Source organism: Musa acuminata, chromosome BXJ2-11, assembly GCF_036884655.1.
Source record: "Musa acuminata AAA Group cultivar baxijiao chromosome BXJ2-11, Cavendish_Baxijiao_AAA, whole genome shotgun sequence".
Lineage (NCBI taxonomy): Eukaryota > Viridiplantae > Streptophyta > Magnoliopsida > Zingiberales > Musaceae > Musa > Musa acuminata.
Window position 1 is genome coordinate 20,221,385 of NC_088348.1, and position 144,179 is coordinate 20,365,563.

General features: G+C 37.6%; 7 protein-coding genes, 1 non-coding gene and 1 pseudogene across 12 annotated transcripts; 7 read left to right on the plus strand and 2 right to left on the minus strand.

The window, feature by feature from the left end:
* Window positions 1-15,884: 15,884 nt before the first annotated feature.
* On the plus strand, window positions 15,885-17,806 carry LOC135626237 (pollen-specific protein C13-like). Its single transcript, XM_065131410.1, has 2 exons — window positions 15,885-16,126; window positions 17,327-17,806. Exons 1-2 carry the CDS (start codon window positions 15,946-15,948, stop codon window positions 17,653-17,655), a joined length of 510 nt encoding a protein of 169 aa, XP_064987482.1. The 5' UTR covers window positions 15,885-15,945; the 3' UTR covers window positions 17,656-17,806.
* Window positions 17,807-18,244: 438 nt separating this feature from the next.
* LOC135626236 (uncharacterized) lies at window positions 18,245-23,049 on the plus strand. 5 transcript variants are annotated; one of them, XM_065131409.1, is made up of 6 exons: window positions 18,245-20,331; window positions 20,529-20,606; window positions 20,692-20,714; window positions 20,845-20,909; window positions 21,632-21,838; window positions 22,087-23,049. In XM_065131409.1, exons 1-6 carry the CDS (start codon window positions 19,344-19,346, stop codon window positions 22,733-22,735), a joined length of 2,010 nt encoding a protein of 669 aa, XP_064987481.1. In that variant the 5' UTR covers window positions 18,245-19,343; the 3' UTR covers window positions 22,736-23,049. The 5 variants fall into 5 exon arrangements, with proteins under 5 accessions (XP_064987481.1, XP_064987478.1, XP_064987479.1 ...); XM_065131406.1 differs by having other exon boundaries at window positions 18,251-18,780; window positions 18,864-20,331; window positions 20,692-20,909; window positions 21,615-21,838; XM_065131407.1 differs by having other exon boundaries at window positions 18,251-18,780; window positions 18,927-20,331; window positions 20,692-20,909; window positions 21,615-21,838.
* An 8,642-nt stretch (window positions 23,050-31,691) lies between these two features.
* LOC135627289 (NDR1/HIN1-like protein 13) lies at window positions 31,692-32,846 on the minus strand. Its single transcript, XM_065133336.1, has one exon. It carries the CDS (start codon window positions 32,820-32,822, stop codon window positions 32,028-32,030), a length of 795 nt encoding a protein of 264 aa, XP_064989408.1. The 5' UTR covers window positions 32,823-32,846; the 3' UTR covers window positions 31,692-32,027.
* An 882-nt stretch (window positions 32,847-33,728) lies between these two features.
* Window positions 33,729-40,712, plus strand: LOC135626238 (eukaryotic translation initiation factor 3 subunit I-like; annotated as a pseudogene).
* Window positions 40,713-49,903: 9,191 nt separating this feature from the next.
* On the plus strand, window positions 49,904-60,281 carry LOC135626239 (transcription initiation factor IIF subunit alpha-like). Its single transcript, XM_065131411.1, has 9 exons — window positions 49,904-50,188; window positions 52,340-52,495; window positions 54,114-54,265; window positions 54,585-54,955; window positions 55,380-55,495; window positions 57,237-57,362; window positions 58,266-58,481; window positions 58,614-58,817; window positions 59,901-60,281. The coding sequence occupies exons 1-9, from the start codon at window positions 50,018-50,020 to the stop codon at window positions 59,988-59,990; spliced, it is 1,602 nt and encodes a 533-aa protein (XP_064987483.1). The 5' UTR covers window positions 49,904-50,017; the 3' UTR covers window positions 59,991-60,281.
* A 720-nt stretch (window positions 60,282-61,001) lies between these two features.
* Window positions 61,002-65,980, plus strand: LOC135627632 (uncharacterized). The gene is made up of 5 exons (XM_065133759.1): window positions 61,002-61,197; window positions 61,265-61,391; window positions 64,614-64,735; window positions 65,071-65,340; window positions 65,503-65,980. The coding sequence occupies exons 2-5, from the start codon at window positions 61,379-61,381 to the stop codon at window positions 65,773-65,775; spliced, it is 678 nt and encodes a 225-aa protein (XP_064989831.1). The 5' UTR covers window positions 61,002-61,197; window positions 61,265-61,378; the 3' UTR covers window positions 65,776-65,980.
* Window positions 65,981-75,186: 9,206 nt separating this feature from the next.
* Window positions 75,187-80,368, plus strand: LOC103971314 (transcription elongation factor SPT4 homolog 2). Its single transcript, XM_009385305.3, has 5 exons — window positions 75,187-75,391; window positions 75,682-75,773; window positions 76,215-76,270; window positions 79,906-79,967; window positions 80,083-80,368. The coding sequence occupies exons 1-5, from the start codon at window positions 75,251-75,253 to the stop codon at window positions 80,131-80,133; spliced, it is 402 nt and encodes a 133-aa protein (XP_009383580.1). The 5' UTR covers window positions 75,187-75,250; the 3' UTR covers window positions 80,134-80,368.
* Window positions 80,369-82,008: 1,640 nt separating this feature from the next.
* On the minus strand, window positions 82,009-82,092 carry TRNAM-CAU (transfer RNA methionine (anticodon CAU)). Its single transcript is given in 2 exon segments — window positions 82,009-82,044; window positions 82,055-82,092. It is a non-coding gene; the product is annotated as a tRNA-Met (tRNA).
* Window positions 82,093-82,213: 121 nt separating this feature from the next.
* LOC135626240 (2-carboxy-1,4-naphthoquinone phytyltransferase, chloroplastic-like) lies at window positions 82,214-86,848 on the plus strand. The gene is made up of 10 exons (XM_065131413.1): window positions 82,214-82,648; window positions 83,652-83,755; window positions 83,886-83,957; window positions 84,052-84,190; window positions 85,546-85,661; window positions 85,742-85,841; window positions 85,928-85,966; window positions 86,062-86,172; window positions 86,258-86,323; window positions 86,420-86,848. Exons 1-10 carry the CDS (start codon window positions 82,349-82,351, stop codon window positions 86,528-86,530), a joined length of 1,158 nt encoding a protein of 385 aa, XP_064987485.1. The 5' UTR covers window positions 82,214-82,348; the 3' UTR covers window positions 86,531-86,848.
* The last annotated feature ends 57,331 nt before the right edge of the window (window positions 86,849-144,179 follow it).

Below are 144,179 nucleotides of genomic sequence, written 5' to 3' on the forward strand. Positions count from 1 at the left end.
AAAGTGATTCTCATTTGTTAAATATTAATGATATGTTTTTTGGCTTTCCTGTTAGAAGAAAATATTTTAATTTGATGAAAGTTGGTGACTTCACTTTGCCCTAATCACTCATCTAATGCTGGCTCTTGAGAGCATCACTATGGTAGATAAGTTTACATTTTTGGGACATTTTCATTATTCAGCAGCATTGAATGGGTTTTTTTTCTTTGTAGTGAATTACAGTTATGTGCTCTAAACCAAAGTTAGAATGAATCTCTTGCTTGACTAGAAGTTTAAAGGGCCACTATTAAAATTACTTGTGAAATGTAGCTGCTTCATTACTTTTGACATGATGATGGATGGATGGATGGATGGATGGATGGAAGAATAAAATATGATAGAGGGCTTGATGGATTGAACAGAACAATCAATGTAGATGGGCTGTTCTGTAGATAATTAAATTGGCTCAAAAAATGGTTATTTAATAGTTGATATTTCATTTCTTCACCTCCACTGTCCTTTTAATATTTTGGACTTTTCACCTTTCTTTGAGTTAGCAGTGCATAAAATCTATAATATATTATATTAAATATAAAAATAATATTTTATATTAGGATTAAAATCAAATAATTAGATCTGATTTAATGATGCATAACTTTTGATGTCATCTTAAAAGAGATCTCTATTTGAACGGCAAAGATACAATATTTAATCCTTTTCCTTTCTTCCTATTTTTTCACATGACCAATCAGGAAGAAGAGTCATGGAAAGACGGTAATCCCTCAACTGAGATAACCTCTCTATTTTTTTTTATTTCTCATGTTTAGTACCTAGAGATCCTCATATGGTCTAGGATAAATAATAGGGAGAGTTCTTTCCATCAAGTTTATCTCCTAAGGAATCCTACTTTAAGTGGACTTCTTTTCTATTGATCAATATATTTAATCAAAATTTAATTAGTTATATTATATATATATATATATATATATATATATATATATATCTTATCCAATTATAATGTGCCAGAAAATCTAATATTCTCCCACTTAGCCTATCAATTGATAAGATATAAAAAAATTCAAAATCAAAATAAATAAAATAAAAAATTATTTAAAAATAATTTTACATAATTGGATTCTAAAGAATTTTTTAAAAGTATTTTATACATGATCATGAATTTTAAAACAAGCCAATAAGTCTAATAAACATAATAATACTATATTAAGGCTAACTATCAATGCGAGTCATAGCGGTTATATATAATCAATGTCATACTCCCTTCTATGTATCACAACATTGTTAATCTTTCCTAATATAGTCTATAATGACCCCTGTAATTTATCTTATTAAGACAATCCTATTATTACATTCAACTATAATATGCATAAACATAAACGTAAATAGGATAACAGAAACAAATAACTTTAATTAAACAAGAAAAATAACAATAATAGTATCCACATAAACATGCATTACCATATCTTTTATCTTTTATGACTTGTTCACAAGTCTCATTCTAACATTTTACATTATAAAGCTTTTGTCAATGGATTAGCTATCATCATAGTGGTGCTTAGGTTCTTAATTGACATTTGTTATTTCTGGACTTTTATCTAACCATCAAGTACTTTATCTCGATGTGCTTGGAATCACTAGAGTATTTTCCATTCTTAGAGAAGAAAATTGCTGCAATGTTATCACAAAATATCTTCACAAAATATTTTTAGTGGCCTGGCAATTGAGTCGACCACACCAAATCCTGAGATGAAATTCGTAGCCATAAAGCTTGATTTGTAGCCTCAAAACATGTCACAAATTTAGCTTCCATGATTGATGATGTAATAAGCGATTGCTTTACACTTTTTCAAGAAATTACCCCACCAGCTAACTGTTGGGAAATCATGAGGGGCGACATCATATGCGCAGCGGAAGAATAAGAAAACAAAATCCCTGATTCCCAAAAAGATGTTCGTCGTCGTGCGAAGATTGGTGCGCAAAAATCCGCAAAACACAAAACTGCGTATAGAGATTGTGTTACCTAGGGAGATCGTATATCCCTGTTTCCTTGCAGATCTTTAGGAGAGGGTGAAGGAGGTCAAGCGTCCTCCTCTCTAGCGGTGATCCACACAGCAGGGTTGCGACGACGCTCCTCAAATCTCCAGGCCTACACTGAGGTGGAGAGGGAGAGGAGAATAGGAAAGGCAAGCAAAGACTCTAGCCTATGAGACTGTGAATCCCTCCTATTTATAGAGATCCCGTGTCAAACCCTAATGGGTCCTTCCCTAGTGGGTATTGGATCTGCATCCAATAAGACAAGGGCTCCGTCGGATATCTCATATCCGAACCTCTACTCATCGCAATGCCTACCATATGCGTGTGACCCTCTAGACCCAATATTGAGCTGGCCGTGAGTCATACCTGTCAGAACTCCTTCTAACTCAGTGAATTATTATCTCTGTAATAATTCACTCGACTCATCGACTACGGACGTACTAGGCCACTACGCCGTAGTCCCCAGACGATACAGGGGAATCCAATCCATTGGACCTGTCTGTCCTCAGTTACCATGTACCTATAGTCCCTCATCTATCTAATATCCTAGAGACCGTATATCGAGCATGGTGCTGTCAGACCCATACGGTTTCTACTCGAGTCTCGCTCTAATCGGATTCTCCCGGAGAACTCTTTCTCTCTCAACCCGAATGACCCTGGCTAGGGATTTGTCTGAGCAAGAACACATAGGATATTCCTCTCATGACGCCGAGAGTGGATGATCCTCTATTGACACTCAATAGCCCTCGTAAGGTCGACTACCACTCCCAATGACCAACTGTACTAGATCTGGGGACAGCCAAACCTATAAGTTTGGTATCAAAAAGCGGAGCACTCATATAGGACATCCTTGGTGTCTCAAGTCTAAGGACCAGATATACCACTAGGACTACGGAATCGCTGTCTGACAATAAGGCATCATCAACCTCTAGCATTCCGTAAGCGGATCAATCGGTGAACTCATTCTCCAATGAGCACCTGTATTGTATCCCTAATGTCCCTACACGAGCAGCTATGAGACCAGCTGCATCTATCATATGAACGGGTATACAGCACACCAGTCTATCCGGTTATCACGATGTCCCTCTCGAGTAACCTATGACCGGGATTATTTAGGATATGTGTTTAAAGGTGAATCGATCTCATTATCGTGATCTCATCACGATCCGATTCCCATTGCACAAATCCAAGGACATCACAATATATATATGCATTTATGCAATAGTTATAAAGTGATATACGCCAAAATATAATAAGCAAAAAGATTCTGTATCAAGTCACATGTGCCATCACTCACGTGATTGGCTTGCTGGGCACCTATGACTAGCAATCTCCCACTTGACCTAAAGCCAATCACCTATGTGTCTGATCCCCATCAGACTCCTGTGACGCTCAAAGACAATCTGAGACAACGGCTTTGTCAGTGGATCTGCAATGTTATCTTCGGATGGAACTCTTTCCACTGCTACATCTCCTCGGGTTACGATCTCTCTTATAAGCTGGAACCTCCTCAGAACACTTCTGATGAGACCCGGGTTCCCTTATTTGAGTAATCACCCCATAGTTGTCGCAATATAAGGAAGTCGACTTGTCGCTATCTGTATCGACTCCCAAATCTGTGATGAACTTCTTACCCAGACTCCCTCCTTTGCTGCATCCGATGCAGCAATGTACTCCGCCTCTGTGGTCGAGTCAGCAGTGGTATCTTGCTTGGAACTCTTCCAGCACACTGCTCCTCCATTCAAGGTGTACACATACCCTGAATTCGACTTGCTATCATCGACATCAGACTGAAAACTTGAGTCAGTGAAGCTTTCAACCTTAAGGCTATTACCTCCATATACTAGTAAAAGATCCTTAGTCCTTCTCAAGTACTTAAGGATACGCTTTACTGCTTTCCAGTGCTCCAAGCCTAGATCCGCCTGATACCTGCTCGTGACACTCAGAGCATGCGCTATATCAGGCCTAGTACATAGCATGGCATACATGATAGACCCTATTGTTGAGGCATAATGTATCATATTCATGTTTGTCCTTTGGAATTTTCCATGCCAAACCTTTTGACAATGGTTTCTATGTACCTGGACTGGGACAAGCCAAGCATCCTCTTGGATCTATCTCTATAGATTCTAATCCCCAAGATATAGGATGCTTCCCCTAAGTCCTTTATGGAGAAGTGTCTAGATAACCAAGTCTTTACTATGGATAGCATTCCTACGTCATTCCCAATGATGAGGATGTCATCCACATATAACACCAAAAAAGGTGATAGCGCTCCCACTTACCTTCTTGTACACACAAGGCTCATCTTCGTTCTTAACGAAATCATAAGATCTGATTGACTCATCAAATCTTATGTTCCAACTTCGGGAAGCTTGCTTTAGTCCATAAATGGATTTAAGCAACCTACACACTTTATCTGGGCAGTTCTTGGACACGAATCCCTCATGTTGTATCATATACACCTCCTCCTCGAGGCTCCCATTGAGGAATGCGATTTTTACATCCATCTACCAGATCTCATAATCATAGTGTGCTGCAATAGCCAATGGAATTCTGATGGATTTTAGCATTACTACGGGTGAGAAGGTTTCGTCGTAGTCAACACCTTGCCTTTGACGATACCCTTTAGCCACTAGCCTTGCTTTATAGGTCTCTACCTTTCCATCTACTCCGATCTTTTTCTTAAAGATCCATTTGCAACCGATGGGTACAATACCTTCGGGCGCATCAACTAGGTTCCAAATCTTATTGGAGTACATAGAATCCATCTCAGAATTCATGGCTTCTTGCCACTTCCCGGAGTCTATACTCATAATAGCCTCCTCGTAGGTCTGAGGATCAATATTCTCAGCATCCTCTCCTCTAATATGTCCCACATATCTCTCAGGAGGATGAGATACTCTATCAGACCTGCGTAAAGTTGAAACTTGTGTATTAGGTACCTGAACAGACTCGGGCTGTAGAGTGGTGCTTGAGCTTGGTTCTCTAACTTCGCTCAACTCTATCATTCTCCCATTGTCTCTGCCAAGAATGTGTTCCTTCTCAAGGAACACTGCTCTCTTAGCTATAAAGACCTTTTGGTCCTCGAGATGATAGAAATAATACCCACAAGTTTCCTTGGGGTATCCCACAAATATGCATCGCTCTGTCCTTGATTCTAACTTATCGGGGTTGTGTCTTTTAACGTGGGCAGGGCAGCCCCAAATCTTAACAACCTTAAGATCAGGCTTCTTCCCTTTCCATATCTCATATGATGTAGACACTACCGACTTTGTTGGAACTCTGTTCAGAAGGTAAGCTGCGGTTTCTAGGGCATATCCCCATAATGAGATGGGTAGGTCAGCGAAACTCATCATGGGCCGTACCATATCTAATAAAGTACGATTTCTTCTTTCAGAGACACCATTGAGCTGAGGTGTGTAAGGAGGTGTTCATTGGGATAATATCCCATGGTCCTTGAGGAACTGAGTAAACTCTGTACTTAAGTACTCACCTCCTCGATCTGATCGAAGAGTTTTGATACTCTTTCCAGTCTGGTTCTCCACCTCATTCTTATACTCTCCGAATTTCTCAAAGGCCTCGGACTTGTACTTCATTAAGTACACATATCCATACCTTGAGAAATCATCAGTAAATGTAATGAAGTAGGAGTAACCTCCAATGGCATGAGTTGACATGGGTCCACATACATCACTATGTATGAGTTCCAACAACTCAGTGGCTCTCTCTCCAGTTCCACTAAATGGAGAGTTGGTTAATTTTCCACGAATGCAAGGCTCACAAGTTGCATAAGACATATAGTCGAATGGATCTAGATATCCATCATTTAGCAACTTTTGAATCCTTCTTTCATGGATGTGACCTAGCCTACTATGCCACAGGTATACACTGTTCAACTCATCTCATTTCCTTTTGGACACATTTACATTCATGATATGTGGAGTAGTGTCTAACATAAATAAACCATTATGCAATGTTCCTTTCATGATGATCTTATCATCTAATAATATTGAACAACCATTGTTCTCAAAAACAAATTTATATCCACTAACTATTAAACATGAAATGGAGATAATGTTTTTGATAATAGAAGGAACAAAATAACATGCATCTAATGCAATAAAAGCTCCACTAGGCAGATGTAGGGCGACCTCGCCAACAGCTAATACAGCAACTTTTGCTCCATTACCCATCTTGAGGTCCATCTCGCCTCTCTCTAGTCTCCTAGGTCTTGCCAGAACCTGCAACGAATTGCATATATGATAAGCACTACCGGTATCCAATACCCAAGTGTTATCATAAGAGTCTGACAAATGGAGACTGATCATGAATGTACTTGAAGCTTCATCAAGCTTTTGTTTCGCCCTTTTTGCAAGATACTCTTTGCAGTTTCTCTTCCAATGCCCATCTTTACCACAGTGGAAGCACTGGCCTTTGTCTTTTGCTGGGTCTTTCTTAGCAACCTTTGCTTTACCTTGTTTGCCCTTGCCCTTTCCCTTCTTAAGGGACCTTTCTGCTTTCCTTTTCTTTCTGGACTCACCAGTGTAGAGAACTGGCTTCTCTTTCTTAATAGTACTCTCTGCCTCCCTCAACATATTGAGGAGCTCTGGGAGAGTCACCTCAAGCGTGTTCATATTAAAATTCATTATGAACTGTGAAAAGAAATCTGGTAGGGACTGAAGCACAATGTCCACACACAAGTTATCCTCTAGGACCATTCCTAGACCTGTGAGTTTCTCTATCCACTCAATCATCTTTAGGACATGGTTCTGAACCGGTGTCCCCTCAGTCATCCTAGCATGGAAAAGGCTCTTGGATATCTCATATCGTTGAGTCCTTCCCTGTTCCTCAAACAATTTACGGACATGTAGGAGAATGGATCTGGCATCCATCTTTTCATGTTGTCTCTGTAACTCTGGAGTCATAGAGCCCAACATATAGCACTGAGCAAGAGTGGAGTCATCAATGTACTTCACGTAGCGAGCGATCTCATCCTCGCTTGCCCCTTCTTCGGGCGTAGGCATCACTGTATCAAGGACGTACACGATTTTCTCCGCTGTGAGAACAATTCTAAGTTACGGAGCCAATCCGTATAATTTGGACCAGTGAGGCGGTTGACATCAAGTATGCCACGTAAGGGATTTGAAAGCGACATTTTCTGAAAATAAAGATGTAGCAGAAATGAATAACATGCAGATTTTGCAAGAAATAAACTATCAAGATATGGACTTCTATCTTAATATGCTCCCACTATTTTACTATCAAGTCACGCGACACCCTCAGCATGTAAAACGGAAGTCTCCGGCAGACTTCTAGTGGGGATCAGGATCCAATCAGCGTCTTAGTGTAACCTCGAGGGACTCGACCAATCACACTAAGCCTAAAAGGTAGGCAACTCTTGCCGATCACAACTCCTTGTGATTCCCGTCCTGTTCGGCCTCCGAATCACCATGGCCTCGAGGGACTCGACCAACCATGATGCTTGGTTAAGTCAACACCTTCGTTACAAGATGAGTCTGATTTGATGATATACCCTCGAGGGACTCGACCAAGCATACCATGTCCTCAGGTCACCGGTGACATCTTTATGTCATAAGCAAGATAGCGAATCGCGATATAGGTGAGTCTCGAGGGACTCGACCAACTCAACCTATACCGGGAATCGGTTCCTACTCATAACGATGGAAGGCCACGTGGGTCAATCTAATTGCCTCACGTTTACCGACTTAATATTATCGAGAGATGTTTCTATGATTTGGTCTCCTAATATGACATGTCACACATATACATATTTAATATATATCTATATCGCATGCAAATATATATACATATCTAGTATGTGTATAAGCAATCACATCAGATGATCATGGACCACAACCTAATATGATTAGGCCCGAGCCAGTAGGCCTAATCACTCACATCAAGATCTATGTGTGCAACGGTGCATCTCCATGCCCTGTGATCGTCCATCTCGTCCTCGTTAGTTTCGTCGACATCTTGATGCATCTCCATGCATCACGATCGTCCGTCTCGTGGGTCCCGCTATCGCATCCACGCTCCCGCTGCACCTCCTCATATGATTACAACTTAATCATAGGCACGCAGGCCCGACAATAAACGAGAAATATAATGGAGGTTCGCAGACCTCAATAATAATAATCACAAATACACACATCACACGGTCCATGATCATCCGTCCACACATCGTACATCACATGTATAAATAATCATCATCATGTAGGACTACTAGATAATAATAAAAATAATAATCAACTAAACCTTTTAATTAATTAATATTTTTCTGAAATCAGGGACAGGTAGGGAATTTCTCAATTCCTAAGGGTATTTTCGTAATTTGGACAAAAGACAGAAACTGGAATTTCTCAAATTCGGAGGGGTAAAATTGTCTTTTTCTCAGAAAACCCTAATGCCCTCTTTCTGCTGCCGCTGCCGCCGCCGCCACCCTGCTGGCGGCGGCCTGTGCGGCGGGTCGAGGGCGCTGCCCTCGCCTGCAGGCGGCACGCCCGCTGGCGGCGCTGCCGCTGCAGGTGGGCTCCCCTTTCGGGCGCCGCTGCCTCCGCAGGCGGTGCTGTCCCGCCGGGCGGCCGCCCCTATGGGGGGGGGGTTTCGCCCGCGGGAGCAGCGGCGGCATGCGTCGCTGCCCTGCGGCGCCTCTGCCCGTGGGCTGCCAGCCCCGCCAGCAGCAAGCCTGCTGCAAGCAGACCACCGGCCGGCTGCTGCAGGCACAGCGCTTGCGCATGCGCCGGCGCTGTGCTGCCTGGCTGCGGCTGCGGCTGCCGCTGCAGGTGGCTGCAGGCATGCAGATCGAGGGCAGCAACTGTTGCTGCCCTTCCTCGCTTTTGCGTCAACGATTTTGACGTCAAAATTCTTCCTAAACACAATACACGCAGTTCAAAACCAATCATTCGCACGAACAACCTGGCTCTGATACCACTGTTGGGAAATCATGGGGGACGACATCATATGCGCAGCGGAAGAATAAGAAAACAAAATCCCCGATTCCCAAAAAGATGTTCGTCGTCGTGCGAAGATTGGTGCGCAAAAATCCGCAAAACACAAAACTGCGTATAGAGATTGTGTTACCTAGGGAGATCGTATATCCCTGTTTCCTTGCAGATCTTTAGGAGAGGGTGAAGGAGGTCAAGCGTCCTCCTCTCTAGCGGTGATCCACACAGTAGGGTTGCGACGACGCTCCTCAAATCTCCAGGCCTACTCTGAGGTGGAGAGGGAGAGGAGAATAGGAAAGGCAAGCAAAGACTCTAGCCTATGAGGCTGTGAATCCCTCCTATTTATAGAGATCCCGTGTCAAACCCTAATGGGTCCTTCCCTAGTGGGTATTGGATCTGCATCCAATAAGACAAGGGCTCCGTCGGATATCTCATATCCGAACCTCTACTCATCGCAATGCCTACCATATGCGTGTGACCCTCTAGACCCAATATCGAGCTGGCCGTGAGTCATACCTGTCAGAACTCCTTCTAACTCAGTGTAATAATTCACTCGACTCATCGATTACGGACGTACTAGGCCACTACGCCGTAGTCCCTAGACGATACAGGGGAGGGAATCCAATCCATTGGACCTGTCTGTCCTCAGTTACCATGTACCTATAGTCCCTCATCTATCTAATATCCTAGAGACCGTATATCGAGCATGGTGCTGTCAGACCCATACGGTTTCTACTCGAGTCTCGCTCTAATCGGATTCTCCCGGAGAACTCTTTCTCTCTCAACCCGAATGACCCTGGCCAGGGATTTGTCTGAGCAAGAACACATAGGATATTCCTCTCATGACGCCGAGAGTGGATGATCCTCTATTGACACTCAATAGCCCTCGTAAGGTCGACTACCACTCCCAATGACCAGCTGTACTAGATCTGGGGACAGCCAAACCTATAAGTCTGGTATCAAAGAGTGGAGCACTCATACAGGACATCCTTGGTGTCTCAAGTCTAAGGACCAGATATACCACTAGGACTACGGAAGCGTTGTCTGACAATAAGGCATCATCAACCATCCAGCATTCCGTAAGCAGATCAATCAGTGAACTCATTCTCCAATGAGCACCTGTACTGTATCCCTAGTGTCCCTACACGAGCAGCTATGAGACCAGCTGCATCCATCATATGGACGGGTATACAGCACACCAGTCTATCCGGTTATCACGATGTCCCTCTCGAGTAACCTATGACCGGGATTATTTAGGATATGTGTTTAAAGGTGAATCGATCTCATTATCGTGATCTCATCACGATCCGATTCTCATTGCACAAATCCAAGGACATCACAATATATATATGCATTTATGCAATAGTTATAAAGTGATATACGCCAAAATATAATAAGCAAAAAGATTCTGTATCAAGTCACACGTGCCATCACTCACGTGATTGGTTTGCTGGGCACCTATGACTAGCACTAACATGAATACAAATCCTGAAGTGGACTTCCTACTGTCGAGGTAATTTACAAAATCAGCATATGAATATCCTGTCACTTCGAGCTGATCTGATCTCTTATATGTGAGCATAAAATCTTTCGTCCCCTATAGATATCTCATTATTTTTTTTACAGCTTTCTAATGTTCCATTCCTGGGTTGCTTTGGTATCTTCCTAGCATTGCAACTACAAAACTGATATCTGGTCTTGTATATGTTTGAGCATATAATAGACTTCCAATTGCGCACCCATCAGAAATATTCTTTATTTGATTCTTTTCTAAGTCATTTTTTGGGTACTAGTTTTAATTGAATTTTTCATTGGCTAAGCAAAGCTGTATATTAAATCTCTCCAAAATATAATTAATATATTCTTTTTAAGATAATCATAATAATCCTTGAGATCTATCCATGAATATCTTAATGCCAATAACATAGGTTGCCTCATTCATATCAACCATTTTAAAGTTCTTGTTGAGAATATATATATATATATCCACTCCATCGATTCCTCTTCCGTCGAGGCCACTGGAGATTAACTACCCTTACAACTTGATTCTTCTTTTTACATGTTTAGGAGAGAACCTTTATAACTTATTTTTACAAAGCTTCTCTCACACTCTCCCTTAGAATGGTATCTAAATTTTAAGAGGAGAGACTCTATACTTTACAAGGGTTTTCAACTTTAGAAACATAGAGTTTTTTATCACCTTTCATGTTGCTCCATGCAGGAATAGTTGGGGTATTTATAGACCCCAAATGACTTCAAAATTTGGAGCTAAAATTTAAATCCCCAAGATTTTGGGGTACGGGCGGTACCACCGCCTATAGCCTAACACTAAGTGGTACTACCACTTGGGAGACTATGTTTGTATCCAGATTGGTGGTACCATTGCTTGACAGTTTCGGAGGCTGAGTCTGGGTGATACCACCACCTAGATGGGCGGTGCCACAACCTGACATAGTCTCGAAGACTGTGCCACGACGGTTCTACCTGTTGGGTCACTATTTGGACCTTTCACTTAGCCCAACACAACCTAAACTTGGGCCAAATTGACCCCCAATTAATGGCCTAATTTTAACTCAATTATATGCTAATTATAAATTTTAAGATATTCACTAAGCTAAATAAGTTCATAAGTCTAGGTTTCTTCTAGCGATCTTCCAGCGAACTTCCGATGATCTCTCGGAAATGTTCCAGCAGACTCTCAACAAGCTCTTGGAGTTCACGACGATCTTCTTGGTGAGTTTCGATGAGATTCTTTGGCAAGCTCCTAGACTTCTTGGTCAATTCTGGTAGAACTTCCGACAAACGTCCGGACTTCTAACGAACTCTCAACAAAATCTCGTTCTTGACTCCGGGACTTCATTTCGCTTTATGTCTTGATCGCTATCATAGTTAATCCTGCACACTTAAAACCTACTTCGATTTAGATAATTATTATAAAGCTAATCAAATGTTATCCGGTCATGTCATTAGTTCATCGACGCCTCGTCCGATTCTTCAACGAATCATCCTCTCTTGTAGCCTATTGCCCAATCGATTAGGTGACCTCCGTAACTTCGATTTCCTTAGCATAATTTTCACTTTTCTTGGCCCAATGCCCAAATCCATGGCCTGAAGCTTTCTGTTGATTCATCGACCGATCCTTTAGCTCGACGTTCAATCTTTTGACATATTTTTCTCTGGCCCAACATGATTCTTCTTGCTTTAATTGCTTCTCCCTGATCGAAGCTTCCTATGTCACTCAAAACGCAGATCAATTCATAAATAATATTAATTGGTTTTATCATCAAAATTCGAGATTCAATAATCTCTCATTTTTTTATGATAACAACCAATTAATGATGGAGTTTAAACAAACTCCCCCTATTAATATGCCGTATTGATTATAATCTTTGAATAAAAAAAATATAAGTATTTTACCACTGCATACAACATGAGTATTGAAATAACCAATTTATCACATCATTGCATGCATCATAAAATTATACATAATCAAAATTTCAATATATCATTCCATGCATGATCATCAACATAACTTCTCCCTCTTTGTCATCTAAAAAATGGAGAAGTACAACTATTCAATTTTTTGAGATACAATTTCAAATCATTGCAACATAATCTTAAGTTTTATCATCTTGCAAGCTAGTAATTTTCTTTGCAAAATTTTTATGCCTTTTAATGTATGCAAGATAGCAATTTTTTTGCATCTACTTGAAACATGCAAGCTAGCATTTTTACGTTTCTAGCAATTCTTTCTTGGTACAATTTGCAAGCTAGCAAATTTAGTAAGTTTTACATAATTTTAAAATATGCAAGCTAGCAAATTTTACACATGAAAGTTGGCAGAATTTTTTCATCATTCCATGCATGATTATCAATATAACTTCTTCCCCTATTTCATTGTCAAATAGAAGGGAAGAATACAATGTTATAATTCTTTACCCTTTTAGTAAGAAACATAGGAGTTCAAAAATAACATCTTGATTCATAAAAAAATCTCATGTATCAAATATCGAGAAATTAAGATCATGATTTGGATAAATAAAAATAAATCTTACCCCATAAAGTTTTCTTGTAAGAAATGTCAAGTGCATGATACTAAATTAATAAATTTTCAAATCAATATTACTTGGGTATACATGATACTAAAACATGGTTTCAAGTCTTCAATATATAACATGCATAATTTCAAACCATTACGTTTCATCCTTGCATGATACAAATCAATCATCACTATAGACATATCATATATGATACTAAAGCATTTATGATACCAAATATTAAAACAATATTTTTTAAGCATTTATCACTTTATGATTGTTGGTACCAAACATTCATTATTTATTTTCTCTCCCTTTGTCATCTACAAAAAGGAGAATCATTCAACAATGCAAGTGTTTGAAAGTATGTCAAGTAAGTTTTACACCAATTTATCCAAGCTAGCAAAAATGAGAAGTTAAGCAAAAACTTTGCATGAAAAATGAGAAGCTAGCATTTTTGCTTAAAAGCTTTTTGGTTCTTCTTAGCAAGTTTCTTTCTTCCTTTGTCATAAAAAGATAAAAAGAAGAGAAAGATGAGTATGGGAGAAATTCATTCTCCAAAAAGAATCAAGAACCAATTTCATAAAAAGAATTGAACCAAGTCAAATCTATAATAAATGAGTTTCATTGAATCAAGCTTCTATTTTAGCAAAGAGAAAAGATTCATTAAAAGGATCAAGATGTCCATACAAAATCAAATCCTTATTCTCGTAAATGATCATCAAATACTAAAAGTCCATGAATAAAAATTCTTCTTTCCTGAGAAGATTGAGGAAAAAATCATGAGAAATTATCATTAAATGAAGGATAAAAATTTTATGAATCAAGGCTCTCCTTTTGCAAGTAGAAAGATGATCTCGATTTAAAAAGAAAATTCAAGTTATGAAAAACCAAGAAATCCGAGAAAGGAATTCATACATTTGGAAGATTTAGCATGCCTAATTCTCTTCTAATGAAATCAAAATATTCCTCATTCAATTTCAAATCATCAAATCATCAAAATCACTTTTGAAGAAATTCATAAATAGATTCATTAATCTCTTTTTAAAAAATTGATAAAGTAGAGAAATTTTTTTTTTAAAGGAGAAAGCTTTCCTCTTTTTAGTGTTTCAATTCATATGATTGATTTCATGTAAGCATGCCTAAATTTTTATGCCAAATAAAAACATGCATCAACGTTTAAAATCGAAAAAAAACTTTCTTTACGATAAGATCAATAAGCCATACATCACAAAGATCAACATACATAATTTCAAAATATAAACTTATTAAGCATGATCATTATGAATCATTACATTAGGCATGACATCAAAACATAGTTTCAAGTTTTAAAGGCATAGCATGCATAATTTCAAGCTATAAACTCATTAAGCATGGTTTCATTGAACATAAGACATCTTTAATCAAAATCGAAAAGCTATATGGAGATCATAAAAAATGCACATTATTGCTTCTTAAGAACATTTATAGGATTAATCTTATTTGGTATACAAGCATTAGATTTAAATTTAACATTTTGTTCCTTTATCATAAAACATGTAATTGTCATGATCATTTTCTTTTTTCAAAATAGCTAGAAAAAGAAGCATGATATCTATATTTTTAGTTACTAACTAATTTAAAAATAACTCATGAAAAAATATCAAGTAATTTTGAAATGAGACAAAAGGATTTTGATTACCTCGTCATCGAAAGTCGTTAAAGTATAGTTTACCACCTCGCTTTTGTTGGTTTATTCTTCATCTTCGGATGTGATAAGATCCTAAAATCTTATCATCGCTCTGATATCAAATGATAAGACCCTAAAGTCTTATCGTCGCTCTGATACCAATTGATAAGACCCTAAGGTCTTATCGTGGAAGAAAGGGGAGAAAGGGGAATGATACTGATCGCTTCGATGTGATCGACCTTCTTGATTACTTCCTCCTGAGAGATATATAAGACATATTGGAGGAGAGGATATTGAATGATTTTAAGAATATGTAACGACGATGAAAAGTACCAACAAAAGGAAGTAGAGAAAAAAAAAAAAAAAACAAAGAAAGATAGTAGCGTAAAAACATCCGACCTGTGAATGGATATCAAGAAAACATCAACAAGTATGGAGCATAGATCCCCACACGGACATAAATTTTAATTCTAATGAAAAATATTTAATTTGATGGTTTATGGTCGAGATGGAGATCTCTTGGGACATTAAATAGTCTATGATTCTATTTGTGTTTTTTAACTCTCTTATCATCTCAGAGGTGATTCATTGGACAAGTTCATAGTACAAGTTTTCAAGCATGTTCCTAGTACAAGTCTTTATGGTCATCTGGATACATTTATAATAAACAGTACACGCTCGTGATAAAAAGTCTCAGAATAACTCGATCAAAGTTAAAAAGTTATCGTGAATCGATGAGGATCACCCAGATTTCTCATCTCCTATTCAAAAAAGTATGCAAGTTAGATTAATTTTGATGCATTGAGAGTTTGATATGTTGGATTGACAATCAAAATGGATACTGATAGGAATATTTTCTATTATTCTTGAGAAATAACAAATAGTTCAGCTTTAGAATTCATCGGATCAATAGTTCAGCTCCGAGTCTTGGACTCTCGGTTCAACCAAAGGTCCGACCTCCCACGACTCGAATCTCCGACCTTGCCATGTGATTTACCCACCGACGCCAGTTGTATAGCATACATCTTCTTCGGATCCCCATCACCTTCTCTTAAAGTTACCGGCGTTCCACCGACGTTCAACATTTTCAATATCTCACCCTTCACGGGCTCGCAAGGGGACTCCCATTTCCACCGCGTGTGACGATAACCACGGCGACAGCTATAGAGCCACCCGTCCCTTTCCTCACTGAACTCACTCACACACTTCTGCTCGCTATCATCCCACCGCTCCTGTCATGGCGAACCATTCGACGTACGCGGTCGCCGCCATCTTGGCCGTGGCGTTCATCCTCCCGGCCATCGCGCTTGCCGCGCGCGACGTCGCCGGCATCAAGCGGGGATTCGTCGTCCAGGGCCGCGTCTTCTGCGACACTTGCCGCGCTGGGTTCGAGACGCCGGCGTCGACCTACATCAGAGGTGAGGGTTTCCCCGCACTGCGTTCTAGCCTATCCATCTGTCTCCTCTGTTGTATTTTAGGCCGTCGGATCTTGCTCTGGTCCGGATGCAGATGCATCTGCGCCCGTAGGATCGGGAGTCTGCGAGAGGCATCTGAACTTTGTGATCTTGTTGCTTGTTTTTGGTAATCAGATCATGCTTGGTCTGATTACTGTTATTCTTTTGTTTAATCCGCTTGACAACGTGTAGTTCTTTTGATCGAAATGCGATTTTTAGGTAAAATGTGAATAAGTTTCATATTAGTACATAAAATGCCTATAACAAAAGAAAAAGGAAAAAGGAAAAGAAATGCATTTTTCTTATTTGTCCCTTTTCTTGGGTGGAAGCAATACAAGTGTGTTAAACATAGGGAAGACCATGTAGTTTTAGAATCCAATTTCTACAACGTCGATGAAATTAAGTTATTTTAGTGTCCCTGATCCAATACAAATCAAATAATAAAATATGTTAAGCTGAGCATATAAAACTTTATTTAGAATGTTACATGTTGATCAACATGCAGGAAAGTCAACATTCTTGATGGTTGATTATTTATTTGGTCACTCTTGATGTTGCTGATCATATGTGTAATAGTATGGATTTTGTTTAAGATTATTGCATATTAACTTTGGGATGGGAACCAAATGTCACTCACTGGTGCCAAGATTGGCCACAGTGCTTGTCACAGATAGGAGTACTGATCTAATATCTTGAAGGTCTATAACCACATATGACCTAAAATGTTTAAGCTTAAGCCTTATAAACCACTACAATGGTGCTTAAACTCTAGTTAATGATCAAAATGTTTATCTGGACATTCAAAACTTCCTTTAGTCTGTTACATGATGAACATGCAGGAAATGCCGACATATTCTTGATGGCTGAGTATTTGGTTAGTGTTGATGAACATGCAGGAAATGTCAATATATTCTTGATGGTTTAGTATTTTGGTTATTGTTGATGTTGCTAATTTATAATGATATGAAATTTATTTAAGATTTTTATACACTTGCTTTGGAGCTGGAAATGTTCCTCGTTTGTGCCAAGACTAGCCGTGGTCATTGATAGGAATAATGACCCGATAACTTGAAAGTTTATTTACCATATAGTAGTGTTGGATAGCCTTCTAAACTATCACAGTCAATCCTTTTACTCCTGATGTCAAACTAATTGGTTCTGCAGGTGCAAAGGTGAGCGTTGAGTGCCGATCGAGAATCACCGGTGCAAAGACATGCAGTTTCGACGGCACAACCGATCACACTGGCACCTACAACATCCTCATAGCAGACGAGTATGATGACCATGAGATCTGTGAATCTGTGCTCGTTAGCAGCCCAGAAAGTGGATGCAAGACTGTCCTCCGAGGTCGTGAGAGGGCTCGCGTGTTCCTCAGCCGCAACAATGGCATTGCATCAGACACCAGATTTGCAAACTCGCTCGGTTTCACCAAGGACACTCCCTTGTCGATCTGCACCCAGCTGCTTAAGAAGTATGAGCAATACGAAGTTTAATAGAAAATCTAGCTTACCTCTGTGCTACTTCGTTTGGTGCGCTAATGGTTCCTTAAGAATTTGAATTCTCATGGTACTCTATTGGATCTATGTGACATTCTGTATTAGCCGTGTCACTGCTGGTGATTAATATCTGCTACAACTCTGCTCAGCGTGCTTTCTGCTTTGCTTTCTGATGGTTGATATGCTGCTTGATTATAGCAATCAGTACTTCAGTTCATCCATTGATTTAGTGTTTGAAGGTATTTCTGGAGGCAAATAGATAAACAAATCCTCACCCTGAAATAAAAGTTTTGATATGCCTCACAAACAGGATATTTTCTTCTTCTTCTTTTTTCCTTTTTTAGTTGATAGATAATGAACAATAAAATCTTAAGTGAACTAAAGAGAGTCTTTTTTAAGTTGATGGATAATGAACATTAAAATCTAAAGTTTACTAGAGAGTCTAATAACAATGAAGATTTATGAATCATTGCTACTGATGGATACTGAACATTACCTCCTAATGTTGTTTTCAACAGCAGTCAAGTATGAGCTCCAAACTGTGGCCCATTAAATGCTTGCCATTCACATGCCTCAAGTAGAATCCTCCAAGCTCGCAAGACCATTAATCTAAACAAAAGACAAGGCAGCAGAACACAGAGGGGTCAGCAAATCTCTGTGCCGTTCTTTGTAATTTTGTTGTCTTCCTCTCCTCCTTTTACGACTTCACGTGACTCGAGGACGGAATCCTCGCTTTTTCCTGTCTTAATCTTCCCTCAGCGTTACCTCCTCCGTTTTCTCTCGGAAAGGAGTCTTCTTTGCTTCATTGCATCGGCGCACTCGGCTCTGTTCTTGTGGCGCCACCCAACTGCTCCCACTAAGGAGAGAAAAGAAGAGGTGTTGACGGATTATAGAAGGTTTCATGGGTAGAAAAGCTATCTTTTTGGTCCCCTTTTTTAGCTAAAGGACCCTGGATTTTGATGTGAGCTCCCGGTGTTTGAGGGAAGCGAGGGTTTTGGCAGAACAAGATTTTAGCTTGGCGGAGGGAAGTTGGGTTTGCGGGAAGAACTCGATCAGTTGTTGCAGTTCCAAGACTGTGTTGGTCATCTTGTGCGAGTCTTTTGGTTTCGGGCAGTCAAAAAGGTCAGGCCTGTCATTGCCATTTTCTTATTGTTAAACTTCGTTCTTTGGGAAGTTTAATTGTTGTTAAACTTCGTTCGCTATAGGTTCTCTTTGTTCTTCTTTGAACTGAATTATTGGTTTTCCAATTGCCTAATTGATCAAAATAGAGCTGCTTTTTTGGCATTGGTGTTGTCCAAGTAGACAAAGATCTTGGAGGGTTGGCTCAAGATTTGGTGTTGAGGTGCATCACGTTTGGATGTCCATGAAGAAACCTTCTTTTGTCATTCTGGAGATCTAGGAGCAGTATCTGTTGCTTGGAAGAAGAACAAAAAAAAAGAAACCTTTTTTGAAGTGCATGATTACTGAGGACCTGTGATCATCTGTGAAAAGGTCATCATTTGATTTAGTTTGTGATTTGGAATTGAGGTGCAGCAGGCATGGATGTCCTTCAAGAGACCTTTTTTTAGTCATCCTGAAGATTTAGGAACAGTATCTGTTTCTTGGAAAGAAACTTCTTTAAAGTGCATGATTACTGAGGGGTTGTGATCATATTGCAGTAGAGAAGCAGTTGTTTCAGGAGCTTGATGGGTTCTTCAGGCTCCAAGCCTTCCAATGGGGATGCTTTGCTTCTATCGAGAGAGCGCGTAAAATGCATTAGTCAAGCTATTGATTCGAGATATGCTTTATCTGCAGCTCATCTCTCTTACATCCAATCTCTTTGTAGCATAGGAACTGCTTTGAGGCAGTTCGTGGAGGCTGCGCTCTTGATAGAGCCATCATATTCTACCTCCGAAGTTAACAAGTCCCCATCGCATTCTTTTTGTGTTACTCCATCGCCTTCCCAATTTGCTGAGCATGTCAGTTCACCATCACAAAGTGGGAGTCCATTGTCGTCGCCTCGACTGTCAAATATGAGTTACATGAGGGCAACAGGGGCTAGTGCTATGACTGTCACAATTGATTCATCAGCAACACATTTTGTCTCAGAAGATTCTCTTACTTCTTCCCTTCTGCCACCACCACCACTCCTGGAAATTGGATCATCATGGGACTACTTTGATCCCGCTAATGCAGTGGCTAACTGTGAATTGCATAAAGGTGAACCTAGTGGAAGCATAAATTTTTGCAGGAGACAGTTAAAGGAAGCAGAAGTGGTTCCTTTGAGCGAAGAGCAAGTGATGATATCATGCGAGGAGAAGCAATTAATAGGAAACAAGGTCTGTTTGGAGGGATTCGATGTGGAAGTTAAATCTATAATCTTGGCACATAAAATAGATAACATCAGATGTATGCATTCTGGGTCCCTTAGTGTTAAAGGATCAATTAAAACTATGATTAAAATTGCCTCATCTGATATTTCTGGATCAAATATGGAGAATAGTGATCTGCAGAGAGAGATATATGCTGAAAGGGAGGACACATCTGAGTTCATCACACACCGAGCAAAATGCTTCTTGTCCAGCATGAGGGACATCGAGCACCGATTTCTACGTGCAGCAGAAGCAGGCACTGAGATGTCTAGGATGCTGGAGACAGATAAGATCAGGCTTGGCATCTATGCTGACAGAAGAGGTAGTTTAATAACATTATATATATATATGTATATATATATGTATACACACACACACATATATATACACACATGCATATATATATATATATATATATATATATATATATATATATATATATATCTTGTGTCTTTGGCATGATCCTTGAACATTGAAATTTTGGTTAAACTTTTGCCAAATGAATTATTTGTTCCACAGGTAAATCACCATCTTCTCAAATTACTTCAGTCTTTAATCGGATCTGGTGCAAGGGAGAGCCTCTCCGAAAGCATGGAGGTTGGTATAAGAACTATATATGAGAAATTAGTTTAGCCGATGAATCACTATTGGCTTTCATATCTGATGATAATTGTGGTTGTAGATTCTATGCAGAATCTGAGAAAGGTTATCACATGGAACCATTCAGTCTCATCTCTGTCATCATCATCATCAAAAATCCCTCTTACCTCAGCAACAAAACACGATGAGGAAAATACGCAAAGTGATTTTACTGAAGAATTTTGTATGATTTCAGGAAGTCATTCATCCACATTGGACAGGCTATATGCATGGGAACGCAAACTATATGATGACATCAAGGTAGTTTAATCTAATCACTCCATGCATGACAAACAATTTCATATTCAAGTAAATAGGCTTCCATGTTATGAAAGTATGAATCTTAGTAAAGAGACATGCTACCTATTCATATTCTCTTTTCTTTTCTTTCCATTCACACATGTATAGGTTACATAACTTTAGTTTGATTGATAATAAAATCTTCATGATATCATAGAAGAGGTATTGTTATATAATGTTTGCAGTGAATCTATAATAAAGAAAAGATGACCCAGTGCACAAGGCTCCTATCAGTGCTTTGTTTAAGAACGATTAACGTATGTGGTCTTATCTTGAAAAGCTAGTTCCATGGCTCGAGATCTGTCCAAGTTGTAAAGGAGCTACCATGATGCCAAGGCTCAACCTGATCCTTGGATATGTAGTGAGTGCTACACAATTTTTGCAACCTGTATTAACAGTGTTTGCTCTTATGTAATCCAGCAAAATAAACATAAGAAAAATATTTATTTGATTCTTTGCTTGTCAAGCTTATTGTAGTTCCACGCTACCGAAAATTACCTGAATTAGTCTAATGATTTTACAATCTTATTAACAATGTTTGCTCTTATGCAATCTAGCAAAATATGCACAAGAGAAATACTTATTGATATTTTCTTTTCTGGTTAAACTTATTGTTCTTGCACTCTGCCACAGTATATCTGAATGTTCCTTTTTTCTGACATACAGTCTATTGAGTATATCAGGAAGGTGTATGATCAGAAATGTAAGCAACTCGGACATCAATGTGCAAGAGATCTAGATGCAGGATTGATTGACAAAACTCGGGCTGTTGTAAAGGATCTTCATTCTCGATTAGGAGTGGCTATTTGGTCAGTTGAATCAATTTCGAAAAGAATTGAGAAGTTGAGGGACGATGAGTTGCAGCCTCAACTTGTGGAACTGATGCAAGGGTATGCTGATGAATCTTGTTCTGATTTTGTTTACTTGAGAAAATTCATGTTTCGAAGATATTCACAAACCCAAATTTGAATGATATTTAAGTTATTTTAACAACACTGACTTAGATCGATGAAGTTACATTGAATACTTTTTGTTGCATGTTTCTGTTAAAAAAAATGAGGCATTTATTATCATCATACTGCATGTTTCATGTCGAGTTTTTAATTTGATGTGATGTTTCAATTTGGATTATCTGTAGGTTGATCAGGATGTGGAAAGCTATGCTTGAATGCCACCATGCACAATTCATCACGATAACGTTAGCATATCTAACAAAGAGCTCAACCGCAGCAGCACTTGGCGAACCCTATCGGCAGGCTTTAAGCCACCTCATAAATGAGATGGGCTACTTCAGCCATACCTTTTCGATTTGGGTCAGTGCTTATAAATCCTATGTAGAGGCTCTCAGTACCTGGCTTCAGAAGTGTGTCTTGCACCCCCAAGAACGCAGGAAGGGAAGGCGGGTCATCTTTCCTCCTCATCAAGCATTATCTCCGCCTATATTTGTGCTCTGCAATGGTTGGCTTCTTGGACTCAAGTCCCTTCCTTCCAAGGATCTCTGTGATTCTATTGAAGAGATCATGTCAATCCTACATGACTCCTTTGAGCAGCCAACAGAAGCTGAACAAGCTGGAAAAATGGCGGACGAGCCAGAAAATAGCAGAGGATTTGACGGCAAGCAAGTGCGAGACTGTGGAAGACCTTCGAACTTGGATGAGTTGAAGACAGGATTGACAAGGCTTTTTGATCGGCTGACAAAGTTCTCCGAGACATCGCTGAAGGTCCATGAAGATGTGAAGCAGGGGATTGAGATAGCTTCCATTGCTTATGCAAACATAGTAGTTTAGCTGGTAAAATGTTACATAGTCACTGCTTTGTAGATGTGTCATGACTGTGTATGCCAGAGCCATATAAAACTTGATCTAAAGCAATTGCAGGATGAATGACTTGATGGTGCATTCTCCTACTGGTAGCTAATCTTGTTTCTTTGGAAGCTTCAAATTAACCTGAGTTATCAGCTGAAATATCTTATTGCGGGTTTATGTTAGAGGCAGTTCTTGTGTTGCAGAAGAGATTTGACAACTTGCAGTGTCGGTCATCTCGTGCAGCTCGATCTATGTGACATTGATTTGACTAAATAAAGATGGAGATTAATATGTTATCTTGTTGCTTTACATCTTGTGCATGGTGTTAGGATGATTCTAGCTAGGAGAGTCCTAATAGAGAATGATATTCATGTAAAATCTATCAATGTCGATCCCTATTAAAGAGGTGAAGAGATCGACTAGGATTAGGAGGTTGTTTGTTAAAGAACAATTAAGAGTTGTAAAGGAATAGGAGTCTTGAGTATGAGTCATATTAGGAGTTTGTTAGTATGAGTCTTGAGTATAAGTCCTATTATGAGTTAGGGTTTAGAAGCCCTATAAATAGTCATGTATTCATCTTTTTCTGTTAAGCAATAGATGAATTTTTTTCTGCAGCCTTTGAGCATCAACTTGGAGAGAGGAACCCCTATAAAGTTCCAAAGAGGCCGATTCTCTAAAGAGATCAACCCCAAGTTTAAAATCTGCAAGGGTTCTAACACCTGATTCATGAAGATCTGTGCAGGAAAAAACATAAGCTCATCTCATGTACTTTGATCCATGTTGCGTTCGGCTTTTAAACTATGGTGAACTTAACAACCTTCTTGTCTTCTAATATTTGACAGGACCTTCACATAGCATCAAATCAATGATTATTATTATTATTATTATTATTATTTCAATTAAGATTTTTCCAAGCCAAAAACTTGAATTCTTTTTGTTAGTCAACAAAGTTGACTAGTCATTTTTGTCCGCTTTGTTTTACCGAAAAATGGATGATGAACTTTATGTTGCATTCCTATTACTAAAAAGGTTTTCTTCTAATTAGAAGAAAAAAAAAAAGTAGGAGGCTTCCGCTAATACAGAGAGTATGATAATTGACAAATATATTGGTCTTATCTTTTGAGACTTTTTGACTCAAACCTAAACCTTAATTTTCATAATCGTAAAGACACATCATTGTCATCGTAGTAAGGTCTTTTTTATAATTATTTAATCTGTTAAATTCTTATAAGGGAGATTTTCTAAGAAAAGATTTAGGTTTTGGGTTTTTCTCAGATCATGCCTCCTCTGATTTTTATATTATCAAAAAGAGTTAATTTTCTTTATAAAAAGATCAAAATACCCTTTAAAAATGGTTTTTCATCATAATCCAATGTTACCTAAACTGATTTAGTATTACAATGTTTTTAGTTTACAGTGTTTTTTTATTACTAAGCTAAAAACACTTTTAAGTCCATTGAAAATCTTGGATAATGTCTCATTATTTTTTTATTATCATTCCATCATAATAAACAATTATCAACATTATAAAGTTTTCTAAAAATATTTAGGCCTAAATCTAAGACAAAGAGAAAATAGAAAATAGAATTATCATAGTTTATTTGAGATATATTCATAATTATGTATTATTAAATAAAATAAAATTTATATGATTTTTAAAAATCATAGGCTTAACTTTTTGGTTACATAAAAAAAAATAACTTGTCATCCTTTGTTTTGAAATATGTCAAAATATTTTGAATTGTCATTCAAAATCACTTAAGAACTCTTAAATAAATTTTTTTTATGAAATCTTAATACATACAATAAGGTTAATAATTAATGTTTGTGAGAATTTAAATCAATTAAGACTAAGTTAAGAGTATTTTTGGTTCAGTAACAAAAATAACATGATAACTCTATTTAAGAAAAACATTATAATTGTGGAACAAAAAACACTATAACCCTATTCAAAAATATCGTAATTGATTCGACTTAATATCAATTACTATAGTCTAGTTAGGTTTCGACAGAAAATTCAAAATTAAAATCAACAATTGTCAATGAGGATATTTTTATTATTTTAAAAGTAAAACAAAAATTCATTGGTCTCATTTTAACCTAAGGCATTTTTTGGAAAATCGCTCTCCATTTCCGATCGATAATATTTTCATGTGTAATAAATATTACATGAAAATAACTAAAAATAAAATAAAATAAAATCCAGTTCTTGAATGTGTAATATTTTCATGTGGAAGAAGTGCTCTCCATGTTTACCCCACATCCTTTGAATTATCATATCCTGCTTTCTGTGAACATACAAACATTCCAAGATGTTTTAGTTAGTGGCGGTAGCAATTACCTCAATATATATATATATATATATATATATATATATATATATATATATATATATATATATATATATATATATATATATATTACAGCAATGGAAATAAGCCATAGCTGAGTCGGTTGATGTTGCTTACAGATCAGAAAGAGTACATCCATTTTATAAAAGTCAATCAAGTGCCAGAAATGTAACGCAAGATCTCATGTGGGTTGACTTATACTTGCAGGCAGCAGCAGAACTTGGATAAAAACAAAAAAGGATTGGACTTCATGGGACAAATGTGTTCATTACATGTGTCAAAGTGAATTTGGGTGGCTACTGGACTTAAAAAGCACTCGTGGAAGAATGAAAGTAAAATGACTGTTCTAGTTCATGGTTTGGCTAATTTATAACCACTGGATTCTTAACACTTTCTAATAGCAAGGTTTTGTAAGTAAATATGGAAGTGTATTTATTATTTGCTACTCGAGCTTATTATCTCCTATTGAAACTATAAATAAGTCGGATACACCATAAGAAAAATCTAAGTGTTTGCTTTGGGTTTAAGTCCACGCTCAGTTAAATAGTTTGGACTTATAGTTTAAATTTTTCTTGTTTAATAGATTCGAGTATCTTATGGCCTAGGAACATCTTCCTAAAACATTTGTAATAGTCCCTCTTTTATAGTAGTGATTTGCTCCTCCTTCGTCCGTGGATGTAGGTCAATTGATCGAACCACGTAAATCTGGTGTTCTTGTCGCTTTTATTCTTTCTGCTTTATTGTCTTTGTTGGGTTGCCAAAATTATCCTTTGGTAAATTTTCTGGCTAGCTACATTCCAGATGGTACGTCAAAGGAAGATCTTACGGGTATGGATAAGAAGGCCCGATCGAGCATTATTCTAAATCTCTCTGATGAGGTTTTACGGGAGGTAGTTACGGAGACTATGGCTAAGAGTATGTGGGATATGCTTAAAGCCTTGTATATGAAGAGGACAGTAGAGAATCGTCTCTACTTAAAATAGAGTTTGTATATGCTTCGGATGACTGAAGGTACATCTATACTCTCATATCTTGATAAATTTGACTCATTGGTTATGTATTCGGAGAATATAGATGCAAAAATTGATGATGAGGATAAGCCCCTATTATTTTTATGTACTCTTCCCCAATCTTTTAAGCATTTCCGTGATACTATAATTTATGGAAAAGAAATAATTTCGTATTAGAAAATTAAATCTACACTAAAATCTAAAGAGTAGATAGATAGGGATATCACTAGGGAAAGTAGAGGGAATCAGGCTGAGGATATAGTTGTCAGGGGTAGAATGGATAAAAGAGAATTTAATAGTAGTAGATCTAAATCTAGATCTAAATCCAGACATAGAAATTTGGAATGTAGTTATTGTCGGGCACGTTAAGACTGATTGCTTTAAATTGAAAAATAAATTAAAGCAAAAGGAAAAAATTATCGAGAAAACTACTAAGTCTGCTGAAGCTAGTGTAGCAGCTGATGAGAATGATGAAAATATTTTCTTTGCTACTTATGACAGGAAGAGATCTAAAAATAAATTGATTTTAAATTCAGGTTGTTCTTATCACATGTGTCCTAATAGAGATTTGTTTTCCACGTATGAATATTGTAATGGTGGAATTGTTTTGATGGACAATAATGCAACATGTGATGTTGTTGGTAGAGGAACAATCCGAATTAAAATGCATGATGGTATTATAAGGACGCTCACTAATGTTAGACATGTTCCTGATTTTAAAAAGAATCTCATCTCTTTAGGCACCCTAGAGGCCCTTAGGTATAAATACACAGTTGAAGGTGGAGTTATGAAAGTTTCTAGAAGTGCTTTTGTTGTTATGAAAGCTTGTAGGTCTGGTAGCTTATATATTTTGCAGGGAACTACTATCACAGGCTCGGTTGCAGTCTTATCATCATCATTGTCTAATTCTAACATCACCAAATTATGACATATGCGTTTAGATCATATGAGCGAAAAATGTTTGAGCATATTGAGCAAAAGGGGTCTACTTTACAGACAGAGCACTGGGCCACTGGATTTTTGTGAACATTGCATTTTTAGAAAGCAGAAAAGAGTTAGCTTCAATTCTCCGATAGTTCACAAAACGAAAGGTACTCTTGACTATATTCATTCAGACCTTTGGGGTCCAGCTCATGTTCAGTCTAAGGGTGGTGCTAGGTATATGTTGACTTTCATTGACGATTATTCCAAGAAAGTTTGGGTTTATTTTTTGAAGCATAAAAATGATGTTTTTCTAACCTTTAAACAATAGAAGGCTTTGATTAAGAAGCAAACAGGTAAACAGATTAAGCAACTTCGAATAGATAATGGCATGGAATTTTGTGAAGGTGACTTTGATGAATTATGCAAAAATGAAGGAATCGTTCGGCATCACACTATTAGGATGACGCCTCAACAAAATGGTGTGGCCGAACGTATGAATAGAACACTCTTGGAGAGAGCAAGGTGTATGATCTCAAATGCAGGGTTGACAAAGGACTTTTGGGCAAAGGCGATTAATATGGCCTGTTACGTTATCAACCGCGTTCCGTCTGCAGCACTTAACTTTAAAACTCCATATGAAGTTTGGTCAGGTACTCCTGCTGGTTACTCTGATTTAAAATTTTTTGGGTATCCAACATACATGCATATAAATGAAGGAAAATTAGAGCCTCGAGCTAAAAAATATATTTTCTTTAGGTATGCTTCTAGGGTGAAAGGATATAGATTATGGTGTTCTGATCCCAAATTCCCAAAATTTGTAATCAATAGAGATATTACTTTTGATGAATTATCTATGTTATCTTCCAAAGAGGAATCTACTAGTTGTACAAATGATAGTGCGCAGAAGCATGTGGAGCTTGAGATTGGTAGTTCTAATTCTTTTCAATCTAACTCTTCTATTCAAAGAATGTCGGTAGATGGTCCCGAGTCTACTAATGAAGATGATCTAGAGAAAGAGCAATATTCCATAGCCAAGGATAGACCATGGAGAAATATTCGACCACCACAAAGATATGCAAATTTGGTTACATATGCTTTGTCTGTTGCAAAAGAAACAAGTGAAGTTGGTGAGCCTACTTCCTACTCAGATACAGTTTCTTGTGATAATTCCGCTAAGTGGTTGATCGCGATGAATGAAGAAATTGAATCTCTCCATCAGAATAGAACTTGGGATCTTGTGAAGCCGCCTTCGGGTAAGAAAATTGTTGGATGCAAATGAGATATCATTGCTGAGGGAAAGGTCCTTGTTCAGAAAATTCATACGAAAGACAATCCAATTGATATGCTTACGAAGCCTCTTCCGATTTACAAATTCAAGCAGTGCTTAGACTTGGTTGGTGTTCATTGTTGGTGATTGCCCGTTGGGGCTTTTATGAAGAAGGTGAAACAAGTTTTGTTGGGACATGCTAAGGTGAAGATTTGTTAGTTTGGCAAGTCTCATAGTCCCACATCGGGAAAATCAGACTTATTATCTCCTATTGGAACTATAAATAAGGGTATGGGCTTTGAAGTCAGATGCACCACAAGAAAAACCTAAGTGTTTGCTTTGGGTTTAAGTCCACACTCAGTTAAATAGTATGGGCTTATAGTTTAGATTTTTTTTGTTTAATAGATTCGGGTGTTTTATGGTCTAGGAACATCTTCCTAAGGTATTTGTAATAGTCTCTCTTTATTATAGTAGTGATTTGCTTCTCCTTCGTCCGTGGATGTAGGTTAATTGATCGAACCACATAAATATGGTGTTCTTGTCACTTTTATTCTCTCCGCTTTATTATCTTTGTTGGATTGTCAAAATTACTCTTTGGTAAATTTTCTGGGACCAGCTCTAACAAATGTTTTAGATCAAACTGGTTGCCAACGCTCGTTGTTCCACTTCATTCTTTTCTCCCCATTTTCTTTCCAAATCCTTATTAGCCATGAAGTTGTTCTAACCTCTGCAGCCATCTCCTTCCTTCTCGAAAGGATGCATCTGAATCTGGTTATGCTTGGCTTAGCGATTGGTCTCGTTGCTCTTTGCTCCTCCTTGTATAGATCATGATGGTGATCTTTGTACGTAGTTGCACATTTCATGATCTATGAATCAATAACACAGTAAGGAAGTTTACATGAACATACTTGTTCTGCTTAGGCTGCATATCTCGACTTTGTCTGACAGAGAAGATCTAATAAATCATTGCAAGTTAGTAACTGGATTCTGAAAGTTGACTATCTTAAATCAATGGCTGTCATCTCAGTATGTCAAGTTCGTATTTCTTATGAACAAAGACCCACTAGACTCTGAAATTACCTTCCTATCGCCTTAGTAGTTAGCAGCAGTCTTTGGACTTATTTAAACTACTACCAATATTATAATTCTGAAGAGGCATTAACTAGAAGATATTTTAATTTATATACATACATATATATATATATATATATATATATATATATATATATATATATTCTTATGGTATTCAATATTGTTCATTTCTCATACGAAATATTTTTATCATTTTAGATGTTTTTATATGTGTTAGCTCTATAATAATCTTTACCAAAAGAATATGGATTATCATTCATATACCAAATTGCAAGCATAGTATGAGAATATGAAAATATTAAAATATTAAAATATTAAAATGTTCACATGAGAAATTTTTTTTCTCTAAATCCATTATGACTATCTTATCTCAGAAGATGTGTATGGTTATAATTCAATACGAGTATAAGGAAAAACATCATAATATCGACCCTGGTTCTTCACCTTGATAAGTTAATCCTTGATAATACTTATAAAAATTGATTTTAAATTATTAGCTATTTCGGATGTAGAACATTAAGCGACCTTCCTTTTAATCATTTCAATCATAAAAGTAATATACAAGGTACGAACATTCTTCGATAATGAATTCATACTTTCTGATGTATTTGTGGTAAGCATTATATAACAACGGCTAAAAAAATATGCAAAAGCTCATTTCTCCTTAATTTCATATATCCATATGAAACTTTTTTTTAAATTTTTGTATGCATTCATTAAACTTATACGAGATCTAACAGTAACCTAAAATAATTTTATAGCCTCTCTATCTCACACATTGCTCGTAAAATTTTTAAATAGATGAACCATGCAATAAGGATGATATGCTGGGAAGATTTCTTTCATAGCTAAAATAATTTTTAGATTTCAATCACTTACAATAATCAAATTTTCGCATCTCATAATATATATTCTTAATTGATGCAAGAATTACTCTCATGAATCCTTACACTCAATTTCCATCAAAACAAATATAATTAAAAACAATCTATTAAAAGTTGTAGCCATCATCAAAGCACCGAGAGATTTGCTTGAGAGATATACAATATCGATGCCAATAACATATTGCATATGTAATTTGAAACTTAGTAAGCTAAGCTTCTAAAGCTCAACATATTATTTAAAAATGATTTTATGATGAAACTATCATTTGGACACGAGTCTCATAATTATATATTTTTAACTCTCTTAAAAATAAAATCATATCAATATTTAACTAATCAAAGTCATCACGAACCTATTAAGTATAATCTTTCATGCAAAATAAGTCTTGAAACAATAACTTTAAATCTTTTTTTAATATTAGGAATAACCATCTTTGAAGTATAATCAACATTTGTTAAAACTTGATATTTTAATTTAATCTGTAACAAAGGTATTGTTACATTTCTTATGATCCCCATTCAATTTTGATACATTACAATTATACTCTTTATGAAACTTAATAAATTACAATTACAATTAAAACTCTTTATAAAACTATCGGTTCTACCACGAGCTACTATCATCCATTGGTAATAAAAAAAAACTTTACATTTTATTTTTATCTTATAATTTCTACTTACAACATGTTTAATCTCAAAATTTCTATGAATAGCATAGTTTTTAACACTTTTTAAAATTGAGCCCTATCCCCTAAACAACTATACAAAAATATTATTTAAGTTAAAAAATAATATATATAAAAAATATAATAAAATAACTTTAATATTATTCAAATATCATACCAACCAACAAATAGAATATTGTATGAATGATAATCAGGAAGAACTGGTGTGTTTAACAACAGACTATCATCTTAACTAAAATCGTAAGTACTTATTCAATATTACTATGCATATCCTCACTTAAAATAATTCCTTGACCTATAACATTTAATGCATCATAAATATTTGAGTTGTATTACCTTTGATTTCTAATCTTTTTTCAGTCAATTTAATTTTGAAAATATCACCACTAGCATCATCCTTATTATAATAAAATGGATCATTCAAATCTATAAAAAGAGTCCCAAAACTTAAGTTATTGAAGAAAAGATTTAAATTCAAACTTAGATGTCTCGTATGTCTATCAATATCATCAAGAACTAAAAACCACTATTTTGGATGAAAAACAGTGACTTAGCTATCAAGGGATAAAACAGTTCACCAAGGAATGTTGTTTGTATATTTTTCAAGTAAAGATGTTCTAAAAAGAAAAAAATCAAAATTACAGGATGCATATATATATATATATATATATATATATATATATATATATATATAGTCTATGGCAAGAACAATTTATGCCTAATCTATGTTAATTGACCTTCGAAATGAAATGTAATAGGTAGAAACCGACAAATTATAACATAATAAATAAACGAGGTTTTATAAGAGAAGATTTGAGTACAGATTATTTTTATTTCTTGACTGCAGAGATCCATCCATCCCTGCATGAATCACCAAAACAAATCAATTATGTCTATCTTACAACCCTTAACACACCAATATTACAAACGACCTCTAAATTGGTCGAGTCCTTCAGTAAAACAACAACAAAAAAAAAAAAAAAAAAGGGAACACCTTCAAGAACAAAAAGCTCGAGGATAGCTTATTTCTTTTCAGTTCATCCTTCCATCATCACCTCGGTCACAGCTTAAGGTTGGACTTACATTCTTGAGATACGATACGAGCTTCTTTGCCCAGTCCACTTGCTCGAACAGCACACGCCAAGTCCAAGCTCGTCGTCCACAGATCCAGCCCCATGGCTCTTGGCGTCACCACGAACCTAGCTGTGACCTCGAGCGGGACAACGTCCTTCGATCCATTCAGACTCCGATCGATCGTCTTCGGTAGCCCGTCGGTGTTGGAGCCATGAAGAACCAGTCGGAAGGTGGTGGTGTTCTGGTAGCCTTGGTGGAGCCCCGGCGTCTTCCCCGCTGCGATGTCGACGTTGCTGTGGGCCATGACCGCCGTCCCTCCGGCCTCATAGGCGTAGCCCATCTTCTGGCTCGGGTTGTGGACTCTCATCGTGAGATCATACTCCGGCTTCCGGTCGGATGTGCCGGAGCTCTTCACGGAGAGGCGTTCGACGGCGAACGTGGGCGTCGCAGGTTTCACAGTGACGAAGAAGACGACCACGATCACTATGAGGAGGAAAAAGATGAGGAGGGCGGCGCCGAGGATCCATTTCAGCAAGCCGACGCAGGGGCTTTTTCGCCGGGTTTTGTCCTTGTTGCGGTACCGCTCGGCCAGGTAGGCGTTCTCGGGCGGCGGCACGCGGTAGACTTGGTCCTTGGGGACTTGGACGACGTAGGTGCCGAGCTGGGGATAGGATTCTGGATGGGGATTGGGATCGGCGGGGGGGTCCGCGGCGGTGGCAGGGTCAGGGGGAGCATCGGCGGCCGGCTGAGGCGGTGTGCTGGGCGGCGCCCGCTCCGCCATGGGAGGGTGGGTAGCGAAGGGAGGGACGCAGAGTGGGTGGCGGGGGGGTGGGGGTTAGGGGGAAGGGGGAGGTGCGATGACGGTAGGTGGAGAGAAAAGAGGAGGAAGAAGAGGTGGAGGAGGTGGTGGTAGTGGTGGAGGCGAGGGGGTTGCACGGGGGAGGTTGGGAGGGAGGAGAGAGAGGAGGTGAGGAACACCCGCACACGTAGCCGACAGCTCCAGCCCAGGTACCGACAGAGCCTATTGTTGTCAACCCATTGACCTGTTCAATGGTCAAACATCAACCAACCGGGCCTAACTGTCTTGAACCGGATTCCGGGTGGAGGCCAGGACATAAACAAGACAAGGTAATAATTAATACATATATATATATATAATATTTAAATATCATCTTTGTTACTTATTTTTTTTAATTAAAAATAAAAAAATGATAATGTGAAATGAATTGTTACATCATTATATATAATATTTAAATAATATTTAAAATTTTTATTATATTAAATGATATATAAGATGTTTTATACATGCATTGGAACCTCAAACCTATATAACCTATACTATTATAAGACATTAATTACTAGGATATTGTGTTGAGATATCGCTAAGATAATTGATACATTACCGTTATATTGTTATTGTTCTTCTATATTGCTCGAGTCTTCTTACTTTGTTGAATTAATAAGAACCGGGCCACACATTGATATCGGCGCATGGGATAGTAAGCCGGATTGGCGTGCCCATTATAGAAATCGGATTCGTTTGGCTCGGTTCAACATGAACCCAATCAGCGTTCAGCCAGGTCTAACCGAACTGGTTCAGTTTGGTTCGGCTCGACATGAACCCCATCTACTCGGTCCGATTTATATATAGCATGTTCATCATTGCAACCCAACAGATAATATCTGCTCGGCTCCACGTGAACCCCATTTTCTCCGGCCGACAGACCTCTTAAATCGAGAATTACAAGGGTTTCTCTTCCACGCTAAGTGAAGAGGTCGAGAGAGAGAAGCCATGACGCCCATCTTGATGAAGGGCCATGAGCGGCCGCTGACGTTCCTCAAGTACAACAGGGAGGGAGATTTGCTCTTCTCCCGTGCCAAGGACCGACCACACGCCGACCGTCTGGTTTGCCGATAACGGCGAGAGGCTCGGCACCTACCGTGGACACAATGGCGCCGTATGGTGCTGCGACGTCTCCCGTGAGTTCTTCTGCGCGGGACATGCTTTCTCTTTGTTTGGCTGCGATGCCTTCTGAAGAAATGTTTTGGATGTTGCCAATGTTTCTTTTTCCTGGTTTATATATGTAAAGGTTTCGATTTTGTTGCTTTTGTTTCATTGTTTGAACTTGATAACTATCATGGTTGTCGGTCTGTTGTCATTTAATCGAGTTTTGGAAGAAAATTATGTTTTTGATGGTTGCATTTCCACTCGTGGGACCTAATTAGTGTTTGTTTGCTTGTTTTCTTGAAACTCTATTGTTCTTGTGCTGCACATGCTGTCTTTGCAGTTGGTATTCCTATCGCTAAAGTAAATTGTTTAAGATTTGCTTCTTTGTGAGAAATCTAATATTTCATCCGAAAGCAAAAAATTGTGACAATATTCCATTTTGAAGTCAGAAAAATATCCAATGGTTTATGTCCATTGAAAATTTGAGGAACAAATATATCTTGGTGCGTTTGATTCTGCCTCAATGTATTGTTTGTGTCTGTTTCTACAGGAATTATTAAATTAGCAGAATGGTTGTCTGGGATAACTATCTACTTGAGATCAAGTCTTTTATCGTTGGAGATTATGTATTTATGATTGTGTAATTGACATTCTTTTGGTGATGTATCTAGGTGATTCTATGCGCCTAATTACAGGAAGTGCAGATCAGACCGTAAAGCTGTGGAATGTCCAGACAGGAACTCAACTCTTCTCTTTCAACTTTGATTCTCCTGCTAAATCTGTGGATTTCTCTGTTGCTGATAAACTTGCTGTAATCACAATTGATCCGTTTATGGGGTTGCCATCCACCATCCAAGTGAAATGAATTTCCAGAGATCCTAATGAATGTAGGGACTGTCTAACATTATCTCGTTCTACAATTGATACGCACCCTGAAGGAAGTCTTCTTTGTTGTCTATATAGCTAAATATTATTGACATCCTATGCAGTATTAAGGTAGACCAGAAAATAGAAGATAGAAGTAGAACTATCAGAATTTAATATTATAGAGAGACCTAGGCAAGATACAAGAAACCTGCAAATATTAGCTGATTCTATTCTTAGATACCAATAATTTATCACAAATGCATCGTGCCTTTCTCTGATACACAATCCTAAAAGGATATAGCCGCTACAGCTCGCCTATATGGCTCTTTGTTATGACTCTTCTGATCAACTCGAAGTTCAATAAGACTTTAAAACTTTTATTATTAGAGGTTTGGATCCGAACATGACCAAGTTGTAGTTCTTACACTTCTTTGAGAACCAATGGTTAAGTTGCATGTTTGGTTATGTTAGTACACATATAGAACAAGAAAATTTTTCGACGAAAGCAGAGAAAGAAAGATCAAGATCTGTCCCATCTTATCCTTATATATTCAGACCTATTAGCCTTCCATGTTCTATAATTGACTGTGATTTGTGCTCTTTTTTAATATTATCATTATTAGATGCTCACCAACAAACTGATAATACCATTAATTTATTTTCTGCGAGTGTTTTTCATTAATAGTATTATCATGGAAACAACCTCTCTATATTCTATATTTAGAGGCAAGGCTGTGTACATTGACCCTCTCCTCTCCCGATCCTGCATTGGCAAGAGCTTCATGTATTGGGTACACCTTGTTTAGTGTTTTCTATAAACTTTTAGTTGATTGAAGTATGAATGACAAAGTGATAAATAAGCAAAATTTTGAATTTAGAACCTTCTTAGTGATAATTGTTTAGCATGTTCTGTTGGTACAACTTTTCAGATCATTGGGCTCATCCCAACTCTGTTACAGTATTAATGACGTTGACTGTTCCACCTTTCCTCAACTGAGCACTATCCTTCCTCTGTTGGCTTGTCACATTAATTTTATTTTTCCACTTGCAATGGCCATCTGAAATTGGAAAGTATAACAATGGCACCGTCACAGCGCACGAGGCTCCCATGTGTGCAGGATCGATCTGGTAAGGGGTTGATATATGTAGCTTTCAGTAGGTTGTTGCTATGACTTCAACTCTGTCATCCAAGGTCACAAATGAATAAATTTACTGTAGCATGACTGGCTCCAAGGCTCACCCTCTTTCTCATGTTATATGTGTATTATTATTTCTTAATAATGCCTGATTTTTTCATTTCTGATTATTCTCTAACATTGTCAATTATTCACTTGTGAAATGTTTTTTTATGCAGAGACTAGTGAATCAGTCCTTACAATCAAGGGGCCTCAGGGACCTATAAATAGGGCTGTTTGGGGACCACTAAACAAGACTATTATAAGTGCTGGTGAAGATGCAGTAATCCGAGTATGGGATACTGAGGTGGGTTGCATCATTCCTTTCATATGCTTTTATTTGGTCACATATTTTATAACATTCATGTTGATATTCACATGAAATGATTTTGTTTTAAACTTTTTGTTTTTGGCTTCCTCTATTGAGCATAATGTAGTACAGGAGGTGAAGTATACTTTGATCGTAGATTATTTTGGCTATACTATGCGGAAGTGATGGATAGGGAGTTAGATGCTTACATTATTATATGGAAATTCGTCTTCTAATGTTAAGAAATATTTTTTGCATAGTGTCAACTATGATACTTGGAACAACATAGTTTCATTACACAGAATGTGACAGTCCATGTTGGGTCTTTTGTTTTCCTCTTTAGAAACATTTTTCTGTTTTGGCAATGCTGTTACCATGAGTCGGATATCAAAAGTAAGTAGCTGGCCCATGGGAAGATGTAGATGATGCAACAAACCATGGTTGACAACCTTAAGTTACATGTAATGTATTGTTTCCCCATTTATCTGACTGAGGATTTCCGTTTGGTAACTCATCCATTAACCTTATGGATTGCATTGGCTTAGAGTATTGTCAAGATATATCAAAATAAAGGTAACAGCAACGAAATATCATGTAATTTAACTTACTATACCTGACTTACACATCGACTTTATAAATCTTGCTGTTAATCATTGGCATATATCCCTTTGTTTTCTGCATCCTATTTCTTTTATATTTATCAGTGCATTTGTATGTAAATTTTACAGACTGGTCAGCTCTTGAAGGAATCTGACAAAGAAACTGGTCATCAGAAAACAATTAGCTCACTCTCAAAATCTGCAGATGGTTCCCATTTCTTGACTGGTTCCTTGGATAAATCTGCCAAGGTGCCAACCATTATCCTTAATGCTGCTCTATGATGCTCACCATTATGTTCAGTCTAGGATTTATTTATCTATCTCTTATTTTTCCTGATTTCTTGTTTTCTAAGTCTGGGATATAAGAACTCTGACACTTGTCAAAACATATGTGACGGAGCGTCCTGTCAATTCTTGCGCGATTTCTCCACTTCTTGATCATGTATGTAAACAATTCTCTGTAAATTTACTTTTTGCTTTGCAAAGCTGCCTTCTACTTGTCATTGTCATTAAGTTATGCTTTCACTTGTGAGCCAAAGCATGCATGGCATTCTGTGTGAAATTCTCTATTTATTTGACATTGACAAAGAAGCTGGCCCACAATTGTTAGAGTTTTGCATATGTTTTCTATTTATATATCTATGATGTTCTGAAGGTCTGTGTTGTACATTATCTTGCGTGTTCCTTGCATGTGTTTCATCTAAGTCTTATCTTGATGGTTTTCCATAAGAAGTGTTCTTCAGTGTAGATGATTCTTAAATCATTTATCATATTTTGTTGAGATTCTTGATTTCTCCTGCAAATAAACTTATTGCTACTTGTTTCTAAAAAGAGGTTGTTTGCAGCTAATGATACAACTTCACAATATATGATGATGACGAACAAGTAAATTGTATGTTTGGTTGACATTTTCTTGGCTCGTATTCCACTAGCTGGTAAGTATAGGATGGATGTAGTACTAACTAAAACTTAACACCGGTCTCTTAGAAGACACTTTTTATAGTTGTATAGCTAGTGTTTTTTTAACCGACTTTCCAAAAAAAAAAGTGTTTTTTTAACCTTATTTAGATTTTAATCATTGTCTTTGTCACCTAATGTTTTGTTCAAAACAAAAAGAAACTGCTGTAACTTTGAGGGATAGGCTAAAGTCCACACTAGATATAGTATCTCAAACCTTGAATATTGTAATTGACTGATATCAATTATGTTTCTCATGACATTGGAGCTTCTATGGTTGACCATGTGCGGACAGTTTTAACTGACAGCCACAACATTTAATTTATAATGAACTAGGGAATGCTTGTATCTATAGTGTGATGCTTTGTTTCAGCTTCTCAAGTTGGAGTTGGAACCGTACTATGAATGGGTTCTTTTGGGATTTCAACCAAATATTTGGAACTAGTTGGGGTTTGCTAAGCGATATTTCTAATGCAGTGGTAAAAGTTGGTTGCATACCATAGTCCTTTATCTTATTTTACACCATAGTGGTTAGCTAATGTAAGGTTTTATTCTTGATCCAATACTAGTTTTGGCAACCAGTTGGACTGGCACCATTCTGGTTGTATTAAGTGAATACTGATCAGAAGGTACTGATCCGACTGGTATTTGAAACCGTGGCGTCAGGTCTCAATAGCTTTTTTGTTATCTGCCAATTTCTTTTGCGGGGCAAGAGGCAGTACATGTCACGACTACTGATCATCGTGCTGGAAAATTTGAGGCAAAATTCTTTCACAAGGTGAACTAGTTCATTTTCATTGTATTGATAAGAATCTTAGTGTTTGTATTTGACTAAATTCTTCATGAGTTTATTTATCCTATAGTTGTTTTTGGAATAGATTCTTCAAGAAGAAATCGGGGCGTGAAAGGGCATTTTGGAACCTATCAATGCTCTGGCTTTCAGCCCTGATGGGAGAAGGTTAGTTTTCCATCTCATGTTGCATTTCAAAATGGACATATATTTGTTAATCTTGAAAAGATCAGGAGCGATTAAATGAATTTTCTGGTCTAACCATTGATATTGTATGTTGATTATATTGAGTTATCTAACTCTTCCTTGGTCCATCTACTTTGATCCTAGCCTATAGTGTAGGTGCATGCATTTGCAAGTGTATCCATGTGGCTGCACATGTAATGTGGCAAATTCACTGTCCCTGTCAAAATTCACTTATATGTTCCTTTTTTCAATATACTTTTTCTGTTGACCTGGTTGTTCCAAACATTGGTTTGGCAATCAGATAGGTAGCGGTTCCATAATCTATGAATAGACTTTGATTATGTTTCTGTTTCAAGAGCTGCAAAGTTATATTTTAGGGGAGGATGCTCAGATGGCTGATTGGCTGCTCAATGAGGGAAGAAATTCTGCTTTGCTTTACATGGGACATGGATTTCCCCTGTGCCTCACTAAGGCCTATTTTGAGCTCTGATGTCTCTAAATCTGCTTGTTCCTGTTCCTAAGCATTAATAAATTCTCTTTTTTTTCAAAAAAATATTCATTTTGTTTCACCCTTCAATTTTCCCATCTTGCTGCATTTCTAATTTTTGTAATGCAGTTGAATAGGTGATGATAGTAGAAGAGAGGATACTGGAACTGCTGTCCTGGAACTTTGTTGACAGCATTCTGTATGTAATTTTTGTGATGAATTTTAGATACTTTATTGGTACCATTGGATCCATGGAGGTTCTCATAGTTTAGATATGGGAAGATATAAGGGAGCAATATGTTTAATGAACGAGAAACCATGTCTCTTCTGGTTCTTTGCAAAATTTTGCATAAAGAACCAATAGTTCTATTTGTTCTCCTGATGCACTTTGTGTTAAGGACAAATTACTTGCAGTACAGTCAAATATATATGATCTCTTGGAGTTTGTTTTCTTTATTCCAAATTGTTGTCTACATGGAATATGAAATAATGAAATTGGCACCCAATATTGGAGGGAGAGGTTCTATAATCATGGCCTGCCAGTAATTGGTTGATAATAGACCTAAATGTATTGTATTTGGTGGAATTATGGAAGCATGAAAAAGGGAAAAGGAGCCTTCCTTACAGAGGCCTTTAGAACAGGGTAGTGAATTTGTGATGGTTTTTAGCAGACTTGGCTGTGCAATTTATATCCCAGATTTTACCATGTTTCTTTTTTGCTTCTACATAATGTAATGAACATTGTTAAATCGAGCATGTGGGCTTCAATCAATTTCATTTTCTGATTTATTTTCCTTGGACCCATACCTTTTGGGATTGGATAATTGGTCCATTCTGTACGTGCTTCCTAGTCATATAAATATCTATAAGTTCTCAAGCTTATTTCTTCTACAATTCCATTGCTTTTAATAGTTTCTCGAGTGGTGGTGAAGATGGCTATGTAAGACTGCATCACTTCGATCCAGACTACTTCAGCATTAAGATGTGAACATGGAATTATGAGGTACTCTCTTATTGCCCTTGCCCTGTTTTTGTTTATAGAAAGGATGAAGTGAAAAAGGATAAAGATATCATTGTTGTTGCATCAATTGGTATGTTCTATCTTTCAGATTTGGTGTCATGCAACCGTGCGAGGGGGATTTCAGACTTTGTGACTTGTATGAATGATGAAGAGTGGGGACTTCTGTTGTTGGTAACTCTATATGGTGCATTGTAACCTTGGATTGACCCTGACATTTGTTTTGCACTACTAATATCATAACAGTATCAAGACTTTTTTTGGGACAACGAGTTGCTTCTGTAGGTACTACTGTTTAATCAACAAATAAATTTTGTTTATACCGAGTTTTCAACGAGTTAGCGCATCTATATCTGCAACTGCTTTCATCATCAGACATTTTGGCTACAAAGGCATTTGGTAGTACTGCTGCTATTCCATCAGGGCAACCTTGTGGGTTTATCGCATGCATTGTGATCGTTTGCAGTGGACTTATTGTGTTAGGTTCTCAATCTGGTTTGTCTTGTTTACTATTCAGATGGAAAATGAACGGAGGGTTAGTTATAGGTTATCTTTTTAATTAATTATCTTTACTAGTTTGGTCTTTATATTTTTAAAAATTACATTGGGATTCGTATATTTACGAAAGTGAAATATTTAATCTTGTTTCATCTCGTGAAATATTTGTTGGGAAGAAACCTGTTAATGCGGAATAATTCTTTTCCCTCTTTGTGTATCAAAATAGGTTTCTCATCAAAATACCAACTTGATATCAAAATGCTAATATCAATCAGCACAGCATAAACAATAGAGCAATAAATCAATCACACAGTGAGACCAAATCTTTTTAACGTGGAAAATCTAATGTGGGAAAAACCACGGGACCGTAGTTCACCTCAAACTTTCACTATCAATAATAATGATAACAGGTTTACAGTATGTCTTCTCTAGAATAACTAGAGGATCAGAATAACATCAAGATCATAGATCTTGGCTCAAGGATTGCATATCTTCATCACATAGGATGGATCTCCTCAAAAGAGAATTCTAGGTCTCATAGAGTGGATATCGCAGGAAAGTACCTTAGAGAGGGTAAATTGCAGATCAACACCGTTAGGATTGTAGAGTTTGCTGCAAGGATTCTCCACATAAAATTTGGGCCGAAACTGACAACGTTTGGCCACCGATCGTCAAGCAGAAAAACTCAGAAACCTTACTTTCTCTCTCTATTTCTCTCTCCTCTTTTCTCTGCACGTCGCCGCATGCTCTTACTCTAATCTCACCCTAATTTCGTTCTCTCTAATCTCCAATTAGTTGATTTGGGCTTATGGCCCAAATTGTCCAAGCCCACATATGGACTGGACCCAACAATTCTCCCCCTCTAGCTCATATGATGGGTTGTACCAAGCCCGCTCTTCGCCTACATGCTTCAAGCTTCTCCTTAGGCAAAGACTTTGTCAACATATTTGAACCATTCTCATTGATATGTACCTTTTCCAACTGTAATTCTTTCATCTCAAGCACACCACGAATCCAGTGATATCTCACATCAATATGCTTGGATCTAGAATGGTATGTTGAATTCTTAGAGAGGTGAATGGCGCTCTGACTGTCACAGTAAACAGTGTATACTTCATGTTTCAAGCCCAATTCCTATAGAAACTTTTTCATCCATAAAGCTTCCTTGCAGGCTTTAGTAACTGCTATGTATTCTGCTTCTATGGTTGATAGAGCAACACACTTCTGTAACTTAGACTGCCAAGAGACTGCTCCTCCTGCAAATGTCATCAAGAATCCCGAAGTGGACTTCCTGGAATCAGTATCACTTGTCATGTCTGCATCTGTGTAACCTTCTAACACAGGTTCATCATCACCAAAACATAAACACAACCTGGAAGTACCTCTTAGATATCTTAATATCCATTTCACTACTGCCCAATGTTCCTTTCCAGGATTTGAGAGAAATCGGCTAACAACTCCAACTGCATGAGCTATATCTGGCCTAGTACAAACCATAGCATACATCAAACTGCCTACTGCATATGAGTAAGGCACTCTGAATATTTCTTCTTTTTCTTTCTCACTCGTAGGACATTGTTTTGAACTCAGCTTGAAATGACCTGCAAGTGGAGAACAAACTGCTTTGGCTTTACTCATGTTGAATCTTTCAAGAACCTTTTCAATGTAAGTCTCCTGAGATAGCCAAATCTTCCTTTTCTTCCTATCACGAAGAATCTTCATGCCAAGTATTTGTCTCACCGATCCTAAGTCTTTCATGGCAAAAGACTTACTTAGCTCTCTTTTAAGCTTTTCAATTTTTCCAACATCATGACCAACAATCAACATATCATCAACATATAGTAGTAAAATAATAAAATCATCATCTGAAAATTTCTTCATAAACACGCAATGATCAGATGTGGTTCTATCATTCCCTTGGCTCATCATAAAGGAATCAAACTTCTTGTACCATTGTCTATGTGCCTGTTTGAGTCCATATAAGCTTTTCCTAAGCTTACATACCAGATTTTCTTTTCCCTTGACTTTGAAACCTTCTGGTTGCTCCATGTAAATTTCTTCTTCTAAGTCACCATGAAGAAATGCTGTTTTTACATCAAGTTGTTCAACTTCTAAATTCAAGCGGGCAGCCAAACCAAGAACAACTCGGATAGAGGACATTTTCACAACCGGAGAAAATATTTCTTCAAAGTCAATACCTTTCTTCTGACTGAATCCTTTCACAACTAGTCGTGTCTTGTATCTCTGTTGTGAGCTATTGTTTTCAGTCTTCAATTTATAAACCCACTTATTCTTGAGAGCTTTCTTCTCTTTGGGCAACTTTACCAAGTCATAGGTATGGTTCTCAAGCAAGGATCTCATCTCTTCTTGCATGGCTTTAACCCACTCACTCTTATTCTCATGTAGAATAGCTTCTTGGTAAGTTTCTGGCTCTCCCCCGTCAGTAAGCATAACATACTCATGTGGAGGATATCTGGTAGAGGGTTGTCGCTCTCTAGTGGATCTTCTCAATGGAATCTCAACTGGTGGTGGAGGTGCCTGTTCAGTTGGTTCAGCATCATCAACTGTAGGTGTATCATCACTAGTATTCTCACCACAATCTTCTTGTTCATCTCCCCCATGATCATAATGAATTACAGGTGAAGGAACTGGACCCAAACTCCAAGGAATATAAACAGAGGTTTCTGGCTTCTCAACATTATCACCATCATCAAACAATTGGTCTTCAAGAAACACAACATCTCTGCTTCTAATAATCTTCTTGTTCACTGGATCTCATAATCTGTACCCAAACTCTTCATGACCATATCCCAAGAAGATACATGCTTTTGCCTTATTATCAAGCTTGGACCTCTCATCTTTGGGAATATGAACAAATGCTTTACACCCAAAGACTCTCAAATGATTATAAGATATATCTTTTCCTCTCCATACTCTCTCTGGAACATCACATTGCAGAGGAACTGATGGAGAAAGATTTATTAGGTCAACTGTAGTTCTCATAGCCTCCCCCCAAAATGACTTTGGTAACTTGGCGTGAGAAAGCATACACCTAATCCTTTCTTCAATGGTTCTGTTCATCCTTTCTGCCACACCATTCTGCTGAGGAGTTTTAGGAACTGTTTTCTCAAGCCTGATACCATGGAACCTGCAATAATTCTCAAAAGGACCCCTGTACTCGCCATCATTATCTGATCGAACACACTTTAGCTTTCTGCCAGTTTCTCTTTCAACATTGACATGAAACTCCTTGAAAGCATCGAGTACCTGATCTTTAGATTTCAAAGCAAAAGCCCAAACTTTTCTAGAATAGTCGTCAATAAAAGTAACAAAATAAATAGCACCTCCAAGAGTTCTAGTTTGCATAGTACACACATCAGTATGAACTAAATCAATAACATCAGATCTTCTAGATGATGGATATGTCTGAAATGCAACTCTATGTGTTTTTCCAGCTAAGCAATGATCACAAGATTTAAGAGATGTACCTTGCAACTCTAGTAAGAATTGCTTTCTAGCAAGAGTTTGAAGTCCCTTCTCGCTGATATGTCCAAGCCTCTTATGCCAAAGATCTATACTTTCGCCTTTTCGAATTGCATTAATCTCTCCTTTGTGTAGCTTAGCTTCCATGACATAAAAAGAGTTAATCTTCTTTCCTTTTGCCACAATTAGAGAACCTTTAGTGAGTTTCCATTTACTTTCATCAAAATAATGTGCAAAGCCCTCATCATCAAGTATACCTGTAGATATCAAGTTAAGACGAATATCTGGAACATGCCTTACATCTTTGAGTATCAATTTGCTCCAAATACTGGTCTCCAAGCAAATATCTCCAATACCCACAATCTTAGATGTACCGTTGTTTCCCATTCTGACATTACCAAAATCACCAGCAGTGTAAGATCTAAAGAAATCACCATGAGAAGTGACATGAAATGAAGCACTAGAGTCAATTACCCAATTACTGTCCTGAGCTACAAGGCTAACACAACCTTCATCACAGACAATAGTGATATTACCTTCAGCAGCAATTGTATTGGTCTCTTTCTCATTTTTCTTTATTTCATTCTGTTCTCGCTTCCAAAACCTACACTCTTTCTTCATATGACCTGGCCTATTACAGTGAAAATATTTGATATCTCTTCTAGACTTAGATCTTCCTCTATAACCATGTGGATTTCTGCTATGACTTCTTCCACGTCTTTCTTGTTTTTCAGTAACAAATACACCAGAAGAAGATTCACCCTGTTCTTTCCTTCTAGCATCTTCATTTAGCAAACTATCTTTAACCATATCTATGGTTAGAATCCCCTCTGGCGTGGAGTTACAAATAGTCACCACATATGTTTCCCAACTTTCTGGTAAAGAGCTGAGAAGTAATAATCCCTGCATCTCATCATCTATATTCATTTTCATAGCAACCAACTTGTTTGCAAGACTCTGAAATAGGCTTATGTGCTCAATAATGTTACCACCATCTTTATACTTCAAATTTACAAGCCTTCTGAGGAGAGAAATTCTATTTCCCACTGTCTTTTTCGCAAAGAGATTTTCTAACCTTTGCCAAACAACATCAGCTCTGATTTCATCTGAAATATGCTCATGCAAGTTTATATCCATCCATCTTCTAATATAGGCAATAGCTTTTCTATGTTGAACTTCCCATTCTTCATCGTCCATAATAGAAGGTTTATCTTTAATCTTGATAGGCTTATACAAATCTTTGCAATAGAGCAAATCTTCCATCAGACGCCTCCAAGTGGAATAATTTGATGAGTTCAATTTAATCATACCATCTGACTGCTCCATTTCAATCATACAAGAAAACTAGCACCAAACAACCTGATGCTCTGATACCACTTGTTGGGAAGAAACCTGTTAATGCGGAATAATTCTTTTCCCTCTTTGTGTATCAAAATAGGTTCCTCATCAAAATACCAACTTGATATCAAAATGCTAATATCAATCAGCACAACATAAACAATAGAGCAATAAATCAATCACACAGTGAGACCAAATCTTTTTAACGTGAAAAACCCAATGTGGGAAAAACCACGGGACCGTAGTCCACCTCAAACTTCCACTATCAATAATAATGATAACAGGTTTACAGTAGGTCTTCTCTAGAATAACTAGAGGATCAGAATAAGATCAAGATCATAGATCTTGGCTCAAGGATAGCATATCTTCATCACATAGGATGGATCTCCTCAAAAGAGAATTCTAGGTCTCATAGAGTGGATATCGCAGGAAAGTACCTTAGAGAGGGTAAACTGCAGATCAACACCGTTAGGATTGTAGAGTTTGCTGCAAGGATTCTCCACATAAAATTTGGACCGAAACTGACAACGTTTGGCCACCGATCGTCAAGCAGAAAAACTCAGAAATCTTACTTTCTCTCTCTATTTCTCTCTCCTCTTTTCTCTGCACGTCGCCGCATGTTCTTACTCTAATCTCACCCTAATTTCGTTCTCTCTAATCTCCGATTAGTTGATTTGGGTTTATGGTCCAAATTGTCTAAGCCCACATATGAACTGGACCCAACAATATTTAATCTTGTTTTATCACATGTTGTTGTACTTGTTCACGAAAATATCATATTGATATTAAAATAGGATTAAAAAGATAATTTTGTAAGTTATTTTGATTAATTTCTCTTGTTTGCACTTCTGTTCGGCCTCTCAGGAAGCACAAGACTTTGAACTTTGAAGAAGTGTTCCTCGTGAGCGGAGCACGTGGAATTAAGTCATCGTTTATGTTGTCCTCCTCCTTCGCGAGCTTCGTCTTGAGTGTTGCGAGCTTTGTGGCGGGGCTGTCATTACAATTGCAACAGTAGGGCAGGTCCTAATTCGATGCTGATATAGCCCCATTCGCATCTTCCGAAGCTAGTCCCCCAGCTCACGTGCTCCACATCCCTGGCGTCGATCCCCTCCTTCCGTCATAGCAATCATCGTTGTAGTTGGTGGAGTTCACATCGGTGCCCGTCAGTTATCAACCCTTGACACTCACAAATGTAACCAATTTCGATGAGTTGGATGAGGCCCAAGAGTCGTTGGTTATGCCAAGAGACGCTCTCGCTGCTCAAGATCCACTTTAAGATAGATGTCACCTTTAAGGGCCCTCTCTGACGTCTCGAAAGGTGACGTCCATCTCAAAGTGGATCTTGAGCAACACAAGTGTCTCTTGCCACAACCAGTAGCTCTCGAGCATGCTACCATGCTCGGCCTCGTAGCTGACGGTGAGGGCCTCATCTAACTCATCAGAATTGGCTACATCTATCGGTGCTGAGGGCCAATGACTAATAAACACTAGTGCAAACTCCACCAACTACGACAGATGGAGGGGCCTAACGCCAAGGATTTGGAGCACGTGAGCTGGGGACTGACCCCGGATGACACGTATGGGTCCATATCAATACTGAACTGGGACCCACCCTATTGTTGTTGTTGTTGTGGTTGCTACATATGCTACATGGCACTGCGCTCACGAGAAGCGAGGTTCAAAGCCTTGTGCTCTCTTCTTAAGGAGCCAAAGATGGATAAATGTTAGCCATGAGCAGAATCGCAAGCGAGAGGAATTAATCGATATAACTTATGTAATTATCTTTTTACCTTATTTTAACGTCATTTTTCACATGTAACGGATTTTCGTTAATAGAGTTGATGGCCTGAGGAAAAATAATATTAAATATTTTATTTTCATAAGTATAAAGAGTTTAATATAATTTTTAAAAATATGAAAATTAAAATATTAAAGATAATACGTAATTAGGCAGAATATAATGTCAAGGAGCTCTATATCCGGCGGTTCGGAAACAGAACAAAGTCATCAAAAGTAACTTTGTACGAGTTCTAAGTTATCAATGGTTACCATCCTAGTTGATGGGAATGGAATTAGATTAACGTGTCAATCACATTGCTTCTTCATTGGTTTTGTCATCATCGTACCTTTTGTTACTTGTATAATTGGCAGGAATAATGATGGGTATTGTACCGAGTATCTATTATTTTTGCTTGTGTAACAACAATAAGTTGTACTGTTTCAATTATTTGAGATGAAATGCTGTAAAAGTTGTTTTTAGTTAAATTAACAGTGTTAAATTATTTATTTATTTATTGTTAATTATATAAATTAATTATAATTATTTTTCATTTGTACTTCCAATTAATTAGTTCAAAAAAAAATTTAATGAGTACTCCTAATAATGTAAGTCAAGATTAAACCAATAGATATATTCGATCATGGAATATAATATGTTATATTTTTTGTCATTATAAGCAAGGTTTATCGTACCGAGTTGTATCGCTCAATACAAGACGATACATATCGATCTGATAGGAGGATCAGTATACGGATCATCCTCTATCAGGTAATACATATTATATGATCATATAATGAGCTATATGGGATTTGTATCTATCGATAACGATCGAATTTCGATCATTACCGATCAAAAACTTAAATTTTCATATTTTAAATGATCAATTTGATCGTTTGAACTATAGAAAAAGATTTTTAAACCATTTCCTCCACCATAATTGTTCGCTCAGTGTGCAAAGACAAAGGGAAGACAATAGCAACAGTCGCATTCCAATAATGCGACTGTTGCTATTGTTTTCTCAATTACATTCAATAACCCACTTGGTCCAAAGACATAACAATAACATGGATAGTAGTGCCTTGACCGATAATAGTGATAATGTGGAAGAGTCGATGGTCCTATCTACGTAATTGGATGGTGGTGCATGGATCGAGAAATAGTATTTTATATATGTCACTCGAGATTCAGATTATGAGGTCAACGAGATATTGATCAAGTTTATACATGAAAAGGAAAGGGAAAGACAATTGATGATTTTGAGTAGATGCAATAGAGCCTATACGACATAAACACAAGCTCATTGTATTCAAAGCCATCGTATTATAGAAAATCTTATGACCAACAACAGTACAGTTATAGTTAGTCATACTTCTCTAAGTAGTAGTATAATAATTAATCTTATAATAGGAAGCAATAAATGAATAATAAAAGTAGAAGCTTTAACATTCTCCATACCCCATGCTAATATATGCCACAATTGTTCTTGCCTTATAAGCTACCTCAGGCACATGTGATTCACAATGATTACACTATGATAATCAATATATTGATACACTAAAGACATACAATGTATCAATATATTATATCATGTGATCATTTTAAGGATTGTGTTCGACAAATATATCAAATTGATATACATATATATAAAATCGAGAACCTTAATCGATTGCACATGGAGTCCCATTATTATTTTTTACTAGTAGAATCATATATATTCATCGATTGATTATTTAAAATTTAAAATCAAGTTATTTAAAAAATAATATAATAATTAAAATTATTTGTTCGTAGATAATTCAATATTAATGAAAAAAAATCCTAAACATACTACAAAATTACTCCATAAAATCCAAAAAAAAAGTCACTATTCTTTCCCACTTTAAATTATTTTAACTAAAATTATATTAAATTTATATTTATTTCTAATTAAAAATCATAATTTATTTTTTTTTAAAAATTAAAGTTATTTTTGATAATTCATTTCGTTTGTTTTTGTCCAAGTCAATTCCTCTTTTCTTCATGAGTATTAGGGAACATGACTCTGCAATCAGTTGTTAGAATAAATAAGTGTCCATATATATATATATATATATATATATATATATATAGGTATATAAAGATTATATGTATATAGTAAGATTACAAATTATATGTTTCAGTAATCCATCATCTTCATAGTCTAATTATAGATAAAAAAAAAATTATCAGGATTCAAATTCTCGACTGAGTGAGATCGATATTGTAGATATAAATTTACCGAAATGTAACTTAAAATTTTGTAAGTGGATTTACGACACTATCATCAGATAAATTTTTAGTTTCATAAAATTTTCAGTATTTTCGATGGAATTTAGTGACGTCAGATACGGCGGTGTATATATATTCTTAAAATTTATAGGGTTAAATACCCCTATTTTGAAACCTCGGAAGGTTAGACGTGTAAAACCAAACTGTTGCCGTTAAAAGACAACGGCGTCGTTTCTTCGCCCTCCAGCTCTTCGTCTCCTCCTTCACCGCTCTCCACCGTATCGTGTGCCGCCATGAGCTTCGACTTGGTGCTGAAGCCGTGCTGCGATGGGTGCGGGTCGACGTCCGACCTCTACGGGAGCAATTGCAAGCACACCACGCTCTGCCTCTCCTGCGGCAAGACCATGGCGGCCAATCGCGGCCGCTGCCACCTCTGCGGCGCCTTCATCACCAAACTGATCCGGGTGAGCGCTTGATCCCCCTGTCAACCCAATCGGATCCGAGTCTTGCAGTTCAGACCTCGGGCTTTCTTTCCCTTTCCTTCTTTAGGATTTTGTCGGTTTTCGCAGACGTTTCAAGGTTAGGGTTTCGTCGATCTGAATCGGGGTATTTTTTTTTTCTTTTCTGATATCGATGGATTTGTATTTTGGTAAAGAGCAGGATCTGGAGTAGACATTTCGTTCAAATTCGATGCAAGATTTTTAATTCTCCTGATCAGAAGGGGGTTTTCCCTCCTTTCTTTGTCACCATATAACCTCTAGAATTGTTCCTCAACATGCCTTATCCTAGATGCTATTTCTATTTTTTTTCAGGTTAGGGTTTTCTTTGCATCGGAAGATTAGTGTTTCTTTTGATGTTGTCCGATTTCCCTTCTTAATTTGTGGTGGACTTGTGGTGGGTAAATTTATAGGACTCTTCTATGGTTACTTAATTCGGATGTGTGTGAAATTTGGTGTTTGGACAATTGAGGCAGGAGACGTAGAATCTACCCAATGGAAACCACAAATTTTGTTCTCCTGGTCCAGAACGGGTTGCTTTGTTGCCTTTCCAAGTGTATGACATGTGATCTCGTGCCAAGACGCACTCTGTCCAAGCATTATCATGTATTCGCTTTGAGTGTATAGTTTGATCAGTTGATATTTGAATTGTATTTAATGGTTCACGATGGATGTAGATTTTAATGGTATAGATAATATAATTAGATTATAACATCCCAGTTTAGTTCCACATCGGAAATAGGTTAAGACTTGGATTAATTCATAAGGTCTAATGGGTTTATTATTGTTCCTTTGACTTAGATTGTCAAAGGCACATCTCCTGTTCCTTGGTTTTTGGAAGCCATTTTCTCCAATATTGCTTCTGTTTTAAAGCAATTTTCAGCTTCAAACACTCTTCACCTTCCTAGAGAGCTCTTTGGTAGACTAGCTGTCTTTGGTATATATCTGGGATCTCCTTTTTTGTAATGCAGATGAACTTACTGTGGCTTAGTTTTTAATTAACCAGTAAAGTTTACTTCTGACTTAAGCATTTTGAGCTAGTGGTTCAGGTTCAACAAAGTTAAAGAGTTGTATAGGATCATGATATATATACTCAAGTAAAGAGTTGTGTAGGATCATGATATAGATATTCAAGTAAAGAGTTGGTGAATAGTGATATCCATACGTGTGGGATATTGATGATTGTTTAATACATTATTTAAGTATTTTTTTTCCTGTAAAATAGCTAGTAGGATACTGGATATTTTTCATTTTTTTTCTCGGATATTTTTTTATTTTCCCTAACTCAAAGTGTTCACTTAAAACTTTGTAATTCTAATATCATATTGTGGAGTTTTTGACTAGTCATCTCTAGCTTTCCTTTTCTTATATACAGAATATACAATTTTATGTTCAATATTTTGCATCTATAGGCCAATATCAATTATATGCCTACTGTCTCATACTTTCTATTTATTTCTGTAAGATTCATACTCTCTGGATGAAGCTATATTCAGAATTTGCTGAAATTTGTTGTTCTATGTGCACGAGGATACATAGTATTATTTCTTGAGTTGTCAGAGTTGTCTTCTTGGTATTTCTGTAATGGTCCATCGAATGTAGTCTTTTGAGAACTAACCATAGTTTATAATTCATTATTCAGTGGCTGTTAAGACAATTATTATTGTGCTACTGTTTAGATTATATTCAACAGCTGTCAAAAACTCCGAACAAATCGAACTCCCGACGTCCCAAAGCCAGTGAGGCTTTTCAGAGAATATATTTTCTTTAATTATTTACTTGCAACAAAAAACTGCATTTGTGATAACAATGCAGAACAACTCTGAATGACTTGCTACTATACACAGCATGTTACGGTAGACATGTATTATCATAGTAGAACAAAATTTTTTTTTGACATTTGTTATCTAGACTGCCTTTTCAAATCACCAAATGGTTATATTCTTTAGTGTGTTATTTACATTCTGTTGTTATATACTTGCATATATGTATTGTCCATGGAAGATTCTCTAGATGGATTCCTATTAGAAAATGGTAGAGCTTGTCATTGGAACTTACAAAATTCATGGTTGCGTCTACTTGATCTAGTTGTAACTTTGCTTCTTCTTTCCTATATAGGAATATAATGTACGGGCAAGTGCCAACATAGACAAAGCTTTCTATATCGGTAGGTTTGTAACTGGCTTGCCACCTTTTTCGAAGAAGAGTTCAGAGAACAGGTGGTCTCTTCACAAAGAAGGCCTTCAAGGACGCCAACTCACTGACACTTTGAAGGTATGCACAATCATCACCATGCTCTATGATCTTTCTTTGTATTTGTTTCCTTTATGATTAGTTTATATAAGATTGGGCGGTTATCTATTGTGTTCTTGCAAAAGGTTACAAATACGAATTATGGCTTATTAGTAAAAGGACATGATGCAAGGTAGTGTATTTTAGGTATAATTTTGGTTAGGCTAGTTCAATAAACTATAGACAAGATGCAAGGAAGTCAAGTATAATCTGTTTGGTTTGTTCATACGAATATTAACGGTCCGAGCCTAAACCGAGATGTGGACTGCTCCTATTTCAAGCAATTCTGTCCAACCTATCAACAAAAATGAACTCTTTCAGTTAGGGCTCGTGAGCACAAGCCCTCTCTGTATGCACGGACTTTGCGCCCTGTTTTTTCTGTCACTTACCACCTTTCGCCACCAACCTCCATGCCACACATCAGACGCTGCTGATCTCAGGTATGCATCCTTCTCTCCTCTTCTTCCTCCTCCTTCACCGCCTCATTCTCCTCCTTTTCCTTCCTGTTCCTCTTTCCTCCACCACTTCCTCCATCCCCTCCTCTTCTTCTTCGCCTTCCTCCTTCCTCCACTGCTTCCTCCATCGCCTTCTTGTCTTCTTCGTTTTCCTCCTTCCTCCTTTTACTCAACTGCCTCCTTTTCTTCCTTCCTTTCCTCCTTCCTCTCTCTTCTTCTTCCTCCTCTCTTCCTCCACCACCTTCTCTTCTTCCTCCTCTTCTTCTCCTCCTCATCTTCTTCTCTCAGTATATATTGGTGTACCATTTGTCAGTCCACCGGTACTGACAGTACATACTGGTCTGACCAAGGAAGTACCCGACATGAAATTGCAATCCATGGACAGGACAACCAATAGAATAGTTCTTTGGCTTTAGAATTATTGAATTGATTTGTCAATCTAATTTATTTAGGTGTCTTAATCACCTTAAGGGTTCCAAAGTTGTTCCTTTATTGTTTGTTGCAGTATTTCATGCCTTAAGTAGAATGATAAACAAGAGGATTTGTTGCAATAGTTCATGGCTTAAAATAGAATGATAAACAAGAGGATTCGTTGTAATAGTTCATGGTTTAAGTAGAATCATAGACAAGAGGAAGGATAGATCTCCATGGCTCCATGCAGGTCTTTGGGAGGAAATTGAAGAAATTATTGTTTCTCATTCTTGTAACTGAGAAATGACAATATCTTTGTCTTGTCAAACAGTATAGTTAGTTTTTTAAAAAAATATATTTGCTATATTTAGAATGTGGGAGCTCTATGATCAAATTGGAGCAAAGGCTCCCATGTTCTTATTTGAGACAATGTATGAGTTTGACTTGCATCTGCATTATGCATTGTTCTTCGAGAATCTGTACTTAATAGGAACATAACAGGAATCTGATAGTTGTTGTAACAACATATGATTTTGTGAACATGAGCATTCTGGATGATTTTGCATGTTTTAGATTTTAAAGGACTTGAGGTTATTTATGTGGAAGTCTCTCAACGCTAGTTTTTTTGCATATGTTTTTATTTAAATATCAATGTCTAGCCAGTATGGCTGTTTGCCCTTATTGGTATTGGTATACCTTTCTTGAATTTAGATGTACTTAATGGAATGGTGCAGGAGAAGTACAAGAATAAACCATGGATATTGGAAGATGAGACTGGCCAGCATCAGTATCAAGGTCAAATTGAGGGCTCACAATCTACAACTGCTACTTATTATTTGCTAATGATGCATGGGAAGGAGTTCCTTGCTTTTCCTGCTGGTTCCTGGTACAAGTTTGTTTGTGGAGTTATGTGTATTGTTTCCTTGTCACTTCTGAAATCTCCTTGCTGTCCTTTTGTTTTCTCTTGGTTTCTGTTTTGTTCCCCCATCTTTCGTGGGCTAAATAACAAAAGATTGTTGATTTGCTTGGTTTGCTCCTTTTGAGGATTGTTGCAAATTTATATGAGATGAGGTTATAAATTATATCCATATTTATTGTCGTGATGCCTATACTATGTATTCCAAGTTGCTTTACATCTCATAATTGTTGGCCAATACTCAATCGTGAAGAGGTCTTATGTCTCATAATTCCAAGTTGCTTTACAGGTACAATTTTAGCAAAATTGCACAATACAAGCAATTAACTTTGGAAGAGGCTGAAGAGAAAATGAACAAGAGGAGACATAATGCAACTGGATATGAAAGGTGGATGATGAAGGCAGCAACTAACGGGGCTGCTGCTTTTGGTGAAGTAAAGAAGAATGAGGAAGCAAGCAAAGGTGAGGCTGATGGAAGCAGTCGCCTTAAGAAAGGAAAGAACAGTGATGATGGAGAGCATTCTGACAAGGGTGAAGAAAATGAGGATGAAGAGGAGGCAAGAAAGAATAGGCTTGGACTGAGCAAAAAGGGTGTTGATGATGATGAAGAAGGTGCAAAAGGGGGTGAATTTGATCTTGATGATGATGACATTGAAAAAGGTGGGTCCCAGTGTTACTGTTGTTGATGTTTTTAATACCTGTAATTTCAGAATATCTCTTCCAATAGTGGTATAATAAATCATGTATAGTGTTGTCTAGTTGTCTATAAGTTCATGATCATAGAATATCCAGTTACAGATGTTCATTGAATAAGCTAAACCAAGTCACCATGCGCTCAGGTTTGTCTGAGATAAAGGAACACATGAACTGAGTTGGTCTAAGTTGAATTCTGATTAGGGGATTGATACACCATACATGTGTTAATTATTTGTGGATGATATCTGATTCCATGTAAACTCACCACTATATCTGCCATAAATCTGATTGGGATTATTATCATCCTTATTTGTACTAAACAAATTTAGTACCTATCTGATGTGTGTTTTTATCTGCTGATCGGTTCATATTTTTTTACATCTTTTAGGTGATGACTGGGAGCATGAAGAAACTTTTACTGATGATGATGAAGCTGTTGGTAATGATCCAGAGGAAAGAGAAGATTTAGCTCCTGAGATTCCTGCTCCCCCTGAAATTAAACAGGTATCTTTTGCAGAAGTTTATGGCATGAAACTTTTTAGGCTTATGGCAACTACATCTTCCAGCAATGCTAGGATGAGATTTGATTTGTTGGATTTTTTTTCTTCTTTTTTTTGCATAAGATTTGACACTGCCTTAGATTTTGTCAAAACATAGTTTCTGAGGGACAAAGGATTAATTGTTTCTTTAGGGATTTTGGGTCTTTCATCTTTGTATATCTGCCTTCAGATTATTCAATAAGTTGATTTCATCAACTGCATACTGACATGATGCACTCTGAATCATTATATCCTTTTGTATCAGTTTGTGGATCGCTTCTGCTGCTACTGAGCATAAATTCACTAGTCACCCTCACATCTTGTTGCATCCATGGTTTGGGTTGAGTTGTTAATCATTTAGGCTTGTTACTTATTAAGATCAGATCCAGTGAGCTTAGGTTTCTTGATATAGTTTGAATCAATTTTATAGTTATTCTTCGTAGGATTCAGTCTCAGTTCTGGATCAGTTCATGTCCCTTTTCTAATTGGTTTTAAATTATCATTATTTGGGAAAGGGCCACGAGACATACCGCTAAAGGAGTGGGCAGCTAGGCCCTTAAACAACCAACCATATATGTGTTTTAAGAATCTTGTTTGGACTCAAGTAGGTGGTAATTTATTATATTCTTTGGTTCGAATGTCATAGGTTTTCTTGAACCGACTTAACAGATTGGAAACTGAAATTGCCTTCTGGTTTCTACAGAACACAAATTTTCTTTAAATCCTGGAAGAAATATAATTGGGATCCAGTGCTTGGAAAGAAATTTATAATTGCTATTTACAATGATTATTACATCCTATGAGACTCATTCTGACTGTGTCGCTTTAATATATTTAAGCCGAAAAGTCGTGCCCTTAAATAATGATGTATGGTACTATGGTCTACATTTTATGAATGAAGGAATAAAGGAATCCCTCGTATGCCAGACATGCCCTGGTTGCTCTCTTCTCACTTATAGTAACCCTTTCTTTCCCTGCAGTATTTTCTTCCTACTATCCTTGATCCCTACCTTCTAATGTGCATTCTATTTGCTGTCCTGATCATAGATCTTAAGATGAGATCAAATTGATTAGTTGAGATATTCATGATGGAAGGCACCACCATGTGGTCTGAGATTTGGTGCTTTGCTTGCATCACATCTATGATCAGTGGTTCTTTGATTTACTTTTTTCAGAAGACTTTCATAATTTATGGAAACTTGAGATATGAAGAAAGCACGTAGTATTATTGTCATGGGCTTGAGAGACTTGTTGACATGGATATGATCGACAGGGCAAACACCCAAAGTCTAGATATGGCGATGCTATATCTATATGTATAAAGCAAATAAATATGCATATGCATTCTATTTGTACTACTGTCTGCACTGTATCTATATAGATGCTGGTGTTTTGATTGATTTATTTTTGAGCGGTTATAGATGCTGAGAACTTGTCGTCATCTAGTAGTTGCTTATCTATATCAGAGAAGCCTTCATTGTTCTCCAACATTTAATAATGATGCAAATTTTAGTAAATATTGAAGTTATTGCTAATTATAAAAAACAGTTTCTGATATTTTAAATTAGTTTATAAAATTAAGAAGCTGTGCCTTTATTCATTTTCTGTTCATCAAACTTGATTAATATGTTGTCTATATGTTAACTTGGTCTTCTAGGAAGTTTTCTTGGCCAATAATGCTGGTTTACTATTTGTAATGTGCACAGGATGATGAGGAGGAAGACGAAGAAGATGGTGGGTTGAGTAAATCTGGAAAGGAGTTGAAAAAACTGCTTGGACGAGCTGCTGGATTAAACGAATCTGATGGTGAAGAAGAAGATGATGATGACGATGTAAGTGTTTATTTGGCATTTCACAATCTGTGAGTTTGTCTACTCTTTCTCGTTGTTTCTCCATGTCCTCTGGATCATAGGATGTGCATGCTGTAATAATTAGTCTGGTAGTCTGGTTGTGCATGCTGTAATAATTACATGTAGGATCCTTTTTTATTTTGCATTGCCTTTTTGACAAGCATCTTTCTTTCCTTTGGACTGTATGAGTCAGTAATTGCTAGATTGTGTGGTAATGCAATACATATACATATATAATTATGTTATTCACAGATTATTTGGCTTATATGTGTTTGGATTTATTTATTTACAACAACACAAGTTGTTAAGATGTTCATGTTGTAGCTATATTTTCTTTTAAGACACACATAGACTCCATTAAAATTTTTGGTCATATGTGTCTCCATCAAAGATCATATCCACAATCATTGAAATGCTAAATTCTTGCAATAAAACTGAGAACGGTATATGAATATATTCTTCACTGTATATATATGATTTCAAATGGTTGCTGCAACATATATATGCATAACATTTAGTGTTTTTGCATACACTAATTACTTCACTGCAGATTAAGCTTTTCAGCTTTTCATTGTTTAAATTTCTCATGTCATGAACCTTGAGCCACCTCGCTTTTGCTAAAAGTACATTTTTTGAATTGTTTTGACCATTTGGGCACCAAGTTGAAGCTGAGATTCTTCTATGCTGTTGTACTGAAGGTCTCCAACAATTGGAATATTGGAACCTTCACAATCTGAATGTGTACTTTTCTATTATATTATCTTACTACCAGCTGTTGCTAGGATTTATGACATGTTACCAAGTTTATTGGGCTGTCAAGATATTCTATAAATCATCAAACTGGATTGTTTCTATAAATCTTAATATTCTGTATTTCATGTCTAGGATGAAGAAATTGGCATGTCTCCTGTGCTGGCTCCAAAACAAAAGGATGCCCCCAAAGACGAACCAACAGAAAACACTCCCTCAAAAGCAGCACCTCCCTCTGGACCTGCCCGTTCTACTCCAACTACATCAAAATCATCTAAAGCAAAGAGGAAACCTGGGAGTGATGATGTGAAGAGCAATAATGGTTTACCTGTGAAGAAGATGAAGGATAATGTATGTACTCCATTATATGATTCTTAGGATTCTTTGGTTTATAAGTCTTGTTGTTGTCAATGGCATACTGAAGCAAGTGCACTGCTGTTATTCAGTCTTGCATTTATGATAAATCAATTTTCTCTGTTTCAGCCAAGTGCTAAGGATGAGCTTCCCACTTCATCTAAATCTAATGTACTTCCAAAATCATCTCCTGCTACAACTTCCAGACCTGGGTCAACACCTTCTACAGCTCCAGTAACAGAGGATGAAATTCGAACTGTACTCCTTTCTGCCACTCCTTTGACAACACAGGACTTGGTTGCAAAATTCAAAGCCAGGCTAAAATCTCAAGAGGTTTGTTGATATTGTTATTGTTTTACTTTCTCTGAGGTTGATAATGCTGCACAGTTTCTGGCATATAGTTTTCTAGTCCCTAAATCAAACACCAGATTTTTCAGGGTAAAGGTGCAACCAAAGGAAGCCACTCTTTCAGTTTTCATGTTTCTGAAGTTCTTTGATTTCTCAACATCTATAACTTAGCATAGTTACGTACTTTGCCCCAGTAATTTGTAACTCATAGGTCGCTAATCATGAATCATTGTTCCCACTTTGATTGGAAATCTTATGTTGTCGTTCATGGGGATAACCTTACTCCTATACATGGAGTGATAAGCATGTCTTACCTCTGTTCCCCAGATTCTATAGTGGTGGGAGACTTGTTTACTGGGTTGTCCAGGGTTGCCTGTTTTGAGCATCTGTATCGGTTCTGCTAAACCCATAACCTTATCCAACTATACTTGCTCGCTGTGAATACTTGGTTTTGAATGTCTATTCTTCTGTTTAACTGGAATTTCGGAGACCACGATATTGTATAGTTTGGCTAAAATGACTCTTGATTTTGTTATTACATGCTGTCTTTTAGGCATCTGGGAATGTTGCCTAGGTGATGAAGCCTTTGGTTTGAACCTTTCATAGGTAGGCTGATCGACATCGAATTCCCTCATACCATCTGCAAAGTACTTAGTTTGTTTGGTCAGGTGAATTTATGTGAGTTTTTTTGTCACTGGGGCGTCAATGCTATTTAGGTTTATGAAAACTATGTGAAAAATGTTTCACCTAGGGATCCTTTTTATGTGTTCCATTAAATACTTTTACCTTTTTTTTGTGATTGACATTTTAGCTCCTGGTTTGTACGCATCACACTCTTAGTTTAGCTATATCACTTCTTAGAACATCTGCAGTTGTTTGGTATGTGTTACACCGTTCAATTGCTTTCTAGCTTGTCAAAAATATATTCATGATTTCTATAACACAATAAAAATTGTTTCAGACTGCTAGTCTCTACTAATGAGATTACTGCCTTGTCCCTTTCTGGAAAACAACTTGCAATTATCAATTGCTTTATTACCTGATATCACTCAAATAAATTTTTTGCAGGATAAGAATGCCTTTGCGGACATCCTCCGGAGGATATCAAAAATACAGAAGGCTAATGGTCACAACTACATTGTGCTGAGAGATAAATAGTACAGTGTCATATAGTTTCCTCGGCCTTCTGGTGATGTTGCATCAGACTTTTTTTGCCGAGTCTCCAAGGTTACCGCTCCTTCGAGTGCGACAAACACAAATCGGAATAAAAGTGTTATCAAATAATATTTGGAAAGGTTTCGGTGGATACTATAAAAGCAGGCTTAATTGTATATTTGTAGATTGTGTACTCGCCTGACTTTGCATGCGAAGACTCCGTTGCTTCACAGGCTATGCAGTTCTTGAAACCTTACAATGCAGTTGTGGTTGAAATGGCTTAAACTTGTTTAATTGTTCATTTGCACAAATTGATGTAGCTGTGACCTTTTCTTCTTGACTTTTAAATTCTTCACGTATATAGATGAATTAATTTGCACAAATTCATTTGTGCAAATTCTTCACCGCATGGTTGAAATGACTTTTAAATTCATTTGCACAAATTAATCGCATATAGATGAATTACCGTAATTCATCTATATACGATTAAGGTTTTAGGATTTGGAGGGATATGTATGTTAAAAAGTAAATATAGAGGGGAAAATCATGGATTTCAAAGAATGCTTCTGTAATTTTATCATGAAAATAAACAATAATCTTGAAATAGGTTTTCGTATTATGTATTTATTTGAAAAAAAATGCTCATTTTATTGAAGCATTACAAGTGTCCGAGATAATGGTATTATTATACATTGCGTCTTAACCTAACCACTAGATTGCCTCTTCATAGTATATTACGGGTGCATGATTCTTTGTCCTTAATCGCCTCCTTAAATCAATTAAAACTTCTTATCTCGAAAATAATGGTGGATGAAGTTTTAATTGATAATTACTACGGTCAATAGGTTTATGCATAGTTTAATTGGTACCAATTAAAAAGCTCTTATTCTTATCGGTTTACAATTTAGGAAATCAATTAACTAACATAAATTAAAATTTCGAGATACAAATAAGCTGTAATTAGTAGTGTAATAATGTACCCCAAAACCAAAATTGAAAATCCTATATCCACGCGTTACTCCCTCCACCCAACAAACGCTTGACACAGATCGCAAAGCACTCTGCAGCAAACCGCTCTGTTGTTGTACAGCACATACGTCAAAGCACCCTCCACAAAACTGCTCTGCTGCCGTACGAGAGAACGAGAGAGAGAGAGAGCAGGCTGGAGAGGAATTCGCGCGCCTCGACGGTCGCCAGCCGCCCGCGCCAGGTACGAAGTCGCCGCTGTCGCCGTGTCCTACGGCGTTGTTATCTTCGTCTGATCATGGAAGTTGCAGCTGTCGGATTGGATACTAGACCTAGAAGGAGGAGGGAGAAGAAGAGGAGGACGAGGCCGGCATCGCTCGAAAGAGGTAGAACTCCTTCGTGCTCAGCCTCCAATAATAGAGTTCATGGATCTGGCAGGTATTTGTCGTTTTGTGAACTACATCGACTAGGTATTTTGCATCATACAATGTGTATCCTTTAACGTTATCTTTCTGCCTTTGCTGAGTAACAATGATCGATTCATGAATAGATAATTGAAGTCTTTTTCTCTAGTTCAGATGCAAAGGCGCATTTTAGTGCGGAATGTAGTCGACGATTTGCTTAACAGATATGATTTCAGAATTTTTTCTGCCTTAAGTATTTCATGAATTTAAGGGTTAGTGCGAACTTGAACTTTTCTTATAATAATTCACCCTGAGAACTCCTTCAAGCTCACTATCAGTAATTTGTCTTTCGTGCTTTACGCCACACATTTTTAGAACGTGTATCAATCGGCATTGCTTGGAGTTTCATAGAGGTAGGGATGCAAACATTGACCCTCTTTGGACCTGCATTGGTGGGAGTCTCATGCTTTAGTTTTGCTCTTTATTTTCATTTTCTCTAGAAATTACGAGCCATTTTTTTGGTAAATGAAGTGAGATTGATTGGGAGAAGAATAAATGGGCTCTTCTTTGAGGCTTGTTTGTTGAAAATGCGAACACATATGTTGAGACTGGTAGGAAGTATGATCTGGTGAAATAAGTTTGGAGTTCGATACTGGATCCATCCATCAGGCAGAGAAATGGGCTTCTGATCTGATAGATATGAGCCTTTCACAAGCATGAGTAGATTTTCATTTCTTCACAGACAAAACACATTCAAGATTGTTTGTTGTTAACAGTCTCTGTAATTTCTGCTAAACAAATCACCCTTGTTAAAGTGCATAATGTATATACTCTGTACGTCATTGAACACAAAAGAAAATCGATACATTGTCTGTCAATACAACCTTAATAAATTTGGATGTAATAAAGCCACAGTGAGAAAGTCGATAATTAATCTGTTTTTGTGAAAAGCTCATAAGTCAATAACAAATCAAAGCCAAATGAAAAAAAAATCTCAATATAGAAGCTAAAATTGGCAGATTCTGGTAGATTTTATTTGAGAAAAAAATTACCTTAGGTAAAATCATTAAAATACCTGAAAAACATTAAAATTTAGCTGAGAAAGCTAATATGACTTTGTGAATTTTCAGGAGTAGGCTTTTTTGGTACATTTATTCAGCCAACTGTGAATCTGCAAACTCTTCAAATTTTATCTTGTTTGCTTGACTATACAAGATGGTAACTTTTATCATTTCTTCTGGGAGGTCTCACATCCACATAGCAGCATAGAAAATACATTAAGTGCCAAGTATCGCTAATCTGTCAACCAGTTGCCCATGTCCAAGTCCACTGACGCTCAACTACCAAAAGACAAAAGTTCTCAAGCTGGTTGGACAAATTGTGTCCCTTTCTTTTGATTTCATCAATAGTTTTCCATATGAGTATTGCTTAAATCTTGACTTGTGCTCTTGTCCAGTGATTTAAAAAGCGCTAGGCGCCAAAAGGCGTTAAGGTCAAAAAACGCCCGAGGCGCTAAGCGCTCGCCCGAGCGAAGCGAGGCGTTAAAATATAAAAATATATAATATAATTAATAAATATAATTATTTAAAATTTTAAATAAAAATATGCTATTAAATTAAGAAAATCTAAGATACAAAATCATAATGTCACATTAACAAAAAGTTTTAAAATTTAAAATAATATATTATTAATCTAATAAATACAAATACTATTATTAGTATACTGTTAACAGTATACAGAAGGAGAAGAAGGAAGAGGAGTGTAAGGGGATGCTGACTGAGAAAAGAGGAAGTGGCAGTGGGAGCGGGAGTGTAAGGAGGCAACGGCAGCAGAAGCGGCGACAACGACAGCGGGAGCAGGAGTGGCGAGCGGCGACAACGGCAGCGACAGCGGTAGCGAGTAGCGACAGCAGCAAGCAGCGGGAGCGGCAGCGGCAGCGGCAACGAGCAGGGTTAGGGTTGGGCAGCAACAGCTGATATTGGTGCTTTAGTTGGTTCGATTGAACCAACTAAAGCACCGGAGACCGAACCAGACCTAAAACGTTGGTTTGGTCACCTGATTTAACCCAGGCGCTCGCCCAAAGAACCCAGTGCCCAGGCGGCGCCTCTTTGAAGCGCCCCGCCTGGAAGTGAAGCGAGGCGCTCAGGCCTCGCCTCGCCTCGCCCGAGCGCCTAGGCGAGCGCCCGAGCGCCTTTTTAAATCACTGCTCTTGTCTGGACATATAAACTCAAAGATTCCCTACTGAGTGTTACTTGTTTAATCGATTAAATTTGGCATGGTCAATTAGTATTGGTTGAGTCTCAGTTCATGTCAAGATGGTTCTAGGATCCAACCATCTCCAGTCTTAGAATAAATTGGGTTTGGTAAAGATTCCCAACTGAAAATAACTTGCATATTAGATTAAGTCTGGTGTGGTCCATAGTTGCCACAATTATTTATGTCGAGAGGGTGGTTCTAGGAGCTACCCACCTCCAATATCAATCTTCATCCTGGGACAACAAAAACCACTGTCAAGTATTGTTTGAGACATAGCCCAAGAGAGCCTTCTATTGTGTTCTCCTCTCCAGAGTTGATCTGCACTGGGATACATACATACTATTGTGGTTTGTCCTTTTTATATGTTTTCAATATATATGAAGCTTAAATACTTCGCTTTGCATTTGACATGGCAGATTACTTATCATTTTGATGTTTCTAAGTGAATTTTCTGTCATTGGTGGCTTACACATTTAATCCATTGTTGAAACTTATTGATAACTTGGTCATTAACATATCTAGTGGTATAATCTCTTTTCATACTGTTATGGAGATTTCTTTTCTGTAAATGTAAGTGCCTTTTGCTGTTGTACATTAGAATGTAATATTAGATGATGCTTTGCAAAGATGCTTCAACCTTTCTTATTTGCTAAGCTGATATCGGGCATTCCCATGATGTACAAGGTTGTTGAGAACTCATTTCATCAATTACACTGGGATGCCACTTTCATTCGGCACTGGTGATCATGGAATGTTTAGAACATTGCTGTGCCTCTTATTCCAACAACACTAACCTAAAAAGGATTTAAGATGCCATATTTAGATGAGTATATCATGTTAAACAAGCTTATGAACCAATTCATACATCCTTATGCAAGTAAAGGCAAATGCATAAACATTAATACTTGAAAATTTCATTTGTGTCATTTATTCCTTTACCTACATATACAGAATGGCATGTTCTTATAATATAGCATGTTTTTTCTGAAAAAATGTTCAGGTCCTGAGTTAAAGGAAATGATTGGTAGCGGCATTTTTGCAGTTAACAATGATGATGTTCAATTAGAATCAGAGAATTCTTTTTTGACTTCTAGCTATGGGACATATTCACATAACTATCAGGTATTGTACTCTATCCACCATGAAAATTAAATACTGTTTAAATTTCTGAATTGTAGCTTTTGTAAAACTTTAATTTCTGTGTTTAATTTTATATACTGTGAAGGGAAGTGTTAAATGCTATAGTTACCCACACTGGTTATGATTTACACTTATGCACGAGAAATTTTTTTCACTGAAATTATTAATTGAATGCAAGATCTTTGAATTGATTGTGAACAATTATAAATATTTCATTTTGTGAGAACAATTAGATTCCTGACCTTAATTTTGATTGCCTATAGATATATGATTGTTTTATTGTGTAACCGTAATTTCTTTTTAATGCAATTGGCCAGTTCTGTTTCAATGGCAAAGGAACCATTTTACCTGAGAAACCAATGCTATTGGCTGGGGTTGCCAAGCAGCGAGAATTAAGTGGAACTCTGCTGAGTGAATCAGAACCTAGATTGAAGAAACGATTATCTGATGCGAAATCCAGGGAACTTAGTGGGCATGGCATCTTTGCTCGTCCACGAGAAGTTCCCCTTAGGCCATTGGCAGCACAATATTTGGAGCTGAATGACAAGGGCCTTGGAAGAACTACGCCAAGAAAATCACCCCCAACGGTAAATATTGCACAAGTCAGTCAGTCGATGCTTAAATTTTTTGGTGCCTCGACTTCTTTCCCCTTAGGTTTCTCTTCCTAGATGTGCATTATATTGTGGCTTTCTTCCTACTGTCTTCTTTAAATATGTATATTTGATGGTTCTGTATTGTCACTATGGCAGCGTACTGCTGGTCCGAACAATTTCTTGTTTGGTGATGAAATTCCAGCCAGAACTTCCAAGAAAATGCATGCTAAGAAAATAGCAGATCTAATTGGCAATGGCATCTTCAAAGATGTTGCACCGCCAGGATTCTCTGAAAAGACACGAAGCAAAGCAAAGCTGAAAGAATTGATCGGTAATGATATCTTTGCTGATAGGAAGGATCCTCCTCGATACTACTTTGGTGGTATCCGCAAACCTCCAGGTGGTGAGAGCAGCATCACACTAGCTTGACATTTCTCTTCTTTCATCTCTTGTGTTCTTCCTGAATGTTGTGTTAAAGGCATTTGATCCAAATTGAGGTATCCTTCATGATGTTATCCTGGTATCAGATGATCTAATGATCTAGTCGATCCTGGAACTTTGTGACAATTTGTGACACATTTAATGTGACAATTGAACTTATTTCATTGTAATTGCTGTTTGCCTGTTACCAGTATGGTGAACTACTCTCTTACTAAAGATATGCTACTGTTGTAGTCTTTCTGGAGAACAAGAGTGTCAGCCTTAGGTCTTACTAATTTGATCAAACTAGATTTCTCTTGATGCATACGTACAGTGGCGTGGCCATCGTTAAATGTGCCGATTTTGATTAAAAATAATAATGAATATTAAATAAATAAACAAACAAAAAAAAGAAAAGAATCCAAAGGTGCATAAGGATTCATCAAGATTTCTACTGGATTCAATTGGTAATCTAAATGTGGAGGGATTAATCAAGATTTATACTAGGTATTGTCTTATATCCTAGCCCCCAATTTATGCAGCCTCGATTGAGTTAAATACTTTGGGAATCCAATGTTTCTATTACCAATTTTAAATTTGAGCAGTCGGTGAAGCTCGATGTTGCCTTTAAAGAGGGCATCGACCCTATGATTCTCTCCTCCTGAGGTGCTCAATTTTTGTGACCTCAGCTTCATACATTGTCATTGTATCATCTCGAGCCTTCTAGTTTTCATTCACTTAGTTCCCAACAAATTATGTGGTTATTGATGAGGAGCTTTCAGGCTAGCTGAGGCGAGGAGAGTAGTGTCTCATATTCCACCTTGTTGTTGGTTACTTCAAAGCTAAAACAAAGGGCATGCTCATAGGTCTACCTATCAGGTCCCTATAGAAACAGATCTCCTCTGCCCCTAGTGGCAAGCGGCAATAGCCAAACCATTTATATGGACTCATTGCCGATCTGCATTATGGTCTTTGAGGTTGGATAGGTGAGATTTTAGATAAAGTCAACTAACAATTGACTTTTAATTAGCATCCTTGGCATGCAGTAGATGTGGAGTTCAATCAACAACTTTAATTGCCCCTCAAGGCATTAGATTTTGAAAAGATCTACCGGTTAGTGAATATTAGGGTGTTGGCATAGAGAAAAACTCTGTCACTCCACACGTTATTGAGGTAATAAATTGACCTCTGAATACCTTCTACTTCTCAAATTAAGCATAACCAAAGTTCATGTGATAGGTAAGAATAGATGTATTGTGGTATAATAGCCAGGTAGTTATTTAGGCTATCAAGGGTTGTATAGAATCTTTCAGTATATTTGACATTGCTAGAGCTCTTCAAGACTCAGAGAAAGCACTTAATCGCTTGATCGAGATAAAAAGTAATTGAATACTGTAATATGCCCCATTAGCATTTGGACTTCCTTCATCAAGGTAGGTGGCTTTATCTCTTAGATGGTCCTCACCTTCTCTAGGTTTCATAGTAATCCCCCTTTAGTGAATAATGAACCCTAAGAACCTTTAAGATTAGACTTTAAAAATATACTTGATCGGTTTCAAACACATGTTGAATCTCATAAGAGTCTTGAAAGCCTCAATCAAGTCTTCCATGTCTGAGTTTATCTTTTTACTCTTCACGAATATATCATCCATATAAGCCTCCATATTCCGTTCAATCTATAACTTAAATATTTTATTTATTATTCATTGATAGGTTGCTTCAATAACTCAAAGGGCATAACTTGGTAGCATTATGTGCTAGTATCCATGATAAAGTGTTCTCTTGAACTTAGAATGTTATTTGGAGTTTCTTATATTTAGAGAAGGCATCATATAGCTTATCTTTTAGACAAACATTATTCAGATCACTATAGTTAATACATATTCTTTATTTGTCATTAGATATTTTTATTATTATAATATTTGTGAGTCACTTCAAGTACTAGGCTTTGGGGATGCAACTGCTTTTAACAACTTGTCCACTTCTTCCTCAATAACTTATTGATAATCTAGCGTAAACTTTCATAGCCTAGAAAGTTGATGAGTTTTATTCTTTTGTCTTCGACGAGGGCTACCCCAACCATTACATTCTAAACAAGGTGGCTTGGGTCCATAGAGACTTTGATCAATAGGTGATTCGGCATGAGATATAGTGGTTAGAGTTTTGACTCATCTTACTGATCCAATTATTGGATTGACATTAGGGCCTTAAGTGTAAAGACACCAACACTTAAGCAACATTTATACTATTTGGTTAGGTTGCTCTATAGTTTTCGACTAACACAGGAGGGAAACTTCATTATCATATAATGTGTGGATGCCATAGCTCAAAGATGTTGAAAGTTGACCTCCCAATGACAGTATTTAAGGTTGAGGGGATGTTGACTATCAAGAATGTTATTTTGATCATTTTCAAATAAAAAGTCAATCTCCCGATGATACCATTGTATGAGGGATGTTGTTTTGATCATTTTCTAGTACGGGCTCGAGCCAAATATATTATAGAGATTCAACAAATCAAGAGAGGAGATAGATTTACCATTAACCAAATCAAGGTAGAAGACATTTGGATGAGGTTAATAGAGTTCAAACTTATTTTTTAAAATACACTAAAATAGAGTATGTCAATTAAACTATTTATGTCGATTATGACCCTCTTGATAAGGGCATTCATGATTCGAACCAAGACCAGCAAAGTAAGATCATAGTTTGGATTGAGATGGTTCACCTTCTTCTGAAGGTGATTTGTGGATCCTCATTGAAGCGATATCACTTCTTGATGTTGTTTCAAGCAAAACCTTTTTAGCCAAGGAGCTATCCCTCTTAGCAGACCATTAATGATGACATCAATTTGCATCTCTATGGGTCACTAGGATTATGGAGATATCTTTCCGAGTTAGTTTTTCGTAAGATGTCTACCTCTTATGAACTTTTATTATTGGTTCCTTTAATTTAGGATAGTTATTAGTATCATACTCGTGGTCTCGATAAAATTTTTGATATTTCACTTTGTCATGCCTTTCGAGAATAACCTCATTAGGTGGAGCTTCTTCAATAATCTCTTCTCTTTGATATAGAGAGAGACTTCAGGAGGCATTTAATACAATGAAGTTTTTTCTATTGAATCTTGGATTTTGATGATGAAATCAATTGATAAGTTTATGATCTAATCTATGTTTTAAGTAACGTAGGACTAACTTCGATCAGAAAAAATAAATAGATTAAAGTAGGAGAAATCAGATGTTAGGTCGGAGTGAAACATGTCAGGAGATCGGTCGACGTACCGGTAAAAAGTCTTTGTGTTATGAGTTCGGGCATCGGGTCGAATGATCGAACATTGCACTAAGGAGATCGGAAGTTGCAGGAGTCGATATATCGATTGAGCAATACGCTGAATGAGAGGATGATGCGCGAAAGGATCGGACGATGTGCTGGAAGAACCAATGACTTGCCGGACAACAATGATTCATGCTTTGTAATAATTTGTCTAGATCGAATTAGTTTAGGTCTAATTGAGTTGATATTGAGATGAAACAATGTCAACTTAATTATGGGCCCATTGGGCTTGAGCTAGGGCTGTTTTGGGCCAAGTGATACCCATGCAGCAATCCTTAGTAGGCCCAAGCGGTGCCATCGCTTGGGACTCGACCTCTCAAGTTGTCTGGGTGATGGTACCACCCAGACATAGTCTTCAAGACTATGTCAAGCGATGGTACCATTAGATTGGACGATGGTATTGCCCAATGTTAGTGTCAGACTAGGCGGTGGTATCATCTAATATCAGACTGACAAGCGATGATATCATCAATTGTCAATCTATCAGGATGTGGTACCGCCCAATATTGGCGATGGTACCGCCAATACCTCGAAAACATAAGGATTTGAATTTTGGCTCTAAGTTTTGAACACATTTGAGCTCTATAAATACCCCACAAATTCTTGCTTGGAATACACACGAAAATAGAGTAAAAACTCTATGATTCTAAGATTGTAAACTCTATTAAGTATAGAGTCCCTTATCCAAGAGCTTAGTGATAGTCCTAAGGGAGGTATGTGAGGGAACACTTGTAAAAGAGGGTTGTAAAGGTTCTCTTATAAACTCGTGAAAAGGAGAAAGAGTGTAAGGGTAGTTGATCTTCGCTCGTTGAAAAAAGATCGGTAGTGGAAGTCGATGGCCTCGAGTGAAAATGAATCGTGAGTGGATGTAGGTCACGACGACCGAACCACTATAAACTCAGTGTGCAATTTCTATTTTACTTTTCATTATCATTGCTATTACCTTTTGAGTTAATTACTTAATTCACTTACTCTAAGTCAAGCACTCTTTTCTGATATCGGTTTTCATTGAACATAATTTTTTTAAACTGACTTTTTTTTAAAGCACTAATTCACCCCCGCCCTCTCTTAGTGTCAACTTGGTCCTAACAGTTGGTATTAGAGCCAGTTTCTCTCTGTTTGGTTTAACACCCAAGAAAGATGGCTTTTTTCGGCTTTTAAGAAGATCTTTCTATCATTCGTCCTCCTATGTTCAATGGGATGAACTACACATTTTGAAAAACTCGAATGAAAGTTTTCTTGCTTTCTTTAAATTTTGATTTATGGAATATAGCCTAATTTGGTTTTGAAAAGTCTTCCAAACTAATGAACGGATGGAATAATTTAGAAAAGAAGATTTTCTCCTTGAATGCTAAAGCGATGAATGCTTTGTTTTGCACTTTAGATAAAAATAAGTTTAATTATATTTTGATTTATAAAATTGCACATGACATTTAGCATACACTCGAAATCATGCATGAAGGCATGAGTAAAGTTAAACATTCTAAGATAAATATTTTGATGCATGATTTTAAATTATTTCAAATGAAGCCAAGTTAAACTATTATTGACATGTACACCCGTTTTATGGATGTCATCAATAGTTTAAAAGCTCTTGAAAAATATTTTTTGAATCTTGAACTTGTTAATAAAGTTTTACGATCTCTTTCTAAAAATTGGGATAAAAAAATAACTGCAATACAAGAGACAAAGTACTTAAATAATTTTCCACCGAAAGAATTTATTGGTTCATTGATAATAGGAAATGACATGCAAGGTATATGATGAAGACCACTCGAGCAAATGAAGACCACTCGAGCAAAAGCTCAAGTGATGATGACTTTAAACTCCTCATAATAAAATTAAAAGAAGCTCATAAAACAAGAATCTAAGAATAACAATAAACTTAAAAAATAAAAAATAACTTGCTATGAATGCAATCGGTCGGGGCACCTCAAAAGTGAATGTCCGCAATTGAAGAAGAAGGTGCTCGCATAAAAAAAGAAGAAAGCACTCAAGGCGACATGGGATGAAACAATTACATCCGAAAACAAAATAAGTGACTCAACCAAAACCCTTTTACTTTACTATGAAATTACTTGATGCATTTCTAGTAATTTTAAAAAATTAAAAAATTAAGCATGACAATTGTATGTTAACTCCTAGCACTAAGTATGAAGAGTTAGATTCATTTAAGAAGAAAAATGTATTACTACAACAAATAAAATGATTTTAATTGAAGATGCTTTATGTTCAATAAAATCATGCTTGATGATTTAATAATGTAATGAAAATGTTAAAAGTTTTGGCATGATGATTTTATATTATGCATGAGGATTTGAAGTAATGATGATTTGAAATCTTATGTTTTGAAATCATGTGTTACACTTTTGATCTTGATGATTTTTATGATAAATCTTATTTTTTGGTTTTAAACATGATGTATGATTTTGGCATAAAAAAAAAACTTGGGCATGTTTACATGAAATAAATCAATTAAATTAGAATAAAAAAAATAAGAATGCATTATTCTTGAGAATGTTTCTATCCCTAAAAGCTTATCAAATCTTTCAAAAAGAGATTAATGAATCTATTTATGTATTTTGAATCTTTCAAAAAAGTGATTTTGATGATTTGACAAATTAAATCTAAATGAGTTTTATCCGAATCATGAACTTTATACTCAAGATTTTTTGAATCAAGATCTTTGATCTCCTAAGATTTCTTTTCGCCATTTACTAAAGAGGAGAACTATCCATATAAATCATGGTTTATCTTGATTTTTTGATTTTTAATGACTTCCGTTTTTCATTTGAATCAAGATCATTTATTATGATTCATCTTTTCACTATTTGATTTATCCAAAAGAATCATAATTTGTCTCTTGATATTCACAACTTAAAATTTGTATTCATGAATTATATATCTCATCACTAAGTTAATTTTTATTGATATATTTCATGTGATGATTTGAAAATAATGTAAAGGGAAAAGTTTTGCACTATTGTAACCTTCCCTTCTTTTTGACAATAACAAAAGGGGAGAAAGAAAATTGCTAGCATCTAAAGAGAATCATAATTGCTAGCTTGAATGTTAAATTTAGGCATGTTAAATCTCCTAAATGCATAAATTCTTCTTATACATTTTTTGGATCATGATCTTGATATCTCAATTATTATGACTTGAGTTTTCCTATAAATCAAGATTTTTTTCTTTAACTAAAGAATAGATGTATTCAAATTAATCATGATATATCACTTGACTTCTTGATGTTTATGACTTGAATTTTATTATGTATAATTGACTTGTATTTATGATTTGTATATCTCATGATATGATTGAATCATTGATGTAAAAAAGAGAAAAATTGTACTATTATATTCTTCCTTTCTCTTTGACAATAACAAAGGGAGAGAAAGTCTTGCTAGCTTACATATCGCAAAGAAAATATAAAATTGTTAGCTTGCATGTTCTAAAATATTGTAAACTTTGCTAACTTGCATGTTCTAAAATGATGTAAAACTTGCTAAATTTGCTTGCTTGCAAATTACAAGGGGAAAAATTTGCTAGCTTGCACATTTCAGGAGGATGCAAAAACATGCTATCTCGCATATCTCAAAAGAAGTAAAATTTTGCTAATTTTCATATGTAAAAAAACTTGCTAGCTTGCATGTTCAAAACTTGTTATCTTACTGGCTTACATATTTTAAAAATTTGCTAATTTGCACTTTTTCTTTTTGTTGATGATAAAGGAGGAGAAGATATGATGATAATCATGTATATAATGATGATTTTATATTTTAAAAATATACATGATGATTTTTTTATTATGCATGTAATACTTGAACTTATGATGTATGTAATAATATGATGTAATGCATGATTGAAATTATGGTATGTTGATAGGGAGAGTTTAGTTTAAACTCTGTCATCAATTGGTTATCATAATAAAAAATGGGGAGATTATTAAATCTCAAATTTTGATGATAAAATCAATCGATGAGTTTATGATCTAATCTGTGTTTTAAGTGACGTAGGATTAACTTCGATCAAAAAAGACAAATAGATTAAAGTAGGAGAAATCAAACGTTAGACCGGAGTGAAACATGTTAGGAGATTGGACGTCGAGTTGGAGGATCAATTGACATATCGGTAGAAGTGTTGTGAGTTCGGGCATCGAGTCGAAGGATCGGACATTGTTCCAAGGAAATCAGAAGTTGTGGGAGTTAACGTGCCAATTGGGCAATATGCCGAAGAAGAGGACGAAGCGCTAGAAGAACCAATAATATGTCGGACAATATATGATTTATGTTTTATAATAATTTATATAAATCGAGTTAGTTTAGGTCTAATTGAGTCAGTATTGGGATGAAACAATGTCAACTCAATTAGGGGCCCATTGGGCTTGAGTTGGGGCTGTTTTGGGCCAAGTGATGCCCATGTAGCAACTCTTAGTAGGCCCAAGTGGTGCCACCGTTTGGAACTCAACCTCCCAGGTTATTTGGGTGGTGGTACCACCCAGACCGGTGGTGATATCTCCCAAATATAGTCTTCAAGACTATGTCAAGCGGTGGTACTACCAGACTGGATAGTGGTACCGCCTAACGTTAGACTGACAAGCGGTGGTACCGCTAATTGTCAGTCTATCAGGCAGTGGTACCGTTAGTACCCCGAAAACCCGAGGATTTAAATTTTGACTCTAAGTTTTGAAGTCATTTGAGGTCTATAAATACCCCATAATTTTTTACTTGAAATACACATGAAAATAGAGAAAAAATTTTGTGATTCCAAGGTTGTAAACTATTTTAAGTATAGAGTCCCTCCTCCAAGAGCTTAGTGATAATCCTAAGGGAGGTGTGTGAGGGAACACTTATAAAAGAGGGGTGTAAAGGTTCTCCCTTGGACTTGTGAAAAGGGGAAAGAGTGTAAGGGTAGTTGATCTTCTCCCATTGAAAGAAGATCTATAATAGAAGTCGATGGCCTTGAGTGAAAAGAAATTGGGAATGGATGTAGGTCACGACGATCGAACCACTATAAACTCGGCGTGTAATTTCTATTCTGTTTTTCATTATTATTATTATTAATTTCTGAATTAATTATTTAGTTCACTTACTCTAAGTCAAATAGTCTTTTTTGATACTGATTTTTATCGAAAGTAATTTTTTAAAATCCCCCCCCCCCTTCTAATATTTCCTTGGTCGAGAGGACCCTCAAGGTCTAGACTTTTGAGGAGGTGAGGAGGTGAGAAAAGTTGTTAGTCTTTTTGTCAATTGATCATAAAAAATAATATGGCTTTAGGCTGTGTGAATAAAGATCGATGGATGTACACAAGGTTCGCAATATCGTATCGTACCGATATTTCGACCTGGGCTCGGTACCGGTACGGTACGGTATACCGAGCGGTACACCCAGGTGTACCGAGTACTGTAGCACTGCTACATTGCTACAGTACACTGCTACATTGCTACAGTATACTGCTACAGTGCATTCGGACCGGTAACAAGCGGTCCGCGTATCGATAACTTATCGGACCGGTACGTACCGTCCGTACCGGGCGGTACGGTTCAATACGGCAGACCCTTCACATTGATTATCCATCAAACTTAAGTGAATCTCGAGGCATAGTTGACGAAGGACTCCTCATCCCTTTCAGGGATCGCTAGTAGAGTGATTATATCCATGGTGGATGCTATATGATAATTCATTATTTATTTTCGTAATGCAAGCACGAGGATATACTATGAATTGTCTATTTTCAGAAACATGTTTAATTCATTGGGTAAAACAAAGATAATAATATTTTTGGTTTAGTATATAAAATACTTATCATTATAAAGTTTTGGATCGCATATAATTTTTTAAATATTATAAATCATATTAATCAACACTAATCATGCTTAGTATGACTCTATCCGAGTCTAAAAGCATATAGAAGAAAAAACATATAAAATATTCTCTTTTTTTAAGGTTATGATGAATTTTCAGTGGATATTAAATGACATAATTTAATAACGATAATATACATAAAGCAAGTTTTTTACTCGCACTGCATCGTAACACAAGTCGCGAGGTGAGTGGCGCCACAATCGGACACTTAAAGCTGATGGTAAATTAGGGAGGCTTACCGCATCGCCGAGTTGAACACGACGAAGCGAGGGACGAGTGCGGCGATGGCGAGCGGGAAGCGGAGCGATTACTTCCGTGGGGATGAGGAGGACGATCGGGCGCCAAGCTTCGCCCAGATCCCCACCAGCTTCGGCCACGAGCTTAGGGCTTGCCTCCGCTGTCGTCTCGTCAAGACCTACGACCAGGTACCCTCGTTTTTCCCGCCACTTCGCTTCTTGCTCTCTTAGGGTTTCTTTTGTGATTTCGATCTCTTTCTTGCCGTCCACTTCTATCTTGCTTTGTTTTCTTTAGATGATCACAATATTCCTTGCTAGGTTTAGGGTTTATTTTGTTCTTTGTTTTGGATGATTACAAGTTCTTGTAGATGATTTGTTGTTGTCGGACGTTGTTTATTTCTTGATGCAATCGTTGCTTTTTTTTGTTATATAGATTCTTTTTAGTTTACGTGGATGTTGATGCCTGTGGCGTGGTTTAGTTCAGGGAATCTGGATGTGAGAACTGCCCCTTCTTGGAGATGGAGAAGGAGCATGACAATGTCGTAAATTGCACCACCCCCAATTTTACAGGGTATGTCGTGATACCTCTCTCAATACTTTTGGCTTCTTCTCTTTTGGATTTTCCAAAATTATCTTTACTGAAATCGATGGCTGCGAATCTCTATTATCGTTGACCCTGTAAACTTGGCACAATTGTCGTTTTTGGCGTGCTGTATCACATTTCCCGATAGCTACTTCTTTGATATACCTGGTGAAGCTGCCATATCCATTTGAGATTCTTCCTAATTCAGACTGCTGGCATGGCCTGGTGCAGTGACATGATAAAAGAGGAAAAATACCAAAATATGATTATATACAGATTCATGCATGTGCCTATTTTCTACCCGTTTTTTATTTTTTTCTGAAACAATATTGGCCGCTTTCCTGCTAAATATTAAATTTGATTGAGCTTGTTTTATGGGCTACAAATGAAATGTTTGATCTTGTATTAAAGTTAGTTCACATTCTGCAGGATAATTTCAGTCATGGATCCAAGTAGAAGTTGGGCTGCTAGATGGTTGAGAATTGGTAAGCTTGAAGTTATAACTGTTGCTTCGAGACACTTCAACTTTTTGGATATTGAATGGCTCATAAAATTTTAGTTCCAAGATATGTTTATGCCCTCGTAAGTTGTTCTCTGCTCCAAGTTTCCTGTTATGTGAAATTTTGTGCACAGACATGAGTTTAATCTTTACTCTTTAAATCCTTTAGATTTAACAAAGGTGCAACTCTGAATGCTATAATGTTTGAAGTAGATTTTTCTTTCTAATAACTCTATTAATCCAATACTAATCCAGATGAATTCGTTTTAACATATTGTTAAATTGATGACTGCTTGGCATCAGTGATCATGAGGATGTTATAGTGAGGTTCATCTGCACATCCAGCATTTGATTTCCATTTGCAAAGTTACCTAGGACTTTCTCTGGTTTCAATAGGGCAAGAAAATTATTCTTAGATTTTAACAGATTAGGGTGTCCAACACACACACAGAAAGTAATACGTATACAGTTATGAAACATATTGATGATTGACAAACTTATGAATAGAAGAATGATGAATGCATGAAGGAAACAAAGCAATCAAAAGTGAGTCAAGGCAGGAAAAGATCCTGTGAAATATATGAACAAAAGGTAGTCTTATAGTTTCTTATGTACTCAACCTATTTAGCTTATATATTGGAATAGTGAGAAAAATAAACCTCGTTGTTCTCCTCAGCAAGGACCTAAATAGGAAAGAAAAAAACGAAAAATGAAGGGTGTTATTTTTTGGCCATGGTAGACAAAGGTTGTCCCAAGAAGATCAAATCATGATGTTGCTAATGTATTACAGGTAGAGCTATAAATTGCAACCTAATGGTGTCCCATGATTAGAGAAGAAGAATAGGAAAAACATCTTAATTGCAAACATATGAGCAAGAACCGACTTAAGTATTATGAGGCATGGATCCATTGCTGCGTGGCCTCCATGCAGCATTGCCATGGTGCCCATTTATGGTATTGAGAAATGCAGACCCTGCTTTCAGAATAGTGTTTGTGTTCATACATGCCCCTGTATTTAAATCAGATAACTAATTTTCTGTTCCTACTTGCCAATGACCTTGTGGTTCTCTCACTGAAGTCCACTTTTATCAAAACCAAAGCTGTCAAAACTCAACTTCTGGGTTCCACCCTACGTTCAGTGAACCAAAGATCTGAACTCAGACAACTTCTATTATAAGTCTACTTTAGTGGCTCACTTGAAGTAAACATAATGTAAAGTAGATATGGACAGAAACTTCAGATATTAAGAGTTCTTTTGTAAGTGGCACTAAGACCAAACATATGAAATGGCATAACTGAAAAAGATATGAAATAAAAAATGTTTTAGATATTTTTTTAGGTATATTTCGACTATGTTTTGATATGTGATCATTTATGCCCCTTTGATGAAAGACTTTTTTGAGATGGTTCTGAGATCAATTTTGGTCTGAGTGAAATTATTGGCACTTAGGATACAATACATATCCAAAAAGATACTGTTCTAGATATGAGGATGCAACATTAATGAAAGTAAATGGAGCAAGATGCTATTAGTACTGGAAAACATAGGTATAGATGGATAGTGCCACCTGAAAGTCAGAAGAGGATAAATGGTTTAAACTTTAAAGTGCTTTATACACGTTAAAACAAGATGTCTAGATGCACCACAAAGGTGAGGCATGTTGTAACAGATTATTGGTCCCTTGAGAGCTAAGGAGAATAATAACATTGCCATTATCAGTTCTCGGTAATGACAGAAAGATCCATAAAGCCACTGTCCCAACTATTTAGCAACAATAGTTGCGTTATAGTTGTCATTTAACTTTAACATAATGTTATCTTTCCATCTTTTTTCTGCATTTTAGTGTAAACATCAACCTGAAATGTAATATCAGCATCCGCCCATAGTTGGATGGCCTGCAGTCATGTGAAGATCTGTGTAAGCATGTCTTACGCTTATAATGGATGTGCATGTGGAATATTCTAGGTATTCTTATATTGGCCCAAAGAACCTAGAGTGACTGCTCTCTTTTGTCTGGTCCATTGAGCCACTAAATATGGCATAGAGCACAGCTGATTTATATGAGTTTTTGACTAGAAGACATTTCATCAAAGTTTATGTAATTGGACAGAGCTTCTTTCCAGTTGTGAATCATTAGTAGTTGACCTCAGAATTGTGTTTGGAACCTTAAAAAAATGCTAGGATGAAGGCTAGAAAGTGGGACTATATGACTATAATTTGTCTTAGTCTTATATCTTGGTGACCTGGCATACAATTGTTCCATGAAGACAGGATAAACAGGATATGATTGCATCAGTATCACTTAGAATAGTTCTAACTCAGAAACTCAAGTTCAGGATCTATAAAAATGGAGACTTAATGGATTCCAAACTTCCAACTCGGTGAAATGGATCAAATTTTATAGTTTTCTGATTGTAGAAAAGCTTTTTGCAAAAGGCAAAGCACTTGCATTGTACTTAAACTACAAAGGATTCATATGGACCCTTCAACTAATGTCTTTGTTAAAAGAAAACCAGTATAATATAGAAGACCATTATAAACTTATGATAAGACTGATTTTCTCATTCATTTTATTTGAACTTGTGGCTTCTATCTGTTTAGCCATCTGTCTGAATTTTCAAGGAACCTAAGTGATCCAAGTGGCTTCTTCCGCCTCCCCCCTCCCCTCTTCTCTTCCTCTAGATAAACATAAGCAATTTCAATCATTTGAGATGTGCAATAATTATTGTTATATTCTGTTTTAATTTGATTAGACTAAGACTTGTGAGTTATCTCTTTTAGTTGATGATCCACCCGGATTAAAATCCTGATTTGGGTTTCTGAAATTTTGAAATGGTGGTGTGTTTTGTTGTTCATGTGCACCGAGTGATCTTGGACAATTTCAGGATTGAAAATCGCAAGAGTAACATCTTGGTTGCCTTTTACTGAATTAACTCTTCCCATTAGATGATTGTAGCATAGAAGTCAAAATCCACGTGTGACTAGGAAATTATAGATGCATGCTCATCGGCTGACGACAGTCAGATATCGGTGTTAAAGATTGTTTTAGGCTCACAGTGAGGTATTTTGTGGTCTTATGATGGGACACTAGAACCCCAATGAGGCTGATATGTTGACAAAAGATCAAAGAAGCTCTGGATACAGGAAGGGAGAAAACCATGACCAAACTAATTTTAGTGGAACTTGTAGCTCAATATCAACCTCGAAAGTTGCAAAATACCATGTTGCCTATTCAAATATTTGGTACTTAAGCTTACTCCTTTTTCCCCCATTCAGATCATAAATACTCTCTCATCAAGTATTGGTGATCACTTGTCTGGTGTCTGGTACCCAATGTTACAGTCCATTAGGAATCTAAATTGTGGCCTTCTGATTACAAGATCAGTTGATCCTAAATGTTAAAGACTAAAACATAAGTTCCTGTTAATTTTTGCCTACTTGTTTATCTGTTAAAATCTGGTTATGGAAATTTTGTTTATGATTGGTATTATAAATTCAGATAAAAGGAACTAGCATCATTTCTTGTGTTTTTTTTTTTTGCAATATTTTAAAGTGCCTTGTAAACCCCTTTTTTTCCAATTCATAAATCAACATGTAAGCCCTTCTTATGGCATCTACAGGGAGGTATATCCCCGGATGCTATACACTGGCAGTCTCTGAAGAACTTCCAGAGGAGTATCAGGTATGTCTTACAGTTTGGTTTGTGATCTCAGTAGTTTCAACGGCAGTCTGATGCATATTTTGGAGTAATAAAAGAATATAATAAACTGAAGTCTGATACATCTCTGCTGGTGCAGGCAATTTGTGCCGATAACAATGTTCAGTATGTGCCTCCTAAGCGTGCATAAATTGCTCGACTTAGTTTCTTATGTCCGAAGCAAATGCGCATCAACTGTGTGGTTGTGCCAGACAGACCAGAACCACTTGGGGTGCAGAATCGAGTTAATCTACCTTTACAGGGACGGTTTTTGTGTATGATTTATGTATTGTTCCAGTTAGGTTCATAGACGTCGTCTTATGGGAGGCCTAACCTTAACAAGAAATTTCTGATAGAAAATCTAATCAGTTTAAGAACCGGACCAATCTCTAGTACTACTAGATGGAGCAAAGGAAGTTAATCACGTCATGTCATATGATTACCAGTGTGAGAACCTATGTATTAAATTATAAAATGATATTATGTACTAAGGAGGTTCAAAAAGAAAAAAAACAATAGTATCAAAGTAATAAGTTGTTTGTCAAATTTACTACACAATGTTTTCAGTATTTAAGAACTTTAAAAAAATTATTTGGGGAGGATATTCAAAATGAAAAAAGTAGGGTTAATTATATATTAACTTATGTAGTTAGTTATTTTGAATATTTTGATCCTTATATTTAAAAAGTTGCATTGCTATCCCTATAATTATGAAATTGAAACGTTTAGGTTTATTTATTTTAGCGATGTTAGTTTTATCTATAGAAATATAAAAATAATAGATAAAAAATAATTTTAATATTTTATGGTAGATGGTGTTGGTGGCGGATGATGGTGTCATTGATGTTAATGTTGATATAGATGTTTGGTTTCCTTTAACGATGATAGGGTTTGTACTTATTGCGATGTCATTTGTCGTCATGAGCACGTCATCGGTTTCATTGTCGCTTGTTTTGTGTCGATGTAGTTGGTGGTGGTCATTTTCTATTCCTTTGGTCCTTTGTCGTCTCATTCTCCTAGGAGCAACGTCTCAAAATTCCTAAATCCCTCTCTCCATCCTTTCCCTCTCTCGGTCTGCTCCCACTCAGAACTCTCCACAACGTGTAAGAAGCATCTTGTCGTCTCCCATGACTTATTCATAGTTGTGCTCATCCTATGCTCCAATAGCCTCGCACACGATGACGATGATATAAACGAGCTCACATCATGCCACAAAGGGTGATATCAATCATTACAGGAGGCCATTAAAGCAATTAGGTTGGCGATGGATGCCACCCTCTTTGGCATGGTGTCGGGCGAGTGTGGTTGCAAACGGGTTGGGGGAGGCAACGAAGTGTTTTTTACGCATGGTGAAGAGTTTCGAGTGGAGGGAGGGGGTGGAGAGGGATTTGGAGATTCCAGCAGGGTCGAAGAGGGATTTGGAGATTCCAAGACACTACTTTTAGGAGAATGGGATGTCAGATGAGTGAGGGAACAAGGAATGACTACCCACCATTTGTGTTGACACAAAGCGAGCGATGATGAGGTCGGTAGTGTGCTCCTCGTGAAGGGAGATAGCGTCATGGTGAGAGTGGGACTTATCGTCGTTGAAGGTGGCCAGACAATTACAACGACGTTGATGTCCATCACCAAATGTTTAAATTATCTTTTTATTTTTTATTTTCATATTTTCATCAATAAAACTGATGTCGTTAGGATAAATGAACATAAATATTTTACTTTTAAAATGATAGAAATACCAATATAACTTTTTAAAGTACCAAGATCGAGATGTTAAAATAGCTAACTAACAAAGGTAATATATAATTAGCCCATAAACATATAAGATAATATCATAGAATTTTTTTTGTTTCAGAATTTATATTTATTAAAGTATAAGAGAATATTATATATTAAGGAGGTCCCAAAAAAAAAAAAAAAAAGGATAGACGTTAATGTAAAAAAATGTCATTACATAATATTTTCGTTATTTAGAAGGTTCAAAAAAATTTTGTAGAGAACCTTCAGAAAGAAATAAAATGATAATTGGGGTGAGAGAGGCTCGAACTCTCGACCTCAGGATTACTCTTTGCTATGAGACCTACGCGCTAGCCAACTGCGCCACCACCCCAGGATGCATATTTTATCCACTAGTAATAGATAATGTTTTTTGACTGTTACACGATCTGCAGCACCCCCTGCGCCAATCACCTGGAACAAGCCGCAGAGAGCTTGTGCAACTGATGATTGGAACAAGCATTGGAGCCCGCATAGGATATCCACCGGCTCCTCCAATCACCTGGTAGAACTCTGAGAGAGCTTTGTGCATTGAATCGTAAGCCAGTACACTTATCCGTTGTTGTAGCTCACAGAGAGCTCGGAGAAGGATGGCTGTGGTCGTGGTTCCGACAGCATACGCCCTTCCTCCTCCCTCCCTCCTCCTCTCTACTACATCTCTCCCTTCTCCACCGCCTCTTCCAGCCATCTTCCAAAAATCCACGGCCTGGCTTCCCCTAACGAAGAGCAGATGGGTGGTGGCTGCGAGGAGGACCAGTCTTCTTCCCCCGTGCCAGATGTCTTTTGCTGAGGCGGTGGGCAAAGGAGATGAGGATGGCGTCTCGAGGGCGACGCTTCTGTGGCGAGCCGCCAAGTTGCCCATCTATTCCGTAGCCCTCGTTCCTCTCTCGGTCGGTTCTGGCTTCCTTGGTTTTGATTCGTGATTTGAATTCCTTTGCTTTGGGAGAATATCAATCCGATGTGAAGATTTCATTTTTATCTCTTGTGATGGTAAAGGTCGGATTTTTTTTTCTTTTTTTGTTAGTTCAAAGACGATTGTGCCATTTTAAGTGGTTCAATCATGTGTTGGTTTTCTCTGCTCGGATCATGATATCAGGTGCTTAATTTAGGACAATAAACGGACTCCGAGACAGATGAACTTGCTCTCCAATGTCATTGTAATTTTAACGTATGCTGCAATTTTTGTGGTATCTTGATATCCTAAGATATGAATTCTTTTTCCTGGCCGTTTTGGTTCTGGTGTTCTATGGTATTACCCAAAGAGCTATTCTTCTTGCTTATTAACATCATGTCTTATATGTTGTATGCTTTCTCATGTGATTTCAGGTGCTTACTTCCAGCAACGGATAACCAGCTTTTGCCTTTCAAGTCATATATGCATAAACTACTAAGTGCAGTGTGCTTATTGCTCACCCGTTATTTTTTACTGAGGAGCTCTTCCCTCTGTGCCAGTTTAGATTTTAGGGTATATGGTTTAACATCTCCTTAAGGAATTAATGTTTTTCAAAAGGGGTCTTTAGAAGGTCTACCTTGCTTAAGCTTCGGGCAATTTGGCAAAAACAAAAGTATTCAAATAAAAAATATAACTAAGAGATACAGATTAAGCTAACAAGTGACTCAACGACATATATACTTAATTATTGATGACCATTGAACAAAGTTCTCCTTAAACCAATGTAATAGTAACACATGCTGCAATTTTTATGCTATTTTGTGTTCTTAAAGTATGAATTCCTTTTGCTTGCTGTTTTGGTCGTGATCTGCTGTGTATGAATTCTTATTGCCAGAAGAACCATTTGATATTATCAGTTGTTTATCCGCAATATATCATATCTTTTTTATGATTTTATTAATCCAACTTTCTTTTTTTGTGCTTTATTGTCCCAATGACAGGTAGGGTGTGCTGCAGCTTACCTCCAATCAGGATTATTTTCTTTGAACCGTTATCTTGTACTGTCATTTGCATCAGTTCTAGTCATCACTTGGCTCAATCTGAGGTGATTGCAGCACATCAGTAAGCTTGCTGTCTAGTAATACAAAATGGACTATTTAAGTTTTTTGTTTTGACATATAATTCTTATAAATTTGCAAGGGAAAGGCTTATGTTTAGTTTCCTCTTGCATGTAGTAATGATGTTTATGATTTTGATACGGGGGCAGATCAAAACAAAAAAGAATCTGTTGTCAATATACTTGGCAGGTATCTTGAATATTCATTCAGATATTCATGAATATACTTGGCTAAATTGATTGAAAAATGAAATTACAATTGTTATATTACACATATCGAGAAGTCGTGGGGTGACACAGTTTGCGGCAAATGCATCACTTGCTCTTGGCTTCATGGGCCTTTTCTGGGCATGTGCAGAGGCAGGAGATATCCGCTTCATTATATTGGTGACATGTGCTATCCTCTGTGGGTATGTTTATCAGGTATCCACTTGCTGCTGATATAGGAAGCTTTTTCTAGTTTCAAATGCTTTTAATATGCATATTGTGCTTTAAAAGCTACATACAGCTTTTTAGTTTGCAGAGGCTTTCATAGTTATTGGTAATCACTTTTTTCGTTTTTGTCATGATTTGCAGTTTAGCCTTTTATCTTAGCTTAGTATGAATACTGAACACATGATTACGGATGTTAACTTGGGTGGTAATCTTGCAAGGCTTTGTCTCGGAATTCCTCTATCTCCTTAACGATCATAGACATATAACACTCGAGATGGTCTAGGAGATCCTTTTTCCTAAACTTCAGTCATTAAGTTATGTGAACCGAGAGGTTCTTTGGATGTTCAAAGATCACTTTCAAGAGCAAAATGCTCGTGTCTTGTGAAAAATATTACTACTGGTGCTCAATGGTTTAGCTATGTTATTTAGTCTTTCTACAAAATATATGATGTTGCATGAGGTCCCAACAAGTGGTTGTCAACCTCTTTTGCCAGGTATAGTGCTTAGTAGATCTACTTTCTGCAATAGTTCTTAATGCAGACTGTCAGAGGCATGTTCAACTGGGATGGAGCTTTGTGCACTGTTAAAGGTACTGCTTCATATGTTTTAGCAATGGATTCTTTAAGTGTCTTGGTTTAGATTGCTAATTTATTAGGTCATAGCGCTCATACATGTGTGCAGCTTTTGAGTTGGTATCAATGCATTGGGTTACTCGGGAAAAGCTGTTTGTAGACTGATGGATAATATTTTCAATTGCAATTATGTGGTACCATTGAAACCTGCCATCAGTGGCCTGCTTGATTTATATGATTAGTTCCGAGGACATAAAATGTTTTAATGAATAGGTGATATTAACATCTGCCTTCTAACTTATCACTACGAAAAGCGACTGACTGAGTAATAATGAGGTAACAACAATAGCAGGAGTCAAAAGAAGTAGCACTCCAGTAATTTCAAGTGACAAAGAAGTATGAAAAACATGACAGAGCTGTGAGTTTAATGTGTTTTCTACTTCTTTTGCAAGATTTTGAACAGTATTATGTCTTCTTTTCCAAAGATAGATAATGACATTAAAGTGTAAAGTTCAATTTATCAATGGGAAAATGCATGCAAATGTTAGTAATTTTAACCTATTCTAGAAGCACCTGGGGACAGACTGATTGGTATGACCAAACATGAAATATATATTTGCCAACATTCCATATGATGAATAAAACTATCGCTGCAGTTAAAGTTGATATGTATGGCACAGACTGATATGAATTGATGAATATTCACCATAACCAAAGTCTCTTCCATCATAGTGCCCCTGTTTCACCTGACCAAAGTCTCTTCTGTTGTAGTGCCCTCCATGTCGCCTGAGCTACCAAGGACTGGGAGAACCATTATGCTTTGCTGCATTTGGTCCGTTTGCCACTACAGCTTTCTACTTCTCTAGCAGCAGCAGAAACTTATCTAGGTAATTCATATCATTTGCATGTTGTTGCATTTTTTCTTGGATAGACAACAAGTATCGAATCACTTTATTCATTTTGACAGTGGAATAAGCCCTCTCCCAGTAACCGGTAGAGTTTTATTTTCATCATTCCTTGTTGGTCTGACAACCACCCTCATTCTTTTCTGCAGCCATTTTCACCAGGTATGTGATTGCTATTCATACCTTCTTTCCCTGTACCTAGCTTAGGTGGTAAATTATATTCAACTTGAGTGATCAAATATCTGCAGATTGATGGAGATCAAGCTGTTGGCAAGATGTCACCACTGGTACTTTACATAAGTTATCAGCATACTACAAGCCATATAAGCATTAATCTTATGATAAGGAATTGCAAGTATTTGAGTGATCAAAATGAAAACAGGTTAGAATTGGCACCAGAGCAGGCTCTAAAGTAGTGAAATATGGAGTCATCTCACTTTATGTTCTCTCATTGGTTTTTGGTTTATGCAAAGCTCTTCCAGCTACTTGTGTTGTAAGTGGCTGTTCATTTTTTTCTTCATATGGCAGGATTTATTTTCGGTCATTTTATATTTTATACATCCTTGTTTATTCTTTAGTTCCTTTCTGCTTTGACCATTCCGATGGGTAAAATGGTGATCGACTACGTCGAAAAAAATCATGATGTAAGCCAGCTTTACTACCCCACAAGGCCATCACAAATATCTTCTTCATTGTTTTGTTGTGTTGATTTACAGCTTAACAATTCACTTATATGACAGGATAAGATCAAGATCTTCATGGCGAAATATTATTGTGTGAGGTTACACGCATTATTCGGAAGTGCATTAGCTCTTGGACTGCTTTTGGCCAGAACTAGAATTACAACATGACGACTGGGGAGTCTTCAACTTCATCAGATATTTTGAACAGAGATCGATATGGTTTTTACAGAATTACACATGAAATATACTTTCAGTTGTTGAGCTTAATTCACTCATCAGCTGATTGTTCTCCCTCAATAGCACATGGAACAATCAACTAGCTCATGCACTTCAACGATTTGTCGTGCCACTTGTGAAAGCTTTATAGTGTACTGTTCTATCTTCAAGTTGTCTGCAGAAGTTCGAATGTCATTTTGCTACAATGATTGTATGAAATTATTAGTAATCAAAATAGTGGAAGTCCATCACCCACCTCTTCTTACTACACTACACATTATTTGGTGATTTGGTCATTGTTATGCTTGGAGTTTACATTGGCATGTTTCTGAATGACTTGTGGGTCTGATGTAGCGTCACTGAAGAATGAAGCAGAATGGTTTATATAGGCTTGCAATCTTTCTTTAAGATCTGCAGAAGTTTCATCTTGGCCACACTTCTAAGGTGTTGGTTTATTTTGAGTGTCATTGATCAGAGAGTCAACACTATCTGATTTAGTCCCGAAAGCATGAATCCGTCTTAGAAATCCAAGTGGATTACTTGGGTGCGATTCGGGTGTGAGACTAAGATAATAATTGGACTCCTAAGGTTTTTCTATCTCGTGACGATCGACCTGCGGTTCCTTCGAGGTGTAGTTTATCTATTGAAGGAAGTTTAGAGTCCTTCCGAGGTGCCACTTGGACTTGTCTGATGATACTTTGCATTGCTCTGCGATGCTCCTTAGATGCGTTAGAGTCTTGCACAATTGGTAGGATTCTTCGACCTGACCCCTTTGACGCTTAATATTGAATATTGGATTTTGATGATGAAACCAATTGATGTGTTTATGATCTAATTTACACTTTAAGTGATGCAGGAAGCTTCGATCAGCGAGAGACAATTAAAAGAAGGAAGAATCGAACGTTGAGCTGTAGGATCGGTCGACGTATCGACAGAAGGCCTCGGGCTATGGGTTCGGGAATTAAGCTAAGAAGAGCGAAAATTACACCAAGGAAATCAAAATTATGGAGGTCAACTTGCCGATTGGGCAATAGACCATATGAGAGGACGATGCACCAAAGAATCGGACGAGGCGTCGATGAACCAATGACATACCGGACAACATTTGATTAGCTTTGTAATAATTGTCTAGATCGAAGTAGGTTTTAGGCGTAATTGGGTTAGAATTCGACCAACTCAATTAGGGACCAATTGGGCCCAAATTTGGGTCGTGTTGGGCCAAGTGAAAGATCCAAATAGTAACCCAACAAATAGAACCATCAATGGCACAGTCTCCGAGACTATGTCAGCGGTGGTACTGCTAGTCTGGGCGATGGTACTGCCCAGTGTCAATAGTGGTATCGCTAGACTAGGTGGTGGCACCGCCCAAACACAGTCTCTCAAGCGGTGGTACCGCTAGAGAAGGCGGTGGTACCGCCCAATGTCAGTGCTGCAGACGGTTGTACCTATTGAATCTCAAATTTTGATGATAAAGTCAATTGTAATTTGTTTGATCTAATCTATATGTTGAGAAAAGTGTGTAGGATTAACTACGATAGCAGTAAGACATAAAGCAGGTGTTGTGCCGGATTCAAGATCGAGATCTCATTGGGAGTTCGAGAGTTCGACGGAAGTCCGGACGTTCGTCGGAAGTTCTACCGAAACTAACCGAGAAGTCTAGGAGCTTGCCAAAGAAGCTCGTCGGAACTCGCCAAGAAGATCATCGTAAAGTCCAGGAGCTTACCGGGAGTCCGCCGGAATATTGACGAGAGTTCGTCGGATGTTCGCCGAAAGTACGTCGGAAGCTCGTCGGAAAAGCAATTGACGCACCGGAATAAGAAGTACTATAAATTATGTCTTAATTATCATAGTTAGAGTGTAAATTATGTTAGGATTGGAAAGTAATCCCACTAACTTAATTAGGGGTCAATTGGGCCCTTAACAGGGCTGAATTGGGCCAAAGTGAGCTGCCAATTTAGCCCCTGAAAATATGGCTGGCGGTGGCACCGCTTGGAAGGTAGTGCCCCTGGATTTTTGGGTGGTAGTATCACCTGAAGCAGTGCTGCCAGTGGTGGTACTGCCCAATAACGGTAGTGGTACCGCCAGTACCTCGGATTCCGGGGATGTGACACTTTTTGGCTCCAATTTTGAAGCCATTGGGGCCTATAAAAACCCTACCCTTTTCTGCATGAAAGAGCATGAAAATATTGGCTTAATCTTAAATTCTTGAGTCATAAAAGTGTTGTAAAAGTTAGAGTTCTCCTCCTTCATCTCTTAGCCTTGTAACCATCCAAGAAAGAGGAGTGAGACTTGTAAGGGGTGTCTCCTAAACTCGGGAAAAGGAGAAAGTGCGATAAAGAGGTGTTTGTGTTAGGATCAAGAGCACTAAGAGGAGGGGGGGGGGGGGGGGGGGGGCGTGAATTAGTGTAGCGGAAAACCTTTTACGATAAAAAAATTGTGTTCGTTCGATAAAAGTGATTTCAGTAAGAAAGCCGATTCGTAAATCACTTTAACTTTTGAATAAGCGAGATGCAGCAAAGATATAAATGCAGTTTGCAGTTATGGTTCAAATCAGATAGTAGGCGCAAACTGAAATATGATATTCGTACGAAAAGACTGATTTACGTCTAAATGTTGATTCGTAAATCACTTGATTAAGCGAGATGCAGCTAAAGCAAAGATATAAAGGCAGTTTACAATTATGATAGAAATCAAAACGTAAACGCAAACTGAAATATGATGATCGTACGATAAAACTGATTTACGTCTAAACGCTGATTCGGAAAGTGCAAAGCTTGAAACCCAATCGTATATACACAGAAAGCAGTAAGCTTTTGAGGAGGTTTGCAGTAAAGATAAGATGCTCAAAGTAAATGCAAACCAAGATTTAGAGTGGTTCAGTCAATCTTGACCTACTCCACTTTTGGCTTCCTCCACCGACGAGGTCACCGACGTCAACTAGAGGCCTTCCTTTAATAGGCGAAGGCCAACCACCCTTTTACAGTTTCACTCCTTTTGACGGGCTTAAGAGACAACCCTTACAGAATTTCCTTTCCTCTCTTAACATATTAGGACTTGGAAGAAAAGAGGAAGAAGAACTTTCAACTTATACAACACTTTTGAGCTCACAAAATCACAATGTAAAATCAGAATTTCGGTGGTTTCTGGGTGCACTATCAGCACTGAAAGGGTGGGGTATTTATAGGCCCCAACCCAGTTTGAATTTGGAGCTCAAAACTGTCAATTCCCGGAATTCCGGGATCTGGCGGTTGCACCGCCTGGCAGAGCTCGAAGACTGAGCCTCTGGGCGGTGCCACCTCCTGTCAGGGGCGGTTGCACCTCTTGCCAGAGCTCGAAGACCGAGCTCAGGCGGTGCCACCGCCTGACTGAGGCGGTTGCACCTCCTGCCAGAGCTCGAAGACCGAGCTCAGGTGATGCCACCTCTTGTCAGGGGCGGTTGCACCGCCCAGTCTCGCTCGGAGACTGAACCCAGGCGGTGCCACCGCCTGGCTGGGGCAGTTCAACCGCCTGGTAGAAATCAGGGTCCGAATGGATTGATCCATTCGGCCCAATTTGGGTTTTTCAGGGGCCCAATTGCCCCAAGATTAAGTTAATGGGATCACCTCCCATTTCCAACTTAATCATTGTGCTAACTACGATATTTCCTAAGACATTTACTGCAACTTGCTCCAGTGCGTCAATCGCTTCTTCCGGCGAGCTTCCGGCGAACTTCCGTAGATCATCCGATGAACCCTCGGTGATGCTCCTACGGACTTCCGGCAAACTCCTGGACTTGCGACGATCCACTTGGCGAGTTCCGACGAGCTTCTTTGGCAAGCTCATGGACTTCTCGGATTTGTTCTCGCAGAACTTCCGACGACTGTCCGAACTTCCGTCGAACTCTCGAACTCCCAACGTGATCATTGTCTTGATTCCGGCGCAACTCCTGTTGCATATCTTACTTTCATCGTAGTTAATCCTGCACACTTATAACAAAACTTCGATTGAGACAATTAATCCTAAGTAATTAACCAAGTTGTTCGGCATGTCATTGGTCCCTCGACGCTTCGTCCGATTCTTCGGCGCATCGTCCTCTCCTGCGGCCTATTGCCCAATCGGCCAGTTGACTCCGCAACTCCGATATCCTTGGCACAATACCCGCTCTTCTTGGCCCAATGCCTGAGTCCACAGCCCGAAGCCTTCTGTCGATACGTCGACCGATCCACTGGCCCGACGTCCAATCTTCTAACATGTTCCTCCGGCACAACATGATTTTTCCTGCTTTAATTGTCTCATCCTGATCGAAGCATCCTGCGTCACTCAAAACGCAGATTAAAACATAAACACATATCAAGTAGTTTCATCATCAAAATACGAGATTCAACAGTTTGGTCTTCACCTATTGAAGGAAGGCCTTTAGTGGACGCCGGTGACCTCGACTGAGGAGGAATCCGAAAGTGGATGTAGGTCACCTTGACCGAACCACTCTAAATTCCGGTTTGCATTTTATTTGTGCAATTTACTTTACTACAAACCTACTTAATCTTTTCTTGCACTTTTACAAAAGCTTTCAAGTTCAACTTCTCTCAATTGAATCAAAACCATTTTTGTCGGAATCGGTTTTAAACAAAATGAACAATTTTCTGAAATCGCGAAAGTTTTCTATTGTACTAATTCACCCCCCTGTTAGGATCCTTTTATTTTTCCTTTTATTTTCTGTGCTTTCCTTTTATTTTCTGCATATTTATTAAGTCTGTTTAGTTTAGCTAAAGTCGGAACTCTATAAATAGAGATGTAACTGCTTCTTTTCGCTTATCTATGAAAAATACTATTTTATCTTTTGACAAACCTTTGGAGGCCGATCCCCTCGAAGCGATCAAGGAGGGCCGATCCCCTCGAAGCGATCAAGGAGGCCGATCCCCTCGAAGTGATCATCCCCTTCTCTTCTTCTTTTTACGATAAGACTTTAGGGTCTTATCAATTGGTATCAGAGCAGCGATCCTTGGCACGTTCCCGCTGCAACGTAACTAAAAAAAAAAAAAAAAAAATTAGAAGGAAAGGAAGAGAGAAAGCAGCCGCAGCCACGCATCCCTGCTTCCTCTGCTTGCGGCCAGCCCACCGCCGCCCCTGCTCTCCGGCAGGCCGTGCCCTTCCTTGCTGCCTCCTTTCCACCGCCGGCGCTGCGTCCCAGCCGATCGACCAACGCCGCCGCTGCCCCCCAGCCGGCGACCTCTCATCCTCGCTTTCCCGTCTCGCTCGAGCGAGAAGGATCGCTGGCGCCGTCTCCCTGCCAACGGACCACCCCTTCGTCGTTGAGACTCTCGGCGACGCTGCCCTAACTTCTCTGCCACCGTGACCCCGGGTCGCAGCCGCAGCCGCCGGTTGCCCCCCTCCTCTTCACGGCGACCGAAACAGGGCAACTCACCGCTGCTGCCCTTGTTTCCAGCCACGCCTCCACCAGCCGCGCCTCCTCCAGCACTCCTCTTTCCCTCGAGTGCCGTTGCCGCCCAGCCGACCCATCACCGCTGTGGGCCACCGTGCGACGATCGCCGCTCGTCTCCCAGCTGCCGGCGCTTCACCTTGCTGTGCATCTAACCGAAACAGAGCACACATTGCTCTGCCTTTGTTTCAGCCGCGCCACACCTTGCTCTGCATTTAACCGAAACAGAGCACACTTGCTCTAGCCTTGTTTCAGCCGCGCCACAGTCGCGTGGGTTCCCTTGCTGCCGCCGGCTGTCGCCACTGTCGCTGCTACTGCCCGGATACTGTGCAGATGCCCTTGACTAGACATCAGAAACAAGAACTGGGGATTACCGACTTACAATCGTACGCAATGGCTACCGATAACTCAATGAAGGCACAAATGGAAGCGTTGGAAACCAGAATTGAAAATCGGCTACAAGAAACTCTTCATGATTTCAAAAAGAGCTTGTTAGAGCACTTTAGTGGGTTTCAACAAGATGGAAGCTCAAGTTCTACGCTAAACAGATCGAGAGATACAGGAAAAGGTCCCCAGGATGGTGACACACACTACCCACGTATCAGGGTAGAATTTCCACGATGGGAAGATGGGGATCCGACCAGTTGGATCTCTAGGGCGGAAAATTTTTTTCGTTTTCACAGAACTCTAGAAGAATCTAAGGTAGAAGTGGCCTCAATCCAGCTCGATGGAGATGCAATCCAGTGGTATGATTGGTACGAAACTTGCCATGGAATTCCTTCGTGGGAGCAGTTTAAAAGAGGACTTCTTGTTCGTTTTGGCCCGTCCGAATATGAGAATGTTGATGGTCAACTCGCCAAAATTCGTCAGACTTCTACAGTGTTGGAATATCAGAGTAGATTTGAAAGATTGTCCAACCAAGCTAGAGATTGGTCAGAACGATAACTTTTGGGTACATTTATTGAAGGGCTTATTCCCGAGATCCGGTGTGAGGTTAAGGCTCGTCAACCTCGCACTATGATGGCTGCGATTTCATTTGCACGCCTACATGAAGAAAAAATCAGTGTGGAATATCGTCGAAATAGAGGTGCCAATAAACAGGTGATTAGCAGGCAACCTACCTCATCTACTCCAAGTCGAAACTATAACACTAGCAGACTAACCCGAGAAGAACTCAAAGAAAGGTTAGCGAAGGGTTTGTGCTGGCATTGCGATGAAAAGTGGAGTAAGGAGCATCGATGCAAACAAGGAAGACTTTTGATGATTGAACCGATCGAGGAGGAACTGGAAGTAGAAGTATCAGATTCCGATCATGAAGAAGTGAAAATTAATGATGATGTTGAAGCCGTCACACATACAGTGCATGCATTGGCTAGCTACTCTAATCCACAAACTATGAAAATTGGGGGAACTCTTAAACACCAGTCTGTCACTATTTTGATTGATACGGGTAGCACTAATAATTTTATGGATAGAAAAATTGCAGCCCGATTAGCTTACCACATTGAATGTTGTGACAAATTTGAAGTCAAGGTCGCCGATGGACGGATTTTAACCTGTGACAGCAAGTGCTCAAAGATAAATCTAATTTTGCAAGGTCAAGAATTATTTGTGGATTTCTTTTTATTACCCTTGGAAGACTATGAAGTGGTGCTCGGAATTGAATGGCTATCAACCCTAGGTGATGTCTCCTGGAATTTTTCTAAATTGATTATGAAGTTCTTTATTAATGGAAGACAGGTGACTCTCAAAGGAAGACGTGGGGGTAAGGTTACAACTATCACGAGCCATCGGATGGAGCGGGTCCTTCGGAAGACACACACCGGATTTTTGGTGCAATTGCATAACATTGAAAAGGAAATGACAATGAACATTCCGGCTGGAAATATTGAATCATTGCTAACAGAGTTTGCGGATATATTTGCAGAGCCACACGGACTTTCACCTCTTAGATGTCATGATCATCGGATTCCACTATTACCCGAGAAGGCGCCAACTAATGTCCGACCATATAGATATCCACATTTCCAAAAGGCAGAGATAGAGAGGATTGTCACGGAGATGCTCAAAACAGGAGTTATACGAGCTAGTGTTAGCCCATATTCTTCCCCAGTCTTACTAGTCAGAAAGAAGGATGGCTCATGGCGGATGTGTGTCGACTATCGAGCACTTAACAACATTGCAGTGAAAGATAAATATCCTATTCCAGTAGTGGATGAACTATTGGACGAATTAGGAGGAGCTCAGGTCTTCACTAAATTGGACCTACGATCAGGCTATCATCAAATCAGAGTACATGAAGAGGATGTTCAGAAAACTGCCTTCAGGACACATAATGGCCATTATGAGTTTCTAGTAATGCCTTTTGGGTTAACCAATGCGCCCTCTACCTTCCAGAGTTTAATGAATGATATATTTCGGGCTCATCTCCGTAAGTTTGTTTTGATTTTCTTTGATGATATTTTAATATACAGTCATTCCTTAGAAAGTCATTTATTACATTTACGAACTGTCTTTAATATTCTTCGTGAGCATGGTCTTTTTATTAAGAAATCCAAGTGCAGTTTTGGGCAACCTGAGGTTGAGTACCTTGGCCATATCATATCTCAAAAGGGAGTTGCAGTTGATCCTTCAAAAATCCAAGTGATGACAGATTGGCCAATTCCAAAGTCAATCAAAGCTTTAAGGGGGTTCTTGGGATTAACCGGCTATTATCGAAAGTTTGTGAAGAATTATGGCAAAATTAGTGCCCCCTTGACGTCACTTCTAAAGAAAAATGCATTCAGATGGTCAGAAGAGGCAACTCAGGCATTTCAATTCTTGAAAACTGCAATGTCTACTACACCCGTGCTGGCTTTGCCCGATTTTAATAAGATGTTTGTAATTGAATCTGATGCTTCTGGAGCTGGAATAGGGGCTGTATTAATGCAGGAAGGTCGGTCTATCGCTTATGCTAGTAAGGCTCTTTCCCCTTCCCATTTGAGTTTATCTATTTATGACAAGGAGATGCTAGCTATAATACATGCAGTCACAAAGTGGAGACCCTACCTAATTGGTCGACGATTTCAAATACGCACTGATCACAAAAGCCTCAAATATTTTCTAGAGCAAAAGATTTCTTCTCCAGAGCAACAGAAATGGGTCACAAAGCTACTGGGATTCGATTATGAGATCATTTATAAAAAGGGGAGTGAGAATCTAGTAGCCGATGCCCTCTCATGCCTTCCAGAACAAGCTGAACTAGTAGCTATTTCTATTCCTATTTGCGAGACTTTGGAAGTTATCAGAAAGGAATGGTCAAATAATCCTGAGATCCAAAACATCATTAAAAACTTAGAAGAAGCCCCAGGTTCTATCTCAAATTATAGTTGGGATTCGGTGGACTTGCGCTATAAAGGCCGAATAGTAGTTGCCCCACATTCTTCTTGCCAAGCAATAATTCTGAAGGAGTTCCATTCATCACCAATTGCTGGTCACTCGGGATTTCTCCGTACTTATAAGCAAGTTCGACAACTTTTTTACTGGAAAGGTATGAAAAATTTTATCAAGAAATTTGTTGCTGAATGTGATGTTTGCCAACGTCACAAAAGTGAGACAATAGCCACCCCAGGCTTACTACAACCCCTCCCTATTCCTGATGCTACTTGGACCGACATATTTATGGATTTCATTGACAGTCTCCCATCATCTCAAGGAAAGAGTACTATACTTGTAGTCATGGATAGACTTACAAAGTATGCTCATTTCTGTGCTTTACGACATCCTTATACTGCTGCAAGTGTTGCTCGTACTTTTGTGGAAAACATAGCTAAATTGCATGGGAGTCCCCGTTCAATTGTTAGTGACAGAGACAAGATTTTTACTAGCTCCTTCTGGACAGAACTTTTTCGTTTACAAGGTACTCAGCTGAATATGAGCACTGCTTATCATCCACAAACAGATGGGCAAACTGAAGTGGTAAACAGGTGCCTCGAAAATTACCTCCGATGTTTTACTAGCGACAAACCGAAGGAATGGGTCAAATGGCTTCCCTGGGCAGAGTGGTGGTATAATACCTCTTACCATTCTTCTATTAAAATGACTCCATTTGAAGCAATTTATGGCCAACCCCCACCTACAATTACAAAGTATGTACCTGGTTCTTCTAAAGTTGATCAAGTGGACAAGGAATTGATGGATAAAAATAAGATTATTCAGCTTTTAAAGGATAACCTCACAGCCGCACAAGCAAGAATGAAACAACAAGCTGATAAACACCAAAGTGAACGAGAATTTACTGTAGGTGATTGGGTTTTCCTTCGTCTTCAACCCTACAAGCAAACTTCCATAAAGGTCCGATCTTCCATGAAGCTATCTCCTCGGTTTTTTGGGCCTTATAAGGTATTAGAACGCATTGGACCAGTGGCCTACCGCTTGGATTTGCCTGCTAGCTCTAAACTACATCCAGTCTTTCATGTTGCATGCCTTAAAAGGAAATTGGGTGACGATGCAATAGTGCAGTGCCACTTGCCAGACACTTCTACTACTGGGGAAGTTCAAGCTCAACCACAGGTCATACTTGATCGACGAGTTGTCATGTACCGCAGACATCCTGTAACTGAAGTGCTGGTGCAATGGGCCAACTTACCAAAGGAAGATGCCACTTGGGAGTCCTACAACATGCTAAAGGAGAAGTTTCCAGAATTTGATGTTGCTCAGCTTTGAGGACAAGGCTGAATTGAAGGAGGCGGGATTGTTAGGATCCTTTTATTTTTCCTTTTATTTTCTGTGCTTTCCTTTTATTTTCTGCATATTTATTAAGTCTGTTTAGTTTAGCTAAAGTCGGAACTCTATAAATAGAGATGTAACTGCTTCTTTTCGCTTATCTATGAAAAATACTATTTTATCTTTTGACAAACCTTTGGAGGCCGATCCCCTCGAAGCGATCAAGGAGGGCCGATCCCCTCGAAGCGATCAAGGAGGCCGATTCCCTCGAAGTGATCATCCCCTTCTCTTCTTCTTTAGTTTAGCTAAAGTCGGAACTCTATAAATAGAGATGTAACTGCTTCTTTTCGCTTATCTATGAAAAATACTATTTTGTCTTTTGACAAACCTTTGGAGGCCGATCCCCTCGAAGCGATCAAGGAGGGCCGATCCCCTTGAAGCGATCAAGGAGGCCGATCCCCTCGAAGTGATCATCCCCTTCTCTTCTTCTTTTTACGATAAGACTTCAGGGTCTTATCACCCCCCTCTTAGTCTGCTCTTGATCCTAACAATTGGAATCAAAGCAAGGTTCACTCTTATTTGGTTTTAAACCCAAAAGAGATGACATTTGCTAGTAACTTGGAGGGCCATTCAATTACACGTTCACCCATGTTTAATAGGATGTATTACACATATTGGAAGACTAGAATGAGGATCTTCCTAATTTCAATGGATTTTGAACTATGAAATATTATAGAAAATAGCTTTCAAAAATCTTCTCTTCCAATGAACAATTGGAATGAGTTGGAGAAGAGGACTTTCACTTTAAACGCAAAGGCTATGAATGTCTTGTTTTGTGTATTAGAGAAAAACGAGTTTAATCGAATATTGATTTGTAAAACGACTTTTAACATTTGGCACACACTCGAAGTGACTCATGAAGGCACTAGTAGAGTGAAGGAGTCAAAAATTAATCTTTTAATGCATTCATATGAGTTGTTTCGAATAAAAGCGAGTGAGACCATTGGAGATATATACACCCGATTTACGGATGTCATCAATGGTCCAAAATTACTTGGTAAAAGAAAAAGGAAAGATGAATGGGTCTTTAGAAATAAGCAAGATGAATATGGTATTGTTGTTAAAAACAAGACTAGATTAGTGGCCAAAGGTTTCAACCAAGAAGAAGGGATCGATTATGAAGAGACATTCACTCCTATGGTACGATTAGAAGCCATAAGGATACTCCTTTCCTATGCTAGTAGTAATAATTTTAAGTTGTTTCAAATGAATGTTAAAAGTGCTTTTCTTAATGGTTTTATTTCCGAAAAAGTTTATGTTGAACAACCTCCAGGATTTGCGAATGATAATCTCCCTAATCATGTATTTAAATTGACTAAAGCTCTTTATGGATTGAAACAAGCCCCAAGGACTTGGTATGAGAGACTTAGCTTATTTCTTATCGAAAATAATTTTTCTAAAGGCAAGGTCGATACTACATTATTTATCAAAAATTTTAAAAATAATTTTCTTATTGTTCAAATTTATGTTGATGATATTATTTTCGGTTCCACGAATGAATCTCTATGTGAGTTATTTGTTAAAAGTATAAGTCTTGAATTTGAAATGAGTTTGATGGGGGAATTAACTTTCTTTTTACGCTTACAAATCAAACAACTAAGTAATGATATTTTTCTTAGTCAAATAAAATATACTTTAGATTTACTAAAAATGTTTAATATGGATAGCTTAAAGGCTATCAACACTCCTATGAGCACCTCTACTAAGTTAGACATTGATGAAAGTGGAGAAAGCTTTAATCAAAAAGCTTATAGAGGTATAATAGGAAGTTTACTATACCTCACCCCAATTAGACTAGATATTATGTTTAGTGTAGGACTTTGTGCTAGGTTTTAATCTAATCCTAAGATATCTCATCTTAAAACAGTTAAGAGAATACTTAGATATCTTAAAGGAATCATAAATCTAGGATTATGGTATCTAAAATCTGAGAACTTTGAGTTAATTGCTTATGTTGATGTAGATTTTACAGGATGTAGATTAGATAGAAAAAACACATCCAAAACATATCAATTTTTAGGACATGCATTTGTTTCTTGGTTTTCCAAGAAACAAAACTCGGTTGCACTATCTACAATCGAAGTTGAGTACATTGCAGCTAGTGCATGTTGTGCACAAGTTGTGTGAATGAAAAACACTTTAAAGGATTATAAGATTCATCTTAAAAATATTCCTATAAAATGTGATAACACAAGTGCAATATGTTTAACAAAAAATCCCATTCAACACTTCAGAACTAAACATATTGATATTAGGCATTACTTTATACGAGATCATGTTAATAACCATGATGTAATTTTAGAGTTTATTGATATGAAACATCAATTAGTCGATATTTTTACAAAGCCCTTAAGTGAAGAACAATTTGATTTTATTAGAAGAGAATTAGGAATGTTAATTTGTCCGAATACATGAATTTGTCAAATTTTATTTTCGGACTTTCTTGATTCTTTGGATCACTCACTTAAATCTTCTCCTCTAATGAAGCTGAAAATTGTTTACCTTGATGTTGTAAACTTAAAATGCTGTTTACTTTGATGTTGGAATTTTGTGTTTAGATGCTGAAAATTTCTATGATGATTATGATCTCTATTAAATATTGAGAAGTTTTAATCATATATGATGTAATATCAGATTCTTAATTTTTGAGTGCTATAAGCACTAATGATATTACCTCATACAAGTAGTGATGAAAGGCTATGACAAAACATTTTATAAATGCATGAAGTGGTTATACATATCTTGATGTTTGAAGTCATTGATAAATGCATCTCTCACGGATTTCACTTATATGAATTTTTAATGAGAAATAGATTTGATGTAATGCTCTTTTTGTTAGGTTCGGAGCGGCACTAAGAGGGGGGGGGGGGGGGGGGGGTGAATTAGTACAGCGGATTAAAACGTTGGTTTCGACAAATCTTTCATACGATAAAAATCGGAATCAGAAGTGCTTAACTTGAAAGCGTATTCGCAAAGTTGTGCAGCAAAGGTAATGAGGAAATAAAGCAAGTAAGAAGGTTTGCAGTAATGTAAATAGCAGTAATGAAATGCAAACCAGAGATTATGCCGTTTTTAAAGTGGTTCGGTCAAGTGACCTACATCCACTTGCGAGGCCCCTATTCGATGAGGCTCCCACCTTCCACTAGCAAATCTCTTGAAGGGGAAGGGTGAATACCCCTCTTACAACTTTTTACAAGCGGTTCACTCTCTTACAAATATTCAGCAAGAAAGAAGGAGGTGAACACTAGCAAATTGAAAACAAGACTAGCTAAGACTTTTCTAAGGCCTTTCTCTCAAACAATTGTTGCTCAAAAAGTTGTAATCTCAGCTGAGATTTGAGGGGTATTTATAGGCCTCAAGAGGTTTCAAATTTGGGCTCCAAAATTTGAATTCTCTTTGGGTTCCCGATGCTGGCGGTGCCACCGCCTGTCAGTGTCAGACACTGACAGTGCTGGGTGGTGCCACCGCCCAGCCCAGGCGGTGCCACCGCCTAGCTCTCGGGTGCTGGGCGGTGCAACCGCCCAGTCTGGCAGTGCCACCGCTAGACCCTTCGGTTCACTTGTTGGGCTTCAAATTTAGCCCAAACCAAGTCTAATTTTGGGCCCAGTTGGCCCCTAACCAGGATATAGGATTATCTCTTAATCCTAATCCTAATTGCAAGTGAATTACATAACAAAACACATCCTAAGCAAGTTTTCAACCGCGAACGTCGAGTCTTGTTCCGGCGAGCTTTCCGACGAACTTCTTCCGACGGGCTCCCAGCAAGCTCCCGAACTTATGATGACTTTAATGAGTAGCCGAGCCTTCTCGGTGATCTCCGTGAATCTCCGACGATCTCTTCGGCGAACTTCCGAAAATTCCGACAGGTTCCCGATTTCTTCTCGGTTGGTTCCGACAACATCTCCGACGATTCTTCGGACTCTTAAACGTCCATCGAACTTGACTCCGGTTTTCTTGCTTTGTGTTTTCTGGTTATCGTAGTTAATCCTGCACACTTAACTCAATAATATGGATTAGATCAATTAACCCATCAATTGATTTTATCATCAAAATCCGAGATTCAACAATCTCCCTCTTTTTGATGATGACAATCAATTGATGATGGAGTTAAACATAACTCGCCCTATCTATATGCCATATTATGAGAAGATAAAAACACTTGAATTCCATCTCATTGAATTCAAGCATAAACCGATAAGTTCTAACCGTAGAACTTATCGTTATTCTCATTAAGCATAAGTAAATGTAAAACTTCGATGAAAATCCTTTTCAAGTCGAATGATAAGAGATAATTTTTACTACGATAGGAGATAAAGATTTTCAACATGAATTTCATGATATACATGTTAGACATGCTTTCAATATGATCAATCGATCTTGCGATATTCTAAAAGATTTTGCAAGGCATATAAGACATTCATATCACACAAGCTTTTGCAATTCATATAAGTCATGCTATTAAAATGATATAAGTCATCACTTTTCTCCCCTTTTGTCATCAACAAAAAGGGAATGAGACTTGAAGCACATAATTTGTCATACAAAGATTTTATCATTCAAAATTAAGTATGCTAAAATATTTACGCAGAGTTCATCTTAAAGGCAAATTCAACATTCATCCATTTTATCAAATATCTTCTTTCTATAAATAACAAAAATTATAGGTGTACAAGGAAGAGATTGTGATTAAGAAAAAATTTCAAGTAGTAACTTCAATAAGTCAAGATCATAATTCGAATACAAATCCATTCAAATTTAATTCGTCAACTTGAAACTCATAATCAAGCCATCAAAATCAATTTCGAGATTCAAAATATCATAAAATCATTAATCTTGATCAGATGGGAGCGGTGTTTGACTCAAGATAGGATAAGATAATTTAACATGTCAGTTAGAATCGAAAGAGAAGGATCAGATTCACCGAGGAACGGAGAGAGAATGAAAAACTTTACGGAAAATCCATTCAAACAAGTTTATTCTTAGGGACAATTTAACATACCTAATTCCCTTCTAATGAATTCAAATTGGTCTTCAATCAAAGCTTTTGTAAATATATCTGCTAATTGATGCTTTGTGTCAATGAATTCTAGAACAACATCATTGTTAAGGACATGATCACATATGAAATGATGCCTAACGTTGATGTGCTTAGTTCTAGAGTGCTAAATTGGATTTTTAGTAAGACATATGGCACTAGTATTATCACATTTTATGGGAATGTTTTTAAAGTGAATTCCATAGTCTTCTAATGTATTTTTCTTCCAAACAACTTGTGCACAGCATGCACTTGCGGCAATGTATTCGGCTTCCACCGTAGATAGTGCAACTGAATTTTGTTTCTTGGAAGTCCAAGAAACAAGTGCATGTCCTAAAAATTGGCATGTTCCGGATGTACTTTTTCTATCTATCCTGCATCCGCCAAAATCGGCATCTGCATAAGCTATTAAATCAAAATTTTCAGATTTTGGATACCACAATCCTAAATTTGGAGTTCCTTTAAGATACCTAAATATTCTTTTAACACTTTTAAGATGAGATCATTTAGGATTTGATTGAAACCTAGCGCAAAGTCCTACACTAAACATAATATCCGGTCTAGTCGCGGTGAGGTAGAGTAGACTACCTATCATTCCCCTATATATTTTTTGATCGAAATTTTCACTATTTTCATCCATATCTAACTTAGTCAAAGTACTCATAGGGGTGTTTATTGCTTTTGAATTATCCATGTTAAATCGTTTTAACAATTCTAATGTATATTTAGATTGGTTAAGAAATATACCATCACTAAGTTGTTTGATTTGTAATCCTAAAAAGAAAGTTAATTCACTCATTAAACTCATTTCAAATTCATGACTCATACATTTGGCAAATGATTCACATAGTGATTCATCCGAAGAGCCAAAAATAATATCGTCAACATAAATTTGCACAATAAGAAAATTATTTTCAAAATGTTTAATAAACAATATAGTATCAACCTTGCCTTTGGTAAAATTATTTAAAATAAGAAAGGAACTAAGCCTTTCATACCAAGCTCTAGGAGCTTATTTCAAGCCATAGAGAGCCTTAGTCAATTTGAATACATGATTAGGAAGAAGAGAATTTTCAAATCCGGGAGGTTGTTCGACATATACTTCTTCGGAAATAAATCCATTCAAGAAGGCACTTTTGACATCCATTTGAACTAGTTTAAAATTATTACTACTAGCATAGGCAAGGAGCATCCTTATGGCTTCTAATCGAGCCACGGGAGCGAAGGTTTCTTCGTAATCGATACCTTCTTCTTGGTTGAAACCTTTGGCCACTAATCTAGCCTTGTTTCTAACTACGATACCATTTTCGTCTTGCTTGTTTCTAAAGACCCATTTAGTACCAATGACTAAATGGTCACTAGGTCTAGGAACAAGCTTCCATACCTTATTCCTCTCAAATTGATTCAATTCCTCTTGCATTGCAATAACCCAAAAATTATCTTTTATGGCCTCGTTAATACATTTAGGTTCGATTTGAGAAAGGAAGGTGGCGTTAGCATAAAAATTCTTGAAAGAGGAACGAGTTTGAACCCCTTTTGATGTATCTCCTATAATTAGCTCCTTTGGATGAGCATCTATATCCTTCCATTCCTTAGGTAAGGAAATTTCGGAAGAAGGTGCATCCAAGTTGCTATTTTGAGGAGGAGGTTCATTTAAATTCAAATTATCAAAACCAAGATCATCATCAAAATCATTTTTCTTTAAATTAGAAACTTCATTAAAAACTACATGAATAGACTCTTCTATTACTAAGGTTCTTTTGTTAAAAACCCGAAAAGCCTTAGAAACGGAAGAGTAACCAAGAAAGATGCCTTCATCGGATTTAGCATCAAATTTTCCTAACGCATCCCTTTCATTCAAAATAAAGCATTTACAACCGAAAACTTTAAAATAGGAAATATTTGGTTTTTTGTTATTCCATAATTCATAGGGAGTTTTTGATAAGGATGGTCTTATTAGGACTCTATTTATGATGTAGCAAGCCGTATTTACGGCTTCGGCCCAAAAATACTTAGGTAAACTATGTTCATTTAACATAGTTCTTGCCATTTCTTGTAGGTTTCTAATTTTTCTTTCAACTACTCGATTTTGTTGGGGATTCCTCGGAGTGCACAAGTTGTGATTGTATCCATTAACTTCACAAAAATTTTGAAAGTCACGGTTTGAAATTCGCCACCGTGATCACTCCGAATTGATGAAATCATGAAACCTTTTTCGTTTTGAGTAAGTTTACAAAATTTAGAGAAACATTTGAAGCAATCACTTTTGTGAGCTAAGAAATAGGTCCAAGTGTATCTAGTATAGTCATCCATAATTACAAATGCATATTTGCTTCCCCCTAGACTTGTCGTGTCAATTGGTCCAAATACGTCCAAATGAATCAATTGTAATGGTCTAGTGGTGCTAATTTGAGTTTTTGGTTTGAAACTAGTTTTTATTTGTTTACCTAGTTGACATTCATCGCATACTTTGTCCTTAATAAACTTTATATTTGGAATTCCTCACACTAATTCTCTAGATGAGATCTTAGATATTAGTTTCATGCTTGCATGGCCTAGTCTCCTATGCCAAAGCCAAGCATCATCATTTAAAGCGGAGAAGCACATTTCATTACTTAGTTCATCAAGGTTGATGGTGTAGACATTATTTTGTTTTAATGCAATCATAGTTATGTTATGGTTTGGTTTTTCAATAATACACACATTTAATTCAAATCTAACGATATAACCTTTATCGCATAATTGACTAACACTCAAGAGATTATGTTTCAATCCATCAACTAGTAAGACATCATCAATAGAAAAATTTAATTTGTTACCTATGGTTCCCTTGCCAATGATTTTGCCTTGGTTGTTGTCTCCGAAGGTGACGTACCCTTCTTCTTTGCTAGTGAGCATAGAGAAATGAGATGGATATCCAGTCATATGTCTTGAGCATCCACTATCTAGATACCATCTCTTGCTCCTAGCTTATGATGTTGTATGTTTCTACAAGAAGGGATTATTTTTAGGTACCCATTTTCTTTTGGGCGCCTTAAAAACTTGTTCATCATATTGCATAGAATTGATCATGGTTCCTTTAGGAACCCAAATTAGTTTGTTCGGACTAATTTTCTTGAATGGACATTTATAAGTTTTATGTCCATATTTGCAACAAAAGTTACAATTGCTTTCGTGCCGAACATGTAAGACGGGGCCTTTAATGAAGGTGGTTGGATTTTGGTGAGGACTTCTCACAAATCCGATTCCACTTCTTTTAGGAACGTGACCCTTATTTGTAAGGATCATGTTCAAAGATTTACTACCAACCTCGAATTTCTTCAAGGTGTCCTTAAGTAGCAAGTTCTCCTTTTGGAGAGATTCTAGATCATGGCATTTTATACATGGAGCTAAACTATCATGATATTCAGTTTTTAATTTATCGATATCACAAGTGAGACTATCATGCTCCTTTTTTAGCAATTTATATTTTCTACTAATTGTCTTACATTCATCAAATAACTCATGGAAAGCATTTAATAATTCATGATAAGGTAAATCTGCATCAATTAAATCAGTTACCTCTTCTCCGATGGCCATTAGGGCATAATGAGCAACTTGCTCGGTGTTGGACTCCTCTTCTTCGGACGCGCTTGAATCATCCCACGTTGCTTTGAGCGCCTTCTTCTTTGATGTTCTCTTTTTGGCTTGAGGACAATCGTTCTTGTAGTGTCCCAGTTTTTTGCATTCATAGCAAATCACTTGGTCCTTCTTTTGTTCGAATTTATTTTTTATATTATTTTTAAATTTGTTCTTTCTTCAATAATTTTTAAATTTTTGAGTCAAAAGTGCAATGTCATTGTCACTGTCCTCATCACTTGATGTTCCTTTCAAGTGGTCTTCTTGTGATTTGAGCGCCATATCCTTCCTGTTCTTTGGAAGGGGGTTCTCGAGCTCGTCATGAGCTTGACATGTCATTTCATAGGTCATTAGAGACCCAATGAGTTCTTCAAGAGGGAATGTTTTAAGGTCTTTGGCCTCTTGAATGGCCGTAAATTTTGGATCCCAACTTTTAGGGAGGGATCTTAAGATTTTAGTTACTAGTTCAAAGTTAGTAAAATCTTTACCAAGAGCTTTGAGTCCATTGATGACATCCGTAAACCGGGTGTACATGTCTCCGATGGACTCACTTGGTTTCATTCGGAAAAGTTCGTAAGAGTGCACAAGGATGTTGATTTTGAACTCTTTCACTCGGCTAGTGCCTTCATGAGTGACCTCAAGAGTTCTCCAAATATCAAAAGCCGAATCACAAATTGAAACACGATTAAATTCATTTTTGTCTAGTGCACAAAACAAGGCATTCATAGCCTTTGCATTTGAAGCAAAAACCTTCTTCTCCGATTCATTCCATTCGCTCATCGGAAGAGAAGATTTTTGAAATCCGTTTTCAACAATAGTCCAAAACTCGAAATCCATAGAAATGAGGAAGATCCTTATCCGAGTCTTCAAATAAGTATAATCCGACCCATTAAACAAGGGTGGACATGTGATAGAATGACCCTCATGCATACCGGAGTAAGCCATCTCTCTTGGGTATTAAACCAAATATGAGAGTGAGCCTAGCTCTGATACCAATTGTTAGGTTCGGAGCGGCACTAAGAGGGGGGGGTGAATTAGTGCAGCGGATTAAAACGTTGGTTTCGACAAATCTTTCGTACGATAAAAATCGAAATCGAAAGTGCTTAACTTGAAAGCGTATTCGCAAAGTTGTGCAGCAAAGGTAATGAGGAAATAAAGCAAGTAAGAAGGTTTGCAGCAATGTAAATAGCAGTAATGAAATGCAAACCAGAGATTACGCCGTTTTTAAAGTGGTTCGGTCAAGTGACCTACATCCACTTGCGAGGCCCCTATTCGATGAGGCTCCCACCTTCCACTAGCAAATCTCTTGAAAGGGAAGGGTGAATACCCCTCTTACAACTTTTTACAAGCGGTTCACTCTCTTACAGATTTTCAACAAGAAAGAAGGAGGTGAACACTAGCAAATTGAAAACAAGACTAGCTAAGACTTTTCTAAGGCCTTTCTCTCAAACAATTACTTCTCAAAAAGTTGTAATCTCAGCTGAGATTTGAGGGGTATTTATAGGCCTCAAGAGGATTCAAATTTGGGCTCCAAAATTTGAATTCTCTTTGGGTTCCCGATGTTGGCGGTGCCACCGCCTGTCAGTGGCGGTGCCACCGCCTATCAGTGTCAGACACTGACAGTGCTGGGCGGTGCCACCGCCAGACCCTTCGGTTTACTTGTTGGGCTTCAAATTTAGCCCAAACCAAGTCTAATTTTGGGCCCAATTGGCCCCTAACCAGGATATAGGATTATCTCTTAATCCTAATCCTAATTACAAGTGAACTACATAACAAAACACATCCTAAGCAAGTTTTTAACCGCGAACGTTGAGTCTTGTTCCGGCGAGCTTTCCGACGAACTTCTTCCGACGGGCTCCCAGCAAGCTCCCGAACTTGTGATGACTTTAATAAGTAGCCGAGCCTTCTCGGTGATCTCCGTGAACCTCCGACGATCTCTTCGGCGAACTTCCGAAAATTCCGACAGGTTCCCGATTTCTTTTCGGTTGGTTCCGGCAGCATCTCCGATGATTCTTCGGACTCTTAAACATCCATCGAACTTGACTCCGGTATTCTTGCTTTGTGTTTTCTGGTTATCGTAGTTAATCCTGCACACTTAACTCAATAATATGGATTAGATCAATTAACCCATAAATTGATTTTATCATCAAAATATGAGATTCAACACTTTTCACTATGAGGTTTTATTCGTGAATTTCTCCTTCATGTGATACTCCTCTCTCATAAATTCTTCTCATGAAAATTGAAGGAATTCCAATGGATATCTTAATCCTTGAAAGATGAATTTTCGTGTGTGATAATGAAAGCATGTTTTAATGAATCCCTTCTCGTGTGTGATAATGAAAGCATTTGTGTGATAATTTTCGTGGGGATTTGATTTCATATAGATATCTCGATCCTTTTCATGAATCCATTCTCTTTGTCAAAATGAAAGCGTGTTTTAATGGAAACTTATTTATTATTTTTTGATATGATTCAAATTATTTCATAAATTTAGTTCTTAATAGATTCCCTTCTTACCTTCTTTCCTCTTCTTCATGCAAAATGTGATGACAAAGAGGGAGAAGTTGTTAGAATCTATCGTTTTAATAATAACATTTAATGATGAGAACTTTTGAGTGTGAAACTTGTTTGATTCTTTTTTACCACACTTGTATCGTTGAATTGTTCTCCTTTTTGTTGATGACAAAGGGGGAGAAATAATAGCAAAATGTGATAAATTGATGACAAATATATGTAATGTATTTTATCATATATACTTGAAATGTTTGCTTGATAAATTTCTTTCATTATGATAAGATATTTAGAGTTTAACTTGCTATTTTGTAATTGATATCTTGCCATAGAATGATGAATTGCTATCTTTATCATCTTTCATATTTGAAATATCATACTTGAAAATGGATGTCATGACTTGACATCATTTTGAGAAATACTTGGCATCATAGTTTGAGAATGTTAGATTATGATAGGAATCATGATGTACATGTTGATAAGTTTAATGAACTTATCTTATCAGTTTTTTTCTTGAATTCAAAGGCCTTGAATTCAAGAATGTCTTTTCTCTCCGTCATCAATTGATTGTCATCATCAAAAGGGGGAGATTGTTGAATCTCGGATTTTGATGATGAAGTCAATTGTAATTTGTTTGATCTAATCTATATGTTGAGAAAAGTGTGCATGATTAACTACGATAGCAGTAAGACATAAAGTAGGTGTTATGCTAGAGTTAAGATCGAGATCTCATTGGGAGTTCGAGAGTTCGACGGAAGTCCGGACTTTCGTTGGAAGTTTTGCCAGAACTAACCGAGAAGTCCAGGAGCTTGCCAAAAAAGCTCATCGGAACTCGCCAAGAAGATCATTGTAAAGTCCAGGAGCTTGCCGGGAGTCCGTCGGAACATTACCGAGTGTTTATCGGATGTTCGTTGGAAGTACACCGGAAGCTCACTGGAATAGTAATTGATGCATCGAAACAAGAAGCACTGTAAATCATGTCTTAATTATCATAGTTAGAGCGTAAATTAAGTTAGGATTGGGAGGTAATCCCACTAACTTAATTAGGGGCCAATTGGGCCCTTAACATGGCTGAATTGGGTCGAAGTGAGCTGCCAATTTAGCCCCTAAAAATATAGCCGACGGTGGCACTGCCTGGAAGGTAGTGTCCCTGGATTTCTAGGTAGTGGTACAGCCTAGTGTTAGATCAACAGTAGTAGTACTGCCCATTAACAATAGTGGTACTGCCAGTACCTCAGATTCTGAGGATTTGACACTTTTTGACTCCAATTTTGAAGCCATTGAGGCCTATAAAAATCTTACCCTTTTCTGCATGAAAGGGAATGAAAATATTGGCTTAATCTTAAATTCTTGAGTCATAAAAGTGTAGTAAAAGTTAGAGTTCTCCTCCTTCATCTCTTAGCCTTGTAACCATTTAAGAAAGAGGAGTGAGACTTGTAAGGGTTGTCTCCTAAACCTGGGAAAAGGAGAAAGTTCTATAAAGAGGTGTTTGGTCTTCACCTATTGAAGGAAGGCCTTTAGTGGATGCCAGTGACCTCGTCGAAGGAGGAATCCGAAAGTGGATGTAGGTCATCTTGACCGAACCACTCTAAATTCCGGTTTGCTTTTCATTTATGCAATTTACTTTACTACAAACCTACTTAATCTTCTCTTATTCTTTTACGAAAGCTTTCAAGTTTTACTTCTCTCTGAAACAGATTGAATCGAAATCATTTTCGTCGGAATCGGTTTTAAACGAAATGAACAATTTTTTGAAATCACGAAAGTTTTCCGCTACATTAATTTACCCCTCCCCCCCTCTCTTAGTGCCGCTCTTGATCCTAACAGTACCGCCCAGCATAGGCGATGGTACTGCTAGTACTCCGAAAATCGAGGATGAAATACTTTTAGGCTCCAAGTTTGAATCCACTTGAGGCCTATAAGTATCCATCTCATCCCTAGTTAATACACACAAGAATTAAAAGAAAAAAAGGTAGAAAAATACTATTGTAATCTTGTGAGAACTCCTCTAAAGCTCTAAGTATTAGTATGGTTTAAGAGAGGAGTAAGTGAGGGTGTAAAGGTTCTCTCCTGAACTTGTCAAAAGGAGAATCGAGTGTAAAAGGGTAGTTGATCTTCGCTTGTTGAAAGAAGGCATATACTTGAAATCATACATGAAGGCACTAGTAGAGTTAATGATTAATCTTTTGATGCATGATTTTGAATTGTTTCATATGAAATCAAGCGAAACCATTGGAGACATGTATACCCGTTTTACGGATGTCGTCAATGGTTTAAAAGCTCTTAATAAATGTTTTTTGAATTTTGAACTTGTTAATAAAGTTTTACAATTGCTTTCTAAAAACTAGGATTCCAAAGTAACGGCAATACAAGAAGGAAAGGACCTAAACAACCTTGCTCTTGAAGAACTTATCGGGTCATTAATGACCTATGAAATGACATGCAAGCTGTATGATGAACTTGATGAACTTGAGAATAACCTTCTAAAGAACATGAAGGATTTGACACGTAAACTTAATAAGACCACTCGAGCGAAAGCTTAAGTGATGATGACATAGAACTCCTCACAAGTAAATTTATAAAATTTATAAAACATGAAACTAAGAATAAACATGAACTAAAAAAGAAAAAGTTGCCAAAGAACAAGAAAGCACTCAAGGTGACTTGGGATGAAACGAGTGCATCCGAAGAAGAGTAAACCAATGAAGACGAAGTGGCAAACTTCGCTTTGATGACTCTCGATAGTGAGGTAAACAACTCAAACAAAACTCCTTTACTTTTTTTTTATTAATTACTTGATGCTTTTTCATGAGTTATTTTTAAATTAGTTAGTAAAAAATAAAAATATAAAAAATAAATAAAAGGGGATTATGTTTTTCTTTTTAGTGTTTTTTGAAAAAAAATTAAAAATTGATCATGACAATTGCATCTCTTTATGATAAAAGAACAAAATATTAGATTTAAATCTAATGCTTGTACACCTAATAAGATTAATCCTATGCATGCTTTTAAGAAGTAATAATGTGTATCTTGATAATTTTCATATTGCTTTTTGATTTTGATTGAAAATACTTTATGTCTAATGAATTCGTGTTTGATAATGCATAATGATGTGAGACATAATGAAAATGTTAAAAGGTTTGAAATCATGCTTAATGAGTTTATATTTCAAAATTATGCATGATGATTTTTGTGATTTATGGCTTATTGATATTTGTCATAATGAAAGTTGCTTTTTCGGTTTTAAACGATGATGTATATTTTTGTTTGACATAAAAAATAAAAGCATGCTTGTATGAAATCAAACCACTTAAATTGAAACAAAAAGGAAAGAATGCATATTTCTTGAAAATATCTCTAAAGCTTTTCAATTTTGTTTTTCAACAAATGATTCTAGGTGATGAATTTATTTTATGAATTAAGAAAAGTGATTTTGATGATAAGTAATGACTTGACATGATCTTGAATTCTCGAAATTATAACTTGAGATTTTCCTTATATGAATCAATATCTCTCATTTGATCTCTTATGTCTTTTTTTGCCATAAGAGAAAAATTATCTAAATTGTTCTTTTGATTACAACTTGAAAGTTTTCTATGAATCAAGATTTTTTTCTTTCGCTAAAGTGGAGATTCATTCAAACGAATCTTGATTCTTTCACTTAATTAAGATTTATTATGAATCAAGATTTTTTATTAATTGTCCTCTTATAATTCCTCTTAGTATTTACTAAAGAGGAGATTTTCTATATGAATCATAAGATTTCTTATGCATGAATTGAAATCTTTTTCTCCTATGTTTATTTTTGTGATTCACTAAAGATAATATCTTTTTCGGAATTCATGACTTCAAATTTCTTTTCAAGATCTTTTACTATTTGATCTCCTAACATTTCCTTTTGATTATTTAAGAGGAGATTTGTCAAAATGAATCATATCTTTGTTGAATCTCAAATTTTGATAATAAAACCAATTGATAGTGTTTATCTGATCAGTGCTTTGAGTGATGCAGGAAGTTTTGATAAGGGAGAGATAATTAAAAGCAGGAAGAATCATGTCGGGTCGGAGTGAAATAAGTCAGAAGATTAGACATCGAGCCGGAGGACCGATTGATGTATCGGCAGAAGGCTTCGGACCATGGGATTGAGCATCGGGCCAAGAAGAGCGGAAATTGCACCAAGGAAATCAGAGTTACGGAGGTCAACTAGCCGATTAGGCAATAGGTCGTAAGAGAGGATGATGCGCTAAAGAATCAGACGAAGCATCGATGAACTAATGACATGCTGGACAACATTTGATTCAAGCTTTGTAATAATTGTCTAGATTGAAGTAGGTTTTAAGTGTGTAGGATTAACTATGATAGCGATCAAGGCAAAATGAAGTCCCGGAGTCAAGAACGAGATTTTGTTAGGAGTTCGAGAGTTCGTCAGAAGTCCAAACATTCATCGGAAGTCCGGACTTTCGTCGGAAGTTCTAGCAGAATTGATTGAGAAGTCCAGGAGCTTGCCAAAGAAGCTCGTTAGAACTCGCTAAGAAGATCATCGTGAAGTCTAGGAGCTTGCTAGGAGTCTACTGGAATATTGGGGAGAGATCATCGGAAGATCGCCGGAAGAAACCTAGACTTACTAGACTTATTTAGCTTAGTGTATACCTTAAAATTTATAGTTAGCACATAATTGGATTGGAATTGAGCCAACTCAATTAGGAGCTAATTAGGCTCAAGTTTGGGTTGTGTTAGGCTAAGTGAAAGGCCCAAACAATGACCTAACATGTAGAACCATCGTGGCATAGTCTCCAAGACTGTCAGGCGGTAGTACCATCTGTTAGGATCGGAGCGGCACTAAGAGGGGGGGGTGAATTAGTGCAGCGGATTAAAACTTCGATTTTAACAAAATCTTTTGTACGTTAAGAACGAAACTTGAAAAGTTTAACTTGAAGGCGTATTCTTAAAGTTGCGCAGCAAGAGTAATAAGGAACTAAAGCAGTAAGAAGATTTGCAGTAATGTAAATGACAATAATAAAATGCAAACCAGAGATTACGTCGATTTTTAGAGTGGTTCGGTCAAATGACCTACTCCACTTGCGAGGCCCCTCTTCGATGAGGCTCCCACCTTCCACTAGCAAGTCTCTTGAAATGGAAGGGTAAACACCCCTCTTACAAACCTTTTACAAGCAGCTCAACCTCTTACAAATTTTCAATAAGAAAGAAGGAGGAGAACTCTCTAGAAAATTGAAAACAAGACTTGCTAAGACTTTCTAAGACTTTTCTCTCAATCAAAATGCTTCTCAAAAGTTGTAACCTCAGCTGAGATTTGAGGGGTATTTATAGGCCTCAAGAGGATTCAAATTTTGGGCTTCAAAATTTGAATTCTCTTAGGGTTCCCGGTGCTGGAGGTGCCACCGCCCAGCCAGGCGGTGCCACCGCCCAGCGCTCGGGTGCTGGACGGTGCAACCGCCCAGCCAAGGAGGTGTCACCGCCCAGCCAGGCGGTGCCACCGCCTGGCTCTCCAATTCATTTGTTTGGCTTAATTTTAGCCCAAACCAAATCTGACTTTGGGCCCAGTTGGCCCCTAACCAGGATATAGGATTATCTCTTAATCCTAATCCTAATTACAGGTGAACTACATAACACAAAAAAAACATCCTAAGCAAGTTTTTTAACCGCGAACGTCGAGTCTTGTTCCGGCGAGCTTTCCGACGAACTTCTTCCGACGGACTCCCTGCAAGCTCCCAATCTTTGTGATGACTTTAACGAGTAGCCGAGCCTTCTTGGTGATCTCCGCGAGCCTCCGACGATTTCTTCGGCGAACTTCCGACACGTTCCCGATTTCTTCTCGGATGGTTCCGGCAGCATCTCCGATGATTCTTCGGTCTCTTAAACGTCCATCGAGCTCGACTCCGGTATCCTTGCTTTATGTTTTCTGGTTATCGTAGTTAATCCTCCACACTTAACTCAATAATATGGATTAGATCAATTAACCCACCAATTGATTATATCATCAAAATCCGAGATTCAACACCATCCAGACATAATCTCCGAGAGATTGTCAAGCGATGGTACCGCCATACTGGGCAGTGGTACCGCCCAATGGCAGGGTGCTAGGCGGTGGTACCACCAGACTAGGCAGTGGTACCACTTAGTGTCAGTGCTACAGGCGATGGTACCGCCTAGCACAAGCGGTGGTATCGCTAGGACCTAGGAAACCCAGGATGAGATACTTTTTGGTATCAAGTTTGAATCCACCAGAGGCATATAAATACTCCTCTCATCCCTAGTTAACACACATAAGAATTGAGAGCAAAAAGGAAGAAAAACGTTATTGTAATCTTGTGAGAACTCCTTTAAAAGCTTTAAATGTTAGTGCAGTTCAAGAGAGGAGTAAGTGGGGGGTGTAAAGGTTGTCTCCTAAACCTATGAAAAGGAGAAGAAGGGTGTAAAAGGGTAGTTGATCTTTGCCTATTGAAGGAAGATCGTTAGTGGATGCCAATGACCCCGACTAAAGAGGAATCGGTGGAGTGGATGTAGGTCATGACGACCGAACTACTATAAAATGGTTTACATTTCTATTTTACTGTTTATCTTTATTACAAACTACTTTACTTCCTCATTACTTTTGCTGCACACCATTCTGTATGCTTTCAAATTTAAACTCACTTTGTCGAAACAATTTTATTGAACGAGATTTTTAAAACCGATAATTTTATCTACTGCACTAATTCACCCCGCCTCTTAGTGTCGACTTGATCCTAACAGTTGGTATCAGAGCCAGATTTTTCTTGTTTGGTTTAACAGTCAAGAGAAATGACTCTTTTCGGCTTTCAAGAGGGACACTCTATCGTTAGTCCTCCCATGTTCAATGGGACAGACTACACTTATTAGAAAACTCGAATGAGAGATGATTTTGAGAAGAAAACTTTTTCTTTAAATACTAGAGCTATGAATGCTCTATTTTGTGCCTTAGATAAAAATGAATTCAATTGGTTTTCTAATTGCGAAATGGTTTTTGACATTTGGCACATACTCGAATCACACACGAAGGCACTAGTAGAGTTAAAGACTTTAAAATAAATATTTTGATGTATGATTGTAAATTATTTCGTATGAAACCAAGGGAGACCATTGGAGATATGTACACCCATTTTACGGATGTCATCAATGTTAGGATCGAGAGCACTAAGAGGGGGGGGGGGTGAATTAGTGCAGTGGTAAACTTTATGCGATTAAAACGAAACAGCGTTCGAATGATAAAAATGATTTCTGTGTAAAATCCAATTCTAAGCAAGATGATATTAAAGTTAATCTAGGCAGTTTATAGCTATGATGAAAACCAGAATATAGGCGTAAACTGAAATCCGACGTTCGTACGAAGAAACTGATTTACGTCTAAATGCTGATTCGTAAATCACTTGATTAGGCAAGATGCAGTTTAAGCAAGAGTATGAAGGCAGTTTGTAGTTATGGTAAAGCTCAAAACATAAACGCAATCTGGAATATGATGATCGTACGAAAAAGACAGATTTACGTCTAAACGCTGATTCGGAAAGAAAAAGGCTTGAAACCCGATCGTAAAAGCGCAGAAGGCAGTAAGCTTCAGAGGAGGTTTGCTGTAAAGATAATATGCTCAAAGTAAATGCAAACCGAGATTTAGAGTGGTTCGGTCAATCTTGATCTACTCCACTTTTGGCTTCCTCCACCGACGAGGTCACCGACGTCAACTAGAGGCCTTCCTTCAATAGGCGAAGGCCAACCACCCTTTTACAGTTTCACTCCTTTTGACGGGCTTAGGAGACAACCCTTACAGAAATTTTCTCTCCTCTCTTTACAACTCAAAACTTGAAGAACAGAGGGAGGAGAACTTTTGCCCTTTACAACAATTTTGAGCTCTAAGAATCACAGAAAGATGTCAAGATTTCGAGTGTTAGTTTTTTTCTTTCAGTGCTGAATGGGTGGGATATTTATAGGCCCCAACCCAGTTCAAATTTGGAGCTCAAAACTGTCAATTCCCGGAATTCCGGGATTAGGTGGTTGCACCTCCTACTAGGGCGGTTGCACCGCCTAGCAGAGCTCGAAGACTGAGCCTCTGGGCGGTGCCACCTCTGTCAGGGGCGGTTGCACCTCTCTGCCAGAGCTCGAAGACCAAGCTCAAGCGGTTGCACCTCCTGACTAGGGCGGTTGCACCGCTTGCCAGAGCTCGAAGACCGAGCTCAGGCGGTGCTACCTCCTGTTAGGAGAGGTTGCACCGCCCAGTCTCGCTTAGAGACTGAGCCCAGGCGGTTGCACCTCCTGGCTTGGGCGGTTGCACCGCCCAGTCTCCCTGGGAGACTTAGACTAGGCGGTGCTACCTCATTCGGCCCAAATTGGGTTTTTCAGGGGCCCAATTGCCCCAAGATTAAGCCAATGGGATCACCTCCCATTACCAACTTAATCATTGTGCTAACTACGATAAATCCTAAGACAATTTCTGTAGCTTGCTCCAGTGCGTCAATCGCTTCTTCCGGCGAGTTTCTGACGAACTTCCGTCGATCATCCGATGAACCCTCGGTGATTCTCCTGCGGACTTCCGGCAAACTCCTGGACTTGCGACGATCCACTTGGCGAGTTCCGACGAGCTTCTTTGACAAGCTTATGGACTTCTCGGATTTGTTCCCGCAGAACCTCCGACGACTGTCCTAACTTCCGTCGAGCTCTCGAACTCCCAACGTGATCATTGTCATGACTCCGGCGCAACTCCTGCTGCATGTCTTACTTTCATCGTAGTTAATCCTGCACACTTATCTTAACATATAGGTTAGACAACAAATGACAATTGACTTCATCATCAAAATCCGAGATTCAACAATCTCCCCCTTTTTGATGATGACAATCAATTGATAATGGAGTTAACCTTAACTCCCCCTGTCTATATGCCATACTTGAGATCAGTCATTCTAAGAATTCAAGTGACATCTCTGAAGATGATGTCAAGGCTTGACATTCATTCTTACATAATAATTTTGAATGATGATAATCGAAGCAATTCATCATATTGTAAGATATCAACATGTAAAGCTGTGAAGTAAGATTTTGATATCATTAGCATAAGTGTTTATAGCATATTCTATATATGGCATCTGTTCATATATCTCTTGATGATGCAGGCATGGCATAATCATAGCATCAGTGTTTATAGCATCAAATCAATTCATATATTTCTCCCCCTTTGTCGTCAACAAAAAGCATGATAGATGTGATACCAGGAGAACAATATAAGCAAGTTATCAAGAATATAAAGTAAGGCATGATACGTATAATGCTTTGAATACTTCTCCCTTTTTTTGTTATAATCCTTTGTGCATGAAGGAGGAAAGTCATTTTATCAAATCCATTTCAAAATATTTTTCATAAGAGTGTATTTGATTTTTGTCATTCCAACTGTTAAGTGAGTCCGAAAATGGGATGAATTCTTTCATGCATTCGGACAAGATTATGCTACAGTTTTTCAAAAATCAAAACATTTCAACACATGGCAATCAAGTGATTTAATCATTCAATAAAGTCCGAAAAATAATTTTGACTAGTTTAAGTATTCGGACACATTAATATTCCTAATTCTCTTCTTATGAAATCAAAACATGTCAGCTAGTTGATGTTTAGTATCAATGACAATGACTTATCAACTGCATTGGTATATCACTTTTTCAAACTATATTTATCATGGAAATCAAAGCACAAGGTTTTCAAAACTTTTAGTTTTAATATAAAATCCGAGATAACCATTTAGTTTATATTTACTACAAGGCACAGGGCATATATTCACCACGATAGATGTTTACAACTCTACATATGCTCAAAATATATCAGGTAACCATATCAAGGATCAAGTCAAAGCACATCATGGTGAGTAACATAAGGAGTTTACAATAACAACAGATGATTGTGTTCATACAAGCTCATTCATGAGGTGGAAAATTAAAGTGCCTAAACAAGGAGTCAAATTGACGATGAATTTGCTGCAGCTCAGATAGGATTTGATCTTGTCGTTGTTCAAGCCGTTCTTGTCTTTATTCGAATCGGTCCATCCGAATCCCAATATCTTCGACAGATGATGTATGAGTTTGCTCAGATGGATGTGTTTCCTCAAAGGGACAGATCGGAGGAGATTGGGTAACCCTAAATACTGGTGTTTCCGGTTCTGGTTCAGGTTGAGGAGGATCAGTTCTTCTTGGCATTCTAACCCAGTTACTGTTTCTATAAAAACATCTTAATCGGTGAAGTAGATTTTTATTAATTATGCTAAATCTATCTACTTTTATTACTTCTTCTTCCGGTGGTATTAGAATATCGTAGGCTTTCATTATTCTAGTTATTATACCACCATATGGGAGCATCATGTCTTTCTTAGATAGTTCTAACATGTTTTGTTGGATAAGATAACCAAGACAGTTGTCATGTCATTTCATGATCAAATACATAGTTCCTAATTCTAATTGGCTTACTTCATCATGATGGTATTGTTTAGGGAGAATGATGCTAGTTAGGATATGATGAAGTACCTTAGTGTTTAGAGGTAGTAGATGTTCACAACTTTTAGGAACAAATGCTAAATTGGGATTGGCAAAAATTGTTCCTAGGGCTTCAACGTATGTTGTTCCAACAGTTTCATCATCCCATGATCCTCTAAAGTAAAGTCCTCTACTTTTCATGGGAATGCCTATCATGTCGCAAATGAATCTATCCGTAATTGAGATGTGTTGTCCTAAAAGATAGGTGGACATTCTTTCTTCTTCATCTACTTGTATGTTGTTGTAAAACAATCCAACAAGTCTTGGATAGATGGGTTCGTTAATTTGCAAAATTGGAAGTAGATCTAAGTTTGCAAACCATTGGATTGTCTCTAAGTCTCTTAGTTCATTTAAGTCTACGTATTTTCCCTTATTGACACTCCTAAGTTCGAAAGAGGAAAATTTTTCAGCATGGTATTTTGAATCGAAAAGGGTGAGATCAAAATCTTCTACTAATCTCCTCTTTCCTTTGTCCCTTGAGGATCTTCTAGATCCCATAACTACTGCTATTTAGAACAATAGTGATGAGCAAGAGTAAATGAATCAAAAAACAGAGTTTAAGGGCTTCTTAGAGAGTACCTTAGTGAGATCTTCAAGAGAGGGAAGGATTGTTGATACTTTGCTTCGAAATGAGGGGTATTTGGGATGCTAAGATGGGAGAAATGGGGATGGAGGAGGCTTGGAAGAGCAGAGGAGGGAAGGGAGTGAGTTGGGGTCGGTTTCACCGTCGGCCCTAGCTTGGGTTAAAAAGGGGCAGAGTTGCGGGCGGTTGCACCTCTGGCTGGAGCAGTGCAACCGCTTGCAACACGTGACAGCTGGAGGTGCTACCTCCAGCTGGGGCGGTGCCACCACCTGCAGGCGGTGAGCACTTGTTCTGATCAGTGTGATCTGATCTGAGAGTTTTTCTGTTTTGAGGAGAATTTTCATTCAGAGCAATCAACTTTACTTACGTAATTACGTAAGAATTTTTATTTTAAGACAATGACTTTTGCACGATCAAGATAGATTTTTAACGTGCATACTCTCAATGTCGTACACATGTTTGTGATAGTTTCTTCAAGTTGGTAAGTCTTGCAAGTTCATGACAGACTTAGTCACTTCATGATACAGAGTTAGATTCGAAGGTTATGAACGGATGAAATTGATGGGTTCGAAAATCCAGGGGATATGTGAATTTGGGAATCATACGTTTCTAATTCTGAAAAGTCAAATAAGTTGTATCTAAGTCGCATTTGTGATTTTAAATTTATAATCTCCGTCTGTAATTTAGGCTAGAGAGCATTGCGAGTTCCTTTTTGGATTTTGGGTTATGAATATCGAGAATCAAGGAGCAAAATATTATTTCTTACTCCAGCCTAAAATTTTTATGTTTTTTAATGTTTTTACAGGAAGGGATAATTTTTAGGCACCCATTTGCTTTTGGGTGCCTCACAAATAGATCTACATTGTTTATCATGTTGCATAGAGTTTATCATGGTTCCTTTAGGAACCCAAATCAATTTGTTTGGACTAATTTTCTTGAATGGACAATAATGCGTCTTGTGTCCAAATTTGTAACAAAAGTTGCATTTGTTTTGGTGTCGAACATGTAGGATGGGGCCTTTTATGAAGGTGGTTGGATTTTGGTGAGGACTTCTCACAAATCCAATTCCACTTCTTTTGGGAACGTGACCCTTGTTTGCAAGGATCATGTTCAGTGACTTGCTACCAACCTCAAATTTCTTTAAGGTGTCCTTAAGTAGCAAGTTTTCCATTTGGAAAGTTTCTAGATCATGGCATTTGATGCATGAATTTAAACTATCATGATATTCAGTTTTTAACTTATCAAAATCACAAGACTATCATGCTCCTTTCTTAGCAATTTGTATTTTCTATCAATAATTTTGCATTCATCAAATAAGTCATTGAAGGCATTTAATAATTCATCGAAAGATATATCTGCATCTATTAAATTCGTTACCTCTTCTCCGATGGCCATTAAGGCATAATGAGCAACTTGCTCGGTGTTGGACTCCTCTTCTTCGGACGCGCTCGAATCATCCCATGTTGCTTTGAGCGCCTTCTTCTTTGTTGTTCTCTTTTTGACTTGGGGACAATCACTCTTGTGGTGTCCCGGCTTTTTGCATTCATAGCAGATAACTTGGTCCTTTTTGGGTTCAAGTTTATTTTTAGTGTCATTCTTAAACTTGTTTCTTTTAATGAATTTTTTAAATTTTCTTGTTAGAAGTGCCAAGTCATCGTCACAGTCCTCATCACTTGAGTTTTCTTTCAAGTGGTCTTCCAAAGTTCTAAGTGCCATATCCTTCCTGTTCTTTGGAAGGATGTCTTCTTGCTCTTCATTAGCTTTGCAAGTCACTCGTAGGTCATTAATGACCCAATTAGTTCTTCAAGAGGGAAGTTATTTAGATCTTTCGCCTCTTGAATATAGTGACTTTAGGATCCCAACTCTTAGGAAGGGATCTTAGAATCTTATTTACGAGCTCAAAATCCGAAAAACTTTTTCCGAGTCCTTTTAGACCGTTGACGACATCCGTGAAACGGGTAAACATGTCGCCAATAGTCTCACTCGGTTTCATCCGGAAAAGTTCAAAAGAGTGTAACAAAAGATTGATTTTTGACTCTTTCACTCTACTTGTGCCTTCATGAGTCACTTCGAGTGTGTGCCAAATATCAAATGCGGTTTCACAAATTGAAACACGATTAAACTCGTTTTTATCAAGTGCACAAAATAAGACATTCATAGCCATTGCATTAAGAGCGAAAGCCTTCTTCTCCAAATCATTCCAATCGATCATTGGAAGAGAAGACTTCGAAAATCCGTTTTCAACAAGATTCCAAAGTTCAAAATCCATAGAAATAAGAAAGATCCTCATTCGGGTCTTCCAATAGGTGTAGTCCGTCCCATTAACATGGGTGGACGTGTAATAGAATGACCATCTTGGTTTCCGACGTAAGCCATCTCTCTAGGGTTTTAATCTATTTGAGAGTTAACCCCGCTCTGATACCAATTGTTAGGATCGAGAGCACTAAGAGGGGGGTGGGGGGGGGGGGGGGGGGGGTGAATTAGTGTAGCGATAAACTTTCTGCGATTAAAACGAAACAGCATTCGAATGATAAAAATAATTTCTGTGTAAAATCCAATTCTAAGCAAGATGATATTAAAGTTAATCTAGGCAGTTTGTAGCTATGATGAAAATCAGAATATAGGCGTAAACTGAAATCCGACGTTTGTACGACGAAACTGATTTACGTCTAAATGCTGATTCGTAAATCACTTGATTAGACAAGATGCAGTTTAAGCAAGAGTATGAAGGCAGTTTGTAGTTATGGTAAAGCTCAAAACATAAACGCAATCTGGAATATGATGATCTTACGAAAAAGGCAGATTTACGTCTAAACGCTGATTCGGAAAGAAAAAGGCTTGAAACCCGATCGTAAAAGCGCAGAAGGCAGTAAGCTTCAAAGGAGGTTTGCAGTAAAGATAATATGCTCAAAGTAAATGCAAACCGAGATTTAGAGTGGTTCGGTCAATCTTGACCTACTCCACTTTTGGCTTCCTCCACCGACGAGGTCACCGACGTCAACTAGAGGCATTCCTTCAATAGGCGAAGGCTAACCACCCTTTTATAGTTTCACTCCTTTTGACGGGCTTAGGAGACAACCCTTACAGAAATTTTCTCTCCTCTCTTTACAACTCAAAACTTGAAGAACAGAGGGAGGAGAACTTTTGGCCTTTACAACAATTTGGAGCTCTAAGAATCACAGAAAGATGTCAAGATTTCGAGTGTTAGTTTTTTTCTTTCAGTGCTGAATGGGTGGGGTATTTATAGGCCCCAACCCAGTTCAAATTTGGAGCTCAAAACTGTCAATTCCCGGAATTCCGGGATCAGGCGGTTGCACCTCATGACTGGGGCGGTTGCACTGCTTGGCAGAGCTCGAAGACTGAGCCTCTGGGCGGTGCCACCTCTGTCAGGGGCGATTGCACCTCTCTACCAGAGCTCGAAGACCGAGCTCAGGCGGTTGCACCTCCTGACTAGGGCGGTTGTACCGCCTGCCAGAGCTCGAAGATCGAGCTCAGGCGGTGCTACCTCTTGTCAGGAGAGGTTGCACCGGCCAATCTCGCTTGGAGACTGAGCCCAGGCGGTTGCACCTCTTAGCTGGGGCGGTTGCACCGCCCAGTCTCCCTGGGAGACTTAGCCCAGGCGGTGCTACCTCCTGGCCTAGGCGGTTGCACCTCCCACAGTAATCAGGGTCCGAATGGGTAGATCCATTCGGCCCAAATTGGGTTTTTCAAGGGCCCAATTGCCCCAAGATTAAGCCAATGGGATCACCTCCCATTACCAACTTAATCATTGTGCTAACTACGATAAATCCTAAGACAATTTCTGTAGCTTGCTCCGGTGCGTCAATCGCTTCTTTCGGCGAGTTTCCGGCGAACTTCCGTCGATCATCCGATGAACCCTCGGTGATTCTCCTGCGGACTTCCGGCAAACTCCTGGACTTGCGACGATCCACTTGGCGAGTTCCGACGAGCTTCTTTGGCAAGCTTATGGACTTCTCGGATTTGTTCCCGCAGAACCTCCGACGACTGTCCTAACTTCCGTCGAGCTCTCGAACTCCCAACGTGATCATTGTCATGACTCCGACGCAACTCCTGCTGCATGTCTTACTTTCATCGTAGTTAATCCTGCACACTTATCTCAACATATAGGTTAGACAACAAATGACAATTGACTTCATCATTAAAATCCGAGATTCAACAATCAATAGTCTAAAAGCTCTTGGTAAAAGTTTTTCGAATCTTGAACTTGTGAATAAAGTTTTACGATCACTTTCTAAAAATTAGGATTTGAAAGTAACGACAATACAAGAATAAAAGAACTTGAACCATTTTCGATTGAAGAACTTATTGGGTCTTTTATGATATATGAAATAACATGCAATGCACATGAAGAACTCGAGAACAATCTTCCAAAGAACAGGAAGGATTTGACACTTAGAACTCAAGATGACCACTGAGTGAAAGCTCAATTGATGATGACTTTGAACTTCTTGTTAGGAATGAGTCGATACTAAGAGGGAGGGAGTGAATTAGTATAGTGGATAAAATCACCGGTTCGACAAATCTTTGTACGATAAAAACTGATTTCGACAAAAATCGTTTCGTAAAGATATTAACTTGAAAGAGTATGAGAGTGTAGTAAAAGTAATAAGGAAGTAAGACAGTTTGCAGTAAAGATAAATTATAAGAATGGAAATACAAACCAAGTTTTATAGTGGTTCGGTCATCGTGACTTACATCCACTCTACCGATTCCTCTTCCGTTGAAGCCACCAGCATCCACTAACGATCTTCTTTCAATGGGTGAAGATTAATTACCCTTTTACAACCCAATTCTCCTTTTGATAGGTTCAGGAGAGAACCTTTATAACCCCCCTTCACTCCTCTCTTAAACAAGCCTAACACTTAGAGTTTGAGAAGAGTTCACACAAGATTACAACTGCGTTTTGTTTTCTTTTTGCTCTCAATTGTGTATATGTTAACCAAGGATGAGAGGGGTATTTAACATCTTTCTTTTTGCTTTCTTTTCATCATCAAAATCCGAGATTCAACAAAAACAACTCATGAAAAAGCATCAAGTAATTTCAAAATAAAGTAAATGAGTTTCGTTTGAGTTGCTTACCTCATTATCGAAAACCGTTAAGGTGTAGTTTGCCAGCTCACCTTTGTTAGTTTGTTCTTCATCTTCGGATAAACTTGATTCGTCCCAAGCTATCTTGAATACTTTCTTTATCAAAATCTCAGATTTTGATGATGAAAAGAAAGGAAAAAGAGGGATAATAAATACCCCTCTCATCCCTGGTTAACATACACACAATTGAGAGGAAAAAAAAAAAAGAAGAAAACACTATTGTAATCTTGTGTGAACTCCTCTCAAACTTTAAGTGTTAGGCTTATTTAAGAGAGGAGTGAAGGGGGGTTGTAAAGGTTATCTCCTGAACTTATCAAAAGGAGAATTGAGTTGTAAAAGGATAGTTAATCTTCACCCATTGAAAGAAGATCGTTAGTGGATGTCGGTGGTCTCAACGGAAGAGGAATCAATGGAGTGGATATAGGTCACGACTACCGAACCACTATAAAACTCAGTTTGTATTTCCATTCTTACAATTTATCTTTACTGCAAACTACCTTACTTCATGATTGCTTTCACTACACTCCCATACTCTTTTGAGTTAATATCATTACGAAACGGTTTTCATCGAAATCAGTTTTTATCGTACGAAGATTTGTCGAACCGGTGATTTTATCCGCTATACTAATTCACTCCCCCCCTCTTAGTGCTGACTCATTCCAAACAGTTGGTATTAGAGTTACATTATTTCTCATTTGGTTTAACACCCAAGAGAAATGGCTATTTTTGGCTTTCAAGAAGGCTTTTCTATCATTCGTCCTCCCATGTTTAATGGGACAAACTACACTTATTGGAAAACTCGAATGAGAGTTTTCTTGCTTTCAATTGATTTGAATTTATGGAATATTATCGAACGCGAATTTAAAAGGTCTTCTCTTCCAATGAACAATTGGAATGATTTGGAGAAGAAGACTTTTTCTTAAAACGTTAGAGCTATAAATGCTTTATTTTGCACCTTAGACAAGAATTAATTCAATTAGGTTTTACTTGCGAAATAGCTTTTGACATTTAGTACATACTTAAAATCACACATGAAGGCATTAGTAGAGTAAAAGATTCGAAGATAAATCTTTTGATGCATGATTTTAAATTATTTCGAATGAAGCCATGCGAAACCATTATTGACATATACACCCGTTTTATGGATGTCATCAATAGTTTAAAAGCTCTTGGTAAATATTTTACGAATCTTAAACTTATTAATAAAGTTTTACGATCTTTTTCTAAAAATTGGGACTTTAAAGTAATGGCCATTTAAGAGACCAAGGATTTGAATACTTTTTCGATCAAAGAACTTAACGGGTCTTTGATGACCTACGAAATGACCAATGTGGTACAAAATAAATATAAGAACAACCTTCTAAAGAATAGGAAGGATTTGACACTTAGAACAAATGAAGACCACTCGAGCGAAAGCTCAAGTGATGATGAACTTGAACTTCTCATTATAAAACTTAAAAAGTTCATTAAACAAGAATTAAAGAATAAAAATAAACTTAAAAATAAGTTGCCAAAGAAGAAGAGAGCACTTAAAGTGACTTGGGACGAAACGAGTGCATCTGAAGATGAGGAGAACACGAATAAGGGCAAGGTGACGAACTGCACTTTGACGACTTTCGTTAACAAGGTAAGTGACTCAATCGAATATCCTTTTCTTTACTATGAAATTACTTAGTGCTTTTCATGATTAGTTATATATATATATATATATATATATATAATGATAAAGGAACAAAATGTTAAAATTAAATGCTTTATGTTTAATGAAATCATATTCGATACTTTAATGATTTAATTATGAATGATGATTTTGTGTTATTTTTCAGTTTTAAACATGATGAATCGTTTTCATACGAAAAAAACTTGAGCACACTTATATAAAATTAATCACACAAAATGAAACACATAAAAAGAAAAATAAATTATCATTGAAATTAAAATGATGAATCAAATCTCTTGTTTGAAGAAGCTTTATGTATAATGTGTTATACTTTTCGGTCTTGATGGTTTTTATGATGAAATTTATTTTTCGATCCTAAAGGTTGATGCATGCTTTGATTTGGCAAAAAAAAAAAAAAACTTGAGCATGCTTGTGTGAAATAAATCAAACAAAAAGGGGGAGGAAAACATTTTTCTTAAGAATTTCTCAATCCCTATCTTATCGAGTTTTTAAAAAGGAGATTGATGAATCTCTTGGAGCTTAAAAATGATTTTGATTTGATGATTTGAATTTGAATGAGCTTTATCTTGATTTTTTGAGATTTATAACTTGAGATTTCTTATGCATTAATCAAGATATTATATCTTTTGTTCTCCTATGATTCTTTTTGCTATTCACTAAAAATGAGATTTATCCTAACAAACCATGATATGCTACTTGACATCTTGAGAATTTATGACTTGAGTTTTGTTATGCATTTCTTCCCTTCTTCATTCTTGTTTATAATGACAAAAGGGAGAAAGAAAATTGCTAGCATCTCAAGAGATTGATAAATCAATTAATGTCATTTTGAATCTCTTATGATTTGGATGATTTGAATCTAAATAGGATTTTTCCAATCGAATCATGAACCTTCTCTTGATTTCTTAAACTTGAGATTTTCTTTTATGAATCAAGATTTCTTACTCTTTATTTTCATATGATTCTTGCTTTTTGTTTAAGAGAAAAATTTCTATATGAATCATGTCTTTTGGTATTCACATGAACTTATCTTTCTTGATATGATTTTTATAATTCCTTGTATTCATGAAGTATATCTCATCACCCAATTAACTTTTCTTGATATTCTTCATGTGATGATATGAAATTATGCATGAAATACTCATGATATTATGTTGATGCATTCAAATGAGAAGTTATGATCATGTATGGTAGGATGTAATATAATTTGACATTTTGATAGCATCATGATAGCTTGAAATACATATGATTTTGATGTATGCAATACTATGATTTTTTGTTATGAAATGATGTGAAAGTCAACAATTATCATTTTCTGAAATGATACCATATTGCAATAAAGAATGATACATTATCTTTGTCATAATTTGAAGATTGATATAAAGGGAAATGAATTGCACCTTTGTTTTATTATTCCTCTCTTTTTGCCGATGACAAAGGGGGAGAAAGAATTACTAGTGTGCACATCTCAAAAGAGAAAGATTTGCTAGCTTTCACAAGTCAAGAAAATGCAAAAACATGCTAGCTTGTTCATCTCAAAAGAGAAGCAAAGATTGCTAACTTGCATATTTCAAGAAGCAAAAGTTACTTTCTTGAACATCTCAAAATTGCTAGCTTGCATGTTATAAAATTCACTAGCTTGCATGATGTAGAACTTGCTATCTTGAACATCACTGAGAATTGCTATCTTGCAATCTCAAGAGAAACAAAAGTGCTATCTTGTCTATCTCAAGAAGCAAAACTTGTAACTTGTACATTGCAAAAGAAAGCAAGAATTGCTAGCTTGCACACTTCAACAAGAGGCAAAAATGCTATCTTACATTATTTTTCGAAAACTTGCTAGCTTAAACATTACAAAGAAAAGCAAATATGCTAAACTTTGCACATCTCTAAAACTTGCTAACTTGAATAATGATAAAACTTGAGATTATGTTTATTATGCAATGAATTCAAGAGTTCTATAAACACTTGCTAGTTGCACTTCTTCTTTTTCTTGATGACAAAGGGGGAGAAGTTATGATAATGATCATGCATTGAATGATATATTGTAAATTTGATTATGCATGATTTTATGATGATGTGTTACAAATATTAATGATTAAATTTGCTTTGACTTGAATTCAATTTGAATTCAAGAGTTCTATCAATATGCCATATTGATAGGGGGAGTTAAGGTTAACTCCGTCATCAATCGGTTGTCACAATAAAAAAAGGGGAGATTGTTGAATCTCGGATTTTGATGATGAAACCAATTGATAGTGTTTATGATTTGATCTATGTTTTGAGTGACGTAGGAAGCTTTGATCAGGGAGAGACAATTAAAACAGAAAGATGTTGAATCTTAGATTTTGATGATGAAACTAATTGATAGTGTTTATAATTTGATCTACATTTTGAGTGATGCAGGAAGTTTCAATCAGGGAGAGACAATTAAAGCAGGAAGAATCATGTTGGGCGGGAGAAAAATATGTCAGAAGATTGGACATCGAGCCGAATGATCGGTCGACGTATTGGTAGAAAGCTTCGGGCCATGGGTTTGGGCATTGGGCTAAGAAGAGCAAAAATTGTACTAAGGAAATTGAAGTTGTGGAGGTCAACTGGCCGATTGGGCAATAGGCCGCAAGAGAGGACGATGCGCCGAAGAATCGGACGAAGCGTTGATGAACCAATGACATGCCGGACAACATGATTCAAGCTTTGTAATAATTGTCTAAGATCGAAGTAGGTTTTAATTGTGTAGAATTAACTACGATAGTGATCAAGGCATAAAGTAAAATGAAGTCCCGGAGTCAAGAACGAGATTTCATTAGGAGTTTGAGAGTTCATCAGAAGTCCGAACATTTGTCCGAAGTTCTACTGGAATTGATCGAGAAGTCCAGGAGCTTGCCAAAGAAGCTCGTTGGAACTCACTAAGAAGATCGTCATAAAGTCCAAGAGCCTGCCGAGAGTCCGTTAGAACATTACCGAGAGATCGTCGGAAGTTCGCCGGAAGAAACCTAGACTTACTAGACTTATTTATCTTATTATATGCCTTAAATTTTGTAGTTAGCATATAATTAGGAAGGAATTGGGCTAACTCCATTAGGGGTCAGTTGGGCCCAAGTTTGGACTGTGTTGGGCCAAGTAAAAGGCCCAAACAGTGACCCAACAGGTGACACCATCGTGGCATAATCTTGAGACTATGTCAAGTGATGGTATCACCTAGACATAGTCTTCTAGGTGGTGGTACCGCTTAGTGTCAGGCTGTAGGCGGTGGTACTACCCGTACCCTAAAATTTCAGGGATTTAAATTTTGGCTCCAAGTTTTCAAGCCATTTGGGGTCTATAAATACCCCAGTTATTCTTGTATGGAGTAGCAAGAAAAGTAAACAAAAACTCTATATTTCTAGAGTTGAAAACCCTTGTAAAGTATAGAATCCCTCCTCCTAAAGTTTAGAGACCGTTCTAAAGGAGAGTGTGAGGGAAGCTTTGTAAGTGGGGGTGTAAAGGTTCTCTCCTAAGCCTGTAAAAGGAGAATAGAGTTGTAAGAAGGAGGTTGGTCTTCGCCTATTGAAGAAAGACCAATAGTGGATGCCGGTGGCCTTGACGGAAGAGGAATCGGTAGAGTGGATGTAGGTCACGACGATCGAACCACTATAAAAATCTGGTTTGCATTTATTTTTGTTAGGATCAAGAGTCGGCACTAAGAGGGGGGGTGAATAAGTGCAACGGTAAAAACTACATCGGTTTAAAAACTTCGTTGCGATAAAATCATTTACGTTGAAAACCGATCTTGGAAATATCTTAACTTGAAGCATGTCCGTAAATGAATTGAAGGCAATAAGCACTTAAAGAGGTTTGCAGTAAGGTAATAGCACGAATAAAATGCAAACCAGAGAACACAGCAGTTTTAGAGTGGTTCGGTCAATGTGACCTACATCCACTTTCGGTGAACTCCTCCGATGAGATCATCGACGTCCACTAGAGGCCTTCCTTCAATAGGCGAAGGCCAATCACCTTTTACACCCCTCTTCTCCTTTTACCGGGTTTAGAAGACAACTCTTATAAGCACTCACTTACTCCTCTCTCAAATTAGTCTAACACTTAGAAGAGGGAGAGGAGATCACACAAGATTTTAGCAGCGTTTCTTTCTTTTTAAACTCTTTGTGCTTGTGTGCTTTAACCAGGGATGAGAGGGGTATTTATAGGCTTCAAGTTGATTTAAACTTGGAGCCTAAAACTTTCCCTTCCTAGGTTCCCTGGGCATGGGTGGTACCACCACCCAATGTTAGTCTAGCTGACACTGTCCTAGGTGGTACCACCGCCCAGGTCTGGCGGTACCACTGCTTGGGGGATAGTGTTTGGCAGTACCACTGCCTCACACCCTGCTAAGGGTGGTACAATCGCCCAGACTAGCGGTACCACCGCCTGACATAGCCTCGAAGATTGTGCCACGACTATGAGATTTCTTGGGGCACTGTTTGGGCTTCTTATTGGGCCCAACATAGTTCTTACATGGGCCTAGCTGGCCCCTAATTGGGTTGGCCCAAATTCAATCCCAATTATGTGCTAACTACGATTCCTAAGTCATATTCTAAGCTAAACAAAGTCCGTAAGTCTATTCTTCCGGCGAGCTTCCGACGATCTTTTGGCGAACTTCCGACGATCTCTCGGCAATGTTCCGGCGGACTCTTGGTAAGCTCTTGGACTTCACAATGATCTTCTTGGTGAGTTCCGATGAGCTTCTCTGGCAAGCTTTGAGACTTCTCGACTAGTTCCTCCAGAACTTTCGACAAATGTCCAGACTTCCAACGAACTCTCGAACTTCTAACGTGATCACGTCCTTGACTCCAGGACTCCATTTTGCTTCATGCCTTGCTATCATAGTTAATCCTGTAAATGTAAAACATACTTTGATCTAGACAATTAATACTAAGTAATAATCATGTTGTCCGGCATGTCATTGGTCCCTCGACGCTTCATCTAACTCTTCGGCGCATCGTCCTCTCTTGTGGCCTATTGCCCAATCAGCCAGTTGACTCCACAACTCCGATATCCTTAGCACAATATCTGCTCTTCTTGGCCCGATGCCCGAATCCACGTCCCGAAGCCTTCTCTCAACACGTCGACCGATCCACCGGCCTGACGTCCAATCTTCTGGCATGTTCCTTCGGCCCAACATGATATTTTCTGCTTTAATTGTCTTATCCTGATCGAAGCATCCTGCGTCACTCAAAACGCAGATTAAAATATAAACACTTATCGATTAGTTTCATCATCAAAATTCGAGATTCAACAATCTTCCCCTTTTTGATGATGACAACCAATCGACGACGGAGTTAACCTTAACTCCCGAAGTTTAAACAAACTCCCCCTATCAATATGCCTTATTGATAGAAACTCTTGGATTCAAAAATCCAAGCAACATGTCATGATCAAGTCATGCATGATATCAACATACTTCTCCCCCTTTGTCATCAACAAAAAGGAGAAGTCCAACTATTCATGTGTTTGGAATATAAGTTCAACTCATTGCATGAAAAACATAATATCCAGTTTTATCATCACGCAATTTGAAGCTAAAAAATTTAGTAGTATTACATCATGCTTTGAACATTCAAGCTATCAAGTTTTAGATATGCAAGTTTTACAACATACAAGCTAGCAAATTTAAAGATGTGCAAGTTGGCATATTTGCTTTTCGAGATAGACAAGATAGCACTTTTGCAATTTTTGTTTCTTAAGGTGGGCAAGCTAGTGACGTTCTAGAGAGCAAGCTCTTTCTTCTCTTTTGAGAAGTACCATTTTTGCTTCCTTTGCAAAGTGCAAGCTAGCAAAATTTTGCTTCATTCTTGAATTGTGCAAGCTAGCATATTTGCTTTCTAGCAAGTTTTGCTCCCCTTTTGTCATTGTCAAAAAGAAGAGAAGACCCTTTACATCAATTTTCAAATTATGACAAAGATAAATAGCATTGATGAAAATTCAAGTCATAAATTTTAAAATAAATATTTTATAATAAATATTTCATCATTGCATGCATTATTATCATAAGTTAAAGTATTGCATACATAACACCAAATTATATAAAATATAAAATCATCATTACATGCATGATTCCAAATCATCATTCATATTATTTCAATCATTATTTCAATCATCACTCTAACTCATCATGCATAATTTTAACATGTAAAATCATTAAACATGATACAATCATTTATTTTCCAAACATTCATCATAATTTTTAACTCATTAAATTTGTCAAATTAACACATTATCATGAGTATTTCATGATTTTACACAATTATATGACAAGAAATCAAAATAATGATTCATAAAAAATATCACAAGTTATAATCAAGAGAAAAATCATCTTTACATGCATTTTTATCTAAGGGAAAAATCATAGTGTTGCATGCATCATTCCAAAACATTTCAAGCCATACAAGCCATAAATACAAAGAAAATCATGTCATGAAAGATAAGACTACGTAAATACCAAAAGAATGATTCATAAATAATTTTTTTAATAAAATGTAAGAAGACATAGTGAACGATCTTGATTTACATAAAGTTTCAAAACATAATTATCAAGATCATGGTTAGTTTTATAGATCTCCTCTTTAGTAAATGGTAAAAGGGAACATAGGAGTACAAAGAAGAGATCTTGATTCAAAAAAATCTTAAATAATTTCAAGAGATCAAGATCATGATTTGAATAAAACTCACTCAAATTCAAATCGTTAAATCAAAATCATTTTCAAGAGATTCATAAAAGTCAATAAGATAGAGAATTTTTTTTTTTCAAGAACAATGCTTTTTTCTTTTTAGTTATTTAAATTCATGTGATTTATTTCATAGAAACATTCCCTTTTCATTTATGCTAAATAAAATATGCATCAACATTTAAAACCGAAAAAGTTACTTTCATTACTATAAAAGTCGATAATCCATAAATCTCAAGAATCATCATGCATAATTTCAAAATATAAATTTATTAAGCATGATCTCATTACATTATTTCATCAAGCATGATTTCATAAAGTATTTTTAATTAAATACAAAGATTATCAAGATACACATTATCACTTTATCACATCATTAAAACATCTAGCATGATTTAAGTCTAACATTTTGTTCCTTTATCATATGCAATTTTCATGATTATTTTCAAAATTACTAGCATGATAAACATAATTCCTAATTTTTGTATTTTCATAACATTATTAAACATACAATTTTCAAAAAAAATAATTAAAAAAATAAAAAAAGAAATGCATCATGAAAAGTATCATGTAATTTCGAAATAAATTGAAGGCATTTTGATTACCTCATCGTCGAAAACCGTTAAGGCGTAGTTTGTCACCTCGCCTTTGTTGGATTGTCCTTCTTCTTCGGATTAGCTCATTTCGTCCAAGATTGCTTCCTTCTTCTTGCGTTCATAGCAAGTAGTTGCATTCTTTTTAAGTTTATTTTTATTTTTTAACTTTTGTTTTATTAACTTTTTAACTTTCTTTATGAGTTCAAGTTTACCATCACTTGCGCTTATGCTCGAGTGGTCTTCAATTGTCCTAACTACCAAATCCTTCCTGTTCTTTGGAAGGTGGTTTTGTTTATCATGTTTATCATGTGCATTGTACACCATTTCATATGTCATCAATGAATCGATAAGTTCTTCAAGTGAAAAAATATTTAAATCTTTTGTTTGTTGTATTGCCGTTACTTTCGATTCCCAAGTTTTAGAAAGTGATCTTAAGATTTTGTTAACGAGTTCAAAATTCGAAAAGTTTTTACCAAGACCTTTTAGACTATTGACGACATCCGTAAAATGGGTGTACATGTCTCCAATAGTCTCTATTGGTTCCATACAAAACATCTCAAAATCGTGCATCAAAAAAATTACTTTAGAATCTTCTATACTACTTGTGCCTTGGTGTGTGATTTCAAGAGTGCACCAAATATCGAAAGCTGTTTTGTACAAAAAAAACTCGATTAAACTCCGTTTTATCTAAAGCGCAAAACAAGACATTCATAGCCTTTGCATTTAGAGAAACCGTCTTCTCCAAATCATTCCAACGATTCATTGGAAGAGAAAATATTTTAAAACCAGATTTGATAATGTTCCATAGGTTCAAATCTAAAGAAAGCAAGAAAACTCTCATTCAAGTTGTCCAATAAGTGTAGTCCATCCCATTGAAAAAGGGAAGACGAATGAGAGAGTAACCCTCTTGAAAGCCGAAAAGAGTCATTTCTATTTGGGTGTTAAACCAAAGTAGAAAACCGTGGCTCTGATACCAATTGTTAGGATCAAGAGTCGGCACTAAGAGGGCGGGTGAATTAGTGCAACGGTAAAAACTATGTCGGTTTAAAAACTTTATTGCGATAAAACCGTTTATGTTGAAAACCGATCTCAGAAATATCTGAACTTGAAGCATGTTCGTAAATGAATTGAAGGCAGTAAGCACTTAAAGAGGTTTGCAGTAAGGTAATAGCTGTTGAATCTCGTATTTTGATGATGAAACTACTTGATATATGTTTATGATTTAATCTACGTTTTGAGTGACGCAGGATGCTTCGATCAGGATAAGACAATTAAAGCAGGAAAATCATGTTGTGCTAGAGGAACATGCCAGAAGATTGGACATCAGGCCAGTGGATTAGTCGATGTATCGATAGAAGGATTCGAGCCATGGATTCGGGCATCGGGCCAAGAAGAGGGGGTATTGCGCCAAGGATAGCGGAGTTGCAGAGTCAACTAGCCGATTAGGCAATAGGCCGCAAGAGAGGACGATGCACTGAAGAATCGAACGAAGCGTCGAGGGACCAATGACATGCCGGACAACTTGATTGCTTAGGAGCAATTGTCTAGATCGAAGTTTTGCTTTACTTGTACAGGATTAACTATGATAGCTTGAAAACATAAAGCAAGTCTACCGGAGTCAAGTTCGATGGGTGTTCGAGAGTCCGAAGATTCATTGGAGATGCTACCGGAACCAACCGAGAGGAAATCGGGGACTTGCCGAAGTTTTTGAAAGTCCATCGGAGAGATCGTCGGAGGTTCGCGGAGATCACCGAGAAGGATCGGCTACTTGCCAAAGACTCGTTGAACTCGCCACAAGACTGGGAGCCTGCTAGAAGATCATCGAAAAGCTCGCCGGAAGGAGACTCAAAGTTTGCCGGTTGAAAACTTGCTTAGGACTATGTTTTCAGTTGTGTAGTTTACATGTAATTAGGGTTAGGATTAAGGGATAATCCTATATCCTGGTTAGGGGCCAACTGGGCTCAAATTTGGACTGATTTGGGCCAAGTTTATAGCTCAACTAGTGAGCTGGAACAGTCCAGGCGGTGGCACCGCCCAGAACCCGAGGATCGGGCGATGGTACTACCGGACTGGGTGGTGGCATCACCCAGCACCCAAGAGGTCCGACGGTGGCACCGTCGGACTGGGGAGTTGCACCACTAGTACACTATTAGTGTTAGACACTGATAGGCGGTGGCACCGCCAGTATCGGAAACCCAAGAGAATTCAAAATTTAGAGCCCAAATTTGAATCCTCTTGGGGCCTATAAATACCCCTCAATTCTCAACAGAGAATATAACTTTTTGAGAAGCAATAGATTGAGACAAAAGCCTTTGTAAAGTTTTTAGCAAGCCTTATTTTCAATTGCTTGAGTGTTCACCTCCTCCCTTTTCATTGAAAACTGGTGAGAGTGTGAACCATTTGTAAAAGTTATAAGAGGGGTATTTGTCCTTCCCCTTCAAAGTGATTTGCTAGTGGAAGTTGGGAGCCTCATCGAGGAAGGCTTCGTAAGTGGATGTAGGTCATTTGATCGAACCACTTTAAATTGGTGTGTTCCTTGAATGTGTGAGTACTTACCTTCCTAAAATTGTTATTTACATTGTAGTAAGCTTTCATTTTTATCTTCTCACTTTACTCAAGTTCTTGTCAAATCGAAATCTCCTCACATTTACGAATTCAGTTTCAAACTTACAAGTTTTAATTCGCTGCACTAATTCACCCCCCCCTCTTAGTGCCGCTCCGATCCTAACAATTGGTATTAGAGCCATAGTTTTCTACTTTGGTTTAACACCCAAATAGAAATGCCTCTTTATGGCTTTCAAGAGGGTCACTCTCTCATTCATCCTCTCTTTTTCAATGGGATAGACTACACTTATTGGAAAACTCAAATAAGAGTTTTCTTACTTTCGTTGAATCTCGAGCTTTGGAATATTGTCGAAAATGGATTTAAAAAATCTTCTCTTCCGATGAGCGAATGGGATGAATCAGAGAAGAAAGTTTTTATTTTAAATGCAAAGGCTATGAATGCCTTATATTGTGCACTTGACAAAAATGAATTTAATCATGTTTCGATTTGTGATTCGGCTTTTGATATTTGGAGAACTCTTGAGGTCACTCATGAAGGCACTAGCCAAGTGAAAGAGTCCAAAATCAACATTCTTGTGCACTCTTACGAACTTTTTCGAATGAAACCAAGTGAGTCCATCGGAGACATGTACACCCGTTTCACGAATGTCACTATTAAAACCCTTTTGAATAATGTTTATTGAGTCTGTTTAGTCCAGTTGTTTATTGAGTCGATTTGGTTAGTTAGAGTCAAGTAGAGGTTTATTTAATATTTATTTATTATTAGAGTTTAAGTCCTAATGGACTTTGGGTGAAACTCTATAAATAGGGATGTAACTGCTTCTTTTTAGTTATCTATGAAAAATATTATTTTGTCTTTTGATAAACCCTAGGAGGTCGATCCCCTCGAAGCGATCAAGGAGGGCCGATCCCCTCGAAGCAATCAAGGAGGCCGATCCCCTCGAAGTGATCATTATCATTTTCTTTTCTCCCCCTTCTTACACGATAGGACTTTGGTCTTAACATTTGGTATTAGAGCGACGATAAGACTTTAGGGTCTTATCATTTGGTATCAGAGCCAGGTCTTATCTTGGGGCCCTTTTCTTGTATTTTCAGATCTGTGCAACATAGAACTTGAGCCCCCATTTTGTTAAAATTTGCTGAGGCTCTCCAGTAGACTCTTTTTGAAATCATTAAGTGTTTCTTGTAGTCGGTTCTCAATTTTAATTTCCAATGCTTCCATTTGTGCTTTTACCGAGTTATCAGTGGCCATTGCGTTAGACTACAAATATGTAATCTCAACTCCTATTTTTGGTGTTGGTCAAGGGCATCAACACTGTCGATGCGAAGTTGCCGAGGAGGTGGATGCTGAGGGCAGTACTGCGGTCGCTGCGTTGGAGGAAGAGTAGCTGCCCTGTTTCTATCGTTGCGTGGGGTGAGAGTGCCGGGGTTGGAAGGCGACTACATTGATGTGGCTGCAGCTGCTGCGACCCAAGGGGCAATCGTCGAGCAACGGGGTTGAGGATGTAGTGATGGCAACCTATGGTTGTGGCAGAATATGTTAAGCAAGGGGGAGGCGGCGTTGAAGCGGCCGAGGTTGAGAAGAGGAATCGGTGTTGCGTGCGCTACTGGGGTTGAGGCAGGGCAGCGTACTTGTGGTTGTTGCGTTCACTATTGGAGGGCGGCTGCTACAGAATGAGGGGTTGGTCGTTGGCCAGGAGCAGCGGCGGTAGTGGTTGCTGGCCAGGAACTGCAGTGATTGGTGGCTACAGCAAAAAGTGCAAAGTTACTCTGTTGTGGTTGCCACGAGGAGGGGAGGTCGAGTGGTTGCAGCTGCAACGGTTGCGACCCAAGGGAAGGCAGCGACGGTGGTGCGGCTAGGGCAGCGCCGCTAAGGGCTCGCCGCTGCGGTGACTGCGATGGTGCAGATGGGAGGGAACGATGTTTGTCTCTATCGCACTGTGGAAGGAGGCACTGGTGACGCCAAGGAATCGTGTGCAGTTGAGGAGATGGCGGTGGCTACGACGGTTGTAGTTGCCTTGTTTTGATTGCCGTGAAGAGGGATGGTCAAGCGACTGCAATTGCGACCCAAGGGCAGGCAGCGATGGTGGCGCGGTTGGGGGCAGCGGAGGCAGCGATGGTGGCACGGTTGGGGGTAGCGTCGCCAATGGTAGAAGTGATGAGGGGGTTGGTGCGCTAGCCAGGAAGTAGCAGTCGCGGTCCTTATCGCTCGAGCAGGGTGGAGCAGCAAGGAGGGAAGACTGCTGGCTGGGGAGCAGCGGCGACGGTGGTCGCCGGTTGGGAAGCAGCGACGACAGTGGTGGTAGTCGGCGCTCGCAGTAGTAGGGGAGACCGGCGGCTGCAGCAACAGAGGAAGCTCTATTTCTGCAACCGCTGCAAGGAGGGGCTACGACACCCGATGTCTGTGGCTGCAACCTAGGGGGGGCAGCCCGATGGTGGACTAGGCAGCGTCGCCGACGATAGAAGCGGTGATGGGGCGGTCCGCTGGCTGAGATCGACGGGCGACTGCGGCAAACAGAGGGAGCTCTGTTTCTGTCGCACGGTAGAAGGAAAGGTTGTTCCCGGGGTTGAGAGGCAGAAGTGGCGGTGGTCACTGGCCGGGAAGTAGCGGGGACGGTGGTGGCAATCGACGCCCGCAGCGGCAGGGGAGACCGGCGGCTGCGACAGTAGAGGATACTCTGTTTCTGTCGCACCGTAGGGGAAGCCACTAGCGATGCCGACTGATCACGACCGGCAGTGGTTGGCAGCGGTGGTTTCTCGACTGGGAGGCGACGATGGGGGTAATCGATCGGTCGGGAAGCAGCGGCGGCGGTGGAGAAGGAGTTGCCCTGCAGCGGCGGTGGAGAAGAGGAGCAAGGCTGCGGCGGAGTGGGACGCTGGCAACGTCGTCTCCTGGCAGCGGTGGTGGCTCGGGTGGGAGGCAGCGGTGGACTCTGGCCGGAAGTGGGGCAGAGTCGGTTGCTGGCCGGAGAGCAGCGACGGGCATCGGGTGGGTTGGCCGGAAGTTGGGGAAGTAGGGGTGCGTGGCTGCAGTTACTGCTTCTTCTTCTTTCTTTCTTTCTTTCCTTTTTTTTTTTGATAGCTACGACAGCGAGAACACTAAGGATCACTGCTTTGATACCAAAAATAGGAGTTGAGATTATAGATTTGTAGTCTTATGCAATGGCCATTGATAACTCGGTGAAAGCACAAATGGAAGCATTGAAAATTAGAATTGAGAACCGACTACAAGAAACACTTAATGATTTCAAAAATAGCCTACTGGAGAACCTCAGCAAATTTCAACAAAATGGGGGCTCAAGTTCTATGTTGCACAGATCTGAAAATATAAGAAAAGGGTCCCAAGATTGTGATACAAATTACTCACAAATGAAGATGAAATTTTTGAGATGGAAAGATAGAGATCCGACCAATTGGATCTCTAAGGCAGAAAATTTTTCCGTTTTCACAGAACCCCAGAAGAATCCAAGGTAGAGTGGCCTCAATCTAGCTCGAGGGAGATGCACTCCAGTGGTATGATTGGTATGAAACTTTTCACGAAGTTCCTTCATGGGAGTAGTTCAAAAAAGGGCTTTTTGTTCACTTTGGCCAATCCAAATATGAGAATGTTGATTGCCAGCTCGTCAAAATTCGTCAGACTTCTACAGTGTTAGAATATTAGAGTAGGTTTGAAAGATTGTCAAATCAAGCTAGAGATTGGTCGGACCGACAACTTCTGGATACATTTATTGAAGGGCTTATTCTAGAGATCCAGTATGAAGTTAAGGCTCGTCAACCCCGTACTATGATAGCTGTGATCTCATTTGCAAATCTACATGAGAAAAAAATTAGCAAGGAAAGATAAGTAAGGGGTTTATACTATGATGAAAAATGGAGTATGGAGCACCGATGTAAACAAGGGCAACTTATGATGATTAAACCAATTGGAGAGGAGCCGAAAGCTAAGAATGTGGACTCTGATCATGAAGGTATAAATTCTAATGAAGATGTTGAACCTACCATACATATAATGTATACATTAGCCGACTACTCTAACCCGCAAACTATTGAAGTTGTTGGAACTCTAGAGCATCAGCCTATTATAGTTTTGATTGATACTGGTAGCACTAACAATTTTATGGACAGTGAGACTATTGACCGATTGGCCCACCACATTGAAGACTATGACAGATTCGAAGTAAAGATCGTTGATGGATGGATTTTTACTTGTGATAGCAAAGGTTTAAAGATAAAATTGATTATACAGGGCCAAAAGTTTCATGCAACGATTACTACACTGAAAGACCGACCTATTGCTTACACTATCAAAAAGTGGAGACCATACTTACTTGATCAACGGGTTGTGATGCGTTGCAGATAGTCTATGGCTATAGTGCTGAAAGAGAAGCTCCCCGAGATTGATGCTGCTCAGCCTTGAGGACAAGGCTGATTTGAAGAGGGAGGAACTGTTAAGACCCTTTTTCTAAGCTTTTGAATAATGTTTATTGAGTCTGTTTAGTCTAATTGTTTATTGAGTCGGTTTGGTTCAGTTAGAGTCAAGTAGAGGTTTATTTAATATTTATTTATTATTAGAGTTCAAGTCCAGATGGACTCTGGGTGAAACTCTATAAATAGGGATGTAACTGCTTCTTTTCAGTTATCTATAAAAAATATTATTCTGTCTTTTGACAAACCCTAGGAGGTCGATCCCCTCGAAGCGATCAAGGAGGCCGATCCCCTCGAAGTGATCATTATCATTTTCTTTTCTCCCCTTTCTTCCACGATAAGACTTTAGGGTCTTAACATTTGGTATAAGAGCGACGATATGACTTTAGGGTCTTATCAGTCATCAATGGACTCAAAACTCTTGATAAAAGTTTTTCTAACTTTGAACTAGTAACTAAAATCTTAAGATCCCTTCCAAAAAGTTAGGATCCAAAAGTTACGGCCATTTAAGAAGCCAAGGACCTTAAAACATTTCCACTCAAAGAACTAATTTGGTCTTTAATGACCTATGAAATGAACAATGTGACAAAAAGGGAACTCAAGAACAACCTTCCAAAGGATATGAAGGATTTGGGACATAGAACACATGAAGACCACTTGAGCATAAGCTCAAGTGATGGTGAAATTGAACTCCTCACTAATAAATTTAAAAAGTTAATGAAACAAATTTTTAAGAACAAAAAGAACAAAACTACTTGCTTTGAACGTAAGAAAAGGAACAAAAATTGGGATGAATCAAGCTCCTCCGAAGACGAGGAGAAAATCAAGAAAGGCAAGGTGGCAAACTACGCTTTAACGACTTTCAACGATGAGGTAATCGAAACCCCCTTAATTTATTTTGAAATTACTTGATGTTTTCCATGATGCAATTTTTTTCTTAGAATAATTATTTTTAAAAATTACATGTTTAAAAAATTTAAAATACAAAAATTAGGAATCATGCTTATCATTCTAGTAATTTTGAAAATAATAATGAAATTTGCATGTTTTATGTTAATGGAATAAAATGGTAGATTTAAATCTAATGATCATATGTATGTTATTCTTAAAAAGAAAAAAATGTGTATCTTGATGATTTCCGATTTTGATTGAAACCATGCTTGATGTCTTAATGAAAATATTAAAAAGTTTAATATCATGCTTAATGAGTTTTCTTTCGAAATGATACATGTTTTGATTTGACATAAATGAAATAGGCATGCTTATACTTAATAATACATAAAGTTGTAATGAAAAATTAAAATTTTGATACCATGATTGATAACTTTATGCATGAGATTTTAAAGTAATACATAATGATTTTGTAATTTATTGATCTTGATAGTTTTATGACGAAATTCATTTTTTGATCCTAAACGTTGATGCATGTTTGAAAAGCATGTTAACATGAAATCAATCACTTCAAATGAAACACTTTAAAAAAAAGGAGAAAATCTATTATCAATGAAATCATGAATCTACTTATGTTATGAATTTTGTGAACCATAAAAATGATTTTGATAATTTGAATTTGAAATGAGTTTTATCAAAATCATGATCTTGATTTTTTGGAATAATATGAGATTTTCTTTAATGATCATTTTGATTATTTAAAAGGAGATTTGTTGAAATGATTCATGGAATTTTGAATTCATGACTTGATCCTTCATTTGTTTATGAGATGGTTGAAATCTTTGTATCTTTGAATTCTTCCCTTCTCCTTTAGAATTTTGAATTCATGCATGTTATATATTGAAGATTTGAAACCATGTTTTGATATCATGCATACCCAAGAAATGTTGATTTGACAAATTGAATGATTTGAAAATGAATGATGATTTTTCTCTTGAATGTAACTTGTGATATTCTTTATGAATCATCATCTTGATTTCTCGATATTCGATACATAAAATTTTATTGTAAATCAAGATCTTATTCTTTGAACTCCCATGTTTCTTCTTATTGTTTACTAAAGAAGAAAATTTCCGAAATGAATCATGATTTTTTTTAGAATTATAATTTTTATGATTCATAAAGAATTGAGAGATTAAAAAAATCTATCTATGTTTTTCTTTTTATGAATCTCTTGAAAATGATTTTGATTTGAAGATTTGAATTTGAATAAGACTTATCTTGATTTTTTGAAATTTATAACTTAAGACTTCTTATGCATGAATCAAGGTTCTATAACATTTGATCTCCTATATTTCTTTTTGACATTTATAAAAATAAAGGAGATATGTTGAAATAAATCATGTCTTTTGGTATTCATATAGTCTTATCTTTGATGATATGATTTCTTTGTATCTATGATATAAATGCCTTGATATGATTGAATCACTATTATAAATGAAAAAAGAAATTGTTAGCTTGCTAATCGCAAAAATATACGCTAGCTTGAATGATAAAACATGAGATTGTCTATAGTGCAAATTTATTGTTATCATGATGTGTAGATTGAAATAATGATTAGAATATTGATGTAATTATAAATGATGATTTTGTATTATGTATAAAATACTCTTGATATTATTTTGATATATACAAATGAAAAGTTATGAACATGCATGGTAGGATATAATTTGATAAAATTGATACCATCATGATTTGAAACATTTATGATTTGAAATTATGCATGCAATTACTTTTTATTGTGATGATATATGCATATAATGTGCATCATGAATGCACTAAATGATGAATGCTTGGTATCATGATTAAAATATTGATAAATGCTATGATTTATTACCAAAATGATGTATCATGTATGATATGCCCATAGTGATTAATTTATTTGTATAATGCATGAAGTAAGGATACAAATGTAAAGTTTTGAAGTTGTGCATATTTTAATTTGAAAACATAAGGATGCATAAATAAGATTAATACTTACCTTTGTCATGATTTAGAAATTGATGCAAAGGGTCTTCCCTTCTTTTTGACAATGACAAAGGGGGAAATAGCTAGCTAGCTTGCACAAGACAAGAGAAGCAAAAATTGCAAATGTACATATCTCAAAAAGGGGCAAAACTTATTAGGTTGCTTAACTCAAAAAGCAAGAAATGCTATCTTGTAATCTCAAGCAAAAGTGCTATCTTGCCTATCTCAAGAAGCAAAACATGCTAACTTGCACATCTAGCAAACTTGCATATTTCAAGAAGCAAGGGATGCTTTCTTGAATATCTCAAAACTGCTAGCTTGAATGTTCTAAAAGTGTTGTAAAATTTGCTAGCTTGTATGTTGTAGTAATTGCTATCATACTACCTTGCATATCGATGATAATAGCAAAATTGCATGATGATAAAACTAGGAGATTATAATTTTTCATGCAATGTATTGAACTTTCTATCTCAAACACATAGAAAGTGACACTTCTCCTTTTTGTTGATGACAAAGGGGGAGAAGTATGATCATGTTATGCATGATGACGTATTACAAATATTCATGATGAATATTTGCAATGACTTGAATTTGGCTTGAATTCAAGATTCTATCAATATGGCATATTGATAGGGGGAGTTTGTTTAAACTCTGGGAGTTAAGGTTAACTCCGTCATCAAGTGGTTGTCATCATAAAAAAGGGGGAGATTCTTGAATCTTGTATTTTGATTATGAAACTACTTGATATGTGTTTATGATTTAATCTATGTTTTGAGTGATGTAGGATGCTTCGATTAGGATGAGACAATTAAAGCAGGAAAATCATGTTGTGCCGGAGGAACATGTCAGAAGATTGGATGTCGGGCCGGTGGATTGGCTGCCATATCGACAGAAGGCTTCAGGCCATGGATTCGGGCATCGGGCCAAGAAGGTTGGTATTGCGCCAAGGATATCGGAGTTGCAGAGTCAACTAGCCGATTGGGCAATAGGCCACAAGAGAGGACGATGCATCGAAGAATCGGATGAAGCGTCGAGGGACCAATGACATGCTGAACAACTTGATTTCTTAGGAGCAATTGTCTAGATCGAAGTTTTGCTTTACTTGTGTAGGATTAACTACGATAGCTT

Bases quoted from the DNA above. Each gene is read 5' to 3' on its own strand.
- LOC135626237 (XM_065131410.1), top strand. From the start codon at position 15,946: ATGGCGAACCATTCGACGTACGCGGTCGCCGCCATCTTGGCCGTGGCG. The intron at 16,127-17,326 runs GTGAGGGTTTCC...TTGGTTCTGCAG, and splicing joins GGCGTCGACCTACATCAGAG to GTGCAAAGGTGAGCGTTGAG.
- LOC135626240 (XM_065131413.1), top strand. From the start codon at position 82,349: ATGGCTGTGGTCGTGGTTCCGACAGCATACGCCCTTCCTCCTCCCTCC. The intron at 82,649-83,651 runs GTCGGTTCTGGC...TCCCAATGACAG, and splicing joins TAGCCCTCGTTCCTCTCTCG to GTAGGGTGTGCTGCAGCTTA. The intron at 84,191-85,545 runs GTATCCACTTGC...CTTCTGTTGTAG, and splicing joins TCTGTGGGTATGTTTATCAG to TGCCCTCCATGTCGCCTGAG.
- LOC135626239 (XM_065131411.1), top strand. From the start codon at position 50,018: ATGAGCTTCGACTTGGTGCTGAAGCCGTGCTGCGATGGGTGCGGGTCG. The intron at 54,956-55,379 runs GTGGGTCCCAGT...TACATCTTTTAG, and splicing joins TGATGATGACATTGAAAAAG to GTGATGACTGGGAGCATGAA. The intron at 58,818-59,900 runs GTTTGTTGATAT...AATTTTTTGCAG, and splicing joins CCAGGCTAAAATCTCAAGAG to GATAAGAATGCCTTTGCGGA.
- LOC135627289 (XM_065133336.1), bottom strand. From the start codon at position 32,822: ATGGCGGAGCGGGCGCCGCCCAGCACACCGCCTCAGCCGGCCGCCGAT.
- LOC135626236 (XM_065131405.1), top strand. From the start codon at position 19,344: ATGGGTTCTTCAGGCTCCAAGCCTTCCAATGGGGATGCTTTGCTTCTA. The intron at 20,332-20,528 runs GTAGTTTAATAA...TTTGTTCCACAG, and splicing joins CATCTATGCTGACAGAAGAG to GTAAATCACCATCTTCTCAA. The intron at 21,839-22,086 runs GTATGCTGATGA...GATTATCTGTAG, and splicing joins CTTGTGGAACTGATGCAAGG to GTTGATCAGGATGTGGAAAG.
- LOC103971314 (XM_009385305.3), top strand. From the start codon at position 75,251: ATGGCGAGCGGGAAGCGGAGCGATTACTTCCGTGGGGATGAGGAGGAC. The intron at 75,774-76,214 runs GTATGTCGTGAT...CACATTCTGCAG, and splicing joins ACCACCCCCAATTTTACAGG to GATAATTTCAGTCATGGATC. The intron at 79,968-80,082 runs GTATGTCTTACA...CTGCTGGTGCAG, and splicing joins AACTTCCAGAGGAGTATCAG to GCAATTTGTGCCGATAACAA.
- LOC135627632 (XM_065133759.1), top strand. The intron at 64,736-65,070 runs GTATTGTACTCT...GCAATTGGCCAG, and splicing joins CATATTCACATAACTATCAG to TTCTGTTTCAATGGCAAAGG. The intron at 65,341-65,502 runs GTAAATATTGCA...TCACTATGGCAG, and splicing joins CAAGAAAATCACCCCCAACG to CGTACTGCTGGTCCGAACAA.